Source organism: Haliotis asinina, chromosome 12 (genome assembly GCF_037392515.1).
Source record: "Haliotis asinina isolate JCU_RB_2024 chromosome 12, JCU_Hal_asi_v2, whole genome shotgun sequence".
NCBI classification, from domain to species: domain Eukaryota; kingdom Metazoa; phylum Mollusca; class Gastropoda; order Lepetellida; family Haliotidae; genus Haliotis; species Haliotis asinina.
The window spans coordinates 51,592,338-51,736,516 of record NC_090291.1 but is presented as its reverse complement, the minus strand read 5'-3'; the positions used below and the strand labels follow the sequence as shown (position 1 = coordinate 51,736,516).

Genomic DNA, 144,179 nt, shown 5'->3' with positions numbered 1-144,179 from the left:
TCTCACCACAAGTGAAATTTCTCTCTTTTGACTTTTTGTCATAGTTGAGCTTCATTTTTTCTTGAGAAACTTTCAACTTTCTTCTAGCCAACTCACTTGCTTTTAATAGCCTGTCCCTAAATGTAGACACATAGTCTAACAGATTGATCTCAGGTCTGTCATTGAGCCACTGTTCTTTTAAGTGCTTTAGTGGCCCACGCACACTGTGACCAAACACAAGCTCAAAGGGGCTAAACCCTAAACTTTCCTGAACTGACTCTCTGACAGCAAACAACAACAAATGCACACCCTCATCCCAATCTTTCTCTGTCTCAAAACAATGTCTTGATCATATTCTTCAAAGTTTGATGAAACCTCTCTAAAGCTCCCTGTGACTCTGGATGATAAGCACTAGACTTAACTTGCTTAATACCTAACTGGTACATAGCTTGTTGAAACACCTTAGACATGAAATTTGAGCCCTGATCAGACTGACCAACATCTGGCAAACCAACTAAGGTGAAATACTTGATCAAAGCTTTGACAATTACAGGAGCAACAATCCTACGAAGCGGAATTGCTTCAGGAAATCTGGTAGAAGCACACATAATTGTGAGTAAATACTGATTACCAGACTTAGTCTTAGGTAGTGGACCAACACAATCAACAATAACTCTACTGAAAGGTTCCTCAAAAGCTGGTATAGGTTTCAAGGGAGCGGTAGGAATTTTCTGATTTGGTTTTCCAACAATTTGGCATGCATGACAGGTCTTACAAAATTCAGCCACATCATGTCTCAAACTGGGCCAAATGAAATGTGCCAAAATTTTCTCACAAGTCTTGTTTACACCCAAATGACCTGCCCTGGGACTTTCATGTGCCAATGAAAGTACATGTTTCCAAAATAATTTCGGTACCACAATTTGATGGTACAATTTCCATTCACCCTCCGCAGGAACATCCGGCGACCTATATTTCCTCATCAGAACACCATCCTTGTAGTAATAGCAAACTGGAACCTTGCTAACCTCCTCAAAAGAAACAGCCTTACTAGCCAACTTCAACATCCTCACCCTGTGCACTAATAAGCTACTCTCTGGAAAGAACATGTTCACCACCTGACAAACTATCTGACTTATCAACAAGTCCTGAAGAGCTACTACTCTCTGAAGATAAGTCCTCTGTCTCCACCTCACACAAAGAATGATCCATAAAAGTACCTGACAAATCATAAATGGTATCATTCTGCAAAGAAGCCCTGGAAGAAATGCCTTTCGACATTGAACGAGTCACTGCACAAGAAGGAAAAATACCCGGAAATTCATCCTCCAACTTTTCAGTACTAACTGAACTCTCCGGCGAAACAGTGACAATAGGATCAGCGCTAACTTTAGCCCCCATAAGATCATTACCGATCAACAAATCGACACCCAGAACTGGGAGAGAGTCAAGAACACCAACTTTCACCTCACCTGAAATCAGATCTGAGGTCAAATTTACAAAATGGAGAGGAGCAGAAGAATTGCCACCTATACCCTGAAGCAAAACATCTGAGTTAGCTGAAGACTCATCACAAAAAGGCAAAATATCCTTCAAAATCAGAGATTGAAGAGCTCCAGTATCCCTCAAAATAATGACGGGCCGTGGGGTAGAATTATCTCCCATAAGTGACACAGAACCCTTATACACAAAGGGCAAAACTTCCGAACTACAGAATCTGGAGACTTACTCTCACAGACAAAACTCTTCTCAGAACCACCTGGAAAGAAAGGCTTAGGTGCGATGGACACAAAAGCATTTGGGGAACCTGTAGCCTGATTTTTAAACTGGAGTTTGTAACATGCAGACACCAAATGACCTGGCTTCTTACAATACGCACAAACAGGATCAGAACCACTGGTAGTCTTAGGCTTAGACTGAAAAGTATATGACTGCTTGCCACTAGAATTTGAACCTGTTCTAACACCACTGTAACCTGCATGTCCTGAAGTCTTAACCTGGGAAAAGCCCTTTTGGCCAGAAAATTTTGTATTACCCGGAGACTTAAAAGAACTCTTGTGAGTCAAACAATAATCATCTGCCAACATTGCTGCCTTATGTAAGTCATCAACCTTTTGTTCATCCAAGTAAGTCTTAAGGTCAGCATGAACACTCTGCTTGAAATCTTCCATCAACACTAACTGTCTCAAACCATCAAAATCAGTGACCTCCTTAGACCCACACCACCTGTCAAACAATGTTTCTTTTTCTCTAGCAAACTCTACAAAAGTCTCATTGTCCCTTTTGTGAGCATTTCTGAATTTCTGACAATAAGCCTCAGGAACTAACTCATAAGCTTTCAAAACTGTTTTCTTGATAAGATCATAATCTGAGCTTTGTTGTACTAACAAGGCTGAATAAGCATCCTGAGTTTTACCCTTCAAAACTGTTTGCAATAGCATAGTCCATGACTCCCTAGTCCACTTTAGATTTTCAGCAACTTTCTCAAAATGCAGAAAATATTTGTCTATTTCTTTCTCATTAAAAGGAGGTACAAGCCTAGCATGCCTTGCAATGTCAAAAGTGGAAGAATCTAAGGACTGAGAAGGGTTTTCCAGCTTTTTCAAAGCAATTACCTTGTCAACCTGCAATTTCTTCAATTCTAATTCCTTTCTATTTCTGTCTCTTTCTATTTCCTTTTCTCTTTCCTTCTCCATCTCAAACTTTTTCATTTCCAACTCTTTTTCTATTTCCATCCTTTTGAGTTCTATTTCTATTTTTTTTTCATTTCCAGCTGGTCTGAACCTTCCTCTGACACCATTTCCAAAACATCATCTTCAAAAATTCCTTCATCAATATAGTGGTTCAGAACAATTTTCAAAATCTGAAATTTCCTCATAGCAGATTTGGCATCAAGTTTGAGATATGAAGAAATTTGCAGTAAATCTGATTTCCTTAACTGACCAATTGTCTCAGAGGCAGGGGACAATACAAACTTCTCAAGTTCAAACACCATTTTGCTGGTTCAACAATTAACTTGTGCAAAATTGCAGAAATTTGGAATATATTTTACAAAAGGCCTCAAGTGTCAAATGAATTCTATCCCGGACGAGCCCCCAATTTTGTTACGGTTAAGAATTTGCCGTGACAAACTATTTACGAAATCCCCTTGTAAACCAGCAAAACAGAACAAAGACAAGTTGTTTACGTTCAAATAATATATCGTCAACACTGTAGAATGGCCTCGAAGCAGTATCCCGGAAGTGAAACATCGAAAACTAGGTAAATTCCGGAATGCCAGAATACTAAAAGTGTTGACCAGATATTGAAACGAAATGTGACCCATAATATTTACTATCCAAAACACTAAACATTGTGACCCAATAATAATTAATACTGAATTAATAACAAAATACACAGGAAATACACACTCGTAACACTTGTGATGGAATACTCAACACACTCAAGCAAGATATGCTTGACTGTGATTCTTTCATCACAAGGGATGCAAAACGGAGGATCCTCACCTTTTAGTATATATTCGTGTGTGTATCTTGTGTGGCCAATACGACATCGTCGCAAAATGACCTCTTCAAATCTTGACTGACAACCCAAGTAGGTATAACCAATATAGGGTTTTATCGCATGTAATTTGATTATACCTACTTGGGTGTCCCACTTCTTTTGCATCAGATCACGGATATAAAATCTAATGGTGGCTTTATAATCGCTGTAAGGAATAAGAAGTGGTGTCACAGATTTGTTGAGTGCTGCTTTAGCAGTAAGGTCAGCCGGAGTGTTACCGGAGATTCCTATATGGCTGGGTAACCAACAGAAGACGATGTCGTATTGGCCAGTAGTAAGATCATTATACAGCTCAATAATTTCTATTAAAAGTGGATGTCTGCAAGAAATATTTTTAATAGCCTGAAGGCAAGAAAGAGAGTCTGAATAGATTATGTATTGTTTATGTTTAGGATGTTTCTGAATATATTGAAGAGTCGTTAATATTGCGTTAGCTTCAGCAGTGAAAATAGAGCTATTATCCGGTAATCTAGAAGATATTGTTCTGGATCCAATGACAGTGGCACAAGCCACTCGCCACCGTCCTTGGACCCATCTGTGTAATATAGATTTATAGTTGCTATATTTACTTTTTAATTGATTATATTCTTGTATATATTGTAATTCATTAGTTTCTGATTTTTAAAATGCAGTTAATGTTAGGTCAACTTGTGGTCTAACCAATTGCCAAGGAGGAGAAGAAAGAAGACGACAAGAAGCTATATTTTCCAGCTCAATGCCGGAAACAGCAATAAATGGCTAAATTCCTAGTCCAAGAGGCGGAACAAGAGAAGATATTTTGTTGTATAAGTCCCCATAAAGGATTGAATACACAGTTATATGCATGGTTAGATTCATTAGAGTATAATTTAGTAATGTATTGTTAAGACAATTTTATACCACGTTGTGTAAGAGTTGGTTCATCGACCTCAACTGTCAATAGGTGAAGTTTTGAAAGATCCAAGACAAAGTCATAAACCTTTGTGGTGGACAAAATCAAGAAGTTTAAGGTTGCTTTTACAGGCTCCACCATATACCATGGAGCCATAATCAAGCTTTGAACGGACCAATGATCTGTAGAGGTGAAGGAGGGTAGCTTGGTCCCCTCCCCATTTTGAGTTGGAAATAACTTTTATTAAATCCAGCGCCTTCATGCATTTATTTTTTTTATATATTTAATATGCGGAAGAAACGTTAAACGGGAGTCGAAAAGTATACCCAAGAACTTGGCCTCCTTGACCACTTTGATGAGAGTGCCATTTAGAAACAGTTCGGGGTCCTTATGTGGCTTATATTTTCTACAGAAGTGTCGACAATTAGTTTGTGACCGAGAAAATTTGAATCCATTTTCGAGACACCATTTATTTATTTTGTTTAAACATAACTGTAGTTGTCGTTCAATAGTGTGCATATTTTTACCACGTGATCCATCTATTGAATCATTTAAAACCTTGGATAAACTGTTGATCTTAATACTAAACAGAGTGACAGACAAAATACTGCCTTGTGGGACACCCTGATCCTGATTATAATGGTCAGATAAGGTTGAACCCACTCGGACTTGAAATTGTCTATCGTTTAAAAAGTTTGATACAAATTGAGGCAAACGGCCCCTTAATCCAAATCATATAAGTCTCTTAAAATACCATATTTCCACGTCGTATCGTATGCTTTTTTCAGATCGATAAAGATCGACACTGCATGCAGTTTATTAATGATGGCATTTTTAACAAAAGATTCTAAACGTACAAAATGATCAATGGTACTTCTGTTTTTACGGAAACCACATTGTATATCAGTGATTAGATTATTCGTTTCCAGTACCAAACTAATCGTTTATTGATGATGCGTTCCATGGTTTTGCAAACACAGCTAGTGAGTGAAATTGGTCGATAATTGGAAGGATCGGTATGGTCATGTCCGGGTTTAGGAATTGGAACAATTATAGCATCACGCCATGAAGAAGGAAATTCACCAGATGTCCAAATACTATCAAAAATATTTAAAAGGGTCTCTAAACACGATTCCGTTAATCGCTTCAGAAGTTGATAATGCATGTTATCAGCTCCTGTAGCAGTATCGTGAGCCTGGTCAAGAGCAGTATGAAGCTCATGTATCGAAAAAGTTTCGTTGTAATCATCCCCATTATTTGAACTGAAATTAATAACCTTCTTTTCTTGCTGATTTTGGTATTTTTGAAATTGGGGTACATAATTTGATGAGGAAGAATGTTTTGCCAATGTCTCACCAAGTTTATTCGCAATGTCTGATTTATTAGTCAATAAATGGTTCCCATCTAGGAGATGGTGAATGCTAGATTTAGAACCCTTACCCTTGATTTTCTGGATCTTATTCCACACCTTTGCTATCGGTGTGCGTGAATTTATTTCTGATACATAGGTTCGCCAAGAGTGGCGTTTACTTTGCTTGAAAGTACACCTTGCTTTAGCATTTACAATTTTTAATTTGTCTAAATTGTGGACCATAGGATGGCGACGGAAACAATGCTCCGCTCTCTTTCGTGCTTTTCTAGCCTGTTTGCATTCATCATTAAACCATGGTTTTCGCATATGTGGAACTGCAGAGGACTTTGGTATACACTCGTCAGCAATATTATTCAATTCATCTGAAAAACATTGTATGGCATCATGAATATCAAAAGTTCAGGTTTTAGTTTGTCTGCACAGAGTGTTTCATATAAAGGCCAATTAGCTTTTTTAAAATTCCATCTAAATGATGGGGCAACATCAAATGGCATCACAGGGTTTAATATTGTTGGGAAATGGTCACTTCCACAGAGATCATCGTGGACTGACCATTCAAATTCACTTAATAGGTTGGAATCAGTAATAGACAAATCAAGAGCTGAATATGTACCTGTGCCTAGATGGAAATACGTATTTGAGCCGTCATTATAAATGCATAAATCATTATTTGAAATAAATTCCTCTAGTAATTTACCTTTGGTGTTTGTATTACTGCCACCCCATAGCGGGTTTTGGCCATTTAAATCGCCCATGATTATACAGGGTTTGGGTAGTTGTTCATAAAGATCTTGCAGATCAGTTAGTTGGACAGCCGATGAAGGCGGAATATATAAAGAGCATAACGTAACAGCAACTTGTAATGTAAGTCGAACTGCAACAACTTGAAGATTTGTTTTTAGTGGGACTGAGCTATGGATAATATTGTTCCTCACCAGGATTGATGAAATAAGTTTAATAAGTGTAGATCATTTAAATTATTCCGGGAGTCCTCTACAATTCCACTGAATTATAGCAGAAGACATTATTTCCGTGGTGGATGTACAGGAGATCTACCCCTCACTTTCCTTGTGGGTGACAAGCTATGAGTCCGACCTTGGATGTGGTCGGACACATCCATGGCCTCAAGTGATCCAAACTTATTATATAGTTGGACCTGATCATTAGACCCTTCGGAGGCCTGTTACGTTGATTTTTCTTAGTGATTTCATTGTTCGATCTGGATGTAGTGTTCACATTTGACTTCACATTTGAGTCTGATTTAGATGCCTGTTTCTGAGAAGCAGATGAATCCTTCTCAGAGGATACCTTAGCCTGAGTGAGTGAGTGAGTTAATATACTGAACATCATTGAAAACGCACCACCTGTAAATTTTGAAATAAGGCAATAGAATCTTTTGGAAATGGAAAATTAATGGTGGGATTTTGATAATAACACACTAGATCGTAAATAACGCTCTACAGTAAAAAACGGATCGTTCGAACACATCATCGAACACATCACATGAAAACAACAAAATTCATGCACATCACACACGAAGGGCACAAATTGCATGCAGAAAGCATGCTGTTCAGGTCTATAAATGACCTTCGGCACAAAACCGTTCTCATTTTCGCAGTACTTTCGTAAGTAAAGTTTTTTCGCCATGCCAAGATTGTCACCAGATGAACGAGAACAGGCCTTGGGTATGTTGCAGGTCGGCGCTTCAAGCAGAAACATTGCACGACGATTTGGGTGTCATCATTCGACCATTCTGAGGCTTGCTAACAGATACCAACAAACAGGAACCAGCAGGGACCGGCAACGCCCAGGTCAGGCACGTGTTACCACCCCTCGTCAAGATAGAGACAATGTACGGCGCCATATTCGGGATCCAACCTTGCCCGCTGCCAGAACCGCCAACGCTGTCCAGGGTCGACGTGGTTTGATCAGCGCTTCCACCGTCCGACGCCGTCTCCGTGCGGCAGGGTTACGTTGTCGACGCCCTTACGTTGGACCCATCCTGACTGACAGGCATCGCCGTGAACGCCGACAATGGGCTGAACAGCATCGTGTGTGGTTGTTGCGACGTTGGCATGGTGTGGTGTTCTCCGACGAGTCGCGTTTTCACTTGCGAAATGCTGACGGGCGTCTACGGGTATGGCGTCGACGGGGTGAACGTTATCATCAGGATTGTGTTGTGCAAACCGATCGGTGGGGTGGAGACAGCATTATGGTGTGGGGAGGGATAAGTTATCACCACAGAACCGCTCTGATTGTTTGTCGTGGCAGAGTGAATGCCGTTTACTACCGTGACAACATTCTTCAGAACAACGTCGTTCCCTTCTTTCACCAGCATCAAGATCTGCACACATTTCAACATGACAATGCACGAGCCCACACTGCACGTGTTTCGATACAGTATCTGGCTAACAACAACATTCCTCTACTTCATTGGCCTGATTTGTCACCAGATTTGTCACCCATCGAACACTTGTGGGATTACATCGGCCAACGCCTCGCACGTCGTCCGCAGATCAACAACCTTGGGGAACTCGACAATGCCTTGCAGCAAGAGTGGAATGCAGTGCCTCAGGACTTTATTCAGAGACTTATCCGTTCAATGAGGAGACGTTGCACAGCTTGTGTTGCTGCTAACGGGGGTCATACACGCTACTGACTTTCCATTTTGACCCCATCTTTATTTCATTGTCAGCTGCATTAAATCTTCACTGTTTTGCTTGATTGTTTTTTGCTTCTTTTCTTTATCAAACATTGGTCTACACAAATATGTAAAATTTACATAGATTGCTCACTTCTGCTCTTAGAAATCCACAATTTTAGGGGTGGTGCGTTTTCAATGATGTTCAGTATATTTAACGTCACATCGGCAATATCTCAGCCATATCGTGACGAGAACGTTAAATACTGAAATGAAATATATGGATACTATAAAAACCTGTCAACGAGGGACAGTAAAACAACTAGAATATCACAATTGGGATTAAAACTAGCGTGGAAAGTTAAAACTAATATCACTATTCGGACAATACAACATAAAATCAGGATATAGATTGCCAACACCTGAAGGGAGATCACCATACTAGGGCCATGGGGACTTACAGTACCTTTGCTACCTGCATGGACCCTAGTTGGATTTACATCATCCCCTCAGCCGTTAGCAATTTAGTCCCATCTAGCCAAAAATTAAAAATACACATATGCTACGATTAAAAACAGTGGAAGACTAAACGTACAGGACATATTTTGGGACTTACGTACCCTCTCAGGAAGACAATAATTTTACGGTACTTCAACCCCCTTTGTGGGTACAGCCACTAACAATTCAAGTTACTAATCTGAACGACCATGAATTAAAATGCAGCTTTCTACAGAACATAATATTCAAAATTCAATGATGAAATCAATTTCTTTTAAAAATCAAAGAATTAAATGAGAACTTACGGTGTTAAAAAGGTCCTTAATTGTTTTGACATTGAAATATTTATCCCTTATGATGGAGAATTCAACACAGTCAAGCAGGATATGCTTGACCGTGGTTCTCTCATCACAAGGGATGCAAAACGGAGGATCCTCACCTTTCAATAGGTATGAATGAGTATATCTAGTATGGCCAGCATGATTACCTCTTCAAATCTGGACTGACAACCCAAGTAGGAATAACCAACATAGGGTTTTATTTCATGTAATTTATTGATGCCTACCTGGGTGTCCCACTTCTTCTGCATCAGATCACGGATATAAGATCTAATGTTAGCTTTATAATCAGAGTATTGGATAAGAAGTGGTGTCACGGATTCGTTGAGTGCTGCCTTGGCATCAAGATCAGCCATTTTGTTACCTGAAATGCCTACATGGCATGGCTTACGTGGCTTGGTAACCAACAGAAGACGATGTCGTATTGGCCAGTAGCAAGATTATTATACAATTCAATAAAGTCAATTAAAAGTGGATGCTTACATGATACATTTTTAATAGCCTGAAGACAAGAAAGAGAATCTGAATAGATTATATATTGTTTACATTTAGGGTGTCTTTGAATATATTTAAGAGCTGTTAACATGACGTTAGCTTCAGCTGTAAAAACAGAACTATTATCTGGTAATCTAGAAGATATTGTTCTGGATCCAATGACAGTGGCAGAAGCCACTGCGCCACCATCCTTGGACCCATCTGTAAATAAGGATTTATGATTGCTATATTTATGTTTTAATTGATTATATTCTTGTTTATATTGTAATTCATTAGTTTCTGATATTTTAAATGGTGTCAATTTTAGGTCAACTTGTGGCCTAACCAACTGCCAAGGGGGAGAGGGAAAAAGACGGAAAGGAACGAAATTGTCCAGCTCAATACCAACAACAGCAATAAACGGCTTTATTCTGAACCCAAGAGGTGGAACAAGAGAAGACTTTTTGTTATACAAATCCTCATAAAGTGGATTGAAGACACAGTTATATGCAGGGTTGGATTCGTTAGAGTATAGTTTTGGGATATATTGTAAAGATAATTTGATACGGCGTTGCTCAAGAGATGGTTCATCGGCCTCAACGTAAAGACTGTGAAACAGATGAATTTCGGAAAGATCCAGGACAAAGTCTTAAACCTTGGTGGTGGACAGAATCAAGAATGTTAAGGTTGCTTTTGCAGGCTCCGCCATATACGATGGACCCATAATCAAGTTTTGAACGGATCAGTGAGCGATAAAGGTATAAGAGGGTAGTTTGATCCCCTCCCCACTTTGAGTTGGAAACAACTTTTAACAAATCTAGTGCCTTTAGGCATTTAGCTTTAAGGTATTTAATGTGCGGTAAGAAGGTTAAATGAGAATCGAAAATTAAACCGAAGAACTTGGCCTCTTTGATAGGAGTGCCATTTAAAGATAGTTCAGGGTCTTTATGTGGCTTATATTTTCTACAAAAGTGTATACAATTAGTTTTGGACTGAGAAAATTTAAAGCTGTTTTCAAGACACCATTTGTTTATTTTATTTAAACACAACTGTAATTGCCGTTCAATACTACGCATATTTTTTCCACGACAAGAAATATTAAAATCATCCACAAAAAGTGATCCGTCAATGGAATCGTTTAAAACCTTCGATAGACTGTTGATCTTAATACTAAATAATCTGACAGTCAAAATACTGCCTTGTGGGACACCCTGATCCTGATTATAATAGTCGGACAGGGTTGAACCAACTCGGACTTGAAATTGCCTGTCTTTTAAAAACTGTGATATGAAAAGAGGTAAACGGCCCCTTAAACCAAAATCATGTAAGTCCTTTAGAATGCCATGCTTCCAAGTGGTATCGTATGCTTTCTCTAAATCAAAGAATATCGATACTGCATGTTGTTTATTTACTATAGCATTTTTAACGAAGGATTCCAAACGTACCAGATGATCAATGGTACTGTGATTTTTCCTGAAACCACATTGAATATTTGTTATTAGGTTATTGGTTTCAAGATACCAAACTAATCTATTATTCACCATACGTTCCATGGTTTTACAGACACAACTCGTTAAAGAGATTGGTCTGAAGTTAGACGGATCAGTATGATACCGGCCAGGTTTTGGTAGAGGGACTACAATGGCATTACGCCACGAAGGTGGGAAACTCCCTGTAGTCCACATCATATCAAATATATTAAGCAATGTTTCCAGGCATGATTCGGGTAAATGTTTCAGGAGTTGATAATGAATATCATCATCCCCTGTTACTGTATCATGAGCTTGCTCAAGGGCTGTATATAGCTCATGTAATGAAAACAGTTCATTATAATCTTCACCATTGTCTGAGTTAAAATTGATTGTTTTCTTCTCTTGCTGTTTCTGGTAATTCTGAAATTCACGGACGTAATTTGATGAAGACGAATGTTTGGTGAGAGTTTCACCCTTGGCAATGTCACCCTTATATGTTAATACATCGTCACCATCCTTCAGATGGTGGACAGTAGATTTAGAACCTTTCCCCTTTATACGTTGAATCATATTTCAAACTCTTGAAATTGGTGTGCGGGAATTTATCTTGGAAACATAATTTCGCCAAGATTGACGCTTATTCTGCTTAAAGGCGCGTCGAGCCTTAGCATTTAGAATTTTAACTTTGTCTAAATTATGGACTGTAGGATGCCGCCGAAAATATTTCTCAGCTTTCTTCCTACTCTTTCTGGCCTGTTTACATTCATCATTAAACCATGGTTTACGAACGTGTGGATTTGTAGAGGTATAGTTTCGTGAGCTATATTCTTCAGTTTATCAGAGACTACCTGGATCGGATCCAGAGTATTGACAAAAACGTCAGCTTCCACGTTTTCAGTGCACAGTGTCCGAAATAATGGCCAGATGGCCTTACTAAAATTCCACCTCGTTGCAGGAGGGTTATCAGTCGGATTTATAGCTGTAAGAATTGTTGGAAAATGGTCACTTCCACAAAGGTCATCATGGACTGACCATTCAAACCCATTGTATATATCTGGATCTGAGAGTGACAAATCAAGTGCAGAATACGTTCCTGTACCAGGATGTAAATAAGTGGCTGATCCATCATTAAATATGCATACGTTGTTATTAGATATGAAGTCTTCAAGTACTTTCCCTTTAGTGTTAGTATCAGTACTTCCCCATAAAGGGTTATGTCCGTTAAGATCACCCATGAAAATACAGGGTTTGGGAAGTTGATCATAGAGATCCTGAAGATCAGACTGCTGAACAGCTGAAGATGGTGAAATGTACAAGGAACAAAGCGTGAAAGTTATCTCTAAAGAAATCCGTACAGCAACAGCCTGAAGATTGCTTTTAAGGGGAACAGGGCTATGAATAACACCCTGCCCCACCAAAATAGAAGCACCACCGGTGGCTTTATCACCTGGAGGTGAAAACGAACGAAATGAGTTATACTGACGCAAGTCAAATCTATCTGTACTTTTCAGGTATGTCTCTTGTAAACTAAAAGGTAATGGTTTAAAATATTGTGATAATAGTTGAAGATCATTAAAATTGTTTCTAAGGCCTCTGCAATTCCACTGGATAACATTATGAGAGGAACTCATGGGGGCTCAATAGGAGAGCGTGCACGAGACGAAGTCCCTTTAAGCTGAGATGGCTGAGAAGGGCTTGTCTCCATAGCTAGCGGTTCATAGGTGTTTTGAACCTCTACAGGCACTTTTAATGGTAAAGGCACCTCGATATGTTTAAGGACCCTGGCTTCCTTTTGTCGTTGTTGTTTCTGTTCTTTTTTTGACATTGTTTTCTTTTCAGGTTCATGATGATCTTTGAATGTCATTTAGAAGTGAAAATACATAAGAATGAAGATTTTTTATGGATATCAACTTCTTTATGAGAGAACACAACGTTTCGGAGTTAATGCTTACTCCTTCATCACCTGATGAAGGAGTAAGCATTAACTCCGAAACGTTGTGTTCTCTCATAAAGAAGTTGATATCCATAAAAAATCTTCATTCTTAGGTTCATGATGATTGTTGTGCTCAGACGTCATATTAGGTAGTGGTAAAGTATTTGTTGTAAGAGTAGTTTGTGATGATGCTGGCGACAAGCTGGTATGTTCAGCATTGACTTGGTATAAAATAACTTGGTCATCCCAGGTCCAGTTTATAGCAGTTTGACAACCAGAATCAACTTTGAGTGGGAATGAGGAGACTGCAGCAGAATAGGTGAGAGTAGTAGATGAAGCAGATAATTCATTATCAACCAGTTTCCTTGCATCAGCAAAGGAAATGTCATTTGTGTGTTTGACTTTCAAAATTTTTGTCTGTCTCACGAAAGAAGGACATGCCTTTGACGAGCTCATGTGCTCACCCTTACAATTTGCGCACTTGATGTTATCAGTGCAGTCTGTACCATCATGGTTTTTACTACACCGGAAGCATACCTGGGTGTTTTTGCAAGATCTTGCACCATGACCAAATTGTTGGCATTTGAAACAACGGAGTGGATTTGGTATGTACACATCAACACCGATGTTGAAATATCCTGCTTTTACAGAAGGTGGAACCTTTGTTAGGGCAAAAGTGAAAAGGTAGGTGTTTGTTTTTATGGTTTTGTCACCTTCTCTCCTCGTAAACCGTTTTACAGACAGTACTCCTTGAGACTTCATTTCTGAAACAATCTCTTCTTCAGACATATCTGAGAGGCACATTGCACGATCACGTACAATGCCTCTGCATGAATTTAGGGTCTTGTGGATTGATACGACAATCTCAGTGTTGGCAAAATGATGAGCTTTCAGAAGATTTTGAGACTGTTGCCTCCTTGCCAATTCAACCAGAAGAGAACCGGACCGGAGACGTTTAACAGTTTTAGCAGTTCCACAAATGCCTTCAATTGATTTTGAAATAACGAAAGGATTAACTTTGAGGGGTGTATCATCACTTCCATCGACAACAAGAAATCGTGGCCATGAATCAATACTATTTATGCATTCCTCATCAGAAGATGTTGCAGCATCACTATCAACGTGCCTTCTTTTAGTTTTTGATCTGGAAGCAGTAGGTAGTTGGGTAGCCATAATGAAAAATATATTCGACACCCTTGCTCCCCACCCACCATGGAGTGTCAACATGGACGGAATTGCAGCGGAAGCCAACTACAAAACAAGGGCTACAAGGATGCTATACTCCAGCAAGAAGGACGCAGGTAGCTATAATAGTCAAACAGAGTAAAAGGTCAGGCTGGTCCGGCCCTAGACAATTACCTGATGACAAACAGAACCCGGAGGTCATTAATGCCAGATTGGCCCATGAGCCACCGCCTTCTGGCATAGGACTCTAGGCAAAAGTGTGATATAGTAATAGTTTCATGGTTTCCATAGTGACGACATGAAATATCAATCTGAACACTGACGTATAATTATCCATGCTCAGGGCATGGCGTGACTAGCCGATTGATAGAATCGGGCCAATTCTACCACTCGTCTAGGTGAAGTAAGGGCCGAAGTGGTGTGTTGAGCAAAATGAACAATGTTCAAGCTCCCACTGCCCTCAACCTCCAGGATCCCGTCCTCCACCGACACGGGACGCAACCCACGCCAAACAGGTTGCCCAATTTAGTCGCCTCTTACGACAAGCAATGGGGTTCTTATGTGTGGAACTGCAGAGGAATTTGGTATACACTCATCAGCTATGGAATTCAGTTCATCAGAAAAGCATTTAATAGCATCGGGAACATCAGTAAAACGAGCTACCCACCCACCACGGAGTATCACAAGGACAATGCTAAAGCAAGTGGGCCTCCAGCTTGCAGCACCAAGGATACCCGGATGATATACTCCAGTAGAAGAATTATATATAATTAAACTACCAGACTGGCCCATGAGCCATCGCCTTCTGGCATAAGACTCTAGGCAAAGTTCATATTAGAATTCACAATCAAAAACTTACAGATCACAAGTAGTGCCAAAGCCGAAATTCAAAACAATTCCAAATCAAATCTGTGCAATGACACATATACAGTCCATGCACATGGCCTGGCATGGCCAGCCGATTGGTTGAATCGGGCCCATTCAACCACTCGTCTAGGTGAAGTAAGGGCCGAAGTGGTGTGTTGAGCAAAATGAACAATGTTCAAGCTCCCACCTGCCCTCAACCACCAGGATCCCGTCCTCCGACACGGGACGCAACCCACGGCAAACAGGTTGCCCAATTTAGTCGCCTCTTACGACAAGCAATGGGGTGCTGTGAACACATTCTGTCCCGGGTCCACACAGGAGAAGAGCACTTAGCGTTACCCAGCACCCACCACGAGGAGGTGGCTCTTCATGGGTGCCATACCTTAGCCTGAACAATGGTATGTACGCAGGAAGTTTCTTTTGAAGCCTTCGCCTGTATTTCAGCAGACAGCAATGTTGGAGTTGATGTACTAGCCCACGTGTAATCCGTTTGACAACCGACTGAACTGCATGAAACGTGTTTTGGTTTAGAGGCTTGAACAGAAGCAGAAACAACAGCAGCATAACTCGGGCCCGACTGTTCTTGTGCCAGAACGATCTGTTTTGTTACAAAGAACGAAACGTTTTGCTCATGCTTCATCCGTGAAATCTTCGATTGTAACTTCCAGGAAGGTCATTCCTTGGATGAAGAAGGATGGTAACCAGAGCAGTTTACACATACGGGTGTATTATCACAAAGGCTACAATCTTTGCACGCTCCAGCGCATCGTTGGCATGCAGGTGGATTGTGGCATGACTTGGATTCGTGCCCATACTTTTGGCAATTATAGCACCTCAAGGGGTTGGGGATAAAAGTATCAACCCTTAAGTTGCAGTATCCTGCTTTCAGAGATTTGTGAGGGATCAAGAGACAAAATGTGAACAAGTAAGTATTTGTCTTGAAGACATCATTATTCTTTTTGACTGTAAAGCGTTTAACATGAGTAACACCGTGTGATTATAGTTCAGTAACTATGTCAAGTTCACTCATGTCTAAAAGGCAACGTCCAGCATCATGGACAATGCCTTTGCTGGTATTTAATGTCCTGTGAGGGGATACCTCTACAGGGACATTTGCTAGAGACTACAGGGACATTTGAGCAGAATTTTGGATTGTATTTCTTTCCTGCATTCGATTAGCAGGGAACCAGATCTCAACTTTTTAATGTCTTTCACCTCCCCAACCAAACCTTCAATGCCTTTTGACACAACAAAGGGATTTAACTTGAGAAGGCCCCCTTCAGGGATACACATCACAATGAAATCAGGGTTACTGGACGTTGTATGCGACTCATCATCTGAAGATAACGAATCATCAGATTCGTGTGATCGTTTTTTAAGTGGGGGTGCCATGGTAGAAAAATATATGATTCACCCTCCTAGCTCCCCACTCACCATGGAGTGTCAACAAGGACGATGTCTCATGCCTGTGGATATCCTGCAGACGGCACCAAGGATACAAAGAGGGTATACTCAAGCAAAAAAGATATGTCCCACCAGATTGGCCCATGAGCCACCGCCTTCTGGGCATAAAACTCTACGCAAAGTTGACAACATCATATTTCAAAATCAATAAACATTTTAAATGAGCAATTATGCCAAGACCGACAGTAAAACAAGTTCAATTCAAATTTGTGCAATGAAATATATAGAAAATCCATGCACAGGGCTTGGCATGACCAGCCGATTGGTTGAACCGGGACCATTCAACCACCCGTCTAGGTGAAATCAGGGTCGAAGTGGTTTATTAGGCAACAGGAACACGGTTGAAGGCCCCTATTGCCCTCAACCACCAGGATCCCTTCCTCCACCGACACAGGGCCGCAACCCACGGCAAACGGGTTGGTGGACCAAATATCCCCCCGGCTCCACTACGGGGGTGAACGGCTCTCAGCGTTACCCAGCACCCACCACGAGGAGGTGGCTGTTCACGGGTGCCCTAATTCCTTTAAAATGCAATAAGTAAATGAGAACTAACATTATTAAAAGATCACTCATAGTCCGTGATTTGAAATAGTTATCCGTTGTGATGGAATATTCAGCACAGACAAGCAACACATGCTTGACCCTGATTCTTCGATCACAAGGGATGCACAACCAGTAGGTATTCATGAGTATTAATTTGTGTGGCCAATACGACATTGTCGTAGGATGACCTCTTCAAATCTAGACTGACAACCCAAATAGGTATAACCGATATAGGGTTTTATTTCATGTAATTTACTAATTTCTTCTTGGGTGTCCTATTTTTCTGTATCAGATCACAGATGTAAGATCTGAAGACAGCTTTATAATCTGAGTATGGGATAAGACGTGGTGTCACAGATTTGTTGATTTCTTCCAAGTTGTTTAACTGTTCAGAGTTGAATAATACGCTCATTGTCTTTATTTCTCACTCAAATCCCTAGGCAAAACTTGCTCAGGGTATGATCATCAGTACTGCTCCTCTTGTGGCTTGAAGTGGTTTTGTTTCTTTTGACGGTACACTGCACATTATCCCAGCTATATGGCATCTTGAGAAGAAATGCTGGCGGTGGTTTAACCAGACATAGACTCTATGTGTGCCCAAAACTAAAGGGTGTCACGGAAAGCGATGCTTTCAAACTTCTATGAAACAGACCCATATACAGCCTCAAAGGAAGTCTTGCCAACAAACCTGATCTTGTTGTTTTTGAAAAAGCCAATGAATGTATTGATATCCATGAAATTTTCTGTCACTTTTGACAGCAATGGATTATCAAGATTCAGGAAGAGCATTCAAAATATACGGACCTTGCCTTTAAAATGTCTCGCTTGCATCCCAAGTACATGAGCTTGGGTTGGTACCTCCTGATATGTTGGCACAGATCGGGAGAGTGCTCGGGTTCTCCACCGGAAGCTCAGTCCTTCTGACACATGGGTAATGCAGAAAACTCTACCTATTGTCTTGGTGGGTCCCAATCTGCTTCAAATACGTTTTATCTCAAGAAAAACAAAAGGTATAGACAAACAAGCTCGGTGGGACTTATATAAATTCCTCTTCCGGACACGTACATATTTTGCGGAAGCTATTCACACCAAATCAATTACCAATAATGCAGTGGAATGCAATGGTACCACACGTTTGCTATTTGAATAAAATATGGCATTTATTTGTTGAACTTTATGAATAATTTCTTACGTTGTCATGTTAAACTGAGTGAGTGAATGAGTTAATATTTAACGTCACATCGGCAGTATTTCAGCCATATCGTGACGAGAACTTGTTAGACATTAAAATGGAATGTGTATTGTAGAAAAACCTGTCCTCAAAGAACAATAAAACAACTAGAATATCACAATCACATTGAAAAACTAGTGCGGAAAGGTAAAACAAATAGCACTAGTTAAACAATACAACATTTAACACGGGCTAGACATCGCCAACAACTGAAAGTAGATCACCATACCAAGGCAAGCCATGTTAAATCTTTTTGAAAACTGGATAAAATGGTGAACAGAGGAGATCAACGTTTCGTTAGTTTCAGAGCCTGCACTGAAGTATGGGCAAAAGGAGCAAAGAGCAACAGAAACATCAAACAAAATATACGTTTAAGAACCATTGAAAAACACTTCTGCAGGCAGTTGAAAACAAGGCTTGATAGTGAACATGACAAACGGCCTCCCACCAATGCCAGTGAATGGTTTTGCAAACACGTGTGGTCTGTACCATTCTGTAACATTCGGTGTACTCCACAACTTTGCTACGTAAAAAAGAAATTTTGTCATCCAGGCAATATTGTCTTACGAAAGAATTTGCATACTCACACTCACTCACATGAGACCCACAGACAGTGCGGTAGTAAAGCAAGGGAGATAATTATAGAAAGACTAGCTGCTAACCAAAATAAAGCAAATTAGTACCTTATGTGCGCAAGGTGAGACCTGGTCCGAGTCTGAAGATAAAGTTCGTTCTTTCATGGTTGAAACTCTAAACATATGTAATGACGAGGTAAACAGTATAATAATTGAAAGGGCTCATTGTCTGAATCCGCGAAACAAGCAGTCTCCAATTATTGCCAAGTTTATGCTCTCAAAGCACAAAAGCAAGGTATTTATAAAATCTCGAGAAATATTATCTAAGTCAAGTGTTCATCGTGTTTTAGAGGATTTCACGCGCAGGGTGCGTGAGGACCGACGATCCCTCTCTCCTTGGTTCATTCGTTCGTGCACTAAAAGCGAATCTTCATGTGAAAATGAGACTTGATAAACGTATTGTGGATGGTGCTACGTTTATCTATGATCGTGTAAAACAGGATATTTTTGAAAGTGCTGGTAAACCCTCTGATTTTGCTCAAGCAGCGACACCGCCACAAGAAACCCCAGTGCCAACAAACACACGTGGATCCTTGTTGAACTCGCAAACCGGAAGTACACCCACCCCTCAAGGGAGACCACTCCAAGCTCAAACGACTGAAGTGGAGGCAAAGGCTCTGCTGTAAGTGATGAACATGATAAACTTTCTATACTCTCGTGGAATATTGAAGGTTTAAATAAGCGCTGTGAAGGAAACGTTTAAACCTTTTAACCTGGAACATTTGACATTATTGGCTTTCTGGAATCTTTGGCGCGTAATGTAGATGACTTTAAAGACTTAAACTTACCAGATTATCACGTTATAAACAGTGTACGACAGAAGGTCCATCGTCTTTTACGATGTAGTGGTGGAGTTACTGTGCTAAGTAAGCAAAATCTGATGAACTTTGGCTACATCCGCAGATTGTATAGCGAATTTGAGAACTGCGTTGTCTTGTTTCACTCCTTAACTGGGAAAATGATACTGTTATCATTTTCGCTCACCTTTCTCCTGAAAACTCACCGATATACAAGCAGACTGACAATGATGTTATGTTTATACTTGAGGACTGTTTAAAAAATGTCATCGTTTCAGAACATCCACATAAATGCACATTGAGACTTAAAGGCTCGTATCAAGGATTTTTGGACTACATTCCAGATGATACTTTGGATTTTATGTATGATTCTTCTGATTACCCTAGCGACATGTTTGATATGTCTAAATCATCTAAGGACACACATGCACAATGATGATGATAATGACACAGCAGGAGAATTTACATAACGGTTGCAGTGTAGTGGATTATATGATAGCATCGTCATCTCTCTTCCACTTGATCTCATGTCACTTTCCAGTTAGTTGCTTTCTGGATATTAGTTATGATAATGTGGTCCAAACTGCTTATTCTACAAATTCTTCACCATCCAACCCATATGTAAGTACAAGACAAATTATCAAGTGGGTAAAATACCTGTGGAGTAAAGATACAAATAAACTTTTTCTAAAACATGTTACAAAAATGTTGCATAATTCCCATGACACGTCATCAGATTTGATAAATGAGAATACGGAAACTTCACTATCACGTCTTACAGACATAATTCAAAAGGCTGCTGATCACACTAAGGCAACATATGGTGGTATACCTGCACTAAAGATGAAAACACGATCCCCATGGTGGGACATTGAACTTGAAACTTTAAAACATCAGAAATATTCAGCTCTTAGAGCCCATAGAGATAAAAACACTGACATCAGCATTTACAAGAAATACAAAGCTCTATTTAAAAATATTTTCGCTAAGAAGAAAGAACAGTATTTGTGTAAGCAAAAAGACGAGTTCGTATCTGCAAGAAATGACCCAAAACAGTTTTGGAAAATAATTCTGCAAAATAGAAAAGCATTCATCCCTGAAACCATAACAGATGACCAGTGGATTAAACCTTTTACAACACTTCTCTGTTTGGACTATGTTAACCCTCTACATGAATCTAGTCTTTACACACATTGCACCACTGATAACACAGATTATAACATCCAACAACTCAGCAGTCAAATCACTGAACAGGAAGTTTTATTAAAACTTTCAAATCTTCCCACTAACCAAGTTCCAGGGCCAGATGGTATACCCGGTGAGTTTTTGAAGACTGCTAAACACATTATTGCCCCATACTTGACAAATATCTTTAACAATATATTGCAGAATGGCATATTTCCAAAAGGTTGGGGTGACAGTATTATTTGTTCATTATTTAAATCTGGAAGCAAACAAGACACAAACAATTATAGAGGTATTTCCCTTATTGATACAGTATGTAAAATATTTACTGCTATTTTGAACAAAAGACTACAGAAATGGTGTGACTTAAAGCAAATAATTAGTGAATCTCAGGCCGGATTCAGAGCCAACTATTCAGCTACTGATCACATTTTTGCATTACAGGCAATTATCCAAAAATATGCATGTAAGAAAAAAGGACGGTTCTATTGCCTTTTTATAGATTTTTCTAAGGCCTTCGATAAAATAAGACACAATGTACTTTTAACATCTCTTCATGATGTTGGTGTAACCGGCAAATACTACAACATTATTGTCTCCATGTACTCTCAACTCTCATCTTGTGTAAGAAAAAACTGTGGACTGTCATCATGCTTCACCTGTAATGTGGGTACCCGTCAGGGGTGCGCACTAAGTCCACAATTGTTTATTATTTTTATAAATGAACTGTACAAGAAAATGTTAAATGATGGTGGTAAAGGTGTTTTTATTACACAAACCATGGACAACCTATGTGCACTTATGTTTGCTGATGATATCTCAGCACTCGCTGACACATGTCTTCTTCTACAAAGAAGATTAACGTTTTAGAAACTTTTTGTAATGAAACTGGAATGCAAGTTAATCTCAAGAAGGCTGAAGTTATAGTTTTTAGAAATGGTGGTCCTCTACGATCATGCGAGAAAATGGTTTTACAAGGGCCAACAGATTGAATCTGTCTCTTTTTATAGATACCTGGGTATTGTTTTCACACCCAAGCTTGTGAGGAGCAAAGCACAACTATGTTTATGATCCCAGGTTAATAAAGCAATATTATAATTATTCAGTTCTCAGAGAAAAACTGGTAACATAGACGGCTGTGATTTATTTAGGATTTTTGACTCAACGATTGTACCTATACTCTGTTACTGAGCAGAAATTTGGGGCACTGAATATTGTAAGGTTATTGAGGCTGTACATCTCAAGTTTTGTAAACAGTACTTAAGAGTAAACAAATCTACGTTTAATGGGATGGTGTTAGGCGAGTGTGGTAGACTCCCTCTCCAGTATGTTTATCTCCTGCGTGTCATTAGATACTGGTGTCGTCTCATACACCTACCTGAAAATAGGTTGCCTTGTCAATGTTACATGATGTTGAGGTCTTTAGATGAAACTGGCCGCATCACATGGGTTTCTAAGGTGAAACAAATATTACTCATGCATGGCTTTGGTTATGCCTGGTTTTATCAAGAACTCGGAAATGTTGGTATGTTCATTTATCTTTTTAAACAAAGATTAAAGGATAATCTAAAACAGTCATGGTACTCATCAATACAGGATTCTCCGAAATGCTTTTATTATGGGCACTATATAAGTCGTTGTTGAATGTTGAAAAATATTTGTGTTGTGACATTCCAGTGTATCTAAGGATGCACTTATCAAGATTTAGTTGTAGCAACTTTAAGATAGCAATAGAAACTGGTAGATATGGAAATAATGGGTGAGTGAGTTAACGTCACATCGGCAATATTTCAGCCATATCGTGACGAGAACATTTAATAGTGAAGTGGAATATTTGTATGTCATAAAATTCTGTCAACGAAGGACAGGAAAACAACTAGAATATCACAAATGGAATTAAAACTAGCATGGCAATACAATATAAAAACAAACAGGCTATAGATTGCCAACAACTGAAGGTAGATCACCATTCTAGGGACCACGGGGACATACAGTACTTTTGCTACCTGCGTGGACCCTAGCTGGATTTACATTATCCCCTCAGCCGTCAGCAGTTTGGGAAATCTAGCCATACAGTAAAAAGACACCTATTCTACGAATGAAAACTTGGAAAGTTTGAATTTACTTTGAATGTTTGTGAACTTACGTACCCTCTCAGAAGGACAATAGTTTTACGGTACTTCAACCCCTCTTGAGGATACAGCCACTAACAAGCACAGTTATGAATTTAAACTTCCAATAATAAAATATTTATCTATTAATTCATCTACTATTTATCAATTCAGTTAGTAAGTCTAATTCTTTAAAAAAAGCAATGATTAAATGAGAACTTGTGTTATTAAAAAGATCCTTCATAGTTCGGGAATTAAAACAGTTTTCCCTTGTGATGGAATATTAAACACAGTCAAGCAAAACATGCTTGACTGTGATTCTTTCATCACAAGGGATACAAAACGGAGGATCTTCACCTTTAAGCCAAAATTCATGAGTATATCTTGTGTGGCCAATACGACATCGTCGCATAATGACCTCCAACCAATGTAGGGCTGTATTTCATGTAATTTGTTGATACCTACTTGACTGTCCCACTTCTTCTGCATCAGATCACGGATGTAAGATCCAATGGTAGCTTTATAATCACTGTAGCAGCAACCCACACGAAGCTAAGTAAAATCACTAGTAGTAACTTTACGCTAGATGAAACCACACAAACACAAAGTAACACTGTATACAGAAATAGTAGCAATAACAATGATAACAACTATGATGCAAGTAATTTTTATCCATTTCTGTGTTGGAACATTAATGGCCTTAATTCTAAACTAAGTCAGTTGGCTAACTTATCTGAGTTGTGTCAGTCGATTGATGTCATAGCCTTTATTGAGACCTGGGCAAGAAACTCAACAGATTTTGCTACACTTTTCCCAGGGTACATCTCCTACCAGTGTGTACGAGAACGCATCCATCCAGTGGGACGATACAGCGGCGGTATCGCGGTGTATGTGAGACAGACCATAGCCCCAAGATTCACCCGTATACACCATGAGTGGTTAGACTCAGTATTTTTCATAAGTGACATTATGGGCGATGATGCAAATAAACCCACTATATTTGGGTTTGTATATGTGACTGATACTCAGAACCCTACTGATGAAGGACTGTCGGGGATTGGACTTCTAGAAAGTAGACTGTATGGTTTAACACATGATTACCCACATGCGTCGTTTGTTTTATTTGGCGATTTTAATGCCCGTATAGGCGACAAGCAGTGTTACATAGAATACGATTCCACTGACTATTTACCAATAGAGGATGTAGACTATGAAAGTGATCCATTTAATGTACCAAGAACTTCCAAGGATTCAGTAGTTAATCCAGAGGGAGCAAAATTATTAGATATATGCCGCAATTATAACATACATGTATTGAATGGGCGAAACGGGAGAGACAAACTTGGTGAATTTACTTTTATTGGCCACCAAGGTAACAGCGTCGTCGACTATTGTTTGGTATCTTCATGTCTATATAAACATTTTGTAAATTTCAATATTTTATCCCGATGCGAGTCAGATCACTTGCCGATAGCGGTAGACCTGAAAACACCACATGACATAGCACGTGACCTCGGTCACAGTGAACATGCACGAGCAGGGACACACGACATCGAGACAGCGCGTTGGGACTCAGGTCGTAAGGGTGAGTTTATATGTTATATTACGGAAAACATTACTGATTTTAACTTAGCATTTTATGAAATATTACAGGTCAGCGTCGATAGTGCTATTAAAACTTTGAATGACTTTATACTTAGAGCGTTGTATGCACCCAAAGATTACGCAGAGCGAGCGAACAAACCACACTCTCAGTCCCACGCACAACCACATTCACAGTCGCATCACTCTTGCTCCCAGCACACGCGGATACAACCTTCATGGTTTGACAAAGATTGTGAAAAGGCTAAAAGATATAAATATACCCTACTGAATAGATTCAGAAAGACAAACTATCCTGTACATTGCACACTTTACTTAGAAGCTAAAAAAACTTTTAAATCACTTTGTGATAGAAAGAAATCAGAATACGAGCAAAATATTTTAGATGAAGTTGTTGATGCTGCAAAGAATAAGGATTGTCGATATTTCTGGAAATCTTTAAGGAAATACTGTTTTCATAGACAAAATGCATCAGAAAATGTAACAGTTGAAGAATGGTTTAATTACCTTAAAAATCTTCTCGCAGAAGATCCAGGTGGTACAGGGCGTATGTTCGGGGAACATGTTGATAGCTTCTTGAGATTACATGACTTTGATAATTGTGAGGATTGTGCCAGCTCTGATGATTTTCTGGGTAATCCCATAACCGATAACGAGGTATTATGTGCGGTTGGAAGCTTGAAATGTGGTAAATCCCCAGGGGAAGATGGCATCCCCGTGGAGGCTTTTAAGGAATGTATTTCATTCCTTCTCCCCGTTATGAGTAGTCTTTTTAATAAAGTTTTAGATAGCGGCAATTTTCCATCATCCTGGAATGTTGGATTAATTGTACCGCTTCACAAATCGGGTGCAACGGACGACCCCAGTAATTATAGAGGTATTGCATTATTGAATAGTCTGAACAAAATATTCACTACTATAATTGATAATCGTCTCAAATGTTGGATATCTACACGGGAACTAATATCGGAGTGCCAAGCGGGTTTCCGTGAAGAATATTCGACTATTGACCACATATTTACCCTTAATAGTATAATCCATAAGTATCTACGAAAGAAAGGAGGAAAGTTCTGTCAATAGGTCCAAACTGCTTTATGTTTTATTACAGTCGGGCGTACATGGGAAATTGCAACGTCTCTTACGTAACATGTATAGTAATGTGAGAGCATCCGTAAAAGTCAGTAAATTTCAAATGAGTGATGTACACATATGCCGGTGTTAGACAAGGTTGCATTCTATCTCCTATATTGTTTTTACTATACGTTGAAGAACTTGTTAAGGAAATGTTATCGAATGACTCGAGAGGAATATTTATTAACGAAACCATTGCCGATCTTTCGTTATTATTGTTCGCCGATGATGTTGTGATCCTCGCGGATTCCATTGTACAGTTACAACGCAAGATAGATACGCTACATGAATATTGTCAGAAGTGGGGGCTGAAGATAAACACTAGTAAAACAAAAGTCATGGTCTTTAAAAATGGAGGTAAAATCTCCAGTAATGAAAAATGGTTCCTCAATGGCGTAAAATTGGACGTTGGGTCATATTACAAATACTTAGGTATCATTTTCTCTTGTAGAAATATATTCTCTAAAGCATGTGAAACATTAACAATGCAAGCTGAGCGAGCTCTCCATGTTATAAAGCATTTTATAAATAGATTAAAAAATCTACCACTGAATGCATCTTATAAGCTTTTTGATGGGAAAATACAACCGATTTTATTATATGGTTCGGAAGTATGGGGCATAAATATAAATAAAAACATTGAACAAGTACATTCAAAGTTCTGTAAATATTTGCTGCGTGTTGGCTATAGAAGTGCGAATAAGATTATTTTGGCGGAATGTGGACGTTTCCCACTATTTATCAATACGCGCTGTCGAGTAATTTCTTACTGGCTCAGACTGATGAGGCAACCATCTACACGGTACTCCAGAAGTAGCTATGACATGCTCAAAAGACTAGATGACTGTTCACATGATACAAATTGGGTTTCCTTTGTTAGAACACTCCTATTTAGTCATGGTTTTGGACATGTCTGGCTCGAGCAAAATGTAAATGACGCAAATTATTTTATGCATATATTTATGCAAAGATGTAAAGACATTTATCAACAAGATTGGTATAATGAAGTACGATAGTCAGACAGTGTTAATTTTTATTCTGAATTTAAATATTGTATTGAAACAGAAACTTATCTTTCGAAGCTTAAATCGATACAACTTAAGCGCGCACTAACTAAGTTTAGATGTAATGCACATAACTTCAAGATTCAAGCGGCACGTTTCACCAAATCTCCAACCCAACAAGATGTTTCTTGCCCCGTTTGTAATCTTTCTCCTGAAGATGAATACCACGTACTTTTTATATGCCCTAAATACTCAGAAATAAGACAAAAATATCTGCCCTACACCTATACCCACCAACCGTCAAGACAGAAGTTCTACATACTTCTTGGTACTGAAAATAGTGATCTCCTGTTTAAGTTAGCCGTCGCTATATACCATATTTTCAAGTTAAGGAAAATGTAAATTGTTAAAACGTATCTATTATTTTGATGTTATAAATGTATCTCCAGGTTACAAATACTGCTTATAATGTACACTTGTACTGTTGGTCTCATGGCCATATATACTAATAAAGATCTGTCTAATCACTGTAGGGAATAAGAAGTAATAAAAGTGGATGTTCACACGATAAGTTTTAATAGCCTGAAGACAAGAAAGAGTGTCCGAATAGAGTATGTATTGTTTATGTTTAGGATGTTTCTGAATATATTTTAGAGCTGTTAATATGACGTTAGCTTCAACAGTGAAATTAGAGCTATTATCCGGTAATCTAGAAGATGTTGACAGTGGCACAAGCAACTACGCCACCGTACTTGGACCCATCTGTAAATAAGGATATATAATTGCTATATTTATGTTTTAATTCATTATATTCTTGTTCATATTGTAGTTTCTGATTTTTTATATGTAGTCAATGTTAGGTCCAATTGGGCCTAACCGATTGCCAAGGGAGAGAAGAAAGAAGACGGGAAGGGGCTATATTATCCAGCTCAATGCTGGCATCAGAAATAAGTGGTTTTATTCTTAAACCAAGAGCCGGAACAAGAGATGATTTCTTATTCTATAAATCTTCATACAGAGCATTGAAAACAGAGTTATATGCAGGGCGTGACTCACTGGCATACAGTTTCCCCACCCCATGTCCAACTCCTGTATTGTTAGTATATCTAGTTCACACTCCATCCTAGATTCAGTCTTCGAGCTCGCTCGACTTTACCTACTAACACGTGATATCACTGACTTATCATCACTCATTGTCTCTTCACAAGCAATCCATCCGGTTATGAGCACGAAAATATACAACAAATGAGCAAAGTTCATTCTGAAATTTCTCACTTAATAGCCGCTCCACATGGTGACGACAATGTTGGAAGAACCGTTATTACTCTCAGTGTACTCACAACAAGTTGATTTCTGGATAGTAGTGTTTATTGAGTGTTGTCATCCAGGCAATATTGCCTTTCGATACAATCTGAATACCGGTGTTATCACTCACACGTCATTACAAGACACACCGACAGTAAAGCAGGGACATGATCACAGAAAAGTCAGTGCTAGCCTCTAACCGAAATACTAATAAAATTCAAAATTTCCGTTACAGGAACCTTGAGGCACCATCGGGCCGTGATTACGACCATGCCATGCATGATAAAATAACCGAGTCGCGTGTCTGCTACATCTCTCCAGAATGCCGGAAAGGTGTTATTTGAAAAAAGTACTGGAAACTGTTTCCGTGTCCAAACACCATTACGTCACACCTACAGTTCTTTCGTGTACAGAGGTGATAGTTCTGCAAAGGTCGTTTAGTACTCCTTACCAAAAAAGGAGATTTGAGCAATCACAAAATCTTATACCCTGTCACGTGTCTGAATACACAAAATGGACCCGTGAAGGTCCCGGGGTAGAATAGGCCTTCAGCAACCCATGCTTGCCATAAAAGGCGACTGTGCTTGTCGTGAGAGGCGACTAACGGGATCGGGTGGTCAGGCTCGCTGACTTGGTTGACACATGTCATCGGTTCCCAATTGCGCAGATCGATGCTCATGTTGTTGGTCACAGGATTGTCTGGTCGAGACTCGATTACTTACAGACCATATAGTTGGAATATTGCCGAGTGCGGCGTAAAACTAAACTCACTCACTCACCGAATACACAATATATGATGTTAAGGTTTTGACAAACCTCGTATCATCCTACTGCCAGTCTAAGTAAACGTATTCTCAGTACTTTTCGTTACACTCCACTGCTGAGTCTAACAAAACCTTATGGGAGGTCGCGTCAGGTAACGTTTGAGCTACCAGCGACCGCTGAGATCAATGAGATTAATCGGCATCCATGAACTATTGTAGGGGTGTCTCACGATACGATATGTATCACGACTTTAAGGTCACGATACGATATGTATCACGACTTTAAGGTCACGATACGATGTGTATCACGACTTTAAGGTCACGATACGATGTGTATCACGACTTTAAGGTCACGATACGGTGTGTATCACGACTTTAAGGTCACGATACGATGTGTATCACGACTTTAAGGTCACGATACGATGTGTATCACGACTTTAAGGTCACGATACGATGTGTATCACGACTTCAAGGTCACGATACGATATGTATCACGACTTTAAGGTCACGATACGATGTGTATCGCGATGCATAATTTCTGCGCCTTTTTGCTGAGATATTTTACTAATGAATTCCAATAACAATCATATTAGTCATGCTAATAACTCAATAAGTATGCATATGCACTTGGAAAACTGTTATTTAAGTTAAAATAAAACCAAAGTCACAAGGTTCTCTTTTATATGTCTAACGTGACAGGTATTCTTGTAAAGGTGCGTTCTCAGGGTGCCATTTGTGGTGACAACTTGAAGCATGCAGCGTAGTCGCAAGGTGAGAACGCCCAAATCGTATCGACTTGAAATCGCATACGAGTTGCAACAGTTGTAACACGTAGGACTTATCCTAATTCCTACTACAAGTCGCAAGCTCTCGACCAATCAAGTCGCTGAGATGTGTCCGCCTCAGAGTGACGTCCCCTTTGTTTATGTTGACATCATGTCGGAACCACGCCAGAAAAAGGTCGATCTGACCAGAGAAGAAACGGAACGTTTTATTAGTTATAACTGTTTCTCATTGGGGTACACTTCTTCTCAATGTGTGGGGAAAGTTGTTTCCAATAACATGTCAACATTCAAAGTCAGCCGCCTAGCGCGCTCAGCCACCGCGACTGAGCACTGTGTGCTGGCGATTAGGTGCCTGACTCTGAGGGTGCAGGTTCGAATCCCGGATGGGACTCAACCGAAAAAAGTACTAGAATTTGTACTTTACTAAGAAAGTGAAATCCCAAATATGACATATGTTGCATTTGACCACTTTCTAAATGGCATCGTGTAATCATAGCTTTCGGCCGTGGGAGCCGTGCCAATTTACACTCATCAGAGGGGTACACAAAGTACGCAGTCTAGACTACCAGTTGTCCGACTTTCATTTTGTGGAAGTCGCGGTGGATGAGCGGGCTAGGCGGCTGACTTTGTGTGCTGGCGATTAGGTGCCTGACTCTGAGGGTGCGGGTTCGAATCCCGGATGGGACTCAACCGAAAAAGGTACTAGAATTTGTACTTTACTAAGAAAGTGAAATCCCAAATATGACATATGTTGCATGTCAACATTCCAGCTTTGTCCATAAGTTTTTCAGTGACCCTTGATCTTCATGTTTCTTCATCTTGATCTTCATCTCTTCTTCCGTTTTACCGACTGCGACATGACCACTGCCATTGGTACGGCTAGCGTTTCTACCTAAACTTGACGAATCCATGTTGCTGAGTCATACGTGAAAATCTCGCGAGATACGAGTTCTATGCGACTTACAAGGACACAAATAACGATCTTTGTTGCTACCACAAGTCGTATGCAACAAGCTGTTACTACAGTTCGCACCATGAGAACGCACCTTAATCATTATCATCATGATTTATGAAGAAATGAAATGTATCAATCTTGTCAGGGTAAATTTGGCAACTGTGGAAATAACACTTCCAGTTGTGTCCTGTTTCAAAGGAAAAATAAATATATGACCTGTACCAGCAACTGGCAGTGAGTGTCTCAAGTAAAATCTTTGATTAAACCACAAGTAATATAACTGATTGTAGACTGTGACACAAAAACACGTAAAATGTAAAATAATCCTTAAGCAATCCGCAATAGGTTTTGTGTCAAGTGACTCACTAGAAAGTGGTTGTTAGGTAATAAATATGCTATATGCTCATGACAATTTATATGAAACAACTTAGCATTAAAAAATTAAAAAGTAGTTTAACCACCATCTCCAAATGTTCATGTTTTAGTACTCATTATTCTCCTGTCACATCACATCACGTAACAAGTCTGTCAAGTCACAATTGTCACAAGTGACAAATGATAAACTGTTATCACAGAAGATAAATAAACAAATAAGAAATAATTATCTTTGATGAAACTTTCAACCTTCAGCCAGGCCTCCAGTGTCAGACTTGACCAAATCGACCATCCGCTATTTTAATTTGGAATTTTGAAGAGTTAACAGGATCATAATTCACAACAAATTTTAATCATTCATTACTTTATCACATCACTTCCTGAGGTTTTTCCAGCTCTGTTCCAAAACCAACATCGACCAAAGGTTTAACTGATAACACACTGATTGATTAATTACTTGTATCTTTATCAGCAGATTTGTCAAAAGACCGTGTTTATGTGTGTAGATCTACACATCTATAGTGCCTACGTAATGTCGTGCTTGTGTAAAACACTTCCAACACCTTCGTTCAAAGAATTAACCGCCAATACATTGATTGATTGATTGCTGATCGTTGGCTAACTTTCAAAATGCATACAGATATCATAATAAACTAATAGGGCAATATGACAAAATGTAAAGACGTACAGCTTTACACCACTGGTAGATGATTAAACTTCAAAGTGTTTCATTGTTTTAATAATAATGAAATAAAAATGACTTTATCTTTGTTGATCAGTCTATACTGAAACTATTAATTACGTATACTGGTGGCGCACGAACCAGTCACGAATCTTAAGATATCATCCGGGTTCTTACGGGAGAAAAACAATAACATACGGAACAACCAGTCCATAGAAATTGCTCTGCACTAGTGCCCCTTTAAACGTTCTTACCTCCGCATGTCTTGTGCCAAAGGGTTCCCCTCACCTCCACTTCACACAACGTCAAAGGCTTATTACCAGAACTGTACTTGACGATTCTGACGTAGCGTCCAGTAGTATTGACGGCACATGGCAAGTCTACAGTCAGACTGCCCCCTACTTTTCCTTCATGCCAATAACAGAGTTGGAGGCCAGAGTTGTTGCTGATCGTTGGGTCAGACGTATGGACCTCCACTGAAAAGTTGGTTAATCTGTCGTCTGGACAGGAAAGAAAAAATAAACCTCTCAAAACAGTACATGCAATGGTAATGTAGTTTACACTTTTTTCAGTGTGAGACAAAGTGTGTGATAAGCATCTTCACAGCCAGAACACAGGCCTTTTCATGTAGCACCTAGCATAAGATACATTTGAGGTCACACTTTCTCACTCAAGTCTTGCTTTTGTTAAGGTTTATTAGGTTTATCTGAGTGATGCAGAATATTCAAACACGTACTTGTATTATCATAGTGTTCTTCAAAATACTTACAGTTACTGCGCCCCCTGTTGGTGATGGACACAGTTTGGATCAAGAAGGTCTGTTGTAGATCTACCTGCCACCAGTCTAGCGACGGTTTGTTGTATAAAACAACGTGGGCGCAGCGTCTGACTATGTTGTAAGCATTGTGGTTTCCGTCAACAGCCCGATCAGATGTCATTGATGGACCATAATCAGAGCTTTGTTTTGTGGGCTTGTTCAAAGCAATGTTTGGCAGATCCATACCTGGACCAAGAGAATGTTTTTGGTTAAAAAACCCCAAAACATCTGGCAAAATAGACTAACAACCCTCCAACACCAGTTTGGTGCATGTCAGTAGATCGAAGAATGAAATATACACTTAAACCTTCACGCCTCTACTGACCTGAGCGTACGGCATTTTATCTTCATTCCTAGGTATGTGTAGGTGTTGGTGAAATATTGCCAAAAGAGCCATAGAATCATATACACTCACTCCTATTCATTGCTGACCGACTATTGTAAATGTGGCACTGATAGTGGTTACTTGAAACAAACTCTTTAATTCACTCTAAGCAACAACAGAAATGGAGGCTTTGGTTCAAAATCGACAATTATGGTCAGCACATTTGCGGGAATCACACTTAGAGTTCACCCAAAATGGTATCATTATACCCCACACACAGCATCATTCATGGTCTCCATGGTCATCGATGAAAGCGCTGCATCATATGTATTTGGAATGAATTAGCAGTTGTCATCCTTGGTAGGAGGTCATTCAGTCTTCTTTCATCTCTCCCTCTTTTATTAAAGCAGAGGCGATGTTACAAGTATTTGTTTGGAAACAAACATGTTGGAGACTGTGAATTACAATGTAAAGCATTCGGAAGTTAAAGTATGAGGAGGACATACACAGTTAAGGAGAGTTAGGGAAAGAGAGGTAGGAAACTTGAGAGCGTGCAGAATCGGAAAACTCACCACATCAATATGTTGGTTTAATCATTTGGAAACAGACGTAACCATTTTCTTTTAAAATCTGGGTGATCTTCCTTTTATTTCCATACGGTAGTGATGTTTTATGGAATAGAAGAGTTGATCGAAATTCTGCAGAGGCACATCTGTTTTACTGATGTATTGCTTAATGATGAAAAAATGTGGTTTACTAATACACTTGCCTCAGGGTCCCCCGGTAAAATCTTTGTTATAACAGCGTTGAGACGAGTGTCAGTTTTCAACTTGTACCTGTTTACTAACTGAGAGATTAAATGTTTAGTGTTCTCACATAAAAAGAATAAGTTTTCGAGTGGTTCTATTTCTCTGCCACTTACAGGACAAAGGTCATCCTGATTAATTCATATTCCGCAAAGACATGACTTCGTTGAGACTATTCTGTGCATTATTTTAAATTGAAAATTCCTAGCATTATTTTCTATGGTAACAGCGGTTGTCATTGTAAAACAGTCAGCAAGACAAGTGTCGGATAACACAGCATCAAGCCTAGATTCCCACTTGAGTTGTAGATTATGTAGTGTGATCGTCACACAGTTGTGAATAGACAAATTTACAGTCAGCTGAACATATTTGTTTAAGAATAGAACAATCAGTATCATAATGAGGTGTTGCCTTAGTAAGATCAAGATGCTGTTTATTTATGTGCTTAGAAAATCGGAAATATAGGAGATACGGTTCATGAAGATTAAAAGTTTCTTTTAGTATTAGAGTGAGTGAGTGAGTGAGTTAATGTTTAACGTCACATCGGCAATATTGCAGCCATATCGTGACGAGAACATACGTGACAAAAAGAATATATATGCATATTATGAAGAACCTGTCGACGAAGGACAGTAAAACCACTAGATTATCACAGTTATTATTAAAACTAGTGTGGAAACTTAAAAAATAATACTATCACTATTGGGACAGTACAATATAAAAACAGGCCACAGACCGCCAACAACAGAGGGTAGATCACCATACTAGGGGCCATGGGGACTTACAGTACCTCTGCTACCTGCATGGTCCCTAGCTGAGTTTACACCATCCCTCAGCTGCTGGCGAGTGTATGCAAGATTAGCCAAAAATTACGATGACACATATACTACAGCTAAAAATGTGGAAGATAAAATCTGATTCCAAATGTTTTGGGACTTACGTACCCTCTCAGGAGGACAGTAATTTTACGGTACTTCAACCCCCTTCGATGATACAGCCACTAACAATGTTATCTGCTAATTCAACTTCCAATCATAAAATGTTTATCTATTTACAAGTTCTGAAACAGATCTAATTCTTTTAAAAACGCAATGATTAAATGACAACTAACATTACTAAAAAGCTCCTTCATGCTTCGTGATGTAAAATAGTTATCCCTTGTGATGGAATATTCAACACTTTTAGTATTAGAAAAGGGTTCACATCACCAATGTCTGTTATAATATCTCGTATAGTTTTCACTTCTATTTTATACCCACCCACCCCCTTTTATAGTCACTTACTCATATATATCTTTTAATTTTATTACGTTTGCCGCCCCAGATAAACTTGAAAAGGATGGTATTCAAACCTTTAGGTGGATTGGGAAGCGCCTTAAGAAGATAAGATGAGTAACCTGCGATTTGATAATCATAATTTTATCTCTAAAAGTTAAACATCTACTTGACCATGAAAATAATATTTTTCTGGTTTTTGAAAATTGGTGTTCAAAATTTAGTGAAATCATTTCATGTACGTTTGTTGAGAAAGTAAAACCCAGAATTTTAAATGGTTCTTTCGCCCAACGAAGCGGTATATGCGAACAGAGTTGCTCATTAGAATTTCGCTTGGAACCAAACCATGTTGCAACGGTTTTATCGCAGTTGAGATTTAAACCAGATACGGTAGCATTACTTTTCATAACCCACATACGTTCACATAACCCCCTTTTCAGATCCTTGGTATCATCTCGTATTGAAAACTAAGGTATTCCGAACCCTTAATCTTCTCTCCTTTTATATTCTTATTTGCTTTAACTGCAGTAGCAGATGTACGGGGCCACCGGGTCACCGTGACGACAACCACGCCCTAAAATTAAAACGTCTAATAAGGTACCCGAGTTGATAACTGAGCTACAGCTATTCCTTGGAGAGTGTGTGTCTGAGTTTAGTTTTACGTCGCACTCAGCATTTTATTCCAGCTATATGGTGGCGGTCTGTAAATAATCGCTATTCCTTTGAAAAAAATTAACCCAAGTTCTAAGTACAGGGCCAAAGTTAAAGGCTTCCAGTGGTTTGACAACTGTATCGAATGCTTTCTCAAAATCAATTGCGATCAAAAGACAAAGAGCTTCATGTTCTTCACAAGAATGTATTAGCTCATACAGTATTCTAGTATTTTCGTCCAGTAAATCAATTTTTTAATTAAAAAAAAACTGTTTGCGTTTCACCTATCATATCAGGAAGAAAATGTTTAATCCGTGAAGCAATTACAGCGGGTGCAATTTTATAGTCTACATTTAAAACATTTAAGAAAAATTGATAAAGTTCTGCACTAAAACCGTCCAAACCGGGACTTTTCCAGTTCTTCATATTTTTTAACGCTCGTGCATATTCGTCAAGTGTGAGTTCAGTCTCACAAAATGCGCGTTTAACAAAGATATTAGTAGAAACATCTGTGTCGTTTTCCCAGTCACTCGCATGTTTACGTCTACACAAATTATTATACAAATTGGAAGAATCTCTTAATATGTCTTCCTTATGTATCTTAACTGCGCCTGGTGTTATAAGTTGACCCATATTTTTATTGATATAATTTCTCTTTTCTAAATGCATAAAATATTCCCTATTTTTTTCTCCTCTCCTTCTTCGTGCCATCTAGCCTTACTCCAAAATATGAGCCCTTTTACTTTAGCGATTCTAATATTTTAATATTTTTTGGAGCATAAATCTTTATTTTGCCTACTACTCAATGTTGAAAATCTGTCTTCCATTTCATATATTTCACGTTCCTGCATAATCTGTTTTTTTTTCATTTTGTTTTTGTTTTCGCTTAATTGAATACCCTACGGTGTCCGTTCTTATATTAATTTTAGGTATGTCAAAAACTAATTGATCATTTGCTACTAATTCAATATTTTCTAAGTTATCAAAATCTGTGGAGATATGGTATTCAAGTATAGTATCGCGTATACTGTCTGTAACAAGATGGACATAGACACTACCGCAGAGTAGGGACGAATTGAATTTCAAGTAGCCCGCTCCGCGCTCTGTGGGAGTCTTGTTTCATCTGGTCTAAAATGTTTTCCGATGCATTTAAATCCTAGCTGAGTGCAGACTGTGGTATGGTTTGAATGCCATGTTGTCCTAGTAAGTCAAATGTTGCTCTAGCAGTGTTGACACGAGCGTTGTCTTGCTGGAAGATGTGATTTCTGTAACATCCTACGTATGGTATAACGTGGGACCTTGTGTCTTGGCCAGTAAATCGAGAAGATGTCACGTCATTTTGTCATCCTGTACCAAGATCCAGGAGCACCAGGTGTCAGCTAACTAGACAGACTGCATCCCACACCATGAAGCATGGACCACCCCGTGAATCTCTTTTAACAATACTCTCACTGGAAAACAGTTCCCATGCCTTCACCATACTCTCGTTCGGCCATCGCCTGTTGAAATACAATATCGGCTGTCATGAGATAAAACCTTAGTTCTGTGGATAACGCCCATTTGATGCTAAACTGCTCTCTTAAGTCGGTTTGGGCGGTGATGAGCGGTGAGGACAGGATTACGATATGGTTTGTGACAGCAGAGGTTTCTTCCGTGAAAAGGTCAACGTGATGTCTGGCGTGCTGTTTCCGTCGATCCTGCAGATGGTTACTTACAATCTGTCGGTCTTGGCGTTGTGATGTTGCTGCGTGGATGATCTTGGATGCTGTTACTGACCTCATACCACTCCTACAATCTGATTGTCCCATCATGAACATTGAAATGATTGGAAGTTCGGCCAACTTGCAATCGCCCAAAGACGTGGTTGCTCTGGTCTCTCGTAATTCGTGTCATGGCAATTATGTCAAGACAAACATAAGTCCGAGCGAGTTTGAGACTTGCTTTCATTGGTAGGGTTATCACGATATGCACGTACAGTTTCATTCTCACCAATGTCATTCGGAACCTTTTACCACGTCTGCCTTTTCAGGTGCGGTTAGTCGATATGCTTTTTCATCAGAAAACACACTGATGTTGGTAATAACTGTGAATTTGGATTTAAACACATGTTTACAAAGCGATACAGTAATAATAACAACAACATTTTGAATTTGCGTTGAAATGCGACGTTTCGTTTGTGTTTCCGAAAAGAAATAAAGACATTGAGGGTAATATTCAACTAGAAGAAATAGTTGTTCAATTTGGAAGAAAGGCTTAAGGCCCGCGGTATGATCATCAAGAAAATTACTGATCCACTTGTGGCTTGAAGTGTTTTTGTTTGTTTTTAACGACACTCTTCACATTTTTCCAATTATAATTTGCCTTGAGAGGTTATGTTTACGGTGGTATAGTGCTGGTGGTGATATAACTCAAGGACAATGTAATCATTTTCAGGTTTGCGTCGGACACATTAACTGACGTTGATTTACCTTAAATATACGTAGATATACTGCACCTAAAGATTTAGTTTTAAAAACGAACGAAATAGAAAGGCGCACAAATATATAATGGGTGTTAACATTTTTTGTCTCTTTTGTATTTTAATTTAAAAGCAATACATGTATCTATTTTAATCTGTGGTGATCGGAGGCGTGACCCTAATGTCCAAGGTCATGACCCAAGACGGAAGGAGCCGGGGATGTCCGATCGGCTCAGAGAGTTCGTGGAAGCCATTACTGTGAGTATGCCAGCCACCTGCTAGGTCGAGTTAATTCCCTCAGATAGGAAGGTTTATTCGCTCGGTTGTATCCGCGACCGACTCCATTAGGTGTCTAAACTTATAGTGAACTAGGAAATCACTACAAATCTTTCCTCCAGATGACATGGCTAATGTGAAGAACAACCTCCTTGCGGAGAGTGTTGGGTATCGCTAATTTCTCTTCCCCTGTGTGAATCCTGGGTAGAATGTGTCCACATTGACCCTTTGCTGTTCGTAAGAGGTGATCGAATTGGGCAACCTGTTTGCTTTCGGTTGCACTCCTGTGTCGATTGAGGACCTAGACAGGTTGTAGAACATTCTGGGTTTATCAAAGGGCTGGTCATGCTAAGCCCTGGGTATGTATAGCCCATCTGAAGTTTAGACTCACTTAAAACACTCACGCAGAAGAGGTCACGAACCAATCTGAGATATCATCCGGGTTCTCACGGGAGAACAATAACACAAGGCACAACCAGTCCACAGACATTGCTCTGCAATAATGTCCCTTTAAACGTTCTTACCTCCGCATGCCTTGTGCAAAAGGGTTCCCCTCACATCCACTTCACACAACATCAAAGGCTTATTACCAGAGCTGTATTTGACAATTCTGACGTAGCGTCCAGTAGTATTGACGGCACAGGGCAAGTCTACCGTCAGACCTCTGCCGACTGTGCCTTTATGCCAGTAACATAGTTGGATGCCAGAGTTGTTGCTGGTCATCGGGTCAGACGTATGGACCTCCACTGTAAAGTTGGTTAATCTGTCGTCTGGATGCGAACAGAAAAAAATAAAATAAAAATAACCCCCAAGAGAGTACAGGCACTGAGAATGAAGCTTACACGTTAGTTCTTCAACGTGAGACAAATGTATTTTGATAAGAATCTTCACAGACTGGGAAAATATTTCCAGAACACAGCCCATTTTTACGTTGCACTTAACATATGATAATGTTTGCGTTGACCTTTTTCTCACATAAGTCTTGCTTTTGGTAAGGTTTATTTGTTTTATTAAAGTCTTATACGACATTCCAACTGGCATTCGTGTCAGTGTGAGGTACCAGGTCAGTCACTGATCCGCTCAACCTCTGCCGCTATATCAAAGTGGAAGTCAGACTACTGGCAGTCTAGTTCACTTTTTTGTCTACCCCTATGACAAATGTAAACTGTCATGGCTCCAAATATTCATTCACTAAACGGAAATGGTACTTGGAAAGACGGTAGAGAGTATAGTACCACAGCCATATTACTCAGATGATCTTAGTTTCATTTCATGTTACGTCTTCCGTTTTTATATCGTACGCGTAGTGTTCTTAAATCTACTTACGGCAACATTCCCACCTGTTGGTGATCCACACAGTTAGGACCAAGAAGGTCTGGCGTAGATCTACCTGCCACCAGTCTAGTGAGGTTTTGTTATTTAGTTCAACGTTTCTGACTTCGGCATTAGTGTTGTGACTGCCGTCAACAGCTCGATGAGATGACTTTGACCAATCATCATTAAAGTTTTGTTTTGTGGGCTTGTTCAAAGCAATGTTCGGTAGATTCATACCTGGACCGAGAGAATGTGACTGTTGGAAACACATCATACAAAAAAGACTAACAACCCTCCCAAACGCGCCAGGTCTGTGTCAGTAGATCAACGGGTGAATGAGAAACCTATGGCTTCCTGCCGCTACGGACCTGGCATTACGAGATCTGCATGTTTTTACCATACGGCATTATATTAAAAAATCCTGATTAAGCCATTTCATTCGGAGGTATGTGTAGATGTTGGTGGGATATTGCCAAAAGTGTCATACAATTATATGCACTCACTCACTTATTCATTGTTGGACTGCTGTTATTAGTAACGGCAATAATGTCTCCATGTGAATCATTGGCCTGAAATAATGTGGCAGAACCTTCTCTAAATATATAGGAAATGGTCACAGTAACGCAATTTGATTCCCAAGCTGGATACTACGGCTTTAACTGAGAGTCAGTAAAACGAATGTCAAGGAAACATGATGCTGTATGTTGTATTCTTACAAATGACTAGTGCAGTGCAAATTGTGTGGCAACAGCAATACAGAGGTTATCGGCATCTCTGAACTTTTAACGTCATATAAATTTTCTTACCTCCGCATGTCTTGTGCAAAAGGGTTCCCCTCACCTCCACTTCACACAACGCCAAAGGCCTATTACCAGGGCTGTACTTGACGATTCTGACGTAGCGTCCAGTAGTATTGACGGCACAGGGCAAGTCTACAGTCAGACCTTTGCCTACTGTGTCTTTATGCCAATAACAGAGTTGGAGGCCAGAGTTGTTGCTGATCGTTTGGTCAGAAGTATGGACCTCCACTGAAAAGTTGGTTAATCTGTCGTCTGGATGGGAAAGGAAAGATAATCCCTCAAAAGAGTACATGCTATAACAGTAGCTTACACTTTTCGACAGATTTTTGTTTCAGCCTGAGACAAATGTATTTTGATAAGCATCTTCACAGACTAGGAAGATATTTCAAGAACACTTGCTTTTGCATGTAGCACCTGACTTGGTGTATTTGGATTCATACTTTCTCACTCAAGTCTTCCTTAATTTATGGCAGTATTGGTTTATCAATCAGTCTCATAAGGTAGTCAAACATGCACTTGTATTGTCCTCTTACATATTTCGTTTCATGATAATAATGCTAGTTTTATTTTAATACCTGTGATTCACGGGTAAGTGATCTATTGTACAATAATGAATTGTTCTCGTCACGATATGGCTGAAATGTTGCCGATGTGATGATGATGATGATGATGATGATGATGATACATAAACTATCCGAAAAAGAAACCCATAGTCGGCTTGTATTTTAAAACATCTATTGATTACATATCGTGTTCAAACAATCGTCAAAATATGTATTTACCTGAAAATGTTTTATGGGATTTCTTACAAGGATTAGAAAGGCATCGCTACAAAGCAACAGAAATCACCTTCCAGTAGATGTTGTGCAGCAAAGAGCATTCATTGTCTGGCAATAAAATTTCATATTACTTTCAGATATTGGCATTCGTTTTGAAGGAGTTTAAAGGTCAGATCACTACGTCACGTCTTGACGCTGCGACACAAAACATCACCATTGAAAGAATGCATGCTTGAGATTACAACTCTTCTGTTGCAAGGCGTCTGAATGCTAGTCTGAGCAAGATGTCATGGTTTGAGCTCGTTGCAACCAAACAGCTACAACAAATGACCGTCCCCGTACAGACATCGGGTTATCATTACAACCCAAGATCTGTACATTCGGGTAGTGCAGTTGCGTGGTCGTACTGCCATTTGTGAGAGCACAGCAGCCAGGATGCCTGGATTTCAGGGGATATCCGGTCAAACTGTACGGAACAGGTTGATAGAGACGGGTTTGAGAGCCAGGTAACCCGCGTCTGGGTCGTGCTACATCGTTACAATCGCGCTCAGCGAGTCCGTTATATAAAAGTATCCACTTGGTAGTACAGACATTACCTTCTTCTTAACTGGTGTACAATTCCATGCACTAAAATCTATTTGTGGATGAGTTATGCATGTTTAAAACTACAACATTTTCGCAACAGGTTTCTCGTCTATGCCTGTCATTTATTGGATAGGTTATTAACTCACTCACTGGAACACACTGTCAGTGTGGTTCACACAGTCGTCAGTCAATGATCCACTTAGTCACTGCGACTTCCTCCGACAATTGTAAATTGGCACGGATCTGAACATTTGTTAACTAAATGAACATGGAGGTTGGTAAGACAGTAGGGACTATTATCCTGCTGCCACAATACTCAGATGCACATAGTTTCATTTCATGTTATATCTTTCTTCTTACTAAAAAGGGCGGTAGCCTAGTGGTTAAAGCGTTCGCTCGTCACGCCGAATTCGATTCCCCACATGGGTACAATGTGTGAAGCCCATTTTCTGGTGTTCCTCGCCGTGATATCGCTGGAATATTGCTAAAAGCGGCGTAAAACTAAACTCACTCACTCACTCATTCTTACGAAACATCGTAGTGTTCTTTAATGTACTTACAGCTACTGCACCCCCTGTTGGTGATGGACACAGTTAGGATCAAGAAGGTCTGTTGTAGATCTACCTGCCACCAGTCTAGCGACGGCTTGTTGTATACAGCAACATGGGCGCAGCCTTTGACTGTGGTGTAAGGATTGTGGTTGCCGTCAACAGCCCGATCAGATGTCATTGATGGACCATAATCAGAGCTTTGTTTTGTGGGCTTGTTCAAAGCAATGTTTGGCAGATCTACACCTGGACCGAAAGAATGCAGTTGTTCAAAACACATCATACAAAATAGATTAAAAACCCTTCAAAAATAGACTTACAACTGTGTCAATAGATCATTGACAACGAATGAAAGATACACTTAAGATTTCCTGCCATTACTGACCTGGCAGTCCGAGGTCTAATGTTTGAGCGTGCGTCATTTTATCAAAAATGCTGATTGAGTTCTTCCATGTCCAGGTATGTGCTAGATGTAGGTGAAATACTGGCAAAAGTGCGACACAATTATACACACGTATTCATTGCTGAACCACTGAACCACTGACGCTAATTTTCGAAAAGTTCAAACACAATCACTGAAGTGAAATACGGTGACAGGGCCTTTCCAAACTATGGAGAAAATGACCTGATTCCTATGCGGAAAATAAGGTATTAACTGTGAGTCAGTAACACACGGAAGCATGCTGTAATTAATAGTTGTAGTATCACAAGTTACAAGTGCGGTGCAAACTTTGTGGCAGGGCAAGTTCAGAGGTAACATCATACATAGGCAGTGACTATAGAAAAAAAGACAATGAGGCTAATATTGAACTGTCAACCACAGTTATACAATTTTGAAGAAAGGTTTAGACCCGCGGTTTGCTCATCGAGTACAATTCTGCTCCTCTTGTGGCTTGGGCCTTTTTTGTTTGTTTTTGCAGCCCCGTATCGCACTATTCCACTATACATGACGTCTTGAGATGTAAGGTGAATAATAAATTAGTTTGGTGCCTTGAAACCAATAACCGTATCACAAATATTCAGTGTGGTTTCAGGAAAAACCGTAGTACCACTGATCATCTGGTACGACTAGAGTCCTTTGTTAAAAATGCTCTAGTAAATAAACAACATGCAGTATCGATTTTCTTTGATCTCGAGAAAGCATACGATACCACCTGGGAACATGGCATTTTGAAGGATTTACATGACTTCGGTTTAAGGGGTCGTTTACCTCTTTTTATATTATAATTTGTAAAAGACAGGCAATTTCAAGTCCGAGTGGGTTCAACCCTGTCTGACCATTTCAATCAGGATCAGGGTGTTCCACAAGGCAGTGTTTTGTCTGTAACACTCTTTAGTATCAGGATAAACAGTTTATCGAAGGTTTTAAATGATTCAATCAATGGATCACTTTTTGGGGATAATTTTAATATATCTTGTCGTGGGAAAAATATGCATACTATTGAACGGCAACTGCAATTGTGCTTAAACAAAATAAACAAATGGTGTCTTGAAAACGGCTTTAAATTTTCTGAATCGAAAACCAATTTTATACATTGCTGTAGAAAATACAAACCGCATAAAAGACCCATAACTGTTTTTAAATAGCACTCCCATCAAAGTCGTTACGGAGGTAAAGTTCTTGGGTCTGATTTTCGACTCACATTTAACTTTTCTCCCCCATATCAAGTCCCTAAAAAATAAATGCCTGAAGGCGCTGGATTTATTAAAAGTCGTTTCTAATTCAAAGTGGGTAGGTGATCAAGCTACTCTCCTCCACTCATATAGATCACTTGTCCACTCAAAACTTGACTATGGTTCCATCGTATGTGATGAAGCCTGCAAAACCAACCTAAAACTATTAGATTCTGTCCATCACCAAGGTCTAAGGCTTTGTCTTGGGTCCTTCAGAACTTCACTTATCGACAGTCTCTACGTCGAGGCAGACGAACCATCTCTTACCCAATGCCGTATGAAATTATCCTTACAATATATTACAACGTTATATTCTAACGAGTCTAAACCTGCATTTCACTGTGTCTTTTACTCTCCTTATGAAGATTTGTATAACAAGAAATCATCTCTTGTTCCGCCTCTTGGGCTGAGAATTAAACCTTTCATTACTGCTGCCTACATTGAGCTGGAAAACATAGCTCCCTCCCGTCTTCTTTCTTCTCCTCCTTGGCAGTTGGTTAGACCACAAGTCGACCTAACGTTAACTGCATTTAAAAAATCAGAAACTACAATATAACCAAGAATATCATTTAAAAAACAAATAGAACAATTACAAATCCTTATTTACAGATGGGCCCAAGGACGGTGGTGCAGTGGCTTGTGCCTCTGTAATTGGATCCAGAACAATATTTTCTAGACTACCAGATAGCAGCTTTATTTTTACAGCTGAAGAAAACGCCATATTAACGGCTCTTAAATATATTCAAAGACACCCTAAACATAAACAGTATGTAATCTATTCGGACTCTCTTTCTTGTCTTCAGGCAATTAAACATATTTCTTGTAAACATCCAAGTTGAATTGTATAATGATCTTGCCACAGGTCAATACGACATCGTCTTTTGTTGGTTACCCAGTCACGTTGGAATCTCTAGTAACACAATTGCCGATCTTGCTGCCGAGACAGCACTCAACAAATCTGTGACACCACTTCGTATTGTTACGAGTGTGTATTTCCTGTATATTTTGTTATTAATTCAGTTTAATTTGTGTTTTAATATCTGGTCAACACTTTTAGAATTCTGGCATTCCGGAATTTACCTGCTCCTAGTTTTCGATGTTTCACTTCCGGGATACTGTTTCGAGACCATTCTACAGTGTTGACGACGTCCGTTTGTGCCCGAACTTTATATAGTTTATATATAAATAGGCTGGCTGCCATGTGGAGGGGGACACTCACACTGACATTCATTTATATTTGCTGGAGTTAGATCTCTGCCACGCTTTTGATCATCAAAATCCTGTCAACACGTGAATCTACATCATCTGCTGTCGTACCGATCGCTGTGTTTACATTTTGCCATAGCTGTTCCCTCTCACATGAAGACTTTGGTGAGTTTGATATATTGTATTTTTGTGACCCACTGACGTAGATTTTGTCAGCCCAAATTTGAAGAGGTTGTTTTACGACGTCGTATTGGCCACACAAGATATACACATAAATATTTGCAAACCCTCCGTTCTGTATCCCTTGTTATGAAAGAATCACAGTCAAGCATATCCTGCTTGACTGTGTTGAGTATTCCATCACAAGTGATCAGTATTCTAATTCACGAACTATGAAGGATCTTTTTAGCTATATTAGTCCTCATTTAATTATTTCATTTTTAAAGTCATTAGGTTTGTTAACTGAACTGTAAATCGATAATTATTTTATAATTGGAAGATTAAATTAGTAACACAAATCGTTAGTGGCTGTACCCTCAAAGGAGGTTGAAGTACTGTAAAATAATTGCCCTCCTGAGAGGGTACTTAAGTCCAAAAACATTTGAAGTATTTAAGTTTCCCAGGTTTTTAATCGTAGAATAAGTGTTCTTTTACTGTATGGCTATATTTGTGTAAATTGCTAACAGCTGAAGGGATGATGTAAATCCAGCTAGGGTCCATGCAGGAAGCAAAAGTAATGTAAGTCCCCGTGGTCCTTAGTATGGTGATCTGCCTTCAGTTGTTGGCAACCTATAGCTCATTTTTATATTGTATTGTCCTCTATAGACACATTTTAGATCTAATCACTAGTTCTACATTCTACTCTGTGATATTCTAATTAGTTTTACTGTCGTTTGTTGGCAGGTGTTTACAATGTATGTGCTATTAACTCATTTGTATTTTTATAATTAATCGTTCTCGTCACGATATGGCTGCAATATTGCCGACGTGACTTAAATATTAACTCACTCACTCACTCACTTGAGGTGTAATGTGAGTGGTTGTATAGCGCAATTGGTGGTTTAGCTCGAGAGTTATGTGACTTGATTTAGTGTAGCAGAGTTACCCGAAGTGGTCACGGGAGTCACAGGCTCAGGACGTCAGAATAACAGGAATCAGCTGGCTTTAAAGGTGGACAGTTTACTTTGCATACCCAAGACCAGGGGAAATCAAACATCACAAGTACAAAGTAACAATATACAGTAACAATATTCAGTAACAATATACACAAACAGTCTATCTGACTAGAGCTGTGAGGAGAACTAAGGCGTTCTGTTACTCAAGGAGTCGTCGAGACAAGTCTGCCTTGCCACTGAACACCTGCTGTATTTATGCTGCATTTCCAGGTTATAACCTTCTGACCGACAAGTTGGCATTTTCGTGGTACACATTTTGTTTGTCTCAAGTGACAGAAGTTCCGTCGCCTCACGATTGGCTGGCTTGGTTTTACTTATGCCACGCGCCATGTTCAACTCTTGGTTGAGAAGTTCACCAGCAACAGTATCGCAGTCTGCGCATCACAACAAGATGTTTGTCCCGTCTGTGAGTGACTCTTTGACCCCATCGGCCATGCATTTTGTGTACAATCGGTACACCAGTGTCACAGCAAGATACTTGTCCAAGCGCTAACTGACCGTTGGTTTTTTCAGTCGGACAGGTGGGTTTTATCACCCTTGCATCTAGTGGTCAGGTGTCATAACGGGATATTTGCCCAAGCGCTCATTGACCCTTGGTCTTATCAGTTACACAGGTGAACGTACCCATGTATTCAGTGGCCGGGCTATCACGCTTCTAGTGTAAACATGGCTATGTTACATTTAGGTTCTATAGGAGTCCAATGGACATCTATCCTTAATATTAGTAGAGATACTGCACCTAAAGATCTAGTTTGAATGAAGCATGAACACAGCACACAAACAGATGATTTGTGTTGAATAAAGAGTCCAGAAATAAATGTTCTTTTAATTTAAAAGCAAGAGATATATTTCTTTAATATTTCTTCCAAACGACATGGCACTTGCGAAGAACAACTTCCTCGTGATGAGTGCTGGGTGTCGCAAGGGCTATATAAAAAAATGAAATGTTTCTCAAGCATCATCGCGTCATCGCACAATTTTTATGCCATTTATATAACATATAATGATGATTCTGCAGCATCCCGATCATTCATTTGAGCACTATAAGAATGAGTGTCTGAAAGGACGAGTGTGACAACTCATTAAGACGTGGTAAATCTCCCAAGCTGTATTTCTCAGAAAAAAAAAGAAATAGAAATGTGTTCCTCCCTCGTCTATCAAAAATTAAAAAGCCCTACAGTCCTACAGCCCGGGTCACTTTTGAAAAAATGTGCCCGTGAAACTTTCCTTTTTATGCAACCTAATAGCTCTTCCCCCGTGTGAACGTGGTTATAGAATGTGGCCACTGCACCCCATTGCTGGTAGTAAGACGTGACCGAATTGGACAACCTGTCAATTGTTGGGTGCGCCCCTGTGTCGGTGGAGGTGGTTGACGGCACTTCGAACTTGGAACAACGTTCCTTTGCCTAACACTTTGGCCATTACTTCACCTGAGTGAGTGAGTTAAAATTTCTCGTCACATCGGCAATATTGCAGCCATATCGTGACGAGAACAAGTAATAATGACATTGTAGAATGAATGAATATAAGAAACTAAAACCCTGTTGATGAAGGACAATAAAACCACTAGTATATATCAAAGATGTCCATTTGCGACTAGTAGGTAAATATGAAACAGTTTAATTATAGAGGACAATACAATATAAAAATGGGCTATAGATTGCCAACAACCGATTTGGAATGTAGCTTTGTTTTATACTGTAAGGCTAATTTTATACGGCGCTGCTCAAGAGATGGTTCATCAGTCTCGACGTAAAGGCTGTCAACAGGTGAAGTTCAAAAGGAGCTAAGGCAAAGTCTGAGGCCTTGATGATGGACAGAATCTAATAGTTTTAGGTTGCTTTTGCAGACTCCACCATATACGACTGAGCCATACTCAAGCTTCGAACGGATAAGTGATCTGTATAGATGTAGAAAGGTAGCTTGATCACCTCCCCACTCGGAATTAGACACGACCTTCAGGCATTTAGTTTGAGGGATTTGATATGCGGAAGAAAAGTTAAATGTGAGTCGAAAATCAGACCAAAGAACGTGGCCTCCTTAAGAACTTTGATGGGAGTGCCATTTTGGAAGAGGTCTGGGTCCTTATGTGGTTATATTTACGGCAAAAATGTATACAGCTGTTTTCAAGACACCATTTGATTATTTTGTTCAAGCACAGTTGCAATTGCCGTTCAATAGTATGCATGTTTTTCCCACTACAAGAAGTATTAAAATCATCCACAAAAAGTGAAATGTGAACCATCAACTGAATCATTTAGCTAAACTATTGATCTTGATACTAAATAAAGTGACAGATAAAATACTGTCTTGTGGGACACCCTGATCCTGATGATAATGATCAGATAGGGAAGAATCCACTCGGACTTGAAACTGCCTGTCAGTTAAAAACTGTGATATAAACTGAGGCATACGACTCCGTAAAAGTCATGTAAGTCTTTTAAGATGCAGTGCTTACAGGTGGTGTCATAAGCCTTTCCTAAATCAAAAAAGATCGACACTGCATGTTGCTTGCTGATAAAGACATTCCTGACAAACGACTCCAGTCGAACTAAATGGTCATCAGTACTGCGATATTTACGAAAACCACATTGGATATTTGTAATTATTAGATTCCCGGTACCAAGTTAATCTGTTACTGACCATGTGTTCCATGGTTTAGCAAACACAGCTAGTCAAAGAAATGGGCCCATAATGGATCGGTATGGTCACGTCCAGGTTTGGGAATAGGTATAACTATGGCATCACACCAGGATGAAGAAAATTTACCAGATGTCCAAATTTCATCGAAAAATTCAATAATGTCTCTAAACAAGATTCCTGTAAGTTTTTGAGGAGTTGATAATGTATCAGTTCCTGTAGCAGTATTATGGAATTGTTCAAGAGCAGTTTTTTAGCGCATGAATAGAAAAGATTTCGTTATAATTTTCCCCATTATCTGAATGAAAATTGAGAATTTTCTTTTCCTGTTGTTTTGGTATGCTTGAAATTGAGGAATATAGTTAGCTGAGGAAACCCAGTTTATTTGCGATATCAAATTTATCAGTCAGCAGTTGATCTTCGCATTTGAGATGGTGTATGCTTGATTTGCTACCCTTACCTTTGATTTTCTGGATCATGTTCCATAACTTTCACATTGACGTTCGTGAATTTATCTTTGAAACATAATTTTGCCACGATTGGCGTTTGTTTTGCTTAAAAGTAAGCCGGGCTTTTACATTGAGTATTTTAAATGTATTTAAATTATGCACCATTGGATGACGACGGAAATATTGCTCAGCCTTCTTCCGTGCTTCCTAGCTTGTTTGCAGTCTGCAGTAAACTAAGGTTTACGTATATGAGGAATAATAGAGGATTTTCGAATACATTCATCAGCTATTTTGTGAAGCCAATCGGAAAGGAGCTGCATATAGACGGTAACATCAATGAAAACGTCTGGTGTTTGTTTTTCTCAACAAAGAGTTTCATAGCGAGCCCAGTCTGCTTTAGTAAACTTCCATCTCGAAGACAGAGGAACATCAGATGGTGTAATTGACTTTAATACAGTAGGAAAATGATTGATACCACACAGGTCATCATGGACTGACCATTCAAATTCATTTAGTAAATTGAAATCAACAGCTGATAGGTCCAAGCAGGAATACGAGCCAGTTCCAGGATGTAGATAGGTTTTAGTACCATCATAAAAAGGCATAAATTGTTATTTGAGAAAAAATCCTCAAGTAATTTTCCTTTCGCATAGGTGTCATTACTGCCCCAAAGTGGGTTATGACCTTTCAAATCACTCATTATTACACAGGGTTTGGGAAGTTGGTCATAAAGTGCCTGAAGATCAGACCGGTGAAGAGAATAGGACGGTGGTATGTATAAAGAACACAAGCTTTTAAGGTGAATATTCAGTGTCAAACGTACTGCAACAGCTTGGAGAGGGGTGTTCATATCCAGAGGTTCAAAGCTGTTACTAACTTCTAAAGAATTGTTGAAAGATACGTCAAGGTGCTTAAGAGCTTTTGCTTCTTTTCTTTTATGTTGTTTTCTTTCTGCTTTAGAAAAGACAGTTTTGTTTGGTTCAGTTTTTTCCCAGTTTGGGGTTCTGGCACAGATTCTGGTCTACGGTCAACTGTTTGAGACTGAGGGGTAGATGGCACATACTTCACCTGAGCGGGTGGTAGAATGGACCCGGTTCTATCACTCGGCACAACATATCAAACCCTGTACATGGAGATTAGTGTTGTACATATTATTTGGTCTCGGCAGTTCAGATTAAAATTATGATTAAATTATATGTAGTGTGTATCCATAAAATTGTCTGGAGTCTTATGTCAGAAGGCGGTGGCACATGAACCAATCTGGTGATCTTGATCACTGAATTCTAACTGTCTAGATTGTTGTTATGGGCCAAAAAGGCCTGACAATACATCTAGTGGGCACATACAAGTTTTCATGTCATATTAACTGGAGTATAGCACCAGTATCCCTGCAGCTGGTGTCCTGGAGATTCGGTGGAAATTGACATAGTCCTTGTTGACACTCCATGGTGGGTGCAAGGTGTAGTATATATGTACTGGTTTTGGATCATCTGGCGTGGAAGCCTCCAAACTGCCACCTCGGCTCCCACAGCCACGAGAAGACATAGAGATTTTGAGCAAATCTAGTTCTGGATGACAAAGAGTGTCAGTACAAATTCCATAGGTGGAAGTTCTCAATTGATTATTGCATTTTTAAAGAATTAGATTTGTTAAATGATTTGTCAAAAAATGAAAATTTTATGCATGGAAGTTTTAATTAGATTGTTAGTGGCTGTATCCTCAAAGGGAGTTAAAGTATCCCAAAACTTTCAAAACTAGATTTGTTTGACTAAATATTTCCTGCAATCGCCAATTACAGAGGGAATGGTGTAAAATCAGTTAGGGTCCATGCAGGTAGCAAACGTCCCCATGATCCCTAGTATGGTGATCTACCTTCAGTTGCTGGCGATCTAGAGCCTGTTTTTATCGTTCTGTAAGGTAAGGTATTTTACACGGATAGCTAATAACATCCGTTATCAACCCCTGAAGCACATACCAGAATTATGCTTAGAGACCCTTTTAAATATTGTTGATGCCATTTGGACGTCTGGAAAGTGTCCTTCCTCATGGCGTGATGCATTTATTATCCTCATACCTAAACCTGGACATGATCATTCTGATCCTTTGATTCATCGACCTATTTCATTGACAAGCTGCATTTGCGAGACCGTAAAACGCATATTTAATATTCGTCTCGTTTGGTATTTAGAAACTGATAATCTTCTCACAGATATTCAATGTGGTTTCGGTAAAACAGAAGTACCATGGATCACTTAGTACGTTTGGATTCATTGCTTAAGAAGTGTTTAATCAATAAACAGCATGTAGTGTCTATCGTTGTTCATCTCGAAAACGCATATGACACTATGTGGCATTTTGAAAGATTTGGTTTTGGATTGAGAAGTCGTTTAACTCAGTTCATCCCCATCTTTTTAAATGACAGCTCGAGTGGGTTGTACCCTGTCTGACCATTACAATCAGGACCAGGGTGTCCCACGAGGCTGTATTTTGTCTGTCAGTATATTTAGCATTAACATCAACAGTTTAGCAAAAGTTTTAAGTAATGGCAATTGATGGATCACTTTTGGTGGATGATTTTAATATTTCTTAACCATGAACGGCACCGCAGCCTTGTTTAAACAAGGTCAATTAACAGCGTCTGGGTTATGGTTCTATCGTCTATGGAGGAGCCTACAAAAGCAACCTCAAGGTTTGCCACTATGTCTTTAATCATTTGCTACTTCTCCAACTGACAGTCTTTATGTTGAAGCCGATGAACCATCCCTGAAACATCGCCGTATCAAATTATCTTTGCAACATGTCTCTAAAATGTACTCTAATGCATCCATCCCAGCTTATAGCTGTGTGTTTAATCCTCTATAATATGAGGATCTGTAAAATAAATAATTTAGTCAATTTAAACTAAACATAGTACTCCTTATTTACAGAAGGGGCCAAGGATGGTAGCGCAATAGCTTGTGCAGGCGACCACAGATTTGAACACTCTTCTGAAACGGTTGAATCAACTACATTTGTGCTTAGAAGTGCAGGAATTATCAGCTAAGATACAAAACAAGCATCTGTCAAAGGATTAACCGATAACATGCTGATTGATTAAATTATTGATTGAATTACTTTCATCTAGGACAGTGGATTTGTCAAAAGGTAGTGTTATGTGTGTGGATTTACTTATCTTTAATGATTACACCCTGTCGTAAAGAGCCTGTGAAAAAACCGCCAATATTGATTGACTGCTCATTATTGGCGAACTAAAATACTTTTCATAAAGTATTTAGGTTCTCATGGAATTGGTTGCCAGGTGTGCGATCTTTTGTGAACAGTGTTATGAGAGTGTATATTCTGTGTATTGTATTGTTAGTTACGTGATGATTATTATTGGGTCACGGCGATAGTTGTTGTGGGTCACATTCTGTATCATGGATGTTTAGTACTTTTAGGCTTCAAGGTAATGCTTTAGAGTTACCTCTTCTTGAGTTTATGTTTTGATTATTTGTGCGTTCGTCCTGGACACTACCAGAAACTTCTCCGTTAATGGCGATGGTCGTAAGTGCTTCAATGTTCTCGAAAGAATGATCTTATATACAAAAGCTGGTTTTCGTGTTGACGATGGGACACACAGAGATGAACTGGAGTACACAATTCTGCCTATCCATCAGTGCTTGACCTAAATAACGGCTCTTATGAGCTCTTCAAAGGCATGTCCTTCTTTCGTGAGACAGACACAAATTCTGAAAGTCAAGCATACTAATGACATTTCCTTTGCTGATGCAATGAAACTGGTTCACAATAAATTATCTGCTTCATCCACTACTCTAACCTATTCCACCGCAGTCTCCTCATTCCCACTCAAAGTTGATTCTGGTTGTCAAACTGCTATAAACTGGACCGCGGATGACTAAGTTATTTTATATCTAATCAATGCTGAACATACTAGTATGTCACCAACATCATCACAAACTACTCAAACAACAAATGATTTGCCACTACCTAATATGACGTCCGAACACAACAATCAACATGAACCTGAAAGGAAAACAACAATATCAAAAAAGGAACAGAAACAACAAAGACGAAATGAGGCCAGGGCCATTAAACATATTGAGGTGGCTTTACCATTAAAAGTGCCTGTAGGGTTTCAAAACACCTTTGAACCGCTAGCAAGATTTAGATTACAAGATTTTAAACCACCAGCTCTTAGTTTACAAGAGACATACCTGAAAAGTACAGATAATTTTGACTTGCGTCAGTATATTTCATTCGTTTTCACCCCCAGGTGATAATGCCACTGGTGGCGCTTCTATTTTGGTGAGACAGGGTGTTATTCATAGCCCTGTTCGCCTTAAAAGCTGTACGGATTTCTTTACAAATAACTTTCACGCTTAGTTCCTTGTAAATTTCACCTTCTTCAGCTGTTCAAGGAACAGTCCGATCTTCAGATCTATATGACCAGCTTCCCAAACCCTGTATTTTCATGGGTGATAACCCTTTATGGGGGAAGTACTGATACTAACACTAAAGGGAAAGTACTTGAAGACTTCATATCTAATAACAACGTATGCATATTTAATAACAACGTATGCATATTTAATGATGGATCAGCCACTTATTTACGTCCTTTTACAGGAACGTATTCTGCACTTGATTTGTCACTCTCAGATCCAGATATACACAATGAGTTTGAATGGCGAGTCCATGATGACCTTTATGGAAGTGACCATTTTCCAACAATTCTCACAGCTATAAATCCGACTGATAACCCACCTGCAACAAGGTGTTTTTTTGGGAAGGTCAGTTGGCCATTATTTCGGTCACTGTGCACTGAAAACTTGAAAACTGACGTTTTTGTCAATACTCTGGATCCGATCCAGGTAGTCTCCGATAAACTGAAGAACATAGCTAATGAAACAACACCTAAGTCTTCTGCAACTCGACACGTTCGTAAACCATGGGTTAATGATGAATGTAAACAGGCCAGAAAGAGTAGGAAGAAGGCCGAGAAGTATTTTCGGTGGGATCCTACAGTCCATAATTTGGACAAAGTTAAAATTCCTGCACACCAATTTCAAACGTTTGGAATGTGATTCAAAGAATATAGGGCACAGGATCCAAATCTACTGTACACCATCTGAAGGACGTTGACGATGTATTGACATATAAGGGTGACATTGCCAATAAGCTTGGTGAAACTCTCGCCAAACATCAATCTTGATCAAATTATGTCCCTGAGTTTCAGAAATACCAGAAACAGCAGGAGACGAAAACAATCAATTTTAACTCAGACAATGGTGAAGATTATAATGAACTTTTTTCATTACATGAGCATATATACAACACTTGAGCAAGCTCATGATACAGCAAAAGGGGTTGATGACATTTCATTATCAACTCCTGAAACATTTACCCGAATAATGCCTGGAAACACTGCTAAATAGTTTTGATATGATATGGACTACAGGGAATTTCCCAAATTCATGGCGTAATGCCATTGTAGTTCTTATACCAAAGCCTGGCCGGGATCATTCTGATCCTTCAAATTCCACGCCAATCTCTTTAACGAGTTGTGTCTGCAAATGATCTTATAATCTTACAACAAATACTAGTATTCAATGTGGTTTCAGGAAATACTTTGTACTATTGACCATTTGGTACGTCTAGAATCCTTTGTCAAAAATGCTATAGTAAATAAAGAACATGCAGTATCGATATTCTTTGATTTGGAGAAAGCATAACGATACCACTTGGAAACATGGCATTTTATAGGACTTACATGATTTTGGTTTAAGGGGTCGTGTACCTCTTTTTATATCACAGTTTGTAACCGACAGGTAATTTCAAGTCGGAGTGGGTTTAACTCTGTCTGGCTATTATAATCCGGATCACGGTGTCCCAAAATGCAGTATTTTGTCAGTCACACTTTTTAGTATCAAGATCAACAGTCTATCCAAGGTTTTAAATGATTCAATCGATGGATCACTTTTTGTGGATGATTTTAACATTTCTTGTCGCGGTAAAAATATGCATACTATTGATCGGCAATTGCAATTGCGTTTAAACAAAATGGTGTTCAGAAAACGTGCTTTAAATTTCAAGGTCAAAACTAACTGTATACACTTTTTTAGAAAATATAAGCCGCACAAGAACCCTGAACTATCTTTAAATGGCACTCCCATCAAAGCTGTAAAGGAGGCCAAGTTCTTGGGTTTAATTTTCGATTCTCATTTAACCTTCTTACCACACATTAAATACCTTAAAGCTAAATGCCTGAAGGCACTAGATTTGTTGAAGGTTGTTTCCAACTCAAAGTGGAGAGGGGATCAAACTACCCTCTTGCACCTATATCGATCACTGGTCCGTTCAAAACTCGATTATGGCTCCATCGTATATGGTGGAGCCTGCAAAAGCAACCTTAAACTTCTTGATTCTGTCCACCATCAAGACGTAAGACTTTGACTTGGGTCTTTCAGAACTTCACCTATTGACAGTCTCTACGTTGAGACCGATGAACCATCTCTTGCACAACGTCGTATAAAATTGTCTTTACAATACATTACTAAATTATATCCTAATGAATCTAACCCTGCCTATAACTGTGTGTTCAGTCCACTTTATGAGGATTTGTATAACAACAAGTTTTCTCTTGTTCCGCCTCTAGGGCACAGAATTAAACCATTTATTTCCTCTGCCGGCATTGAGCTGGAAAATATATCGCCTTCTCGTCTTCCTTCTTCTCCTCCTTGGCAATTGGTTAGGCCCTAAGTGGACCCAACACTGACCACATTAAAAAGAAATCAGAAACTAATGAATTGCAATATAAACAAGAATATAATTAATTAAAACATAAATATAGCAATTATAAATCCTTATATATAGAAGGATCCAAGGGCGGTGACTTGTGCCACTGTCATTGGATCCAGAACAATATCTTTTAGATTACCGGGTAACAGCTCTATTTTTACCGCTGAAGCTAACGCAATATTAACGGCCCTTGAATATATTCAAAGACACCCTAAACATAAACAATATATCATCTTACCTTCAGACTATTAAAAATCTTTCTTTTTCTTATTAAATAATATAATGGTCTTGCTACTGGCCAATACAACATTGATATTGTTGGTTACCCAGCCACGTTGGCATTTCTGGGAATACAATGGCCGGGGTTGCTGCTAAAGCAGCTCTCAACATATCTGTGACACCACTTCTTATTCCTTATTGTGACCACAAAGCTAGCATTAGAGCTTACACTCGCGATCTTATGCAGAAGTCCAGATTTGAAATGCGACGATGTCGTATTGGCCACACAAGATATACACATGAATATTTGCTTAAAGGGGAAGATCCTCCGTTTTGTATCCCTTCTGATGAAAGAATCACAGTCAAACACGTTTTGCTTGACTATGTTGAATATTCCATCATAAGGGATAACGATTTTAATCGTAGAATAAGTGTCTTTTTACTGTCTGGCTATATTTCCCAAATTACTGACGGCTGAGGGGATCCAGCATGGGTCCATGCAAGAAGAATTACTGTAAGTCCCCATGGTCCCTAGTATGGTGATCTACCTTCAGTTGTTAGCAATCTATAGTCCATTTTTATATTGTATTGTCCTCTATAAATAAACTGTTTTAGGTCTAATTACTAATTTTAGATTCTTTTCTGTGATATTCTAGTTGTTTTACTGTCCTTTGTCGACAGGTTATTTTAATACACATGTATTCCATTCCAGTATTATGTTCCCGTCACGATATGGCGGAAATATTGCCGATGTGACGTTAAATATCAACACACTGACTCACTCACTGTACAAGTATTGTAATCTTTTGTATCGTTCATTTGTTTTTTTGCTGAATACACATTATTGCAAAAATCAGTGTTCTCAGTGATATATTTTGCTGGTCCTGGGGGGATTTCTTATACCTTTTGTGACGGCAAGTTCTTAACCGTAACACCAGTGAGATCTCCATTGTGGAAATTTGAAACTTGAAACGACATATCTCCTTTTCGTATATTAGACTGTTAAAAGACACTTTGACATGGAACATGATTCTTTGTCTTTCCTTCCTTTAAGTGGATATTGGTGGATACATACCTGGAACAAGGTAATAGCCGACACTGTACATATTGCAGACGTTAGTCTGTTTTATTATAACATTTGCTTTGTGTTTTCATTTATTTGTGGCACCATTCAACAGAATCATATTTTTCGGCGTGAAACATAATGAGAAAGACAACATGTACTACATGTTAATCAGCTTGACCTGAGCTACTCTTCATATGCATGTCCCGGGAGGTCAGATGGCATAAACGGCTGGTCGAGTTAACTTCATTAAATAGGGGAGCAGAGAATGCAGTTATTGTTCCGTTCGTGCGAAACACCCGGAAAATAACTCTTCTGAAAAAAAAATATGTTTGAATTGAATTGTTTTTACAGCCTTAAGATCGCTAGTTTGGTTTACTAAGTTTACAACGTAAAGTCAGTAACTTTCAGAATCCGATTCACAGCTGCTGCTGGCTGTCTAAAAGCCCGAATAGTCAATTGTTATAGACAGTTAGGCATTGCCGACGATTTCTCGACACTGAGATGTCAAACGGCGACCTCTTCGCGGTTGTTGACAATCACCCCTTCACAATAATAGACCCAACCAGTTTTGACACGGTCACGCAATGTATTAGTAATCACTTGACCAGGTCAAGCTGGACAACTTGTAGATCGTACTTAATTAAGGCGTGTGTGAAAAATGATTCACATTAGCAATCTATGAAATGTCTAGATATTACAGTCATGTTATTAATTCACAGGAGATAAGTTATGAGCTAAAGCAGCACCCACATTTCAAAGCGTATTGTAGAGGCCCTGAGCCTGAAAAAGATCGAAAGGTCAGTTTTCTGAGCTGTCACATTCTCAAACTATTGTCATTCAAGTGGTAGTAATTTCTGAGCATTAGAGGTCAGATTAGCTTGCTTATTTTCTAATTTAATGCTTTTCATAAACTATAATCTCATAAACTATTTGTCTCTGGAATTATCTGTCATATGACCTTGTCTACTGATTACTCTAGAAATTGTTTAATGTGTTCTAAAATGATATATACTAAACATTTAGTCACGTATTATTGTAAAGGACCAAATTAATTACTTACATTATGAAGTTTTTAAGAAGGAATTCCTTTGGGGTTTTTTTTGCCTAAGTCCGCCCTGGTGTGGACAACATAACCAGTTATCTGATAACAAGTTAATGATATTTCGTGAACACACCAATTGCATAACGCCGTCGGTGTCGTGCCGGGAAGGCTAAAATTTATTTTTCAGATGTCCACGGAGGGCTGAGAGTTATATTTCGGATTACTCGGATAGCTAATTTCGAAGGGAGTAGGGAAGTACCGCCAAAGTTAAAGATATAAAAGATACAGTGCCGGAAGGAACCATAATAGGCCTTTAGCACTGTTTAGAGGAACGGTTATGGATGACAATGAGTCCAGTAACATAAGCAGCAACTGTTTAAAGATAATGTACTATATGTACCAACAATTTTAATCCCATGTAAAACATGGTGCTTCTACTTCACTATTCTTCCACTGTGATATTGGTGTTGTATGGGGCGGATATTCATCCCCGTTTTTCTTTTTTCTCTACTTTAACGAACTTGAAACCTTTTTACGTGAAAGCATGTAAATGTACTTATATTTCTTTTATTGAAGAACAGCTTAGCATGTATATGAAAGTATCAGCACTATTGTATGCACATGACATTGTTGTGTGCTGAAGAATTACAATGGGCATTGTTTTGTCAAAACTATACTCTGACGTTATATGCTATTATTAAACACTGATATCATCAGCGGGTAAGTAATAAATGGCTCTTATAATAAGGAAATAAATCTTTCACCTTGTGTATATAACTTTATTATATTTCAGTTATGCCCAAATATGGTGTCCATTAATTAATCCTGTTTTCTTTGTAACTTGTCTGAGTCTCTGAGCGAGGACCGTCGTGTTCGTTCAGCCATAACATTGCATTGCAAGTACCGCGAAGACTACGCTCACTGAACCGAGAAGCGTGACGATTTTAGCCTTCCCGGTCATGAACCACACTGTCTCTGACTGCAAACACAAACGTGTTGTTCTCTATTTGTCTACTTCCAGAGCTGAATACATTTCATTGTCTGTTGAGTGTTGATTACGCAATGTTAAACCACCTAAATAGTCCAATCCCTGTGGCACGCGCTAATTATAGAGGGTGCCAATTAGAAAATACATTCTACAACAAAAGCCTGTTATTCCCTGGCAAGGGTTCACTTTTATGACATGTAAGAAACCCTGTCCTGTCAGTCAGTGGGCAAGGTAAACTTATATTAAATCCATGATGTAATGTAGGTGCATGTAATTTGTGTTTATTCACATTATTTGCGCTGCTGTGGATAATACGTAAAGCAGACACTTAAAACAGTATTTTTTGAAATGCTGGCCATACTAAGGGCAAATATAACAGTCAATATATACTGACACACAATGAAAAGGCAAAACCCATTTCATACTAGGAAAAAAATGACAAACCATATCATTTGCAAACCAGTTTTAATACAGTCATGTAAAGAATTTAATTGTCTTTCCTTTGCATGTTAAGAAGATGATGTGTTGCACACTGATGACGTAACACGTCAAGTTTAACACACAGATCCCCTTATCAAAGTCAGTAGCGAGTGTGACCCCCTTGAGATTGCAAGCAAGAACGGAGTCGTCGTGGCATGGACTGGCACAAACGTCGAACAGATGCTTAAGGAATGTTCTGCCACTCCTGCTGTAGAGCAAGGGCCAATTCTGCGACGTTGTTTGGTTCACGTTGACGTTGACGGACACGACGTCCAAGTTCATCCCACAAATGTTCAGTGGGGTTAACAGCTGGACAGTGAAGAACTGGTACCTGTGCTTGCTGGAGAAAGTCTCTGGCGCCAGAAGGCGGTGGCTCATGGGCCAATCTGGTGGAATTATTAATCTTTTAATTCTTCCGCTGGAGTATATCATCCGGGTATCCTTGGTGCTGCAAGCTGGAGGCCCGCTTGCTTTAGCATTGTCCTTGTGATACTCCGTGGTGGGTGGGGAGCTGGGATGATGAACCATATTACCTTAACCATGGCTTACGAAATACCACTAAAAAACCCAAAACGTCCACTTGATAATGACCCTGTTGATACTGACCATAGACCGTCTGAATACTGGCCACGTTTCATTGTGATTGAGACTCCTGATAAGACACCGTTAAAACTGAACCCCTTTGCTGTATCCAAGGGTATTCAAGGTATTGCAGGGGATGTGAAGAACATAAGACGCTTACGTTCAGGTGCCCTGATAGTAGAGTGCGGAAAAAAGCAGCAAGCAACTAATTTGCTGAACATCAAACCTTTCGTGGGCATTCCGGTCACGGTCTCTGCTTACAAAACCTTGAACTCAAGCAAAGGTATCGTTAGAGATCGAGACCGATTGTTTGATGATATGTCAGAACTTGATATAGGATCTGAAATGAAGGATCAAGGTGTACTCTATGTCAAACGCTTTTCAACTCGGAGAATCAGTGAAACCATCAAAACGAACACGTATCTGTTTACTTTTTCATGTCCTAATGCTACCAAATCAGTGAGGGCAGGCGACTGTAACATTCTAGTTGATACCTACATCCCCAACCCGCTAAGGTGTTTTAAATGCCAGAAATATGGACACGGTGTAAATACTTGCACGTTGTCTGTTGTGTGTGCTCACTGTGGTGAGAAGACACACACAACAGAAGATTGTGACAGTGATTATAAAAAATGCACCAATTGCTCAGGCGACCATTCTTCATTTTCTAAACAGTGTCCAATTTTGAAAGAGCAAATGGAGATCAACAAAATAAAATTTACACAAAATATCTCTTTTTTTTCCGAGGCCAAAATACTGGTAAAGAAATCCGATCTTCCAGAAAGTTATGCTACAGTAGCAAAAACAACATCGGGGTCTAGCTCTAAAACACCATAACCACAGGCTGCCAAACTACCTTGACTTGGGTAAACAGCGATTGTCCACAGCTTTTGTACCCTGCTATATTATCGCAGACTGAGGAATCACTTCCTAGTACCTCAAAGTCTTCTTCTGATCACAAATCATCATCTCAGTCACTCGCAAAGTCTCAATCGACAGCTGATTGTCAACAAACGGTGAAAAGTGAACCGAAGTCAAAGCCTGATACTTCAAAACAACAAGGTGGTAGAGCTCCACAAGGGTCACAAAACAAAGTTCAATTGTTCAATAAAAACGGGTCTCTTGAAGACATGGACGTTTCTGAAAACGTCCATTCTAGGGCACATAGCTTGTCGCCGTCCAAAAGAGTGCGGAGTAGATCCCCAATAAATCCACCCAAAAGATAGTTTATTCCAATAATATTGTATAGTGGAACTGCGGAGGATTGAGGACTAATTTACATGGATTACAGCTATTAGTCCAAGATTTTACACCTTCAGCGATATGTCTCCTAGAGACATATTTAAAACAAACAGATACATTTGACCTTCGTCATTTTAATGCATATCATTGTTTTTCACCTCCAGATGATAGGGCATCTGGCGGATCATCCGTTCTAGTCAGACAAAACGTTATTCAAAGCCCTGTTTGACTTAATACTAATATGCAGGCTGTTGCAGTGCGAATTACTTTACATGTTTACGTTTACGCTATGCTCACTTTATATTTCGCCGTCTTCGACGTTTGCCAAAACTGATCTTCAAGCTCTATATGACCAACTCCCGAAGCCCTGTATTATAATGGGAGATTTAAATGGGCACAACCCACTCTGGGGTAGTGTAACTACAAACAGTAATGGTAAGTTGTTGGAAAACTTTTCTTCTGACAATGATTTATGTATTTATAATGATGGTTCTAGCACTTATTTACACCCAGGTACAGGGACTTATTCTGCTCTCGACTTGTCGCTCACAAATTCAGAACTACTAAATGAATTTGAAGGGTTAGTCCACGATGACCTCTGTGGAAGTGACCATTTTCCTATTGTATTAAAAGCTGTAACTCCATCTGATGTGCCTTTATCATCAAGGCGGAATTTAAAAAGGCTAACTGGGCTTTATATGAAACAGTGTGCTGAAAAAGTTAAACCCGAACGCTTTGTTGACGTTCCTGATGCTATCAGTTGCTTTTCTGAGGAATTGAACTCCATAGCTGATGAGTGTATACCAAATTCCTTTGCAGTTCCACATATTCGGAAACCATGGTTCAACGATGACTGCAAACAAGCTAGGAAGGCAAGGAAAAAAGCAGAACATTATTTCCGTCGTCATCCTATGGTGCATAATTTAAATAAATTTAAAATTTTAAATGCTAAAGCACGGCGTACTTTTAAACAGAACAAACGCCAATCTTGGCAAGATTATGTATCTAAAATAAATTCTCGGACACCCATGTCCAAAGTATGGAACATGGTCCAAAACATTAAAGGTAAAGGTACTAAATCTACTGTCCATCATCTTAAACATGGAGATCTACTTACTGATAAAAGATATTGCGAATAAACTGGGCGAAACTCTCGCTAAACATTCTTCCTCTTCAAATTATATACCTAAATTTCAGCAATATCAAGAACAACAAGAAAAGAGAATTTCAACTCCGATGATGGGAAGGATTATAATGAAACATTTTCAATTCATGAGCTCCATACTGCCCTTGATGAAGCTCATGATACTGCTACAGGAGCTGATAACATACATTATCAACTCCTGAAACATTTACCAGAATCCTGTCTGGAAACTCTCCTCAATATTTTTGATGATATTTGGACATCGGGTAACTTTCCTCTTTCATGACGTGACGCCATAGTAGTACCAACACCTAAACCTGGACGTGATCATACGGATCCATCCAATTATCGTTCAATTTCACTAACTAGCTGTGTTTGCAAGACCATGGAACGCATGATCAATAATCGACTTGTTTGGTACTTGGAAACAAATAATCTCATAACAGATATACAGTGTGGTTTCCGTAAAAACTGTCGACCACTTAGTGCGTTTAGAATCATTTGTTAAAAACACACTAATTAATAAACAACATGCTGTGTCTATCTTTTTTGATCTTGAAAAAGCATATGACACAACCTGGAAATTTGGCATTTGGAGAGATTTACATGACTTTTGTTTGCGAGGTCGTTTGCCTCAATTCATAGCCAACTTTTTAAATGACAGACAATTCCAGGTCCGTGCGGGTTCTACCCTGTCTGATCATTACAATCAGGATGTTCCACAAGGCAGTATTTTGTCTGTCACTCTTCTTAGCATCAAGATCAACAGTTTATAAAAAGCCAATTGATGGATCGTTATTTGTGGATGATTTTAATATTTCTTGTCGTGGTAAAAATATGCATACCACTGAACGACAACTGCAGTTGTATTTAAACAAGATTAATAAATGGTGTCTTGAAAACGGCTTTAAATTTTCTAAATCGAAAACTAACTGCATACATTTCTGTCGTAAATACAAACCACATAAAGACCCTGAACTGTCTCTAGATGGGACGCCCAGTAAAGTTGTGAAGGAAGCCAAGTTCTTAGGTCTAATCTTTGATTCACATTTAACGTTTTTACCACATATTAAATCACTTAAAACTAAATGCCTGAAAGCACTTGACTTGTTGAAAGTGGTTTCAAATTCTCAATGGGGAGGGGATCAAGCTACCCTTCTCCATCTCTATCGATCTCTCGTGCGTTCTAAACTTGATTATGGCTACATCGTCTATGGTGGAACCAGCAAAAGCAACTTAAAACTATTAGATTCAGTCCATCATCAAGGTCTAAGACTTTGTCTTGGCTCCTTTAGAACTTCACCTGTTGACAGCCTGTATGTCGAGGCTGGTGAACCATCTCTTGAACAGCGAATTAAAATTAGCTTTACAGTATGTAACAAAACTATATTCAAATGAGTCAAACCCTGCCTATAACTGTGTTTTCAATCCTCTGTATGAGGAGTTATACAATAAAATATCTCCTCTTGTTAGGCCTCTTGGTTTAAGAATAAAGCACTTATTTCTGCTGCCAGCATTGAGCTGCAAAACATAGCTCCTTCCCGTCTTCTTTATTCTCCTCCTTGGCAGTTGGTTAGGCCACAAGTTGACATAACATTAACGACATTTAAAAAATCAGAAACGAATGAATTACAGTATAAGCAAGATAATAATCAACTGAAACATAAATATAGCAATTATTATCCTTATTTACAGATGGGTCCAAGGACGGTGGCGCAGGGGCTTGTGCCACTGTCATTGGATCCAGAACAATATCTTCTAGATTACCAGATAACAGTTCTATTTTTACAGGAGAAAGCTAACGCAATATTAACAGCTCTTAAATATATTCAAAGACACCCGAAACGTAAACAATATATAATCTATTCGGACTCTCTTTCTTGTCTTCAGGCTATTAAAAATATCTCTTGCAAACATTCACTTTTAATTGAAATTATTGAATTGTATAATCATCTTGCCACAGGCCAATACAACATCGTCTTTTGTTGGTTACCCAGCCACATAGGCATTTCTGGTAACGCAATGGCCGATCTTGCTACCAAGGCTGTACTCAACAAATCTGTGACACCACTTCTTATTCCATACTCTGATTATAAAGCTAGCATTAGATCTTACATCTGTGATCTGATGCAGAAGTGGCACACCCAAGTAGGTATAAATAAATTACATGAAATAAAACCGTATACTGGTTACACCTACTTGGGCTGTCAGTCCAGATTTGAAGAGGTTGTTTTACGACGGTGTTGTATTGGCCATACTAGATATACTCATGTGCACCGTTAAAAGGTGAGGATCCTCCGTTTTGTATCCCTTGTGATAAGAGAGTCACGGTCAAGCATATTCTGCATCACAGGGGATAAGTATTTTACAGTTAAAACAATGAAGGATCTTTTTACCAGCGTTAATTCACATTTAATTATTGTTTTTTAAAAGAAGTTGATTTTTTGGTTGAATTTTGAATATTGTGTTGTGTAAATAGATGTATTTTCATGATTGGTAGTTTAGATTCGTAACGAGAATTGTTAGTGGCTGTACCCTCAAAGGGGGTTGAAGTATTGTAAAATTATTGTCCTCCTGAGAGGGTACGTATGTCCAAAAACATTGATAGTAAATTTAATTCTACCAGGGTTTTTAATCGTAGTATTCCTGTTGTTTTAATTTTGGCTGGCATATTGTACACTCGCCAGCAGCTGAAGGGATGGTGTAAATCCAAGTAGGGTCCATGTAGGTAGCAAAGGTACTGTAAGTCCCCATGGTCCCTAGTATGGTGATCTACCTTCAGTTGTTGCGATCTATAGCCTGATTTTATAGTGTATAAAATGGTGATGTTGTTTTTAACTTTCCATGTTAGTTTTAATTCCATTCGTGATATTTTAGTTGTTTTACTGTCCTTCGTTGACAGGTTTTATAGTAGACATATAATTGATTTTGATATTAGTTGTTCTCGTCACGATATGGCTGAGATATTGCCGATGTGACGTAAAATATTAACTCACTCACTCACTCCGGTTACGACACCACGTCAAGACCGACACATCCGAGAAGCACATTAACGGAACTGCTTTCAGACAGCAGCAAACACAGCTCGTACCACGGTAGGACGGCGGGTCAGCGCTATGAGGGTGATAAGACGATGTGCGAGCTGTGGGTATGAGATGTCGTAGGCCAAACCGTGGAAACATCATGGCACCACGTCAACAGCCTGAGAGACTGCACTTTGCTTAACAACATCGCCTTATGCCACCCAGATTCTTCAAGGTTCTGTCTATCCTTTGCCGACGGACGTCAACGTGTATACAGACGGCAACACGAACGTTATCAAGATGGGTGCGTTATTGACAGAAATCGCTTTGATGGGGCCAATGTAATGGTTTGGGCCACAATCAATGCCAGACTTCGGAGCCGTCTGATTGTGATTAACGGTACCAGATTTCGACCAGATTTTAAGGCCTGTTCCTCAACAGCTTCTGAACAACCATGGACATCAGCAAATGCCCTTGAGTGAGTGAGTGAGTCACATCGGCAATATCTCAGCCATATCGTGACGAGAACATTCAACTATAAAAAAGAAGATATATACATTATAAAAACTCGTCAACGAAGGACAGTAAAACAACTAGAATATCACAATTTCAATTTAAACTAGCATCGAAAGTTAAAACTAATAACACTATTTAGACAATACAATATAAAAACAGACTATAGATCGCCAACAACAGAAGGTAGATCACCACACTAGGAACCATGGGGACTTACAGTACCTTTGCTACCTACATGGACCCTAATTAGATTTACACCATCCCTTCTGCTGCTGGCGATTGTATGAAATGTTAGCCGAAATTAAAATCGCATGAATACTACGATTAAAATTCTGGTAGACTTAAATTTACTGTGAGCAGCCAATGTGTTACCAGAGATCCCTACATGGCTGTGTAACCAACAGAAGACGATGTTGTATTGGCCAGTAGCAAGATCATTATACAATTCAATAATTTCTATTAAAAGTGGATGTTAACAAGAAATATTTTTAATAGCCTGAAGGCAAGAAAGAGAGTCGGAATATATTATATACTGTTTACGTTTCGGGTGTCTTTGAATATATTTAAGAGCTGTTAATATGGCGTTAGCTTCAGCTGTAAAAATAGAAATATTGTCTGGTAATCTAGAAGATATTGTTCTGGATCCAATGACAGTAGCACAAGCAACTGCGCCACCGTCCTTGGATCCATCTGTAAATAAGGATTTATAATTGTTATATTTATGTTTCAATTGACTATATTCTTGTTTATACTGTAACTGATTGGTTTCTGATTTTTTAAATGTAGTTAATGTTAGGTCAACTTGTGGCCTAACCAACTGCCAAGGGGGAGAAGAAAGAAGACGGGGGGGAGCTATATTTTCCAGCTCAATGCTAGAAGCAGCAAGAAATGGCTTAATTCTGAGCCAAAGAGGCAGAAGAAGGGAAGACGTTTTGTTAAACAAATCCTCATAAAGAGGACTAAAGACACAATTAAATGCAGGATTAGACTCATTTGAAGCTAATTTTGTAATGTATTGTAAAGATAGTTTGATACGACGTAAGGTGAGAGAAGGCTCATCAGCTTCGACGTATAGACTGTCAATAGGAGAGGTTCTAAAAGAACCGAGACAAAGTCTTAGGCCTTGGTGGTGAACAGGATCAAGTAGTTTTAGGCTGCTTTGACAAGCTCCACCATATACGATGGAGTCGTAATCAAGTTTCGATCGCACGAGTGATCTATATAAGTGAAGGAGGGTAGTTTGATCCCCTCCCCATTTTGAATTTGAAACAACCTTTAATAAATCGAGTGCCTTCAGGCATTTGGCTTTAAGGGATTTAATATGCGGCAAAAAGGTCAAATGTGAGTCGAAAATAAATCCCAAGAACTTGGCCTCCTTGACCACTTTGATTTGGGTAGCACTGAGATGTAGTTCTGGGTCTTTATGGGGTTTGTATTTACGACAGAAGTGTATACAATTGGTTTTTGATTTAGAAAATTTGAAGTCGTTTTCAAGACACCATTTATCTACTTTGTTTAAACACAGCTACAGTTGCCGTTCAATAGTATGCATATTTTTACCACGACAAGAAATATTAAAATCATCCACAAATAAAGATCCATCTATTAGATCGTTTAAAACTTTAGATAGACTGTTGAACATGATGCTGAAAGGAGTGACTGACAAAATACTGCCTTGTGGAACACCTTGATCCTGATTGTAATGATCAGACAGGGTAGAACCCACGCGGACTTGAAATTGCCTGTTGTTTAAAAAGTTGGCTATGAATTCAGGCAAACGACCTCGCAAACCGAAATCATGTAAATCTCTCAAAATGCCATATTTCCAGGTTGTGTCATATGACACAGCAGGTTGTTTATTAATCAGTGCATTTTTAACATATGATTCTAAACGCACTAAGTGGTCGACAGTTTTTACGGAAACCACACTGTATATCTGTTATGAGATTATTTGTTTCCAAGTACCAAACAAGTCGATTATTGATCATGCGTTCCATGGTCTTGCAAACACAGCTAGTTAGTGAAATCGAACGATAATTGGATGGATCCGTATGATCACGTCCAGGTTTAGGTACTACTATGGCGTTACGCCATGAGGGAGGAAAGTTACCCGATGTCCAAATATCATCAAAAATATTGAGGAGAGTTTCTAGGCAGGATTCTGGTAAGTGCTTCAGGAGTTGATAATGTATGTTAAATACAGAAATCATTGTCAGAACAAAAGTCCTCCAACAATTTACCTTTAGTGTTTGTAGTTACACTACCCCAGAGTGGGTTATGCCCATTTAAATCTCCCATTATAAACGCTACATGTAAAGTAATTCTCACAGCAACAGCCTGCATATTAGTATCTAGTGAAACGGGGCTTTGAATAACGTTTTGTCTGACTAGAACGGATGACCCGCCAGTGGCCCTATCACCCGGAGGTGAAAAAGAATGATATGCATTAAAATGACGAAGGTCAAATGTATCTGTTTGTTTTAAATATGTCTCTTGGAGACATATCGCTGAAGGTGTAAAATCCTGGACTAATAGCTGTAATTCATGTAAATTAGTCCTCAATCCTCTGCAGTTCTACTGTACAATATCATTGGAATAAACTATCTTTTGGGTGGATTTATTGGGGATCTATGTGCCCTAGAATGGACGTTTTCAGAAACGTCCATATCTTCAAGAGACCCATACATATTGTACAATTGAATTTTATTTTGTGATCCTTTAAGAGCTCTGCCAGTTTGTTGTTTTATCTACAGCTAGATACACCGTGTCCGTATTTCTGGCATTTAAAACACCTGATCGGGTTGGGGATGTATGTTTCAACTTTGATGTTACAGTAGCCTGCCTTTACTGACTTAGGAGTGTTTGGAGACGAGAAGGAAAACAGATACGTGTTTGTTTGGATAGTTTCATTATTTTTCCTGGTTGAAAAACGCTTGACATAAAGCACACCTTGATCTTTCATTTCGCAGGCTATGTCAAGTTCTGACATGTCAGCAAACAGTCGATCACGATCTCTGACAATACCTTTACTTGTGTTCAGGGTTTTGTGAGCAGAGACGGTGACCGGAATGCCCACGAAAGATTTAATACTCATCAGATTGGTCGCTTGCTGTTTTTTTCCCGCACTCAACTAGCAGTGCACCCGAACGTAAGCATCTAATGTTTTTAACATCCCCAGCAATACCTTGAATACCCTTAGATACTGCAAAAGGGTTCAACTGTAATGGTTTCTTGTCAGGAGTTTCAATTACAAGGAAACGTGGCCAATATTCAATCGATGCAGACGGTCTGTGGTCAGTATCAACAGGATCAATATCAAGTGGACGTTTTGTTTTTTTTGTTGGGATTTCATAAGCCATGGTTAGTGTCATATGGTTCATCATCCGAGCTCCCCACCCACCACGGAGTATCACAAGGACAATGCTAAAAGCAAGTGGGTCTCCAACTTGCAGCACCAAGGATACCCGGATGATATACTCCAGCAGAAGAATTATAAATAATTAATCTACCAGACTGGCCCATGAGTCACCGCCTTCTGGGCATATGACTCTAGGCAAAGGTCAGAACGTCAAAAATGCATTTCAAAATCAGAAAATATCGATGAACAATAAAGCCAAGACCGAAATTAAAATGTCCAAATAAAATTTGTGGAATGGCATATATATATAGTCCATGCACAGGGACCAGCCGATTGGTTGAATCGGGCCAATTCAACCCCTCGTCTAGGTGAAGTAAGGGCCGAAGTGGTGTGTTGGGCAAATGAAACGCAGGTAAAAGCCCATCTGCCCTCAACCACCAGGATCCCGTCCTCCACCGACACGGGACGCAACCCACGGCAAACAGGTTGCCCAATTTAGTCGCCTCTTACGACAAGCAATGGGGTGCTGTGAACACATTCTGTCCCGGGTGAACACGGGAGAAGAGCACTTAGCGTTACCCAGCACCCACCACGAGGAGGTGGCTCTTCATGGGTGCCTCGTAACCGGAAGTCGGCCTGGTCGTGGACGGTTACGAACACTTCCTGTTTGCTGATGACGTTGCTGGATTCCAGTTGATGGATGCACTCCAATGAGGCAGGCAACCTCGCTCTGTGCTGTTCCGGCCAACAGCATCCCAATGGCTTGATTCCTCTGTGGTTCGTTGAGCCGTGGCATTTTGTGACTGGTAGTGAAATAATCGAATCACGATGCCTTTTATGCGTGCAACACCCCACTTTGCTCGTGCATGTTACGGTAACCATGCACCTCATAAGGTCCAAGAAAACTGCCAGAGTTGTGTTTTGTCGAATTATCCCTTTGTCGGGAACATTAAATGGGTTCGAACCCGAATCTTCGTATGGTTTCATTTGGCGACCTTACATCAAGTTATCTAAGTGTGATAATTGAATTCATTACGTAAAATATTTTTGAAAATGACCAAAATGGGTTTTGCGTTTCATTGTGCGTCAGTATATATTTCTGACACTTAGGACAAGTGGGATGCAGATGAGTGAAGTTATACTAATATAAAGAATTGATAGGAACAGGAAACACTAACATGTACTTTAAACATGATCCCAGCTTTAAAAAATCTCTTCACACGTTAGACGCATTAATTAAAGCACAAATGCATACCATCAAAACACGGCTTATTCCTGCAGTTTTCATGATTAAATATGTTAAATGCATGATGGCCTAATTTTAGGAAATCACCATTTCTGTATTGTGGTAATAATACCGTGGGATAAAATCATAAACATTGTCTATCTGTCCTGTCTCTCCTGTCTGTCATCATTTCGTTTCCGGAGCAGAACTTGAAAACTTCATTATAATTTTCTGAAACTTTACATACGGACCAAGCAAGTATTGAACTCGTGCTTTTTCATATTTTCTAAAAGGAATTCATTGGCTAGAGTTAGAATTGATTCCCGGTTAGGGTTTGTTTCCGGGGCAGAAGAAAGATCTTAGGATCTTAAGTGGAGCTGGTGGGATAGTTATCATCTGATGACTCTTGTCGTCACATTGATAAAATAACAAAGTCGAAAGCAAATATAACATAAACTCATGAGAAATTAATTATAAGGGTGAATTACTAAGACCACAGGTAAACTGTAGCGCAAGTGGGGTTGCGCAGCGTACAGAAAATGACCAGTCTTCATAGATGCGAGCGAAGCGAGCAAAGGTTGGCAACGCACTTCCCTCGCTTCGGTTCAAAAAGTATTTTTCGTGTCTGCCGCAACCACTTGCGCTACAGTTTGCCTGTGCTAAGACAGACAGGCCATGGGCTCTTAACAAGCAAAAATTGATTCTTATAAAAAAATTTGGTTGAGGATTTTCCTAATTCGTTTCATTCCCAATTTGTCTCACTTTTCTAAACTTAAAGTCCCTTTCTTATTATTGAAAAAGCGACAAAACTCACTCTTATTAGAATTAGCAAGGGGGTGTCAAAGGAAGGTAACTTGAGATGAAAATGACATGTCAAAGTCACTCACTTAATATTTGTTTTGCAAATGCCTTTGTCACATGAAAACATATCTTAAGGTATTATCTATTAATTACAAACTTTTTTCTTTAAAACAAAACAAGTTTCACTAGTGTAATGACAAATTTCTACCAACAAATAAATGCCAACATTACAGAATCATTAAATCAAGTCTAAATAAATCTATCTAGCTCTAAATATATCTGTTACACCTCTTCCGTACAGTCTGTAGTGCACGTACTATTTCCCATCTTTGAAGAAGAGATTTGCTTCAACGTAAACTGAGGGTACCCTTATGGTCAGGGTTTCAGCCCTCACTGACTGAGGTCCGGATGGGTTACCTGCCCTTACCTTGGGCATTTCTATGGACAGAATCAAAAAGTTTTAGGTTGCTTTTACAGGCTCCATCACATACGATGTACCAACTTAGGAGTGAGTGACACCAAAAACATTTTACACAATGGCCCTACCACGCGTCCTTACGTATCAATTTTCTCTTTCCGATTCTAACTTTCAATCTTTTGTCCTCCCAGGAATGTGATCAAAGTTTTCACCAAATCGACCTAACGCATACCAGATTTGGTGTCAAGTGGCCAGTTCGTTGTTTTAAGCACGGAGCATATGGGAAACAAACTTTACCACACTAAGCACTTGTCACCATAAAACGTAATAAATGTATTTGATATTTGTCTGTCTTCTTCTGTTTCGTAAGGATTTTAATGATGAATGTTCAACACTAATTCATTCCACTGACTTTCACATACAGACAGCTAGTGAATACTGCCGGCAATATGGCAGTTTGGAGAAGCAGGGGAGCAGGGTATATGATCTGACTCACCAACTGTAAATGAAGGAAATAGCAAAAGAGAGGCTGTGAGATTTTGTACTCCTATTGACCAGCCCAAAGTTGTAATATTATGACTCTATAGCATGACTGGTAGGTGCTGTCCCTCCTGGAATTCATAAATCCTTCCTAAGAGAAGAGATTAACATTCTATGGAAGGATATAGTTAGAAGAAAGAAAGAAGGAGTTCACTAAGCAAATTCCTGACCACGCTGCAAACCCCCTAAAGCACAAAAGTTAAGATTATAAATTTTAGCAATATGGTCAGAAACATTTGCTCGCACATCCCGAGATATACTTAAATTGAGAAAATAGAAGAGAATCAAACCTGTCACACTGAGCAGCGTAGCTGCTAATACGTACGCAACTTCATTAATCATCGTCCGACGAAAGAAAGAACGTCGCTGTGTTTCAATAATATCATCCACATCTCAACGGTAACCATGGTGAACGTGGATACCAACCCATCAAATGTTAATAGAGAAGTATTATCGTACAACCTTGACATTTCAGCACTCTACAAAACACATACCTCTCACACAATAAAAGTCAATATTGCAGCAATATCGTGACTTAAAATAGTTACAAATTCATGATAGACATACCAATTTTAAAGTGAGTGAGTTCGTTAAAATGTTTCAATATTTCAGCGACATATGTTATCAGTTGAAAATATCCGTCGACAGTAGGACTAATTGGAGTGTCACAAATACATATTGAAAAGTAGGAATGAAATCTAAAATGCCTTAACTATAGAAGACGATAAAAACAGGTTCTGGATCGCCAACAATTGAAGGTTGCTCACCATACTAGGGATCATGGGGACTTACATTAATTTTGCTACATGCGTGGACCCCAGCTGGATTCACACCATCCCTTCAGTCGCTTGCAATTGTAGGAAATATGTAGTCAAACTCTAAAAGAACAAAAATACTACGTTTGAGTCTAGCTTTGAAAGGTTTGGGATGCTTTAACCCCTCTTGAGGATACAACCACTAACAATCTAATTTAAACTTCCAAGCATAACATATTCATCTGTTTACAAATCATCTAACAATCAAACAATTTATAATTCGCGATTAAAATATTAATCAACACATGCTTGACCTTGTTTTCGTCAGAAGGGATGGGGTTTGGGGATGCTTTCACCCACTTTGAGGATACAGCCACCAGCAGGCTACTTCAAACTTGAAGGCATAAAATATTCATCTGTTTACACATCTTTAAAGTGCAATTAAATAGCAAACGAGACGAATATTAAACATGCGTTTTACGGTCTCGCAAATGCAGCTTGTCAATGAAATAGGTCGATGAATCAAAGGATCAGTATGATCATGTCCAGGTTTAGGTGTGAGGATAATAAATGCATCACGCCATGAGGAAGGACACTTTCCAGACGTCCAAATGGCAATATTTAAAATATTTAAAAGGGTCTCTAACCATAATTCTGGTATGTGCTTCAGGGGTTGATAACGGATGTTATCAGCTATCCGTGTAAAATACCCTACCTATATAGAACGATAAAAACAGGCTCTAGATCGGCAGCAACTGAAGGTAGATCACCATACTAGGGATCACGGGGACGTTTGCTACCCGCATGGATCCTAACTGATTTTGCACCATCCCTTCTGTAATTGGCGATTGCAGGAAATATTTAGTCAAACAAATCTAGTTTTGAAAGTTTTGGGATACTTTAACTCCCTTTGAGGATACAGCCACTAGCAATCTACTTCAAACTTCCATACATAAAATATTCATCTGTTTACACATCTTTAAAGTGCAATAATTAATCGAGAACTGATATTGTTGTCAAGGATTCAGGCCTCACTGCTGCCAAGTAGACAAAATACTTGATTATACTTGATAGTACGTGATGACTGACGGATGACAATTGAATGTATTTATCAGGCATATCAATCATTTACGTTATAATACCATGGCAAAGTGTGCTTCAGTTATAATGATGATAAGAATTGAATAATGGTGATTAATATCATGATGTCATATGGTGGTGATGCATCATATTATCGCTAAAAATATACATAGTTGGTGTGGATAATACAAGTTTTATAAAATAAAAGCCACTGCGCCACCGTCCTTGGATCCATTGTAAATAAGGATTTATAATTGCTATATTTATGTTTTAATTGATTATATTCTTGTGTATATTGTAGTTCATTAGTTTCTGATTCTTTTACATGAAGCTAATGTTAGGTCGACTTGTGGCCTAACCAACTGCCAAGGATGAGAAGAAAGAAGACATGAAGGAGCTATATTTTCCAGCTCAATGCCGGCCGAAGAAAGAGTGAGTGAGTGAATGAGTTAATATTTATCGTCACATCGGCAATATCGCAGCCATATCGTGACGAGAACAATGAAAAATACATGATATATATGAAGAATGTTTGAAACAATCTAAAAACTGGTAACGAAGAACAGCAAAACCACTAATATATCACAGACATTCATTCAAAAACTAGCAATGGTATCTAAAACAGTTTAATTACTGAGCACAATACAAAATAAAAACGGACTATAGATTGCCAACAACTGAAGGTAGATCACCATATTGGGTACCATGGGGACTTACAGTACATTTGCCTCATGCATGGTCCCCAGCTGGATTTACACCGTCCCTTCAGCCGTTAGCAATTTCGTCATATCTAGCCATACATTACAATTACACGTATGCTACAAGTAAAACAGTGGAAAGCTTTAATTTACTTCGAATGTTATGGGACTTATACCCTCCTATAATTTTACAGTACTTTAACCTCCCCCCCCCCCCCCCCTTGAGGATACTGTCACTAACAAGCTCAGTTACTTATTCAAACTTCCGTTCGTAAAATATTTATCTATTTACAGCTCAGATAACAAATCTAACTCTTTTAAAAAAGCAATAATTAAATGGGAACTATTATCAATAAAAAGATCCTTCAAAGTTCGTGATGTAAAATATTTATGACATGTGATGGAATATTCTACACAGTCAAGCAAGACATGCTTGACTGATTCGTTCATCACAAGCGATACAAAACGGAGAATCTTCACCTTTCAACAGATACTGATGTGTATACCTGGTGTGGCCAATACGGCATCGTCGTATGATGACCTCCTCGAATCTAGACTGACAACCCAAGTAGGTGTAACCAATATAGGGTTTTATTTCATGTAATTTATTGATACCTACTTGAGTGTCCCACTTCTTCTGCATTATATCACGAATATAAGATCTGATAACAGCTTTGTAATCAGAGCAGGGAATAAGTGGTGTCACAGATTTGTTGAGTGCTTCCTTCGCAGCAAGACCCGCCATTGTGTTCCCACTAATACCAACATGGCTGGGTAACCAACAAAAGACGATGTCGTACTGGCCAGTAGCAAGATCATTATATTGTTCAATAATTTCTATTAAAAGTGGATGTTTACATGATACGTTTTTAATAGCCCGAAGGCATGAAAGAGAGTCCGAATAGATTATGTATTGTTGATGGTTATGGTGTCTTTGAATATATTTAAGAGCCGTTAATATGGCGTTTGCTTCAGCCGTGAAAATTGAATTGCTATCGGGTAATCTAGAAGATATTGTTTTGGATCCAGTGACAGTGACACAAGGTACTGCACCACCATCCTTGGACCCATCTGTAAATAAGGATTTGTAATTCAAATATTTATTTGAGTTGATTATATTCTTGTTTATATTGTAATTCATTAGTTTCTGATGTTTTAAACGTAGTCAGTGTATGGTCCACTTTTGGCCTCACCAACTGCCAGGGAGGAGAGGAAATCAAATGTTGTCTAGCACTATGCCAGCAGCAGAAAGGAAAGGTTTCACTCTTAGTCCAAGAGGCGGAACAAGAGAAGGCTTCTTTATATACAAATCCTCATACAGAGGTTTAAAGACACAGTTAAATGCAGGGTTTGACTCGTTTTGTTATATACTGTAAAGATAATTTTATACGGCTTTGTTCAAGAGATGGCTCATCAGCCTCGACATATAGGCTGTCAACAGGTGAAGTTCTGAAGGATTCAAGACAAAGTCTTAGACCTTGGTGGTGGACAGAATCTAAACGTTTTAGGTTGCTTTTGCAGGCTCCACCATAGACTATGGAGCTATAATCAAGCTTCGAACGGACAAGTGATCTGTATAGGTGTAGGAGGGTAGTCTGATCACCTCCCCACTTTGAATTATAAACAACTTTCAATAAATCAAGTGCCTTCAGGCATTTATTTTTTAGGGATTTGATATGCGGAAGAAAAGTTAAATGGGAGTCGAAAATCAGACCTAAGAACCTGCCCACCTTGACTACTTTGATGGGAGTGCCATTTAAGAACAGTTCTGGGTCCTTAAGTGGTTTGTATTGACGACAAAAATGTATGCTATTAGTTTTTGATTTTGAAAATTTAAAGCCGTTTTCAAGACACCATTTATCTATTTTGTTTAAACATAACTGCAGTTGGCGTTCAATGGTATGCATATTTTTCCCACGACAAGAAATATTAAAATCATGCACAAAAAGTGATCCATTAATTGAATAATTTAAAACCTTTAATAAACTGTTGATTTTAATACTAAATAATGTAACAGACAAAATACTACCTTGCGGGACACCCTGATCCTGACTGTAATGATCAGACAGGGCTGAACCCACTGAAATTGTCTGTCATTTATAAAGTTGATATAAATTGAGGGAAACGGCCTCGTAATCCAAAGTTATGTAACTCTGTCAAAATCACATGTTTCCATGTCGTGTCATACGCTTTTTCTAAATCCAAAAAGATCGACACTGCATGTTGCTTATTAATTATGTCATTCTTAACTAAAGATTCCAAATGCACTAGATAATCGATAGTACTTCTGTTTTTACGGAAACCACATTGTATATCTGTTATGAGGTTATTGGTTTCCAAGTACCAAACAAGTGGATTATTTATCATGCGTTCCATGGTCTTGCAAACGCAGTTAGTTAGTGAAATGGGCCTATAATTGGAAGGATCAGAATGATCACGTCCAGGCTTGGGGATCGGAACAACTATAGCATCGCGCCATGACGAAGGGAAAGTTCCAGTTGTCCAAATGTCATCAAAAATATGTAGTGTCTCCAAACATGATTCAGGTAAATGTTTCAGGAGTTGATAACGGGTGTTATCACCTCCAGAATAAGTGTCGTTTGCCTGATCAAGAGCAGTATGAAGCTCATGTATCGAAAATGTTTCATTATAATCCTCCCCATTATCTGAATTTAAATTAATAGCTTTCTTTTCTTGCTGTGTTTGATATTTTTGGAATTCCGGTAGATAATTAGATGAGGAAGAATGTCTTACGTCTCTCCAAGCTTATTTGCAATATCTGATTTAGTGGTTAATAACTGTTTCCCATCTTTTAGATGGTGAATGCTAGATTTAGAGCCCTTACCTTTGATTTTCTGGATCATATTCCACACCTTTGATATCGGCGTACGCGCATTGATTTTTGATACACAGTTTCGCCAAGATTGCCGTTTACTTTGCTGGAAAGTACGCCGTGCTTTAGCATTGATAATTTTAAATTTATCTAAGTTGTGGACCATAGGATGGCGACGGAAATAATGTTCAGCTTTCTTCCGTGCCTTCCTAGCCTGTTTGCAATCATCTCTAAACCATGGTTTTCGGACATGAGGAACTGGAGAGGACTTTGGGATACATTCATCAGCAATTTTGTTTAATGTATCTGAAAAGCATTTTATGGCATCAGGAATATCATTAAAAAGTTCAGGTTTGAGTTTGTCAGTGCAGAGAACTTCATATAATGGCCAGTTAGCCTTTTTAAAATTCCATCTTGATGGTGGAGGAACATCGGATGGAATCACAAACTTAAGTATTGTTGGGAAATGGTCACTTCCACAGAAGTCATCATGGACTGACCATTCAAATTCACTCAGTAGGTTAGAGTCAGTAATAGATAAATCAAGAGATGAATATGTTCCTGTGCCAGGGTGTAAATACGTATTTGAACCGTCATTATAAATGCATAAATCATAATTGAAATGAAGTCGTCCAGCATTTTAGCTTCAGTGTTTGTATTACTACTGCCCATTTAAATCACCCATGATTATACAGGGTTTAGGGAGTTCATCATACAGAGCCTGAAGATCAGCTTGCTGAACAGATGATGAAGGGGAAATGTACAAAGAGCAAAGGGTAACTGCAACATGCAAAGTAAGCCGTACTGCAAAGGCCAGGAGATTTGTTTTAAGTAGAACAGGGCGGTGAATTACATCATTCCGAACGAGGATTGAAGATCCTCCAATGGCTTTATCACCCGGAGGAGAGAAACAATATATATGCACTATATTGACGTACTTCAAAGTGATCTGTCTGCTTCAGATATGTCTCTTGTAAGCAGAATGCTGACGGTGTGAAATCTTGAACTAAAAGATGTAAATCATTCAGAGTCCTCTGCAGTTCCACTGTACTACAGGTGACGAAGTTTTCTCTTCGGGGGATTAACAGGAGAACGACCCCTCGCTCCTCTCGAGGGTGACACGCTATGTGTCCGAAAATGGCTGCTTTCAGACACATCCATGTCCTCGAGTGATCCAAACGTATTGAACAGTTGAACCTGATTATTTGACCCTTTTGGGGCTCTTCCACTAGGGTTCTGTTTTGCAGATTCAGGTTTAGATTTTGAATTAGTTTTGGTAATATGTTTCACATTTGTGGCAGATTTGGACAGTTGAGTTGAGTGTGATAATGACTGTACCTGAGGTAAAGATGAATCCTTATCACAAGACGCCTGAGACTGAATGATTGTTTGACTTGAAGGAATGGTTTGTGAACAAGACCTTTGGTGAGAAGGCCTCGCTTGAACTGCTGTAGATATCAAAGTAGGTGCAGACGTCTTTGTCCATGTGTAATCAGTCTGACAAGCAATTGTTTGAAGAGATGCATGGTTTGTCTTTTGGTCTGAAAGTCGTGTAGACACAGTGGTGGCATATGTAGATCCTGGATGTTTTTGAGCTAGAACAAGCTTCCATGCTTCCAGAAAACTTACATTACGGTCATGCTTTATTCGAGAGATTTTTGACTGAAGTTTCCATGTAGGACATTCCTTTGACGAGGACGGATGGCTACCTGAGCAGTTGACACACGAAGGAGGATTTGTACATGACTTGTCATCCTCGCATGTTCCACCACATCAATGACAAATGGCTGCATTACGACATGACTTAGATCCGTGGCCAAACTTCTGACAGCTGTAACATCTCAGGGGATTCGAAATGAAAGCATCTACCCTTAAGTTACAGTATCCAGCCTTAAGTGATTCAGGACGAGCTGGAAGACCAAATGTAAACAAGTATGTGTTTGTCTTGACCGTTTCATTGTCTTTCTTCATTGTAAAACGTTTTACGTCAATAACATTTTGTGATTTTAGTTCTGAGACAATTTCAGACAAATTCAGTTCATTTTTTGTGTTGAAGGATCGTCATCTTCGGAAGAGAGTGAATCTTCTGGTTGATGAGTACGTTTTTCGTAAGGGGGATGCCATGTTAATAGTAGTTATGTTTCATCCATCTGGCTCCCCACCAACAAGGACGATGCCTTACATCTGTGGATCTCCAACAGATGGCACCAAGGATACTAGGTGGATATACTCAAGTAGAAACATTTATAAAAAAGACATATCCTACCAGATTGGCCCATGAGCCACCACCTTCTGGCATAGGACTCTAGGCAATGTGATTCTATGACACGTTAGAACATACAAAGTCAAAATGGTAAAAATTGTTCTAACCCTTTTTCAATTATCATAAATAATATCCATGCACAGGGATTCTACCACCCGCCTAGGTGAAGTAAGGGCCGAAGTGGTGTGTTGAGCAACAGGAACACAGTTCAGGCTCTTACTGCCCTCAACCACCAGACTACCGTCCTCCACCGACACGGGACGCAACCCACGGCAAACAGGTTGCCCAATTCGGTCGCTCCTTGCAACCGAATAGCAATGGCGTGCTATGGACCTAGTTGACCCGGGTCCACACGGGGGTTCGAACGGTTCTTTGCGTTACCCAGCACCCACCACGAGGAGGTGGCCGTTCACGGATGCCACAGAAGAAAGAAAGGGTTTAAGTCTGTGTCCAAGAGGAGGAACAAGAGAAGACTTCTTGTACAAATCCTCATAAAGTGGATTGAAGACACAGTTATAGGCAGGGTTAGATTCATTAGGATATAATTTAGTAATGTATTGTAAAGACATACGACGTTGTGCAAGAGATATTTCATCGGCCTCAACGTAGAGACTGTCAGTAGGTGAAGTTCTGAAAGACCCAAGACAAAGTCTGAAGTCTTGGTGGTGGACAGAACCAAGACGTTTAAGGTTGTTTTCCAGGCTCCACCATATCAAGTTTTGAACGGACCAATCGATATAGGTATAAGAGGGTAGTTTCATCCCCTCCCTACTCTGAGTACAACCTTCAACAAGTCAAGAACCTTCAGGCATTTAGTTTTAAGGGACTTCATATGAGGCAGAAATGTGGCTGTCAAAGATTAGGCCCAAGAACTTGGCCTCCTTTACAGCTTTGATGGGAGTGCCATCTAGACATAGTTCTGGGTCCTTATGTGGCTTATATTTTCTAGAATAATGTATACAATTAGGTTTGGATTTAGAAAACTTTAAAGGCGTTTTCAAGACACCATTTATTTATTTTGTTTAAACACACCTGCAGTTGCCGTTCAATAGTATGCATATTTTTACCACGACAAGAAATATTAAAATCATCCACGAATAACGATCCATCAATTGAATGCTTTAAAACTTTTGATAAACTATTTATCTTTATATTAAAAAGTTTGAGAGACAAAATACTGCCTTGTGGAATACCCTGATCTTGATTGTAATGATCAGACAGGGTAGAACCAACACGGACTTGAAATTGCCTGTTATTTAAAAAGTTGGCTATGAATTCAGGTAAACGACCTCGCAAACCGAAATCGAGTAAATGTCTCAAAATGCCATATTTACAGGTTGTGTCATATGCTTTTTCGAGATAAAAAAAGATAGACACAGCATGTTGTTTATTAATCAGCGCGTTTTTCACAAATGATTCCAAACGCACTTATTGATCGACAGTACTTCTGTTTTTACGGAAACCACATTGTATATCTGTCACGAGGCTATTTGTTTCCAAGTACCAAAGAAGTCGATTATTTATCATGCGTTCCATGGTCTTGGAAACACAGCTAGTTAGTGAAATAGGTCGATAATTGGACGGATCCGTATGATCACGTTCAGGTTTAGGTGTTGGTACTACTGTGGTGTCAGACCATGAGGTAGGAAAGTTACCCGACGTCCAAATATCATCAAAAATATGTAACAGCGTCTCTAAACAGAATTCTGGTAAGTGCTTCAGGAGTTCATAATGTATGTTATCAGCTCCTGTAGCAGTATCGTGAACTTGATCAAGAGCAGTATGGAGCTCATGAATTAAAAATGTTTCATCATAATCTTCCCCATTATCTTAATTGAAATTAAGAGTTCTCTTTTCTTGTTGTTTTTGATAATGGTGGAATTTAGACACATGTTTAGAAGAGGAAGAGTGTTTGCCGAGAGTTTCACCCAGTTTATAAAATTATCTGATTAATCAGTAAGTAATTGATCTCCATGTTTGAGATGATGGACACTAGATTAAGTACCTATAACCTTGATTGTCTGGACCATGTTCCATACCTTAGACATGGATGTCCGAGAATTTAATTTGGATACATTGTGCTTTAGCATTTAAAATTTTAAATTTATTTAAATTATGCAATTAATTATGGAGTTACAGCTTTTAATACAGTAGGAAAATGGTCACTTCCACAGAGTTACACTACCCCAGAGTGGGTTGTGCCCATTTAAATCTCCCATTATAATACAGGGCTTCGGGAGTTGGTCATATAGAGCTTGAAGATCAGTTTTGGCAAACGTCGAAGACGGCGAAATATAAAGAGAGCATAGCGTAAACGCTACATGTAAAGTAATTCTCACTGCAACAGTCTGCATATTAGTATTAAGCGAAACAGGGCTTTGAATAACGTTTTGTCTGACTAGAATGGATGATCCGCCAGTGGCCTTATCACCCGGAGGTGAAAAACAATGATATGCATTAAAATGACGAAGGTCAAATGTATCTGTTTGTTTTAGATATGTCTCTAGGAGACATATCGCTGAAGGTGTAAAATCTTGGACTAATAGCTGTAATTCATGTAAATTAGTCCTCAATCCTCCGCAGTTCCACTATACAATGTTTTTGGAATAAACTATCTCTTGGGTGGATTTATTGGGGATCTACCCCGCACTCTTTTGGACGGCGACAAGCTATGTGCCCTAGAATGGACGTTTTCAGATAAATTTGATTATCTTTCCATTTCTAAGGCTTTTTGAGGTATCTTGGGAAGCTCAAAAGTGGTTCACCGACAGAGCGATCGCTAAATCGCATGTCTGTGAAAAGCTTGCTAATATTGATGTTTGTCCGACTGAAACGACCTACTTCGTCATCTACATTTGGACATGCACCACAGGTCATCACAAATCCTCAGTCTACACGTATAGTGCGTATACAGAAATGTGTGATAGCCAAGGGTTACTCTCTCAGAGTAGGTACAGCTAAAACATCTACGCATAGGATATCAACCAAATCATTGTATGACGATAAATGGAAGAAATTTACAGATTGTTGTAGAATTAGGAGAAATAATTCTTCCACCCCTGCATCACATCAGGTTGTTGCTACAACATTTACGGGCTATGAAGAAACTAAAAATACTACATTGTCAACCTATTTGGCTGCCATTAATTCGGTTCTTTTTAACAACTACTGGAACAAAGGTGTCTACTACTCCAGAGCCCCAGTATCTGATTCGTTTGTTCAGACTTGTTGACTAGTCTAGGAGGTTCAGACTTCCTGCAAGTTAATTGCAATTGTCAGTTGTCCTTCGCCACTTGGCATCCAGTGAATATGAGCCATTACATAATGAGGAGTTTGAACAGATAACGTTCAGTACTTTTTCTAGTAGCATTAGCTACTGTGACTTGCATTTGGAAGTTACGTGCACTGGATGTGGATCATGTGCATTTTGAACGAAACGTTATGGCAGAATCTTTCGGGGATCGCTTTGGGATTTTGTTGCAAAGAGTGAGTGAGTGATTGAGTTAATATTTAACGTCACATCGGCAATATTTCAGCCATATCGTGACGGGAACATAACACTTTTCACTGAGGACTGTTCTTCGTCAACGGGGATTTTACTTTATAAATATATTGATGACAACTGATTGCTTTCGTCAGGGAATGGCCGAAATATTGCCGACGACGATGACGATAAATATGAAATCACTCTCTATATACATACTGGAGGGTAATTTGGTCCTCTCCAAACGCTGAATCTGAAACCACTTTCAACAAGTCGAGTTCCCTCAGGAATCTAGCTTTCAGATATTTAATATGTGGGTCAAAGTGAGTCAAAGATGAGGCCAAGGAACTTAGCTTCCTTTAAATCTTTGATGGAAGTATCATTTAATGACAATTCGTGTTTGTATTTTCTACCTTTAAAAGACTATGTATTTTAATACTAGCGTGACAGACAAAATACTGCCCACTCGTACTTGAAATAGCCTGTGAGTTACAAACTGTGATATAAAAAGAGGTAAACGACCCCTCAAACCAAAATAATGTAAATTCTTAAAAGTTCCATCCTTCCAATTAGTACTGGGCGCTTTCTCGAAATCATAGAATATCATGCTGTTTAGTTACTATAGCATTTTGAACAAAGGATTAAAAATGTACAAAATGATCAACAGCACTTTTATTCTTCCGAAAACCACACTGAATATTTGTAATGAGGTTTTTGGTTTCCAGATACCGTATTAATCGGTTATTTTATCATTCTTTCCATGGTTTTACAGACGCAGCTGGTTAAAGAATTTGGTCTGTAATTTCATGGAGCTGTGTGGTCCAGGGCAGGTTTTGGTACTGAAAACACTTCATTATAGTCTTTACTGATATCCGAATCAAAATTAACTTTTGTCTTTTCCTGTTTGTTTCTAATATCTCTGATATTCAGGGATATAATTTGCTGATGAAGTCTTTGGCAAGAGTTTCGCCAATTATATTTGCAATGTCACATTTGTTAGTTACTAAGTTCTCACAGTCGTAAAGATGGTGAACAGCAGATTTCCAGCCTTTGCCTTTTATACTCAAACATATTCCACATCGTTGACATGAGCGGGCGTGAATTAATGTTTGAGACATCTCTCCATGATTGGCGCTTGTTTTGCTTGTACCTACGACGTACCTTTAGCATCATTCATTTTAACGTTGTTAAAGTTATGAAGAGCACGATGTCTACGAAAGTATTTTTCTGCTTTCTTTCCACGTTTTCTCGTTTGCACTGGCCAGGAAACCATGGTTTACGAATATGAGGAGTTGCAGACTTGAATTTGATGAAATTGATGAAATTAGCTATATGGAATCTGGTGGTGGTCAGTTCGAGATGAAAGAATATCGATACTGCATGCTGTTTAGTTGCCATAGCATTAACACACAGGATATTTGTAATAACATTATTAGTTTCCAAGTACGAAGCTAAACGATTATTTACCACAGATTCCATTGTCTTACAACCGCAGATAGTAAGTGATATTCATCTGTTGTTAGAAGGCTGAGTGTGATCCCTACCAGGTTTAGGAACAGGAACATTTCTCCATGGTGATGGGTGAGTGAGTGAGTGAGTTAAATTGTTGCATCGCATCAGCAATATTACAGCCATGTAGCGATGAAGACAAGGTAAGCAATCTAAAATATCCGTCGAAAAAGGGCAGTACAACTAACTAGATTATCACAGATACATTGATGTTAAAACTAGTCATGAAATCTAAAATAGGTTAACTAGAGAGGACGATACAGTGTATAAAAACAGGCTATAGGTCGCCAACAACTGAAGGTAGATCACCATACTAAGGACCATGGGGACGTACAATACTTTTGCTACCTGCATGGACCCTAGCTGGATTTATATCATCCCTTCCGCTGCAGGCGATGAAGTGAATTTTAGCCAAAATTAAAATGACAGAGATACTACAACTGAAATAGACGGTCAATTTAAATTACCTTTGAATGCCTTGGAACGTACGTTCCTTCTCGGGAGGACAATAATTTTACTCTACTTCAACCCCCCTTGAAGGTACAGCCACTAACAATCCCAGTTACTAATCCAAATTACCACTCATAAAATATTTATGTATTTACAAATCTGATAACAAATCTAATTCTTTTAAATATGCGATAATTAAATGATAATTAACATTACTTAAAAGATCCTTCATGGTTCGTGATTTAAAATACTTATCCCTTGTGATGGAATATTCAACACAGTCAAGCAAGACATGCTTGACTGTGAATCTTTCATCACAAGGGATACAGAACTGAGGATCCCCATCTTTCAATAGATACTCATGAGTATATCTAGTGTGGCCAATACGACATCGCCTTATGATGACCTCTTCAAATCTAGACTGACAACCCAAGTAGGTGTAACCAATGTAGGGTTTAATTTCATGTAATTTATTTATACCTACCTGGGTGTCCCACTTCTTCTGCATAAGATCCCGGATGTAAGATCGGATGACATCTTTATAATCAGCCTATGGAATAAGAAGTGGTGTCATAGATTTGTTGAGTGCTGCTTTGGCAGCAAAATCGGCAAGTGTGTTTCCAGAAATGCAAACGTGGCTGGGTAACCAACAAAAGATAATGTATTGGCCAGTAGCAAGATCATTATACAATTCAATAATCTCTACTGCAAGTGGATGTTTGGTAGAAAGACCCTTATTAGCTAGAAGGCACAAAAGAAAAGATTATATATTGCTTATACTTGAAACGTTTATTGATATATTTTGAGGCTGTTATTATAGCGTTTGCTTCAGCTGTGGAAATTGACGTATGGTCTGGCAGTCGAGAAGATACTGTTTGGATCCAACGACAGTGGCACAAGCCACTGCCCCACCATCTTTGGACCCATCTGTAAATAAGGCTTTATATGTATTATATTTACTTTTTAATTGATTATATTCTTGTTTATATTGTAATTCTTTAGTTTCTTATTTCTTAAATGTAGTCAAGATTAGGTCGACTTGTGGCCTAGCCAATTGCCAAGGAGGAGAAGACAGCAGACGAGAAGGAGATATATTTTCAAGGTCAATGCCAGCAGCAGAAAGGAAAGGTTTAATCCTTATCCCTAGAGGTGGAACAAGAGATTATGTTTTGTTGTACAGATCCTCATTGAGGGGATGGAATACACAGTTATATAAAAGGTTCGTCTGATTCGACTATAGTTTAGTAATGTACTGCAAAGACAATTTAATACGTCGTTGGGTTAAAGAAGACTCATCAAATTCAACATAAATGCTGTTAATAGGAGAAGTGTGGAAAGATCCAAGACAAAGTCTTAAACCTTGGTGATGGATAGAATCAAGCAGTTTCAAGTTGCTTCGACGAGCCCCGCCATACGCGATGGAACCATAATCAAGCTTTGATCGGAAGAGTGATCTGTACAAATGAAGGAGGGCAGTTTGATACCCTCCCCACTTTGAACTGGACACCACTTTTAGGAGATATAATGCTTTCAGGCATTTGGTCTTCAAATACTTAATATGTGGGAAAAAGGCCAAATGTTTGTCGAAAATCAGTCCCAGAAACTTGGCTTCCTTTACAACGGTTATTGGAGAGCCATCTAAAAACAGTTCAGGATCTTTATTGGGTTTATATTTCCTACAGAAATGTATACATTTGGTTTTTATCTGTGAAAACTTAAGTCCATTCTCAAGTGATCATTGATGAATTTTATTTAAACACATCTGTAATTGTCTCTCAATGGTATGCATATTTTTACCACAGCATGAAACGTTAAAATCATCCACAAACAATGACCCATCTATTGAATCATGTAATACTTTCGAGAGACTATTGATTTTTATGCTAAACAAAGTAATAGACAAAATACTGCCTTGTGGAACCCCCTGATCCTGATTATAATGGTCAGACAGGGATGATCCGACAGGAATTTGAAATTGTCTGCCTGCTAAAAACTGGGATATAAAATGTGGCAAACGGCATCTCAAACCAAAATCATGTAAATCTCTTAAGATACCATGTTTCCATGATGTATGATAAGCTTTTTCAAGGCCGAAAAAGATTGATACAGCATGCTGGTTATGGACGATGGAATTTTTAACAAACGATTCTAGTCGAACCAAATGGTCAATAATGCTTCTATTTTTGCGAAAACCACATTGGATGTTAGTAATAAGATTATTGGATTCTAAAAACCACACTAATCTATTATTGACCATGCGTTCCATGGTCTTGCGAACGCCGCTAGTTAGTGAAATAGGTCTGTAGTTCGATGGATCTGTACGATCCCGACCAGGCTTAGGTATTGGTACAACAATGGCTTGACGCCACGACGGAGGAAATTTGAAGTTGATATCCATAAAATCTTCATTCTGAATTGCCCTGTTCTCCAAATATGATCAAAAATGTTCAGAAGAGTTTCAAGACATGTATTGGGTAAATGTTTCAGGAACTGATAGTGGATATTATCTGCACCCGTTACCGTATCATGAGCTTGCGCTAAGACAGTATTCAGCTCATGTAGTGAAAAGAGTTCATTATAATCTTCACCATTATCAGAATGAAAGTTAATATTACGTTTTTCTTGTTGATCTTTATATTTCTGAAACTTTGTATTATAGTTTGAGGAAGAAGAATGTCTAGCTTAAGTTTCACCCAACTTGTTTGCAATGTCAATTTTATCAGTTAACACCTCGGGTCCATCTTTTAGATGATGAACACTAGAATTTCCACCTTTACCCTTGATTCTTTGTATCATGTTCCACACCTTTGTCATTGGTGTACGTGAATTAATATTTGATACAAAGATCTTCCAAGACTGGCGTTTACTTTGTTTAAAAGTACGTCGAGCCTTGGCATTGTTTATTTTAAAAGTATTTTAAATTATGAACTGTAGGGTGGTGGCGAAAATATTTTTCAGTCTTCTTTCTACACTTTCTAGCTTGTTTACAACTGTCAGTAAACCATGGTCTACGAACATGTGGTTTAGCAGAGGCCTTAGGAATCGGCAATACTTTTCAGTTTGTCAGAGAACAACTGAATCGGATCTGGAACATTAACAAAAAGTTAGTCAGTTGTCAGCACACATTGTCTGAAATAATGGCCGGTTAACCTTATTAAAATTCCACCTTGTCGCAGATGGGTCATCACTCTGATTTATAGCGGAAGGTATTGTTGGAAAATGGTCACTTCCACAGAGGTCATCGTGAACTGACCATTGAAATTCGTTATAAACAGTTGGGTTTCCGAGGGACAGATCGAGTGCAGAATACGTTCCCGAACTAGGATGTAAATATGTTACAGATCCATCATTAAAGATGCATAAGTTATTGTTTGAAATGAAATCCTCTAGGAGGTTTCCTTTCTTGTTGGTGTCAGTACTTCCCCACAAAGGATTATGTCCATTAAGATCACCCATGATTATACATGGTCGAGGAAGTTGGTCAAAGAGATCCTGAAGATCGGACTGTTGAAGAGCTGTAGAAGGAGAAATATACAAAGAGCAAAGCGTAAAGGTGATCTGTAAAGTGAGACGGACAGCAATAGCCTGCAGATTGCTTTTGAGAGGAACCGGGCTGTGGATAACATCCTGCCTGACGACAATAGAAGCGCCACCGGTGGCTCTATCACCTGGAGGTAAGAAGGAATGGAATGAATTGTACTGACGCAGTTAAAAGGTATCAGTACTTTTCAAGTGTGTCTCTTGTAAACTAAAAACAGACGGATTAAAATCTTGAGCTAATAATTGTAGATCATGAAAATTATTCCGAAGGCCTCTGCAATTCCATTGTATCAAATCAATAGTGTTGTTCATGGCGGTTCAACCGGGGATCTTGAACGCGAGGAACGTCTACTCCCTCGTTCTGGCTGTGAAGGAGTGACCTCCATATCAAGAGGTCCAAACGGATTATGAACCGTCACTGATGTTGATGATGTTGATGGTTCATGGTAAATGCTAGAGAGCCGTTGCCCTTCACAGCTGTTTCTTTTCTTTATTTGACAACTGACTAACCTTTCCTGGATTACATTGTGTCTTTGGTTCTTGTTCAGTCTGTGGGGCAGATGTCGACGACCTTTGCTCATTTTGAGAGGACTGAGTCATTGACTGTCATTTCTTTGTCCTTTACCCAAGATACGTCTGTGTGGCATGAAGTTGAAACTTTGTTTACAGGAGGATGAACAGGGGAAGAAACAGTGGCTGAATATGTTCAAAGTGTAGTAATCTAAGACTATGCGGGTATCAACTTTTTGGTGTCTTGGTAGGAGAGGTTGTTAGTGATTTTGACTTTAAGAATCCGTGATTCGAGTTCAAAATTAGGACATGATTTTGACGAGGCCATGTGCTCACCGTTACAAGTAGCACATGAGATGTCTTTTGTGCAGTCAGTGAGACCCACTGCAACGGGAGCATACTGTTTTACGAGTGCATGACTTGGCACAGTGTCCAAATTTTTGGCACTTAAAACATCGCAACGGATTTGGGATGTATACATCAACTGGGATGTAACCAGTTTTAATGTCTTTGGGAAGAGAAGAAGTCCAAACGTAAACATGTAAGTATTAGTTTTAATGATATCTGCATCCTGCTTCCTGGTAAACCGTTTAACAGCAGTTACTCCTTGGAGTTTTAATGCATCAACAATATCTTCTTCTGTCATGTACGCCAGACAACGAGATCGGTCACGAACAATACCTCTGCAAGAGTTCAATGTCCTGTGCACAGAGACAACAACCCGTGTATCAGCAAAGTTTTGTAATGCTAGCAAGTTTACAGATTGCTGCCTCCGGGCACATTCATAAAGTTGTGAACCAGAACGAAGGCGTGTAACGTTGGCTACCTCTCCGCATATACCTTTGATATAGATATAGATATATCCATAGATATAGCAAAGGGATTTAATTTCAGTGGACTTCCATCTGCTGTTTCAATGACCAAGAATCTTGGCCATGAATCCACTACTGCTGAAGAGACTTCATCATCAAAAGATGTTGAAAGATGTCTCCGTTTATTCGTTTTTGAACCAGGGGGAATGTATGAACAGTTAATATTTCATGCCACTAAAAAGCTGTTGTTATTTTAGTTTTCCGTTGCAGATGCAGGATGATACTTTAACTCAAGGCCATGGATTAAAAGATTAAATATCTTAAAGAGATACATTGCAGTAGATATGATGGTTAACAGTGATAGCTAACGACAGTTTTGAGCCCCTTCGGAAATATGCTACGTTAAATTGTCTGACTTCACACACTAAACTGCAACACTATTTGACGTGCACACCACACCTGTCTCAAAATGGCCATCTATGTGCACAAGAAATGTCGACATTAGCAGAATCTTGGTCGTTAATCTGCCTTTAAAAGCAGAGGGGATAACGAACCAAATGCAGAGCCGGAGGACAGACCACGGACAGACCAGCAGGAGGCCAAGGACAAGGAGGGACGAACACTGACGATCCGATCCAATCGCCATGCATCTGCTGCCGAAGTGTCAGCCCGACTTTGCCGCCCTCCCAATCATAGTAACTGGGTAAACTATTCGCCCTGCTTAGCATACTGCAACAATAAAACACAACATATCCATTCTTTATATGCCATTACAACTCGTCTTGGTGGGAAAGATGTTCACATCTGACTCATTTACAAAGTTCACTGTTACACTGAACCCATGTTCCTTGCCACGTCACGTTTGTTGAGAGACATTCTTTGATGTGAAGCTTGTAGGATCTCTCACATTTGATAACATGTAACAAAGACGTCACTATCGAATAATATGTTTATTCCATTTCAGTCACCCTCCAACATGACGGTGTACTTTCTTTAGTCCGTCAGTACAGTACTCCACACGTTAAGCCTGAAGAATAGTTTGTGCATAACTACTGCAGAAACACAAATCTAAACTGGACAAACAGTAATTGTTATAAGTACCTAAAGTGACGTAAGCATACATACATCACTGTATAATAGAGATTGAGTTTAGTTTAATCGTTTCTGACTTAATATATGATGTGGCAACATTTTATGTATTTATTTTTATGCAGAGTCATCTTGGAAAAAAACGACATTGGGTATTCTCAAGTCTGGGTATTCTCAAGTCTGGGTATTCTCAAGTCTGGGTATTCTTCAAGCTGGGGATTACATTATGGTAGAGTGTCACATGTATTGCAAGTTACATACTATGATCATTACTCACTATCCTTTTCTGTGTAGGCTATTTCAAAAATAAACTGTAAGTGCCGGGGACGGAGAGTATGTCAGACTCAAAGGTGCCTGGTGTCCCAATTCCATTCATTGACGGTACCAGCTGCTGGTGAAAATGTAAAGGTGGTCCTGCGGTACCGGCATCCTCCCGCAGGGATGTGTAGTGAGGCAATAACCACTATATCTCCCCTCTTGGTAGATAACCATTACTTGTGATGGCATCTTCCACTATGTGATTTAACTATGTAAAAACCGGTTTAACATGCACATGCTCACTGATACTTACATACTTCCGCCGAGCATCAGACTGATAGATTGTGTACAAAATGACTATTCACTTCTATTTTGGCATTTCCCCCCAAAACGACTGGTAAAGCTTTAGTCAAAGAAACACGTCAATGTGTATATTATACCGCAAGCACGGGATCTCGTGGTTTTCAGTTACTGCTTTAAACGCTTATCTGTTGGTCTACATGACAGTCCGGGTTTGATTTCATATAGATACACCAGTAAATGATCTCCGTCGTTGTGAAGTATTGCTTTGTGAAAATACCGGTCAGGGAGAGTTCTAGAAATGGTATGTATTCAATTTACTTATTTCCAATGTGATAATGCAGTTTACACAACAATTTGAGTAAACTCACGTTCATGTAACATGTACCAACCAAGTCATATTTATGCTCTTTCTCTGTGAGGGCACAAGCGAGATTGTGGTTTTCGTCTTTGTTGTTGAAACCGCACTTATCAATATTTCCAGCTATATGACGGCGGTATGTAAATACTCGAGTCTGTAACAAATAATCCATTGGCTGACATCATGAGCATCAATTTAGGTAAATGGGGTACACTGACATGCATCAACCAAGTCAGAGACCCTGAATCCCATGAACTCCAGATCCTAATGATCTCTTTCAAAACAACTACAGTTTACTGATAACCTTATTCTTTCACGGAGTTCCCGTTGTATCACTCGAAGACAGAATTAGCTTCCTAAACCATGCATAATCATGGGTGATCTTAATGGCCATAACTCTTTGTGGGGAAGTGCCGATACCAACAATAAAGGCAAAATTCTTGAAGATTTCATTGCAAATAATAATTTGTGCATATTTAATGATGGATCTGTCACATATTTACACCCTGGTTTTGGAACCTATTCTGAACTCGATCTGTCGCTCACAGATGCACACATATATAACGAATTCGAATGGTCAGTCCACGACGATCTTTGTGGAAGTGACCATTTTCCCACAATACTTTCAGCTAGAAATCCGAATGATGAAGCCCTTGCAACAAGGTGGAATTTTGATAAAGCTAACTGGCCATTATTCCAGACACTGTGTGCTGACAACTGACAATCTGACTCTTTTCTCAATGCCCCAGATCCGATTCAGTTGTTCTCTGAAAAAATTAAGAATAGCGCCGATGAAACTATTCCTAAGGCTTGTGCTAAACCACATATTCGCAAACCATGGTTTACTGATGATTGCAAACAAGCCAGAAAGTGTAGGAAGAAGGCAGAGAAATACTTTCGCCGCCATCCTACTGTTCACAATGTAAATCATTTCAAAGTAAATAATGCTAAGGCTCGACGTACTTTTAAACAAAGTAAATGTCAGTCTTGGAAGACCTTTGTATCAAAGATTAATTCACGTACACCAATGACAAAGGTGTGGAATATGATACAGAGAATCAAGGGCAAAGGTAGAAATATTAGTGTTCATCATCTTAATGATGGACCAAATGTATTAACTGATAAACTTGCCATTGCAAACAAGTTGGGTAAAACTTTAGCTGCACATTCGTATTCATCCAATTATAATCCAACGTTTCAGAAATATAAAAATCATCAAGAAAAGCAAAAACTGAACTTTAATTCTGATAATGGCGAAGACTACAACAAAGTATTTTCACTACACGAGCTGAATACTGTCTTAGCGCAGGCTCATGATACCGCAACAGGCGCTGATAATATCCACTACCAGCTCCTGAAACATTTACCCACTGTATGTCTTGAAACACTTGTGAACATTTTTGATCATATTTTGACAACAGGGCACTTTCCTCCGTCGTGGCGTCAAGCCATTGTTGTACCAATACCTAAGCCTGGTCGGGATCATACAGATCCATCGAACTACAGACCTATTTCACTAACTAGCTGCGTTTGCAAGACCATGGAACGCATGGTCAATGATAGATTAGTATGGTTTCTTAAATCTAATAACCTTGTTACTAACATCCAATGTGGTTTTCGCAAAAATTGAAGCACTATTGACCATTTGGTTCGACTAGAATCGTTTGTTAAAAATTCCATAGTCAATAACCAACATGCTATTTCAATATTTTTCGACCTGGAGAAAGCCTATGATACCACATGGAAACATGGTATTTTAAGTGATTTACATGAATTTGGTTTGAGAGGCCGTTTGCCACATTTTATATCCCAGTTTTTAACAGACAGACAATTTCAAGTTCGTGTCTGACTATTATAATCAGGATCAGGGGGTTCCTCAAGGCAGTATTTTGTCTGTTACTTTATTCAGTATAAAAATAAATAGTCTCTCAAAAGTTTTAAATGACTCAATAGATTGCTCATTATTTGTGGATGATTTTAACGTTTCATGTCGTGGTAAAAATATGCATACAATTGAGAGACAATTACAGATGTGTTTAAATAAAATTCATCAATGGTCACTTGAGAATGGCTTTAAATTTTCACAAATAAAGACCAAATGTATACATTTCTGTCGGAAATATAAGCCTCATAAAGATCCCGAACTGTTCTTGGATGGCTTTCCAATTAACGTTGTAGAGGAAGCCAAGTTTCTGGGACTGATTTTTGACAAACATTTGACCTTTCTACCACATATTAAGACTGAAGACTAAATGTCTGAAGGCATTAGATCTATTAAAAGTGGTGTCCAGTTCAAAGTGGGGAGGGGATCAGACTACCCTCCTTCATTTATACAGATCACTCATCCGGTCGAAATTTGATTATGGCTCCATCGTATATGGTGGAGCCTGCAAAAGCAACCTAAAGCTATTAGATTATGTCCACCACCAAGGCCTGAGACTTTGTCTTGGGTCTTTCAGAACATCTCCCATTGACAGTCTCCATGTTGAGGCCGATGAGCCAGCTTTAAAACTTCGTATCAAATTGTCTTTACAATATATCACAAAGTTATATTCTAATGAATCCAATCCTGCTCGTAACTGCGTTTTTAATCCTCTTTTTGATGATCTGTATAATAAAAAATCTTCACTTGTTCCACCTCTTGGGATAAGAATCCAACAATTCATTTCTGCTGCCGGCATGCAGCTGGAGAATATTTCTCCTTCCCGGCTTTTTTCTTCTCCTCCTTGGCAACTGGTGAGGCCACAAGTTGACCTAACACTAACACAGTTTAAAAAATCAGAAACTAATGACTTACAATATAAGCGAGAATATAGTCAATTAAAACATAAATATAGCAATAAATCCTTATTTACAGATGGGTCCAAGGACGGTGGCGCAGTGGCTTGTGCCACTGTCATTGGATCCAGAACAATGTCTACTAGAATACCAGATAACAGCTCTATATTTACTGCAGAAAGAAACGCCATATTATGGTTACCAAGCCACGTAGGCATTTCTGGTAACGCAATGGCTGATCTTGCTGCCAAGGCAGCACTCAACAAGTCTGTGACACCACTTCTTATTCCATACTCTGATGATAAAGCTACAATTAGATCGTATATCTGTGATCTGATGCAAAAGAAGTGAGACACCCAAGTGGGTGTAAATGAATTACATGCAATAAAACCTTATATTGGGTATACCCACTTGGGTTGTCAGTCCAGATTTGAAGAGGTCATTTTGCGGCGATGTCGTATTGGCCATACGAGATACTCATGAATACCTATTGAAAGGTGAAGATCCTCCGTTCTGCATCACTTATGATGAAAGAATCACAGTCAAGCATATTCTGCTTGACTGTGTTGAGTATTCCATCACAAGGGATCAGTATTTTAATTCACAAACTATGAAGGATCTTTTTAGCAATGTTAGTCCTCGTTTAATTATTGCATTTTTAAAGGAATTAGATTTGTTGAATGAATTATAAATAAATAAATATTTTATGATTGGAAGATTAAAATAGTAACTCAAATCGTTAGTGGCTGTACCCTCAAAGGGGGTTGAAGTGCTGTAAAATAATTGTCCTCCTGAGAGGGTACTTAAGTCCCAAAACATTTGATGTATATTTAATTTTTCCAGGTTTTTAATCGTAGAATAAGTGTTCTTTTACTGTATGGCTAGATTTGTCTAAATTGCTAACAGCTGAAGGGATGATGTAAATCCAACTAGGGTCCATGCAGGAAGCAAATGTCCTGTAGGTCCCCGTGGTCCCTAGTATGGTGATCTACCTTCAGTTGTTGGCAACCTATAGCCCATTCTTATATTGTTTTGTCCTCTGTAGATACATTGTTTTAGATCTCATCACTAGTTTTACATTATATTCTGTGATATTCTAGTTAGTTTTACTGTCCATCGCTGACAGGGTTTTACACCGTGTGTGTTATTCATTCATTTGTATTTCTGTAATTAATCGTTCTCGTCACGATATGGCTGCAATATTGCCGATGTGACGTTAAATACTCACTCACTCACTCACTCACTCACTCACTCACTGTAACCAACAAAGTCACAATTTCAAGATCTGTCTAATATATCTGCCAAGAACAGAGTCTGGCGTGACCAGTCGATTGATAGAACCAGACCCATTCTACCACCCGTCTAGGTGAAGTTAGGGTCGAAGTGGTGTGGTGGGCAAAGGAACACTCTTCCTATGTAGAACCTATGGCCTACACTACCCTCTACCGACACAGGTGTGTAACATATAGCAAACAGGTTGACCAGTTCGCCTCTTACGACCAAAAATTGGGTTCTGTGGACATTTTCTACCCTAGGCTCACACGGGACTATACGGGGCATGATTGTAGCATACATATCGATGCTGGACACAGCAACGATGCAGTAACCAGAAAATAACCAAGGTGGTGACAGCACTAGGACACGATATCAGCTGCCGAACAGTCCTTTTGTGACTTTATATGTAAGCCGTCCGTACTTTTCGTTGAGTATTCTTAAGCTTGACCCGTCTGCAGGACACCCCAGTAGGAAGAAATATACTTCATGAATGGAAGCCAACAACTGACTTTACCTACTTGCGTTGTCAGTCAAGACTTTATGACATGATTTTACGACGATGTTGAATTGGCCACAGTCGCTTTACTCAGGACTATCTGCTGAAAACGGATGTAGATGGACCGCCCATGTGTGTCTCTACCTCTTGCGATGAAGTATTAACCATCAAACATATCCTGCTTGACTGTGTGGACTTTCTGACTATGATGCGAGAAATCTGAAAGATCTATTTTCCCGCGTGAGCGGACATCTTATTGGTAACTACCTGCGGGAAGTTGACCTGTATCATAAAAATTGTAACAATTGTTACGGTGAATTTGGGTGACAAGAGGTGTAAGAAATCCCCCTAAAACCAGCAACATATAACACAGACAAGTTTAAAATATTCAATATTATGTACTGAGCAAACAAAAGCAAGATACAAAGGTTCACAATAGCGGTTTCTAGTACAATGCAGCGGAGTCAAATCTAAAGTAATGGGTCACAAGTATAACATCAACTCGCCAAAGTCTTGGTTTACAGTGAGAAAAAGTCTAAAATATTCAATATTATGTACTGAGCAAACAAAAGCAAGATACAAAGGTTCACAATAGCGGGTTCTTGAACAATGCAGTGGAGTCAAATCTATAGTAATGGGTCACAAATATAACATCAACTCGCCAAAGTCTTGGTTTACAGTGAGAAACAGTCTAAAATATTCAATATTATGTATTGAGCAAACAAAAGCAAGACACAAATATTCACATTAGAGGTTTTTAGTTCAATGCAGCTGAGTCAAATCTAAAGTAATGGGTCACAAATATAATATCAACACGCCAAAGTCTTGGTTTATTGTGTGAGAAAGACTTAGAATGTTACACAGCAAGTTACAGGCAGACAGGTGTAGATAGGCTGAATGATGACAACTCCAGTAAGTCCGTGTGTCGTCAACACGATAACCAGCCTTATACATACACAGTCATTGATTCCTGAGTATTCGGCCACTTTGCGACCACATTGTCACCAACTTAGAACTTTCTTGCAGTCTTGCGGAAGTAAACACAACTGGTCAAGGGAGGCAACTCTAGAGCACTACCCTAAAGGCCTGCAGCTAAAATACTAATAGCACTGGGCCCATGAAGGTCCCGGGGTAGAATAGGTCTTCAGCAACCCATGCTTGCCATAAAAGGCTACTATGCTTGTCGTAATAGGCGACTAATGGGATCGGGTGGCCAGACTCGCTGACTTGATGGCACATGTCATCGGTTCCCAATTGCGCATATGGATCCTCATGTTGTTGGTCACTGGATTGCCTGGTCCAGACTTGATTATTTACAGACCACCGCCATATGGCTGGAATGTGGCTGAGTGTGGCGTGAAACTAAACTCACTCACTCAACCACTCACTCATAGCACTGAATATTTATGACACGAAATGTGATCCATATTAACTTTCACTCAAAACTCTAAACATTGTGATAATGATTATCCCTCAATCAATAACACAATTTCCAGAAAATACTCTCCGGTAACAGAATGTAATATGAATAGCGAATTGGTCGCTTCTGTGGTTGGTGCTATGACATTTTCTGTTTTTAAATAATAATGTAGTGAATATAGATGGATTGACATGGATTTTCTACTTAAAATGCTTCTAAATGAATCCTTGATCTCGTCACTGTCAGGCGGAAATAATCCCATCTTTCCCCACAATTGTTTGTAAATAATACAGCGATGAATATATATGTTTTTAAACGAAACTCTTTTGGACATTAAAGGTTACATGCAACCAAAAATTAAAACACAATTAAAACACATTGATCATTCATGGTATATATGAACTCTGTCATAGCGGTTGGGTGTGCACTCAAGTGTGACGACGGCTTCCGATTGGCTATAGAGATGTATGTAGAGATGTTTGGTTTTATAAATACATGTTCTCTGAATTTGCGTTCGATCCAATCAAAAATCATCTCAGTAGTGGTAATGAATTACTGCATGGCTGGAAACTGTCATTGTTCCAAGTGCAAAGCAGGCCTTGAAACTGACAAGAGTTGCACCAGTTTCCGTCACATCCAGTCATCCGTGGAAAATGGATGTAGCTTGTTTGCAATCCAGAGACATAAAACATGTCATGTGTACAAGTATCACACCTGTCTAATTACAAAATGTGACAGACACGGGACTCGGATGCACGAGCCATAAATCAATCTATTTTCTTTATGTCGTATAGTCTGATAGGTGTGAAGTTCAAATTGCATATGGTCAATGACTGAAGCTGTGTATTGCATGTTGTCTTTAGCAGACAGGCAGGCAGACATATAGGTGTGCATAAAGCAGACATTGAGCTTTCTCTGTGACAGAGACACTGCTTACCACAATCAACAAGTGTTTTATGTAACGAGTAGATTATTTACTTGTTTGTGTACACAACCAAGATTAGACTATTGCTCACGACCTCATACTCCTTGCATGCACACTGTTTCAAGCTCCGCGAACCTATTCACAGCGCATACGTTGTGCGCGCAGCGCAGCACAGCTGTTGAAACCACATCTTCCCCCAGCGCGAAATTTAATGAAACGTTTTAACTCCGATTTCGTGGGCTCTTTTTCATCGCGTTTTTTTTCAACGTTCTATGTGACCTTTAAACTTAAAATGGCAATGAAAGCAAACTTGAACTGTAAATATTTTCTTTCAACAAATGTTGACATGACGGTGTCTCTCTGAGTGTTTGTTAATGTAGATTTCTGCATAGCTGATGTAAAAATTAAATTTAAAGTCACATGTGCAGTATTAGTTTTGTGTCGCACCTCGAACACATTATAAAGTAATACAATAAATGTACAGCTGATGATGTTGGACAGTTGAGGATCTAGAGTATACAAGAGATGGACAGAAAAAACAAACGTCGTCTTTACAAATGCGACCGAGCCATTTTCATCTCCACCTCACTCACTCTGATGGACACTGAAATCTACAGATTGTATACACATCCCATGATACATTCTTAATGGGGTCAAGGGCACCGATCAGCAGTTCACAACTGACAGCACTCACGGACGGAGACCTGAAGTTGAAGCCGTTGCAAGAAGCCTCTCTGAGACACATGTTTGCACAGTCGAGTTTCCCGATGTTTTCATGACTAGCGATGATGTAGTCAGGTTCTCTAGCTCCTGTGCTCTGACGACTGAACACGACAGATGCATCTGAAACACAATAATGGATGTAAACATCAAGAAATGAATTTGACAGAGACCTTTCATTAGCCCTTGATCTATGATCTCAATATCTATGATAAGATATTGTTCTATTTGAGTTGTCTCACAAGTCCTGGAAGGGTGATGGTCTAATGAAAATAAACAGACATATTTTGTTTTCGAAGTTGTTTAATCCTAAAACTTAACAGCTGTGTCAGAATGATGCTAATTGGCATCCCCGAACTTTTGACGTCACCTGTACGTGCTTACCTCCGAATGTGTTGCACAAAAGGGTTCCCCTCACCTCCACTTCACACAACATCAAAGGCTTATCACCAGAGCTGTACTTCACAATTCTGACGTAGCGTCCAATAGTGTTGACGGCACAGGGCAAGTCTACCGTCAGACCGCTGCCTACTGTGTCTTTATGCCAGTAACAGAGTTGGGGGCCAGAGTTGTTACTGGTCGTCGGGTCAAACGTATGGACCTCCACTGTGAAGTTGGTTAATCTGTCGGCTGGATGTTGAAAAAAAAATAATCCCCCGAAAAACAAAATAGTACATACAGTTCGTAAAGCAGCCTTCACTAAGGTTAACCTGAACTCCCATTGTTTAACACTGTACTAAGGTTACCTTAGACTTAGGTAACCTTAGTGCAGTGTTAAAGAATGGGAGTTCAGGTTAACCTTAGATAAAGTTGCTTTATGAAAGGAGCCCCAGACGCATATTAACATGGCACATATATTAGCTTTGACCATTTCTCATTCAAGTCCCACTTTCGTTACAGTTTAATTAATTTATTATGTATTCGAACACGTATTGTCAGTGTGAGGTACCCAGTTGTCAGTCAGTGACCCACTCAGCAACTGCGGTTGAGGAAATCGTTTTTACTTTCTTTGTCTACCCCGATTAAAACTGTATATTAACACGGATCCCAAAATGTGTTAACTAATAAAAATAGTACTTTGAAAGATGGTAGTGAGGATTATAGTGCAGCGCAAATACTAAAAATACTCAGATGCTCTCAGTTTTATTTCACGATACGTCTCCCGTTTTCACTAAAAAAACCTAGTGCTCTTTAATCTACTTACGGCAACAGTCCCACCTGTTGGTGATGGACACAGTTAGGACCAAGAAGATCTGGCGTAGATCTACCTGCCACCAGTCTAGCCAAGGTTTGTTATTTAGTTCAACGTTTCTGACTTCGGCGTTAGTGCTGTGGCTGCCATCAACAGCCCAATCAGATGACTTTGACCAATCATCATTAGAGTTTTGTTTTGTGGGCTTGTTCAAAGCAATGTTCGGCAGATCCATACCTGGATCAAGAAAATGTGGTTGGTTGAAGCACAACCGGCAAAATAGACTAATAATCCTTTAAACAGGTGTGTCAATAGATCGACGAATCAAAGATACACTTAAGCTTTCCTGCCACTACTGACCCGGCAGTCCGATGTCTTAATGTTTTCAGCGTGCATCTTCTTTCCCAGGTATATGTAGATATTCTTGAAATATTGCCAAAAGAGACATAAAATCCATACCTGGACTGAAATAAAATGTTTTCTTCAAAGCACATCATACGAAATAGACTCACAACCCTCAAAAACCCGTTTGGTTTTTGATAATAGCAGGTCTAGTGAAAGATACACTTCACTGGTATTACATCAGAAATCCAGATTAAATTCTTTCATTCTTAGGTATGTGTAGATGTTGGTGGAATACTGTCAAAAGCTTCATAAATACTCACTCACTCACTCTTATTCATTGCTGAAATACTATTTTTGATACATGCAATAATGCTCAAACGTTTCCCAAAACAATTATTGAACTTAATATGACCTTTCCTAAATACAGCGAAAATGGTTACAGCAACTTTATCTGCCTATTCCCAAGCTGAGACTAAGGCATTAACTGTGAGTCAGAAAAAGAATTTCAAAAACAGATGCTGTAATTAAGTTTTCTCTCACAAATTACAAGTGCATTACAAATTTGTGGCAATAGAAATTCAGTGATGGCATAATACGTAGGCAGTGATTATAGAAATATAATGAAGGTGATATTCAACTTCCAACAACAGGTAAACAGTTTGGAAGGAGAGTGAGTGAGAGAGTTAAAATGTTACATCGCATGGACAATATTACAGTCATACAGTGAAAAAAGGTAATTAATTTGAAACATCCGTCGACAAAGATCAGTAAAACTAGAACTAGACTATGTATGTATGTATGTATGTATGTATGTACGTACGTACGGATGGATGGATGGATGGATGGATGGATGGATGGATGTATGGATGTTAACCTAGTGATGATATCTAACACATGTTAACTATAGAGGACGATACAATATGAAAACAGGGTATAGATCGCCAACTACTGAAGGTAAATCACCATACTAGGAACCATGGGGACTTACAGTTCCTTGTTACCTACATGAACCCTCGCTGGATTTACATCCTCCCTTGAGCAGACAGTACTCAATGTTAACCATAATTAAAATCAGAAAAATCCATTAAAATCCTGGTAAGTTTGAAACTTACTTTGAGAGTTTTGAGACTTATGTACCTCTCAGGAGGACAGTACTTTTACAACACTTCAACAAACTAACAACTGATGTTGATAATATAAACTACTAATTATAAAAGCTTATCTTTTTACAAAACATATATAAAATTTCATTATTTCGATTTCTTATTAAAAAATCAATGATGAAATGATAATTAACATTGTTAGAAAGGTCCTTTATTGTTTTGATATTGAAATATTTATCCCTTCTGATGGAAATCTCCCATTATACTAAATGATCGTGGGAACTGGTTGACCAATTCTTTTAGATCTATCAACTGGGGAACAGAAGATGCAAGACTATAAATTATTGTTAATTTCAACTTTTAATCATAAAATATTTATCTATTTACAAGTCAGTTAACAAATCTAATTCCTTTAAGTGAGTAAGTTAATATTTAACGTCACATTGGCAATATTGCAGCCATATCGTGACGAGAACATTTAACATGAAATGGGATATATTTATATAAAAAAATCTGTCAACAAAGGACAGTAAAACAACTAGAATATCACAGAGAATGTAAAACCAGTAATTAGATCTAAAACAGTTCAACTATAAGAGGACAATACAATATAAAAATGGGCTATGGATTGCCATCAACTGAAGGTAGATCACCATACTAGGGACCATGGGGACTTACATTACTTTTGCTACCTACATGGACCCTAACTGGATTTACACCATCCCTCCAGTCATTGTTTTGTATGTGGAGAATTAGCGACACATTAAACTGACAAAAATACTGCGATTAAAAACCTGGAAACCTTAAATTTACATCAAATGTTTCGGGACTTACGTACCCTCTCAGGAGGACAATAATTTCACGGTACTTCAACCCCCTTTGAGGGTACAGCCACTAACAAATTCACTTACTAATTTAAACTTCCAATTATAAAACATTTATCTATTTACAAATCAATGAACAGATCTAATGCTTTTAAAAATCCTATGATTAAATGAGAACTAGTATTGTTTAAAAGGTCCTTCATTCTTCTTGATTTGAAATAAGTGTCCCTTGTGATCGAATACTCAACATAGTCAAGTAAGATATGCTTGACTGTGATTCTTTCATCACAAGGGATACAAAACGGAGGATCCTCACCTTTTAGTATATATTCGTGTGTGTATCTTGTGTGGCCAATACGTCGCATAATGACCTCTTCAAATCTGGACTGACAACCCAAGTAGGTATAACCAGTATACGGTTTTATCGCACGTAATTTGATTATACCTACTTGGGTGTCCCTCTTCTTTTGCATCACATCACGGATATAAGATCTAATGGTGGCTTTATAATCGCTGTAAGGAATAAGAAGTGGTGTCATAGATTTGGTGAGTGCTGCTTTGACAGTAAGGTCGGCCAGTGTGTTACCAGAGATTCCTACATGGATGGGTAACCAACAGAAGACGATGTCGTATTGGCCAGTAGTAAGATCATTATACAGCTCAATAATTGCTATTAAAAGTGGATGTCTGCAAATATTTTTAATAGCCTGAAGGCAAGAAAGAGAGTCTGAATAGATTATGTATTGTTTATGTTTAGGATGTTTCTGAATATATTGAAGAGTCGTTGATATTGCGTTAGCTTCAGCAGTGAAAATAGAGCTATTATCCGGTAATCTAGAAGATATTGTTCTGGATCCAATGACAGTGGCACAAGCCACTCGCCACCGTCCTTGGACCCATCTGTGTATATAGATTTATAGTTGCTATATTTACTTTTGAATTGATGATATTCTTGTATATATTGTAATTCATTAGTTTCTGATTTTTAAAATGCAGTTAATGTTAGGTCAACTTGTGGTCTGACCAACTGCCAAGGAGGAGATGAAAGAAGACGGCAAGAAGCTATATTTGCCAGCTCAATGCCGGAAACGGCAATAAATGGCTTAATTCTTAGTCCAAGAGGCGGAACAAGAGAAGATATTTTGTTGTATAAGTCCTCATAAAGGGGATGGAATACACAGTTATATGCATGGTTAGATTCATTAGAGTATTGTTAAGACAATTTTATACGACGTTGTGTAAGAGTTGGTTCATCGACCTCAACTTAGAAACTGTCAATAGGTGAAGTTCCGAAAGATCCAAGACAAAGTCTTAAACCTTTGTGGTTGACAGGATCAAGAAGTTTAAGGTTGCTTTTACAGGCTCCGCCATATACCATGGAGCCATAATCAAGCTTTGAGCGGACCAATCATCTGTAAGAGGTGAAGGAGGGTAGCTTGGTCCCCTCCTCATTTTGAGTTGGAAACAACTTTTATTAAATCCAGCGCCTTCATGCATTTATGTTTTATATATTTAATATGCGTAAGTAAAGTTAAACGGGAGTCGAAAATTATACCCAAGAACTTGGCCTCCTTGACCACGTTGATGAGAGTGCCATTTAGAAACAGTTCGGGGTCCTTATGTGGCTTATATTTTCTACAGAAGTGTAGACAATTAGTTTGTGACAGAAAATTTGAATCCATTTTCGAGACACCATTTATTTATTTTGTTTAAACATAACTGTAGTTGTCATTCAATAGTGTGCATATTTTACCACGACAACAAATATTAAAATCATCCACGAAAAGTGATCCATCTATTGAATCATTTAAAACCTTGGATAAACTGTTGATCTTAATACTAAACAGTGTGACAGACAAAATACTGCCTTGTGGGACACCCTGATCCTGATTATAATGGTCAGATAAGTTTGAACCCACTCGGACTTGAAATTGTCTATCGTTTAAAAAGTTTGATATAAATTGAGGCAAACGGCTCCTTAATTCAAATCATGTAAGTCTCTTAAAGTACCATATTTCCACGTCGTATCGTATGATTTTTTCAGATCGAAAAAGATCGACACTGCATGTTGTTTATTAATGATGGCATTTTTAACAAAATATTCTAAACGTACTAAATGATCAATGGTACTTCTGTTTTTACGGAAACCACATTGTATATCAGTGATTAGATTATTGGTTTCCAGTACCAAACTAATCGGTTATTGATCATGCGTTCCATGGTTTTGCAAACACAGCTAGTGAGTGAATTTGGTCGATAATTGGAAGGATCGGTATGGTCATGTCCGGGTTTAGGAATTGGAACAATTATAGCATCACGCCATGAAGTAGGATATTCATCAGATGTCCAAATACTATCAAAAATATTTAAAAGGGTCTCTAAACACGATTCCGTTAAGCGCTTCAGAAGTTGATAATGTATGTTATCAGCTCCTGTAGCAGTATCGTGAGCCTGGTCAAGAGCAGTATGAAGCTCATGTGTCGAAAAAGTTTCGTTGTAATCATATCTGAACTGAAATTAATAACCTTCTTTTCTTGCTGATTTTCGTATTTTTTAAATTGGGGTACATAATTTGATGAGGAAGAATGTTTTGCCAATGTCTCACCAAGTTTATTCGCAATGTCTGATTTATTAGTCAATAAATGGTTCCCATCTTGGAGATGGTGAATGCTAGATTTAGAACCCTTACCCTTGATTTTCTGGATCATATTCCACACCTTTGATATCGGTGTGCGTGAATTTATTTCTGATACATAGGTTCGTACTTTGCTTGAAAGTACACCTTGCTTTAGCATTTAAAATTTTGAATTTGTCTAAATTGTGGACCATAGGATGGCGACGGAAACAATGCTCCGCTCTCTTTCGTGCTTTCCTAGCCTGTTTGCAGTCATCATTAAACCATGGTATTCGCATATGTGGAACTGCAGAGGACTTTGGTATACACTCGTCAGCAATATTATTCAATTCATCTGAAAAACATTGTATGGCATCAGGAATATAAAAAGTTCGGGTTTTAGTTTGTCTGCACAGAGTGTTTCATATAAAGGCCAATTAGCTTTTTAAAAATTCCATATTAATGATGGGGTAACATCAGATGGCATCATAGTGTTTAATATTGTTGGGAAATGGTCACTTCCACAGAGATCTGACCATTCAAATTCACTTAATAGGTTGGAATCAGTAATAGACAAATCAAGAGCTGAATATATACCTGTGCCTAGATGGAAATACGTATTTGAGCCGTCATTATAAATGCATAAATCATTATTTGAAATAAATTCCTCTAGTAATTTACCTTTGGTGTTTGTATTACTGCCACCCCATAGCGGGGTGTGGCCATTTAAATCGCCCATGATTATACAGGGTTTAGGTGGTTGATCATAAAGATCTTGCAGATCAGTTAGTTGGACAGCCGATGAAGGCGGAATATATAAAGAGCATAACGTAAAAGAAACTTGTAATGTAAGTCGAACTGCAACAACTTGAAGATTTGTTTTAGTGGAACTGAGCTATGGATAATATTGTTCCTAACCAGGATTGATGAACCACCAGAAGCTCTATCACCCGGAGGAGAAAAATAGTGGTATGCTTTGAAGTGACGGAGCTCAAAATTATCTGTCTGTTTCAGATACGTTTCTTGGATGCAGAACGCTGACGGTTTAAAATCTTGGTTTAATACGTGTAGATCATTTAAATTATTCCGGAGTCCTCTACAATTCCACTGAATTATAGCAGAAGACATTATTTCCGTGGTGGATGTACAGGAGATCTACCCCTCACTTTCCTTGTGGGTGACAAGCTATGAGTCCGACCTTGGATGTGGTCGGACACATCCATGGCCTCAAGTGATCCAAACTTATTATATAGTTGGACCTGATCATTAGACCCTTCGGAGGCCTGTTACGTTGATTTTTCTTAGTGATTTCATTGTTCGATCTGGATGTAGTGTTCACATTTGACTTCACATTTGAGTCAGATTTAGATGTCTGTTTCTGAGAAGCAGAGGAATCCTTCTCAGAGGATACCTTAGCCTCAGTGAGTGAGTGAGTTAATATTTAACGTCACATTGGCAATATCTCAGCCATATCGTGACGAGAACGTTAAATACTGAAATGAAATATATGGATACTATAAAAACCTGTCAACGAGGGACAGAAAAACAACTAGAATATCACAACCGGGATTAAAACTAGTGTGGAAAGTTGAAACTAATATCCCTATTCGGACAATGCAACATAATATCAGGCTATAGATTACCAACAGCTGAAGGTAGATCACCGTACTAGGGGCCATGGGGACTTACAGTACTTTCGCTACCTGCATGGACCCTAGTTGGATTTACATCATTCCCTCAGCCGTTAGCAATTTAGTTACATCTAGCCAAAAATTAAAAAAAATCACATATACTACGATTAAAAACAGTGGAAGTCTAAACGTACAGGAAATGTTTTGGGACTTACGTACCCTCTCAGGGGGACAATAATTTTTCAGTACTTCAACCCCCTTTGAGGGTACAGCCACTAACAGTTCAAGTTACTAATCTAAACTACCATGAATTAAAATGCAGCTATCTACAGAACATAATAATCAAAATGCAATGATGAAATCAGTTTCTTTTAAAAATCCAAGAATTAAATGAGAACTTACGGTGTTAAAAAGGTCCTTAATTGTTTTGACATTGAAATATTTATCCTTGTGATGGAGAATTCAACACAGTCAAGCAGGATATGCTTGACCGTGGTTCTCTCATCACAAGGGATGCAAAACGGAGGATCCTCACCTTTCAATAGGTATGAATGAGTCTATCTAGTATGGCCAATACGACATCGCCGCATGATTACTTCTTCAAATCTGGACTGACAACCCAAGTAGGAATAACCAATGTAAGGTCTTATTTCATGTAATTTATTGATGCCTACCTGGGTGTTAAAGATAGTCGTATACGGCGTAAGTTGAGAGAAGGCTCATCAGCCTAAAAGAACCGAGACAAAGTCTTAGGCCTTGGTGGTGGACAGGATCAAGTAGTTTTAGGTTGCTTTGACAAGCTCCACCATATACGATGGAGCCGTAATCAAGTTTAGATCGGACCAGTGATCTATGTAAGTGAAGAAGGGTAGTTTGATCCCCTCCCCATTTTGAATTTGAAACAACCTTTAACAAATCGACTACCTTCAGGCATTTGGCTTTAAGGGATTTAATATGCGGCAAAAAGGTCAAATGTGAGTCGAAACTAAGTCCCAAGAACTTGGCCTTCTTGACCACTTTGATTGGGGTACCACTGAGAAATAGTTCTGGGTCTTTATGGGGTTTGTATGTACGACAGAAGTGTATACAATTGCTTTTTGATTTAGAAAATTTGAAGCCGTTTTCAAGACACCATTTATCTATTTTGTTTAAACACAGCTGCAGTTGCCGTTCAATAGTATGCATATTTTTACCACAGCAAGACATATTAAAATCATCCACAAATAAAGATCCATCTATTAAATCGTTTAAAACTTTAGATAGACTGTTGATCTTGATGCTATAAAGAGTGACTGACAAAATACTGCCTTGTGGAACACCCTGATCCTGATGATAATGATCAGACAGGGTAGAACCCACGCGGACTTGAAATTGCCTGTTATTTAAAAATTTGGCTAGGAATTCAGGCAAACGACCTCGCAAACCGAAATCATGTAAATCTCTTATAATGCCATATTTCCAGGTTGTGTCATATGCTTTCTCAAGATCAAAAAAGATAGACGCAACATGTTGTTTATTAATCAGCGCATTTTCACAAATGATTCCAAACGCAGTAAGTGACTTCTGTTTTTACGGAAACCACATTGTATGTCTGTGATGAGGTTATTAGTTTCCAAGTACCAAACAATCGATTATTTATCATGCGTTCCATGGTCTTGCAAACACAGCTAGTTAGTGAAATAGGTAGATAATTGGACGGATCCGTATGATCACGTCCAGGTTTAGGTATTGGTACTACTATGGCGTCACGCCATGAGGGAGGAAAGTTAGCCGATGTCCAAATATCATCAAAAATATTTAGAAGAGTTTCTAGGCAGGATTCTGGTAAATGCTTCAGGAGTTGATAATGTATGTTATCAGCTCCAGTAGCAGTACCATGAGCTTGATCAAGAGCAGTATGGAGTTCATGAATAGAAAAAGTTTCATTATAATCTTCCCCATTATCTGAGTTGAAATTAATAGTTTTCTTTTCTTGTTGTTTTTGATACTGCTGGAATTTAGGTATATAATTAGAAGAGGAAGAATGTTTAGCGAGAGTTTCGCCCAGTTTATTTGCGATATCTCATTTATCCGTAAGTAACTGATCTCAATGTTTAAGATGATGGACAATACATTTAGTACCTTTACCTTTAATTTTCTGGACCATGTTCCATACCTTGGACATGGGTGTCCGAGAATTTATTTTGGATAGATAATTTTGGCAAGATTGGCGTTTGTTCTGTTTAAAAGTACGCCGCGCTTTAGCATTTAAAATTTTAAATTTATTGAAATTATGCACCATAGGATGGCGACGGATATAATGTTCAGCTTTTTTTTCCTTGCCTTCCTAGCTTGTTTGCACTCATCGTTGAACCATGGTTTTCTTATGTGTGGAACTGCAGAGGAATTTGATATACACTCATCAGCTATGTAATTCAGTTCATCAGAAAAGCATTTAATAGCTTCGGGAACATCAATAAAACGAGCTCCCCACCCAACACGGAGTATCACAAGGACAATGCTAAAGCAAGCGGGCCTCCAGCTTGCAGAACCAAGGATACCCGGATGATATACTCCAATAGATGAATTATAAATAATTAAACTACCAGATTGGCCCATGAGCCATCGCCTTCTGGCATAAGACTCTAGGCAAAGTTCATATTAGAATTCACAATAAAAAACTTACAGATCAGAAGTAGTGCCAAAGCCGAACTTCAAAACAATTCGAAATCAAATCTGTGCAATGACACATATACAGTCCATGCACAGGGCTTGGCATGACCAGCCGATTGGTTGAATCGGGCCCATTCAAACACCCGTCTAGGTAAAGTAAGTGCCGAAGTGGTGTGTTGGACAAATAAAACGCAGTTAAAAGCCCATCTGCCCTCAACCACCAGGATCCCGTCCTCCACCAACACGGGACGCAACCCACGGCAAACAGGTTGCCCAATTTAGTCGCCTCTTACGACAAGCAATGGGGTGCTGTGAACACATTCTGTCCCGGGTCCACACGGGAGAAGAGCACTTAGCGTTACCCAGGACCCACCACGAGGAGGTGGCTCTTGATGAAATCCCGTGAAATCTTTGATTGTAACTTCCAGGAAGGACATTCCTTGGATGATGAAGGATGGCAACCAGAGCAGTTTACACATACGGGTGTGTTATCACAAAGGCTACTGTCTTTGCACGCTCCAGCGCATCGTTGGCATGCAACTGGATTGTGGCATGACTTGGATCCGTGCCCATACTTTTGGCAATTATAGCACCTCAAGGGGTTGGGGATAAAAGTATCAACCCTTAAGTTGCAGTATCCTGCTTTCAGAGATTTTGGAGGGATCGAGAGACAAAATGTGAACAAGTAAGTATTTGTCTTGAAGACATCATTATTCTTTTTGACTGTAGGGCGTGTAACATGAGTAACACCATGTGATTGTAGTTCAGTAACTATGTCAAGTTCACTCATGTCTAAAATACAACGTCCAGCATCATGGACAATGCCTTTGCTGGTATTTAATGTCCTGTGAGGGGACACCTCTACAGAGACATTTGCTAGAGACTACAGGGACATTTGAGCAGAATTTTGGATTGCATTTCTTTCCTGCATTCGATTAGCCGAACGACAGTAAAACAAGTTCAGTTCAAATTTGTGCAATGAAATATATAGAAAATCCATGCACAGGGCTTGGCATTACCAGCCGATTGGTTGAACCGGGACCATTCAACCACCCGTCTAGGTGAAGTCAGGGCCAAAGTGGTGTATTAGGCAACAGGAACACGGGTGCAGGCCCCTATTGCCCTCAACCACCAGGATCCCTTCCTCCACCGACACAGGGCCGCAACCCACGGCAAACGGGTTGGTGGACCAAATATCCCCCCGGCTCCACTACGGGGGTGAACGACTCTCAGCGTTACCCAGCACCCACCACGAGGAGGTGGCTGTTCACGGGTGCCCTAATTCCTTTAAAATCCAATAAGTAAATGAGAACTAACATTATTAAAAGATCACTCATAGTCCGTGATTTGAAATAGTTATCCGTTGTGATGGAATATTCAGCACAGACAAGCAACACATGCTTGACCCTGATTCTTCGATCACAAGGGATGCACAACCAGTAGGTATTCATGAGTATTAATTTGTGTGGCCAATACGACATTGTCGTAGGATGACCTCTTCAAATCTAGACTGACAACCCAAATAGGTATAACCGATATAGGGTTTTATTTCATGTAATTTACTAATTCCTTCTTGGGTGTACTACTTTTTCTGTATCAGATCACAGATGTAAGATCTGAAGAAAGCTTTATATGGAATAAGACGTGGTGTCACAGATTTGTTGATTTCTCCAAGTTGTTTAACTGTTCAGAGTTGAATAATACGCTCATTGTCTTTATTTCTCACTCAAATCCCTAGGCAAAACTTGCTCAGGGTATGATTATCAGTACTGCTCCTCTTGTGGCTTGAAGTGGTTTTGTTTCTTTTGACGGTACACTGCACATTATCCCAGCTATATGGCATCTTGAGAAGAAATGTAGCATCATGCTGGCGGTGGTTTAACCAGACATAGTGTGTCACGGAAAGCGATGCTTTCAAACTTCTGTGAAACAGACCCATATACAGCCTCAAAGGAAGTCTTGCCAACAACCCTTTTCTTGTTGTTTTTGAAAAAGCCAATGAATGTATTGATATCATTGAAATTTTCTGTCACTTTTGACAGCAATGTGATTATCAAGATTCAGGAAGAGCATTCAAAATATACGGACCTTGCCTTTAAAATGTCTCGCTTGCATCCCAAATACATGAGCTTGGGTTGATACCTCTTGATATGTTGGCACAGATCGGGAGAGTGCTCGGGTTCTCCACCGAAAGTTCAGCCCTTCTGACACATGGGTAATGCAGAAAACTCTACCTATTGTCTTGGTGGGTCCCAATCTGCTTCAAATACGTTTTATCTCAAGAAAAACAAAAGGTATAGACAAACAAGCTCGGTGGGACTTATATAAATTCCTCTTCCGGACACGTACATATTTTGCGGAAGCTATTTACACCAAATTAATTACCAATAAACGAGTGGAATGCATTGGTACCACAAGTTTGCTATTTGAATAAAATATGGCATTTATTTGTTGAACTTTATGAATAATTTCTTACGTTAAGGCATGTTGAATTGAGTGAATGAGTGAATTAATATTTATCGTCACATCGGCAGTATTTCAGCCATATAGTGATGAGAACTTGTTAGACATTAAAATGGAATAAGTGTATTGTAGAAAAACCTGTCGTCAAAGAACAGTAAAACAACTAGAATGTCACAATCACATTAAAAAAATAGTGCGGAAAGGTAAAACTAATAGCACTAGTTAAACAATACAATATATAACACGGGCTAGACATCGCCAACACCTGAAAGTAGATCACCATACCAAGGTAAGCCATGTTAAATCTTTTTGAAAACTGGATAAAATGGTGAACAGAGGAGATCAACGTTTTGTTAGTTTCAGAGCCTGCACTGAAGTATGGGCAAAAGGAGCAAAGAGCAACAGAAACATCAAACAAAATATACGTTTAAGAACCACTGAAAAACACTTCTGCAGGTAGTTGAAAACAAGGGTCGATAGTGAACATGACAAACGGCCTCCCACCAATGCCAGTGAATGGTTTTGCAAACAGTTGTGGTCTGTACCATTCTGTAACATTCGGTGTACTCCTCAACTTTACTACGTAAAAACGATGTTGTCATCCAGGCAATATTGTCTTACGAAAGAATTTGCATACCGGCCACTCACATGAGACCCACAGACAGTGCGGCAGTAAAGCAAGGGGGATAATCTTAGAAAGACTAGCTGCTAACCAAAATAAACCAAATTAGTACCTTATGTGCGCAAGGTGAGACCTGGTCCGAGTCTGAAGATAAAGTTCGTTCTTTCATGGTTGAAACTCTAAACATATGTAATGACGAGGTAAACAGTATAATAATTGAAAGGGCTCATTGTTTGAAACAAGCAGTCTCCAATCATTGTCAAGTTTATGCTCTCAAAGCACAAAAGCAAGGCATTTATAAAATCTCGAGAAATATTATCTAAGTCAAGTGTTCATCGTGCTTTAGAGGATTTCACGCGCAGGGTGCGTGAGGACCGACGATCCCTCTCTCCTTGGTTCATTCGTTCGTGCACTAAAAGCGAATCTTCATGTGAAAATGAGACTTGATAAACGTATTGTGTATGGTGCTACGTTTATCTATGATCGTGTAAAACAGGATATTTTTGAAAGTGCTGGTAAACCCTCTGATTTTGCTCAAGCAGCGACACCGCCACAAGAAACCCCAGTGCCAACAACTCACGTGGATCCTTGTTGACCTCCCAAACCGGAAGTACACCCACCCTTCAAGTGAGTGAGTGAGTGAATGTTTAACGTCACATCGGCAATATCTCAGCCATATCGTGACGAGAACATTTAATACTAAACTGAAATATATGTATATTATAAAATCTGACAGCGAAGGACAGTAAAACAACTAGGATATCACAGAGTAGAATATAAAACTAGTAGCTATACCTAAAACAATTTATCTATACAGGACAATACAATGTAAAAATGGGCTATAGATTGCTAACAACTGAAGGTACATCACCATACTAGGGACCATGGGGACTTACAGTACTTTTGCTACCTGCATGGACCCTAGCTGGATTTACATCATTCCCTCAGCCGTCAGCAATTTGTGAAATCTAGCCATACAGTAAAAGGCACCTATTCTACGAAAAAAAAAACGTGGAAAGTTTGAATTTACTTTGAATGTTTGTGGACTTACGTACCCTCTCAGAAGGACAATAGTCTTACGGTACTTCAACCCCTCTTGAGGATACAGCCACTGACAAGCACAGTTATGAAGTTAAACTTCCAATAATAAAATATTTATCTATTAACAATTCAGTTAATAAGTCTAATTCTTTAAAATAAGCAATGATTAAATGAGAACTTGAGATCCTTCATAGTTCGGGAATTAAAATAGTTCTCCCTTGTGAAGGAATATTCAACACAGTCAAGCAAAACATGCTTGACTGTGATTCTTTCATCACAAGGGATACGAAACGGAGGATCTTCACCTTTAAGCAAATATTCATGTGTATATCTTGTGTGGCCAATACGACATCGTCGCATAATGACCTTTTCAAACCTGGACTGACAACCCAAGTAGGTGCAACCAATGTAGGGCTTTATTTCATGTAATTTGTTGATAGCTACTTGACTGTCCCACTTCTTCTGCATCAGATCACGAATGTAAGATCCAATGGTAGCTTTATAATCAGTGTAGGGAATAAGAAGTAATGAAAGTGGATGTTTACATGATAAATTTTTAATAGCCTGAAGAAAAGAAAAAGAGTCCGAATAGATTATGTATTATTTATGTTTTGGATGTTTCTGAATATATTTAAGAGCCGTTAATATGGTGTTAGCTTCAACAGTGAAATTAGAGTATTATCCGGTAATCTAGAAGATGTTGACAGTGGCACCGTCCTTGGACCCATCTGTAAATAAGGATATATAATTGCTATATTTATGTTTAAATTCATTATATTCTTGTTCATATTGTAGTTTCTAATTTTTTATATGTAGTCAATGTTAGGTCCACTTGGGGCCTAACCAATTGCCAAGGGAGAGAAGAAAGAAGACGGCAAGGGGCTATATTATCCAGCTCAATGCTGGCATCAGAAATAAGTGGTTTTATTCTTAAACCAAGGGGCGGAACAAGAGAGGATTTCTTATTCTATAAATCTTCATACAGAGGATTGAAAACAGAGTTATATGCAGGGCGTGACTCACTGGCATACAGTTTCCCCACCCCCATGTTCAACTCCTGTATTGTTAGTATATCTAGTTCACACTCCCTCCTAGATTCAGCCTTCGAGCTCGCTCGACTTTACCTACTAACACGTGATATCACTGACTTATCATCACTCATTGTCTCTTCACAAGCAATCCATCCGGTTATGAGCACGAAAATATATAACAAATGAGCAAAGCTCATTCTGAAATTTCTCACTTAATAGCCGCTCCACATGGTCACGACAATGTTGGATAGTAGTGAATGTTTATTGTATCTCCAAACTTCATTTCATAGGCAAAAACGACGTTGTCATCCAGGCAATATTGCCTTTCGGAACAATCTGAATAATCTTAACCACCATCTCATGATTTAGTACTCATTATTCTCCTGTCACATCACATCACGTAACAAGTCTGTCAAGTCACAATTGTCACAAGTGACAAATGATAAACTGTTATCACAGAAGATATATAAACAAATAAGAAATAATTATCTTTGATGAAACTTTCAACCTTCAGCCAGGCCTCCAGTGTCAGACTTGACCAAATCGACCATCAACTATTTTAATTCGGAATTTTGAACAGTTAACAGGATCATAATTCACAACAAATTTTAATCATTCATCACTTTATCACATCACTTCCTCAGGTTTTTCCAGTTCTGTTCCAAAACCAACATCGATCAAAGGTTTAACCGATAACACACTGATTGATTAATTACTTGTATCTTTATCAGCGGATTTGTCAAAAGACCGTGTTTATGTGTGTAGATCCACACATCTATAGTGACTACATAATGTCGTGAAGTGCGAGTGTAAAACCAACATCTTCCTTCAAAGAATTAACCGCCAATACGTTGATTGATTGATTGCTGATCGTTGGCTAACTTACAAAATGCATACAGATATGATAATAAACTAATAGGGCAATATGACAAAACATAAATACGTACATTGACTTCGTTATTTGTCAGTTCTAATAGCTTTACACCACTGGCAGATGATTAAACTTCAAAGTGTGCATTTGTTTTAATAAAAATGAAATAAAAATGACTTTACCTTTGTTGATCAGTCTATACTGAAACTATCAATTGCGCATAGTGGTGGTCACGAACCAGTCACGAATTTTAAGATATCATCCGGGTACTCACGGGAGAAAAACAATAACAAAAGGAACAACCAGTCCATAGAAATTGCTCTGCACTAGTGCCCCCTTTAAACGTTCTTACCTCCGTATGTCTTGTGCAAAAGGGTTCCCCTCACCTCCACTTCACACAACATCAAAGGCCTAATACCAGGGCTGTACTTGACGATTCTGACGTAGCGTCCAATAGTGTTGACGGCACAAGGCAAGTCTACCGTCAGACCGTCCCCTACTTTTCCTTCATGCCAATAACAGAGTTGGAGGCCGGAGTTGTTGTTGATCGTTGGGTCAGACGTATGGACCTCCACTGAAAAGTTGGTTAATCTGTCGTCTGGACAGGAAAGAAAAAATAAACCCCTCAAAACAGTACATGCAATAGTAATGTAGCTTACACTTTTCGATATATATTTTTTCAGTGTGAGATAAATGTATTTTGATAAGCATCTTCACAGCCAGAACACAGGCCTTTTCATGTAGCACCTAGCATAAGATACATTTGAGGTCACACTTTCTCACTCAAGTCTTGCTTTTGTTAAGGTGTATTTGGTTTATCTGAGTGATGCAGAGCATTCAAACACGTACTTGTATTATCATAGTGTTCTTTAATGTACTTACAGTAACTGTCCCTCCTGTTGGTGATGGACACAGTTTGGATCAAGAAGGTCTGTTGTAGATCTACCTGCCACCAGTCTAGCGACGGTTTGTTGTATACAGCAACGTGGGCGCAGCGTCTGACTATGTTGTAAGGATTGTGGTTGCCGTCAACAGCCCGATCAGATGTCAGTGATGAATCAAAATCAGAGCTTTGTTTTGTGGGCTTGTTCAAAGCAATGTTCGGCAGATCCATACCTGGGCCAAGAGAATGTTTTTGGTTAAATAAAAACATCTGGCAAATTAGACTAACAACCCTCCAACACCAGTTTCATGCGTGTCAATAGATCGACGACTGAGAGATACACTTAAACCTTCACGTCTCTGCTGACCTGAGCGTACAGCATTTTATCTTCATTCCTAGGTATGTGTAGGTGTTGGTAAAATATTGCCAAAAGAGCCATAGAATCATATACACTCACTCCTATTCATTGCTGACCGACTATTGTACTGGCGAAAATGTCCGAATCGTTCCCAGCAGAATCACTGACCTGAAATAATGTGACAACACCTTTTCTAAATGTAGATCAAGTGGTCACAGTCGCGTTATGTGTTGATCCCCAAGCCATCCAAGTCAGTAAAACCGATGACTCAAAAAACATGCTCAAATTACTAGTGCAATGCAAACTTTGTGGGGAAAAAATACACAATTTACTTTACCGAACAGGAAAAGAAATGTGGCACTGATAGTGGTTACTTGAAGCAAACATTTTCACTAAGCTACAATAGAAATGGAGGATTTGGTGCAAAATCGACAATTATGGTCAGCACATTTGCAGAAATCACACTTTGAGTTCACCCAAAATGGTATCATTATACCCCCCACACAGCATCATTCATGGTCTCCATGGACATCGATCTATGGTAACAGCGGCTGTCATTGTAAAACAGTCAGCAAGATAAATGTCGGATAACACAGCATCAAGCCTAGACTTGAGTTGTAGATTTTATAGTGTGATCGTCACACAGCTGTGAATAGACAAATTTACAGTCAGCTGAGTTACATATTGTTTAAGAATAGAACAATCAGTATCTGCTAGTTCATCATAATGAGGTGTTGCCTTAGTAAGATCAATATATATAACTAATAACTAAACTTCTTTTATCATGATCAGTTGTTCACTTACCGGTTGCATAACTTTGGCAAACAGGATGTACATAGAATTTGCATGAAATAACACAAAGGATGGTTAGCCTTTTTGGAGGTTATTTTAAATCATTTAACTACAAAATGGTAAACTTTCAGAACAATATATGTATTCAAAGTGATAAATCTGTAGTTTACTTGGTTGTATAATTTTCACTGACGATCTTTAATTTTAATTAGACATTGTGTTGGATGCATGACTGAATGAAGTGCAAGGAAAATGACATTTGTTTTTATTTCAGTAAAGCCGATGACGAGGACTCTATGAATACAGTAGTCAAAGAAACAAGTGACTATATCACGATCAAGGATGGTCAATAGGATCTTGTGAAGGTAATTTTTACTCACCTGCCTGTCATTATAAATAGCTAATGATTTAATTAATAGTGTAAAGACAGATTTATGGGTGTTAACTTCAGTAACCCAGCCAGCATGGCATATATAAATACCTTTGCCTAACAGATGAACTAAAATGTGTGAAACATGCTGTATAGTACTTTAAACATTTATTTTCAGAAGCGCTTTGTAGAGTGTGGCGGAACAGGCGTGATGATCTCAGTAGACAAGAAACCGGAAAGAAAGTGTCACACAGAACAGCAGCAGCAAAAAAAACAAAACAAAAAAAAAACCCCAAAAAATCCGTAAGTATATCTATTCGAATATTAACATGTAGCAACTCTTCTCATTACAATGTCTGATGACAGATTCTAAGTTCCGGAAATATACATTTATAACGTTTATGGATTATTGCTTTTTACATTCTTAAGATATGTAACACATGATTCAGATCATAATTTCATAAATCATAACATAAGAATCAAGTCAGTTAATGATGATATATAAACATGTTACTACACTTCAGTGACTACATGTCACTTCAGAGCAACAGATTGTGTGTCCATAAGAAAATAGGATATGTCATTAAATGTGATGAACTGCTTAACTTGTGTTGGGGTGATTAATGAAGTAAATGATTTTTCACGACACTTCCTTTTTAATAATTTGCAATCCATCTTGGCATTATGGTTTATCTGTTGATTGATTTTTGTTTAATTTTCAGAAAATTGCACTGCGCATGAAAAGCCTGAAAACTATTGACTGGCCAGATCGACGAAAGGAAAGGGTTTCAACTACACTTACCTTGGAAATGACTTCACTAGTTGTGAGTGATGAAGAAGATGCCAATTTATTGCTCTCTTACCCCTTTACCTGGGAATCTAAACTCAAGACGTCTGCACTGGACTCAGCCACAATTTTCAACGCCACCACCAAAGCTAAGGCCAACAAGCTAAGACCAGGATGCGGCATCCAACCAGAATGACAGAGATATCCGCTGAAGGATGCCCAAGTGGGCTAGTAAATAACTAATCGATCACATGAACGCAATTTTATCTGTGATAAATTAAATTTGAATTATTCTCAATGTAAAACTTTAATAGTTTTGATATTCTGATTGTATTTCAATTAATACAATTTTACTGAATCTTAATTTTTATCTATTTTCAAAGAGACCTTTATTTACTTTAAATACTAACCTAAGTTCTTTATTGCATTTCATTTCATTGTTGTATTGTATTGCATGGTGTGTGTTATTATATGTTTAGCATTGACTGACTGGGGTGTGTTTTTCTGTGTCAGCGTGAGGAGGTGCAGGAGGAGTCAAGGGATGCAACTGTTATAGCATGTTTTTAGAAATATTTTTGTCATAAGTTACAAATGTTGATCTGTTATCTAGTGCTATATCTTTTTATTATTTATTAGATATATGTTTGATCCATATTTGTCTGAAAATAAAACAGTGAATCTTATTGTATCTTTTGTTTTTCTTTCTGTATACTCGATGATTGTACACAAACTCCTTATATTGTCTTTGCCAACCAGGAGTAACAAGAATGTTTTATGCAATGACACACATTGAATGACTCCTGTGACCCGAGTAAATGAAATGCTGTGGAAAGTTTTCTGGCAACAGAAACTCTGCGGAAACTATGTAGGTCAGTTTGTAACTGAAACTCTGCGGAAACCTGATGGAGTCCTGATAACTGAAACTCTGCGGAAACCTGATGGAGTCTTGGTGACTGAAACCCTGCGGAAACCTGATGGATCTCTAACTTAACTGAAACTCAACGGAAACTTGTTGGAGCATGGGTAACGGATACCGTGCGGAAACCCTTAGAAAGTGGGTAATTGAAAGTTTCCGTCATTGCGGAAACTCAGTGTAAAAGAACGGAAACTCACTGGATTCTTGGTGGAAACTTAAGTTTCAGTCCACTTTCCATCAGGTTTCCGCACTGCGGAAACCAGGTTATTTTTGCTGTGTATATTGTTTATTTATGTACAGTCAAACCGCGTTAATCCGTACATTTCTGTTTTTCATCAAAAACGTTCGGATAGTGAAACATACGGACTACTGAAGCAAACACCACTTCAGGAGAGTTACTTCCCTTTGACATACTGAGACAAGAACACACGAACGTATACATGTATCAAATGACTTTATTACAGTTTGTAGACATAACAACTTGAATATTAACATAACAATCATTCAATGCAATGTCTGAATAGATTATTTACCAATTACTCACTTGTGTTGAAAGAAATCTCCAATAACAGTCTGTTTGGAGAGTGGCTTGAAAGAATCACGCATGTTGAGCATTGTCTCCAAGTTTTTGTCATCTCCAACACACTCGAAATAGTTTATCATTGAGTCCACACAGGCTCTCAATTGGCGGACAGTAGGAGCTGGTGTCGTTTCGGGCTCGTCGTTGGAATCTTCTGGGTCGTTGTCGGCACTTGTGACCATGGATACAATTTCATCCAATGACAGCGAGGGGCTGGTTTGTTAATGTAGTCATCAGCGTTTTCAATATCTCCATTTTCATTGGGGAAACGTTTGAGAAACTGACGAAGTTCTGACAAAGCCATGTCATCTTCATCAATGACAGGGTCAGATGGAGTGGGGATAATGTCAACATGACGGTAACAGTTCTGAATGGTGGAGCTCTTTACTTCCGACCAGGCAGTTTTGACGAAGCGAAGTGCTTCTCTGAGATTGAGCGTTTGAGGCAGGTCGTCTTCAGCACATCGGATGAAATGTTTCACGAGATATTTCTTGTAGTGGGCCTTGAAAGTTCTTATGATGCCAGCATCCATTGGCTGAATGTGAGATGTGGTGTTGGGAGGCAGGAAGTGAACTTTCACATTGGTCAATTTGACATTGGCACAGTTATGACTTGCAGCGTTGTCACACAGTAAGATCACATGTCGACCACGTGATCGCATCTGTCTGTCAAATGACCGCAGCCAATCGCGAAACATGTCCGATGTCATCCACGCTTTCTTGTTAAAACGATAGCGGACATACATTTCTGTATTAAAGTCTCTTCCGAAACATCTGGGACGTCTCGATTTTGCGATCACAAATGGCTTGATTTTGACTGTGCCGGTTGCATTCGCACACAAGGCAATGGTGATCCTTTCTTTCGATTTCGATTACTTAGAAAATCTGAAATATAGGAGATATGGTTCATAAAGATTATTAAAAGCTTCTTTTAGAATTAGAAAAGGGTTCACATCACCAATGTCTCTTATAAAATCTATATAGTTTTCACTTCTATTTTATATCCCCCCGTTTTTATAGTCATTTATTCATATATTTCTTTTAATTTTAATACGTTTGTCGCCCCAGATAAACTTGAAAAGGATGGTATTCAAACGTTTAGATCGGTTGGGAAGCGCCATAAAAAGATAGATGAGTAAGGGGATAACCTGCGTTTTGATAATCATAATTTTATCTCTAAAAGATCAAGATCTACTTGACCATGAAAATAATATTTTTATGGTTTTTGAAAAGTGGTGTTCAAAATTTAGTGAAATCATTTCATGTAAGTTTTTTGAGAAAGCAATACCCAGAATTTTAAATGGTTCTTTCGCCCAACGAAGCAGTATATGCGGACAGATGTGCTCATTAGAATTTCGCTTGGAACCAAACCATGTTGCTATGGTTCTATCACAGTTGAAATACTGAAATACACATATACGTTCACATAGCACAAACTTACTCCAAAATATGAGCCCTTTTACTTTAGCGATTCTAATATTTTCAAGATTTTCTTTTTTGGAGCATAAATCTTTATTTTGCCTACTACTCAATGTTGAAAATCTGGCTTCCACTTCATACATTTCACGTTCCTGCATTTTCTGTTTTTCGTTATGTTTTTGTTTTCGCTTAATTGAATACCCTACGGTGTTAGTTCTTATATTAATTTTAGGTATGTCAAAAACTAATTGATCATTTGCTACTAATTCAATATTTTCTAAGTTATCAAAATCTGTGGAGATATGGTATTCAAGTATAGTATCGCGTATACTGTCTGTAACAAGATGGACATAGACACTACCGCAGAGTAGGGACGAAATGAATTTCAAGTAGCCCGCTCCGCGCTCTGTGGGAGTCCTGTTTCATCTGGTCCAAAAGGTTTTCTGTTGCATTTAAATCCTAGCTGAGTGCAGACTGTGGTATGGTTTGAATGCCATGTTGTCCTAGTAAGTCAAATGTTGCTCTGGCAGTGTTGGCTTGCTGGAAGACGTGATTTTTGTAACATCCAAAATATGGTATAACGTGGGATCTTGTGAGAAATAGTTGTCTAATTGCTTGGCTAGTAAATCGAGTAGGTGTTACGTCATTTTCTCATCCTGTACCAAGATCCAGGAACACCAGATGTCAGCTAACTAGACAGACTGCATCCCACACCATGAAGCAGGGACCACCCCGTGAATCTCTTTTAACAATACTCTCACTGGAAAACAGTTCCCATGCCTTCACCATACTCTCTCGTTCGGCCATCGACTGTTGAAACACAATATCGGCTGTCATGAGATAAAACCTTAGTTATGTGGATAACGCCCATATGATGCTGAACTGCTCACTGGAGTCGGTTTGGGCGGTGGTGAGCGGAGAGGACAGGACTACGATATGGTTTGTGACAGCAGAGGTTTCTTCCATGGAAAGGTCCACGCGATGTCTCAACACTGATGTGTCTGTTGTGAGTCTCAATTGTCTGGAGTGCTGTTTCCGTCGTTTTGGGGGAAGCGATCCTGCAGATGGTTGCTTACAGTCTGTCGGTCTTGGCGTTGTGATGTTGCTGCGCGGACGGTCTTGGATGCTGTTACCGACCTCATACCACTCTTACACTCGGCAGATTGTCCCATCATAAACATTGAAATGATTGGAAGTTTGGCCAACTTGCAATAGCCCAAAGACGTGGTTCATCTGGTCTCTCGTAATTCGTGTCATGGCGATTATGTCAAGACAATCATAAGTCCAAGCGAGTTTGGGACTTGCTTTCATTGATAGGGTTATCACGATATGCACGTACAGTTTCATTCTCACGAAAGTCATTTACCACGTCTGCCTTTTTAGGTGCGGTTAGTCGATATGCTTTTTCATCAGAAAATACACTGATGTTGGAAATAACTGTGAATTTGGATTTAAAAACATGTTTACAAAACGACACAGTAATAATAACAACACCATTTTAAATTTGGGTTGAAATGCGACATTTCTTTTGTGTTTCCGAACAGAAATAAAGACATTGAGGGTAATATTCAACTGGAAGAAATAGTTGTCCAATTTGGAAGAAAGGCTTAAGGCCCGCGGTATGATCATCAAGAAAATTACTGATCCACTTGTGGCTTGAAGTGTTTTTGTTTGTTTTTAACGCCGCTCTTCACAGTTTTCCAGTTATAATTCGCCTTGAGAGGTAATGTTTACGGTGGTATAGTGCTAGTGGTGGTATAACTCAAGGACAATGTAATCATTTTTAGGCTTGCGTCGAGCACATTAACTGACGTTGATTTACCTTAAATATACGTCGATATACTGCACCTAAAGATTTAGTTTTAAAAAGAACGAAATATAAATAAATATATAATGGGTGTTAACATGTCTTGTTTCTTTTTTTATTTTAATTTAAAAGCAATACATGTATCTATTTTAATCTTTCCTCCAGATGACATGGCTAATGTGAAGAACAACCTCCGTGCGGAGAGTGCTGGGTATCGCTAATTTCTCTTCCTCTGTGTGAGTCCTGGGTAGAATGTGTCCACAGGAACCCACTGCTGGTCGTATGAGGTGACCGAATTGGGCAACCTGTTTGCTTTCGGTTGCACTCCTGTGTCGGTTGAGGACCTAGACAGATTGTAGAACATTCGGGGTTTATCAAGGGGCTGGTCATGCTAAGCCCTTTGTATGTATAGCCCATCTGAAGTTTAGACTCACTTAAAACACTCACGCAGAAGAGGTCACGAACCAGTCACGAAATATCGAATATCATCCGGGTTCTCACGGGAGAAAAACAATAACAAAAGCAACAACCAGTCCATAGACATTGCTCTGCAATAGTGCCCATTTAAACGTTCTTACCTCCACATGCCTTGTGCCAAAGGGTTCCTTTCACATCCACTTCACACAACGTCAAAGGCTTATTACCACGGCTGTACTTGACGATTCTGACGTAGCGTCCAATAGTGTTGACGGCACAGGGCAAGTCTACCGTCAGACCTCTGCCTACTGTGTCTTTATGCCAGTAACATAGTTGGATGCCAGAGTTGTTACTGGTCATCGGGTCAGACGTATGGACCTCCACTGTAAAGTTGGTTAATCTGTCGTCTGGATGTGAACAGAAAAAAATAAAATAAAAGTAACCCCCAAGAGAGTACAGGCACTGAGAATGAAGCTTACACGTTAGTTCTTCAACGTGAGACAAATGTATTTTGATAAGAATCTTCACAGACTGGGAAAATATTTCCAGAACACAGCTCATTTTTACGTTGCACCTAACGTACGATAACACTTGCGTTCACTTGATTCTCACATAAGTATTGATTTTGGTAAGGTTTATTTGTTTTATTAAGTCTTATACGATATTCCAACTGACACTCGTGTCAGTGTGAGGCACCAGGTCAGTCATCAAAGTGGAAGTCAGACAACTGGCAATCTAGTTCACTTTTTTGTCTACCCCTATGACAAATGTAAACTGACATGGCTCCAAACATTCATTCACTAAACGGAAATGGTACTTGGAAAGACGGTAGGGAGTATAGTACCACAGCCACAATACTCAGATTATCTTAGTTTCATTTCATGTTACGTCTTCCGTTTTTACGGAAACATCGTAGTGTTCTTAAATCTACTTACGGCAACATTCCCACCTGTTGGTGATGGACACAATTTGGACCAAGAAGGTCTGGCGCAGATCTACCTGCCACCAGTCCATTGAGGTTTTGTTATTTAGTTCAACGTTTCTGACTTCGGCATTGGTGTTGTGGTTGCCGTCAACTGCTCGATCAGATGACTTTGACCAATCATCATTAGAGTTTTGTTTTGTGGGCTTGTGCAAGGCAATGTTCGGCAGATTCATACCTGGACCGAGAGAATGTGACTGTTGGAAACACATCATACAAAATAGACTAACAACCCTCCCAAACGCGCCAGGTCTGTGTCAGTAGATCGACGGGTGAATGAGAAACCTATGGCGTCCTGCAGCTACGGACCTGGCATTACGAGATCTGTACGTTTTTACCATACGGCATTATATTAAAAAATCCTGATCAAGGTGTTTCATTCGGAGATATGTATAGATAATGGTGGGATATTGCCAAAAGAGTCATACAATTATATGCACTCACTCACTTATTCATTGCTGGACTGCTGTTATTGGCAATGGTAATAATGTCTCCATGTGAATCATTGGCCTGAAATAATGTGGCAGAACCTCCTCTAAATATATAGGAAATGGTCACAGTAACGCAATGTGATTCCCAAGCTGGATACTACGGCTTTAACTGAGAGTAAAACGAATGTCAACGAAACATGATGCTGTATGTTGCATTCTTACAAATGACTAGTGCAGTGCACATTGTGTGGCAACAGCAATGCAGAGGTAATCGGCATCTCTGAACTTTTAACGTCATATTCATTTTCTCACCTTCACATGTTCTGTGCAAAGGGGTTCCTCTCACCTCTACCTCACACAATGTTAAAGGCCTATGACCGGAGCTGTACTTGACAATTCTGACGTAGCGTCCAATAGTGTTGACGGCACAGGTCAAGTCTACTGTCAGACCTTTACCTACTGTGTCTTCATGCCAGTAACACAGTTGGAGGCCGGAGTTGTTGCTGATCGTTGGGTCAGACGTATGGACCTCCACTGTGAAGTTGGTTAATCTGTCGTCTGGATGGGACAGGAAAAATAAACCCCTCGAAAGAGTACATGCAATAGTAATGTAGTTTACACTTTTCGATATATTTTTGTTTCAGCGTGAGACAAATGTATTTTGATTAGCATTCTCACAGACTGGGAAAATATTTTAACACTTGCTTATTCATGTAGCACCTGACTTGATGTATTTGGATTCACACTTTCTCACTCAGGTCTTGCTTATATTATGGCTACATTGGTTTATTAAAGTCTCATAAGGTAGTCAAATATGTGCTTGTATTGTCCTCTTAAAGATTTCGTTTTATGATAAACATGCTATTTTTATTTTAATATCTGTTATTCACGGGTAACTGTTCTTCTTTAACATGCTCTTAATTTGTAATGCTATTAATTTATTATACAATAATGAATTGTTCTCGTCACGATATGGCTGAAATATTGTCGATGTGATGATGATGATGATGATGATGATGGTGATGATGATAAACTATCCAAAAAAAATTAAAAAGAAACGCATAGTCGACTTGTATTTTAAAACATCTATTGAATACATATCGTGTTCAAACAATCGTCAAAATATTTTTGTGGGATTTCTTAGAAGGATTAGAAAGGCATCGCTACAAAGCAACAGAAATCACCTTCCAGTTGATATTGTGCAGCAAAGAGCATTCATTGTCTGACAATAAAATTCCAGATTACTTCCAGAAATTGGCATTCGTTTTGAAGGAGTTTCAAGGTCAGATCACTACGTCATGTTTTGACTCAGAACATCGCCATTGAACGAATGCGTGCTGGAGATTACCACTCTTATCTTGCAAAGCGTCTGAGCATGATGTCATGACTTGCAGCTCGTTGCAACCAAACAGCTACAACAAATGCCGTCCCCGTACAGACATCGAATTACCATTACAGCCCAAGATCGGTACATTCGGGTAGTGCAGTTGCGTGATCGTACTGCCTCTTGTGAGAGCACAGCAGCCAGGATGCTAGGACTTCAGGAGATATCCTGTCAAACTGTACGGAACAGGTTGATAGAGACTGGTTTGAGAGCCTGGTAACCCTGCGTCTGGGTCGTGCTACATCGTCACCATCGCGCTCAGCGACTCCGTTACATAAAAGTATCCACTTGGTAGTATAGACATTACCTTCTTCTTAACTGGTGTACAATTTCATGCACTAAAATCTATTTGTGGATGAGTTATGCATGTTTAAAAATACAACATTTTCGCAACAGATGTCTCGTCTTTACGTTTCATTTATTGGATAGATTATTAACTCACTCACTCGAACACACACTGTCAGTGTGGTTCACTCAGTCGTCAGTCAATGATCCACTCAGTGACTTTGACTTCCTCAGACAATTGTAAATTGGCAGGGATTTGAACATTTGTTAACTAAATGAACATGGAGGTTGGTAAGACAGTAGGGACTATTATCCTGCAGCCACAATACTCAGATGCACATAGTTTCATTTCATGTTATATATTTCTTCTTACTAAAAATCGTAGTGTTCTTTAATCTACTTACTACAAGCATCGCCCCTGTTGGTGATGGACACAGTTTGAACCAAGAATGTCTGGCGTAGATCTACCTGCCACCAGTCTAGCGACGGTTCGTTGTATACAGCAACGTGAGCGCAATCTCTGACTATGTTAGTGTTGTGGTTGCCGTCAACAGCCCGATCAGATGTCATTGATGGACGATAATCAGAGCTTTGTTTTGTGGGCTTGTTCAAAGCTATGTTTGGCAGATCTACACCTGGACCGAAAGATGCAGTTGTTCAAAACACATCATACAAAATAGATTAAAAACCCTTCAAAAACAGACTAACAGCTGTGTCAATAGATCAAAGAAATGAAAGATACACTAAGCTTTCCTGCCATTACTGACCTGGCAGTCCGAGGTCTAATGTTTGAGCGTGCGTCATTTTATCAAAAATCCTGATTGAGTTCTTCCATGTCCAGGTATGTGCTAGATGTTGGTGAAATACTGGCAAAAGTGCGATACAATTATACACACGTATTCATTGCTGAACCACTGAACCACTGACGCTAATTTTCGAAAAGTTCAAACACAATCACTGAAGTGAAATAAGGTGACAGGACATTTCCAAAATATAGTGAAAATGATGACAACATCGTTATGTGCTGATTCCTATGCTGAAACAAAGGTATTAACTGTGAGTCAGTAAAACAAGGAAACAGGCTGTAATTAACAGTTGTAGTATCACAAGGTACAAGTGCGGTGCAAACTTTGTGGCAGGGCAAGTTCAGAGGTAACATCATACATAGGCAGTGACTATAGAAATAAAGACAATGAGGGTAGTATTGAACTCTCATAACAGCTATCCAATTTTGAAGAAAGGTTTAGGCCCGCGGTTTGTTCATCGAGTACAATTCTGCTCCTCTTGTGGCTTGGGTCTTTTTTGTTTGTTTTTGCCGCCCCGTATCGCACTGTTGAATTATTAGCAAATGATCGTCATGTTAGTGTTTAAGATGCAGTGCTTACAGGCCTTTCCTGAATCGAAAAAGATCGACTCTACATGTTGCTTGCTGATAAAGGGATTCCTGACAAACGACTCCAGTCGAACTAAATGGTCAACGGTACTGCGATATTTACGAAAACCACATTGGATATTTGTGATTAAATTATTAGATTCCCGGTACCAAGTTAATCTGTTACTGACCACATGTTCCATGGTTTAGCAAACACAGCTAGTCAAAGAAATGGGCCCATAATGGATCGGTATGGTCACGTCCAGGTTTGGGAATAGGTATAACTATGGCATCACGCCAGGATGAAGGAAATTTACCAGATGTCCAAATTTCATCGAAAAATTCAATAATGTCTCTAAACAAGATTCCGGTAAGTTTTTGAGGAGTTGATAATGTATCAGTTCCTGTAGCAGTATTATGGAATTGTTCAAGAGTAGTTTGAAGCGCATGAATAGAAAAGATTTCGTTATAATTTTCCCCATTATCTGAATGAAAATTGAGAATTTTCTTTTCCTGTTGTTTTTGGTATGTTTGAAATTGATGAATATAGTTAGCTTAGGAAACCCAGTTTATTTGCGATATCAGATTTATCAGTCAGCAGTTGATCTTCGCATTTGAGATGGTGTATGCTTGATTTGCTACCCTTACCTTTAATTTTCTGGATCATGTTCCATAACGGTCACATTGGCGTTCGTGAATTTATCTTTGAAACATAATTTTGCCACGATTGGCGTTTGGTTTGCTTAAAAGTAAGCCGGGCTTTTACATTGAGTATTTTAAATGTATTTAAATTATGCACCATTGGATGACGACGGAAATATTGCTCAGCCTTCTTCCGTGCTTCCTGGCTTGTTTGCAGTCTGCAGTAAACTAAGGTTTACGTATGTGAGAAATAATGGAGGATTTTGGAAAACATTCATCAGCTATTTTGTGAAACCAATCGGAAAAGAGCTGTATATAGACGGTAACATCAATGAAAACGTCTGCTGTTTGCTTTTCTGAACAAAGAGTTTCATAGCGAGCCCAGTCTGCTTTAGTAAAATTCCATCTCGAAAACAGAGGAACATCAGATTAATTACAGTTTTGTTTTTGACTTGAATACAGTAGGAAAATGATTGATACCACAGAGGTCATCATGGACTGAACATTCAAATTCATTTAGTACGGTGGGATGTATAAAGAACACAAGGTGAATATTCAGTGTCACACCTACTGCAACAGCTTGGAGAGGGGTGTTCATATCCAGAGGTTCAAAGCTGTTACGAACCTCTAAAGAATTGTTGAAAGATACGTCAAGGTGCTTAAGAGCTTTTGCTTCTTTCTTTTGTGTTGTTTTCTTTCTGCTTTAGAAAAGACAGTTTAGTTTGGTTCAGTTTTTTCCCAGTTTGGGGTTCTGGCACAGATTTGTGGTGTACGGTCAACTGTTTGAGACTGAGGGGTAGATGGCACATACTTCACCTGAGCGGGTGGTAGAATGGACCCGGTTCTATCACTCGGCACAACATATCAAGCCCTGTACTTGGAGATTAGTGTTGTACATATTATTTGGTCTTGGCAGTTCAGATTAAAATTATGATTAAAATCATATGTAGTATGTATCCATAAAATTGTCTTGAGTCTTATGTCAGAAGGCGGTGGCACATGAACCAATCTGGTGATCTTGATCACTGAATTTTAACTGTCTAGATTGTTGTTATCGGCCAAAAAGGCCTGACAATACATCTAGTGGACACATACAAGTTTTCAGGTTATATTAACTGGAGTATAGCACCAGTATCCCTGCAGCTGGTGTCCTGGAGATTCTGTGGAAATTGGCATCGTCCTTGTTGACACTCCATGGTGGGTGCAGGGTGTAGTATATATATACTGGTTTTGGATCATCTGGCGTGGAAGCCTCCAAACTGCCACCTCGGCTCCCACAGCCACGAAAAGACGTGGAGATTTTGTGCAAATCTAGTTCTGGATGACAAAGAGTGTCAGTACAAATTCCATAGGTGGAAGTTCTCAATTGATTATTGCATTTTTAAAGAATTAGATTTGTTCAATGATTTTTCAAGAAATGAAAATTTTACGCATGGACGTTTTAATTAGATTGTTAGTGGCTGTATCCTCAAAGGGAGTTAAAGTATCCCAAAACTTTCAAAACTAGATTTGTTTGATTAAATAGTTCCTGCAATCGCAAATTACAGAAGGGATGGTGTAAAATCAGTTAGGGTCCATGCAGGTAGCAAACGTCCCCCCGATCCCCAGTATGGTGATCTACCTTCAGTTGCTGGCGATCTAGAGCCTGTTTTTATCGTTCTATATAGGTAAGGTATTTTACACGGATAGCTGATAGCATCCGTTATCAACCCCTGAAGCACATACCAGAATTATGCTTAGAGACCCTTTTAAATATTTTTGATGCCATTTGGACGTCTGGAAAGGGTCCTTCCTCATGGCGTGATGTATTTATTATCCTCATACCTAAACCTGGACATGATCATTCTGATCCTTTGATTCATCGACCTATTTCATTGACAAGCTGCATTTGCGAGACCGTAAAACGCATATTTAATATTCGTCTCGTTTGGTATTTAGAAACTGATAATCTTCTCACAGATATTCAATGTGGTTTCGGTAAAACAGAAGTACCATGGATCACTTAGTACGTTTGGATTCATTGCTTAAGAAGTGTTTAATCAATAAACAGCATGTAGTGTCTATCGTTGTTCATCTCGAAAACGCATATGACACTATGTGGCATTTTGAAAGATTTGGTTTTGGATTGAGAAGTCGTTTAACTCCCCATTTTCATCCCCATCTTTTAAAATGGCAGCCCGAGTGGGTTGTACCCTGTCTGTCCATTACAATCAGGACCAGGGTGTCCCACGAGGCTGTATTTTGTCTGTCAGTATATTTAGCTTTAACACCAACAGTTTAGCAAAAGCTTTAAGTAATTGCAATTGATGGATCACTTTTGGTGGATGATTTTTAATATTTCTTAACCATAAACGGCACCGCAACCTTGTTTAAACAAGGTCAATTAACAGCGTCTGGATTATGGTTCTATCGTCTATGGAGGAGCCTACAAAAGCAACCTCAAGGTTTGCCACTATGTCTTTAATCATTTGCTGCTTCTCCAACTGACAGTCGTTATGTTGAAGCCGATGAACCATCCCTGAAACATCGCCGTATCAAATTAACTTTGCAGCACGTCTCTAAACTTTACTCTACTGCATCCATCCCAGCGTATAGCTGTGTGTTTAATCTTCTATAATATGAGGATCAGTAAAATAAATAATCTTTACTTGTTCCATTCTTGGGCACTGAATTAAATCATTCATTTCTGCTGCCTGCATTGAGCTGGAGAATATATCTCATTCGCATTTGCTTTCTTCTCCTCCTTGGCAGTTGGTTAGGCCACACGTTGACCTAACATTAACCCCATTTAAAAATATCAGAAACAGGATAAACTACAGGAAAAACAAGAATTTAGTCAATTAAAACTAAACATAGTACGTGTGACTCCTTATTTACAGAAGGGGCCAAGGGTGGTGGCGCAATAGCTTGTGCAGGCGACCACAGATTTGAACACTCTTCTGAAACGGCTGAATCAACTACATTTGTGCTTAGAAGTGCAGGAATTATCAGCTAAGATACAAAACAAGCATCTGTCAAAGGAGTAACCGATAACATGCTGACTGATTAAATTATTGATTGAATTACTTTCATCTAGGACAGTGGATTTGTCAAAAGGTAGTGTTATGTGTGTGGATTTACTTATCTTTAATGATTACACCCTGTCGTAAAGAGCCTGTGAAAAAACCGCCAATATTGATTGACTGCTTATTATTGGCGAACTAAGATACTTTTCATAAAGTATGGAGATTTCACATGCAATTGGTTGCCAGGTGTGCGATCTTTTGTGACCAGTGTTATGAGAGTGTATTTTCTGTGTATTGTATCGTTAGTTACGTGATGATTATTATTGGGTCACGGCGATAGTTGTTGTGGGTCACATTCTGTATCGTGGATGTTTAGTACTTTTAGTGTTTTGGCAGCAGGCTTTAAGGTAACGCTTTAGAGTTACCACTTCTTGAGTTTATGTTTTGATTATTTGTGCGTTCGTCCTGGACACTATCAGAAGCTTCTCCGATAATGGCGATGGTCGTAAGTGCTCCAATGTACTTGAAAGAATGATCTTATATACAAAAGCTGGTTGTCGTATTGACGATGGGACACACAGAGATGAACTGGAGTACATAATTCTGCCTCTCCATCAGTGCTTGACCTACATAACGGCTCTTATGTGCTCTTCAAAGGCATGTCCTTCTTTCGTGAGACAGACACAAATTCTGAAAGTCAAGCATACTAATGACATTTCCTTTGCTGATGCAATGAAACTGGTTCACAATAAATTATCTGCTTCATCCACTACTCTCACCTATTCCACTGCAGTCTCCTCATTCCCACTCAAAGTTGAGTTCTGGTTGTCAAACTGCTATAAACTGGACCGCGGATGACTAAGTTATTTTATACCAAATCAATGCTGAACATACTAGTATGTCACCAGCATCATCACAAACTACTCTAACAACAAATGATTTACCACTACCTAATATGACATCCGAACACAACAATCACCATGCACCTGAAAGGAAAACAACAATGTCAAAAAAGGAACAGAATAAACAAAGACGAAAGGAAGCCAGGGCCATTAAACATATTGAGGTGCATTTACAATTAAAAGTGCCTGTAGGGTTTCAAAAGACCTTTGAACCGCTAGCTGTGGACACAAGCCCATCACAGCCATCTCAGCTTAAAGGGACTTCGTCTCGTGCACGCTCTCATATTGAGCCCCCATGAGTTCCTCTCATAATGTTATCCAGTGGAATTGCAGAGGTCTTGGAAACAATTTTAATGATCTTCAAGTATCATCACAAGATTTTAAACCATCAGCTCTTAGTTTACAAGAGACATACCTGAAAAGTACAGATAATTTTGACTTGCGTCAGTATATTTCATTCGTTTTCACCCCCAGGTGATAATGCCACAGGTGGCGCTTCTATTTTGGTGAGGCAGGGTGTTATTCATAGCCCTGTTTGCCTTAAAAGCTGTACAGATTTCTTTACAAATAGCTTTCACGCTTTGTTCCTTGTACATTTCACCTTCTTCAGCTGTTCAAGGAACAGTCCGATCTTCAGGATCTATGTGACCAACTTCCCAAACCCTGTATTTTCATGGGTAATAACCCTTTATGGGGGAAGTACTGATACTAACACTAAAGGGAAAGTACTTGAAGACTTCATATCTAATAACAACGTATGCATATTTAATGATGGATCAGCCACTTATTTAAACCCTGGTACAGTAACGTATTCTGCACTTGATTTGTCACTCTAAGATCCAGATATACACAATGAGTTTGAATGGCGAGTCCATGATGACCTTTGTGGAAGTGACCATTTTCCAACAATTCTCACAGCTATAAACCCGACTGATAAGCTACCTGCAACAAGGTGTTTTTTCAGGAAGGTCAGTGGGCCATTATTTCGGTCACTGTGCACTGAAAACTTGAAAACTGACGTTTTTGTCAATACTCTGGATCTGATCCAGGTATTCTCTGATAAACTGAAGAACATAGCCAATGAAACTATACCTAAGTCTTCTGCAGCCCGACACGTTCGTAAACCATGGGTTAATGATGAATGTAAACAGGCCAGAAAGCCAGAAAGGCCGAGACGTATTTTCGGTGGGATCCTACAGTCCAAAAAAGTAAAAAATCCCGCACACCAATTTCAAAAGTTTGGAATGTGATTCAACGAATATAGGGCACAGGATCCAAATCTACTGTCCACCATCTGAAGGACGTTGACGATGTATTCACATATAAGGGTGACATTGCCAATAAGCTTGGTGAAACTCTGGCCAAACATTCATCTTCATCAAATCATGTCCCTGAGCTGCAGAAATACCAGAAACAGCAGGAGACGAAAACAATCAATTTTAACTCAGACAATGGTGAAGATTATAATGAACTTTTTTCATTACATGAGCTATATACAACACTTGAGCAAGCTTATTATACAGCAAATGGGGTTGATGACATTTCATTATCAACTCCTGAAACATTTACCCGAATCATGCCTGGAAACACTGCTAAATATTTTTATATGATCTGGACTACAGGGAATTTCCCAAATTCATGGCGTAATGCCATTGTAGTTCCTATACCAAAGCCTGGCCGGGATCATACTGATCCTTCGAATTCCAGGCCAATCTCTTTAACGAGTTATGTCTGGAAATGATCTTATAATCTTACAACAAATACTAGTATTCAATGTGGTTTCAGGAAATTCTTTGTACTATTGACCATTTGGTACGTCTAGAATCCTTTGTCAGAAATGCTATAGTAAATAAACAGCATGCAGTATCGATATTCTTTGATTTGGAGAAAGCATACGATACCACTTGGAAGCATGGCATTTTTAAGGACTTACATGATTTTGGTTTAAGGGGTCGTTTACCTCTTTTCATATCACAGTTTGTAACCGACAGGTAATTTCAGGTCGGAGTGAGTTTAATTCTGTCTGACTATTAGAATCAGGATGTCCCAAAAGGTGTCCCAAAAGGCAGTATTTTGTCAGTCACACTTTTTAGTATCAAGATCAACAGTCTATCCAAGGTTTTAAATGATTCAGTCGATAGATCCCTTTTTGAGGATGATTTTAACATTTCTTGTCGCGGTAAAAATATGCATACTATTGAACGGCAATTGCAATTGCGTTTAAACAAAATGGTGTCCAGAAAACGTGCTTTAAATTTTCTAAGTCAAAACTAACTGTATACATTTTTGTAGAAAATATAAGCCGCATAAGAACCCTGAACTATCTTTAAATGGCACTCCCATCAAAGTTGTAAAGGAGGCCAAGTTCTTGGGTTTAATTTTCGATTCTCATCTAACCTTCTTACCACACATTAAATCCTTTAAAGCTAAATGCCTGAAGGCACTTGATTTGTTGAAGGTTGTTTCCAACTCAAAGTGGAGAAGGGATCAAACTACCCTCTTACACCTATATCGATCACTTGTCCGTTAAAAACTCGATTATGGCTCCATCGTATATGGTGGAGCCTGCAAAAGCAACCTTAAACTCATTGGTTCTGTCCACCATCAAGGCTTAAGACTTTATCTTGGGTCTTTCAGAACTTCACCTATTGACAGTCTCTACGTTGAGGCCGATGAACCATCTCTTGCACAACGTCGTATAAAATTGTCTTTACAATACATGACTAAATTATATTCTGATACATCTAACCCTGCCTATAACTGTGTGTTCAGTCCACTTTATGAGGATTTCCACAACAACAAGTCTTCTCTTGTTCCACCTCTAGGGCACAGAATTAAAGCATTTATTTCTTCTGCCGGCACTGAGCTGGAAAGTATATCGCCTTCTCGTCTTCCTTCTTCTCCTCCTTGGCAATTGGTTAGGCCCTAAGTGGACCCAACACTGACCACATTAAAAAACAGAAACTAATGAATTGCAATATAAACAAGAATATAATCAATTAAAACATAAATATAGCAATTATAAATCCTTATATACAGAAGGATCCAAGGGCGGTGGCGCGGTGGCTTGTGCCACTAGATTACCGGGTAACAGCTCTATTTTTACCGCTGAAACTAACGCCATATTAACGGCCCTTGAATATATTCAAAGACACCCTAAACATAAACAATATATCATCTTACCTTCAGACTATTAAAAATATTTCTTGTAAACATCCACTTTTAATAGAAATTATTGAATAATATAATGGTCTTGCTAAGTCTTGCATCGACATTGTCGGTTACCCAACCACGTTGGCATTTCTGGGAATACAATGGCCAGGGTTGCTGCTAAGGCAGCTCTCAACAAATCTGTGACACCACTTGTTAGTTCTTATTCTGACTACAAAGCTAGCATTAGAGCTTACACTCGCGATCTGATGCAGAAATCCAGATTTGAAATGCGACGATGTCATATTGGCCACATAAGATATACACATGAATATTTGCTTAAAGGTGAAGATCATCCGTTTTGCATTCCTTGTGATGAAAGAATCACAGTCAAACACGTTTTGCTTGACTGTGTTGAATATTCCATCATAAGAGATAACGATTTTAATCGTAGAATAAGTGTCTTTTTACTGTCTGGCTATATTTCCCAAATTACTGACGGCTGAGGGGATCCAGCATGGGTCCATGCAAGAAGCAAGTACTCTATGTCCCCATGGTCCCTAGTATGGTGATCTACCTTCAGTTGTTAGCAATCTATAGTCCATTTTTATATTGTATTGTCCTCTGTTTTAGGTCTAATTACTAGGTTTACATTCTTTTCTGTGATATTCTAGTTGTTTTACTGTCCTTTGTTGACAGGTTGTTTTAATACACAAACATTCCATTCCTGTATTATGTTCCCGTCACGTTACGGCTGAAATATTGCCGATGTGACGTTAAATATCAACACACTGACTCACTCACTGTACTGTATTGTAATCTTTTGTATGTTTCATTTGGTTTTTTGCCGAATACACATTATTGAAAAAATCAGTGTTCTCAGTGATATATTTTGCTGGTTCTGGGGGGGATTTCTTATACCTTTTGTGACTGCAAGTTCTTAACCGTAACGCCAGTGAGATCTCCATTGTGGAAATTTGAAACTTGAAACGACATATGTCCTTTTGACTGTTAAAAGACACTTTGACATGGAACATGATTCTTTGTCTTTCCTTCCTTTATGTGGATATTGGTGGATACATACCTCGAACAAGGTAATAGCCGACACTGTACATATTGCAGACGTTAGTCTGTTTTATTATTATATTTGCATTGTGTTTTCATTCATTTGTAGCACCATTCAACAGATTCATAATTTTCGGCGTGAAACATAATGAGACAGACAACATGCACTACATGTTAATCAGGCATCCGTGGCGAGCCACCTCCTCGTGGTGGGTGCTGGGTAATGCCAAGAGCTCGCCAACACCCCCGTAGTGGACCCGGGGGCATATTTGGTCCACCAACCCGTTTGCCGTGGGTTGCGGCCCTGTGTCGGCGGAGGAGGGGATCCTAGTGGTTGAGGGCAATAGGGGCCTGCAATCGTGCTCCTGTTGCTCAATACGCCACTTTGGCCCTGACTTCGCCTAGACGGGTGGTCGAATGGGCCCGGTTCGACCAATCGGCTGGTCATGCCAAGCCCTGAGTATGTATGTTCTAATGCATAAATTTCCGAAACTTTTTAAAGTTTCTCAAATGTCTTGGCTAAATCTTTATATATTTGAATTTCAAATGAGTCACTTCAATTTTGTGTTGTAATTTGCCTAGAGTCTTATGCCCAGAAGGCTGTGGCTCATGGGCCAATCTGGTAGAGTAATTACTTTGTGATTATTCTACTTGAGTATATCATCCGAGTATCCTTGGTGCTGCAAGCTGGAGATCCGCTTGCTTTAGCATTGTCCTTGTGATACTCCATGGCGGGTGGGGAGCTCGGATGATGAAACTATACACTACAACATGGACCTTGAAACCCCTTTAAAAAAAAACGTCAACTCGATAATGATCAAAGTACAACTGAAAGTTGCAGGACACCCAAACAAATAGACTACTGGCCACGATTTCTGGTTATTGAATCTCCGGACAAACAACCAATCAAATTGAACCCGTTTATTGTTTCTAAAGCAGTTTATGGTATAGCTGGTGATGTCAAAAACATCAAAAGACTGAGATCTGGATCGTTGCTCATAGAGTGCAGCAAACGACAACAAGCAAACAACCTGCTTTCAACAGATAGTTTAGCTGGATCTCCTGTTAAAGTGTCTATCCACCGGACCCTCAATTCAAGTAAAGGTATTGTTAGGGATAGGGATCATCTTTTGGAGGACATGACAGACCTTGACATCATGTGCGAACTTAAAGATCAAGGTGTCACGTACGTGAAACGATTCACTCGACGTCAGAACTCAACAGTAATTCCAACGCATACGTACCTGTTCTCATTTGTATCTCCAACTGCACCAAAATCTATCAAAGCAGGGTATTGTAATCTGCAAGTAGAACAGTACAACCCAAACCCACTGAGATGCTTTAAATGTCAAAAATTTGGTCACGGGGTAAATTCCTGTTTAAATCCTATAACTTGCGGTCATTGCGGAGGGCAATCCCACGTGACAGAAGATTGTGAAAGCAACTACAAAAAATGCGTCAACTGTTCTGGGAAACATTCGTCATCATCAAAAGAGTGCCCAGTGTGGAAGAGGGAAATGGAGGTGAATAAATTAAAGCACACTCAAAACATTAGCTATGCTGAAGCGAAGAAACTCGTTCCATCCTTTGATCAAAGTGCTTCTTATGCTTCAGTTACCAAACGACCAACTCATACTACAGCCTCTGTTGAATGTCAGACAGAACTGACATGGACAAAATCAACCTCACCTGAACTGGTTCCAAATGAAGACCTTGTACAACGCGGAGAATTTGCTACACAGACTGACTCGTTACCAGTTACATTGATGGCATCTCAATCTCGGTCTGTGTCTTCTTTACCAAACGGCTCTACATGCCCTATGACTCAATCGGATAAAACAAACACTAACAGTGAAAATGCTTCTTCGAAACACAAAACAGGCTCGGGTTCTTCCAAAAAAGTAAATGAAGCTCTGGCTAAACAAACTGTCAAAGGAAATCAAAAGTTAAACAGAATCAATCAAAGTGAAAGGCTGGCTAAAGGTTCAACAGATGAGATTCAGCTTTATAATAAGTTTGGATCCCTTGAGGACATGGATGTGTCCGACCATGGCAATGGTAGGACACATAGCTTGTCACCGTCAAGGAAGGCGCGGGGTAGATCTCCTGTACATCCTCCTCGGAAGAAATAATGTCTTCGTCTATAATTCAGTGGAATTGCAGAGGACTCAGAAATAATTTTAATGACTTACAACTGTTAATCCAGGATCTTAATCCGTCAATATTCTGCATTCAAGAAACCTATCTAAAGCAGACGGATAATTTTGATCTACGTCATTTTAATGCATACCATTATTTTTCTCCCCCAGGCGACAGGGCCACTGGTGGATCATCTATCCTGGTGAGGAATAATGTTATTCATAGTCAAGTCACGCTCAAAACAAATCTCCAAGCCGTGGCAGTGCGACTTACATTACAAGTTGCATTTACCCTTTGTTCATTGTATCTTCCACCATCTTCTTCTGTTCAGTTACGTGATTTGCAAGCTCTTTATGATCAACTACCTAAACCCTGTTTGATCATGGGTGATTTAAATGGCCACAACCCACTCTGGGGTGGTACTAATACAAACACCAAAGGTAAATTACTGGAGGATTTCATCTCAAATAATGATCTATGCATTTATAATGATGGTTCAAAGACATATTTACATCCTGGCACGGGAACATATTCAGCTCTCGATTTATCAATGACTGATTCCACCCTATTTAGTGAATTTGAGTGGTCAGTCCATGATGACCTCTGTGGAAGTGACCACTTCCCAACAATATTAAAACCTGTCAACCCATCTGATGTTCCACCATCATTACTATGGAATTTTAGAAAGGCCAACTGGGCTTTATATGAAACCCTGTGTGCTGACAAACTTAGACCTGACTGTTTTCTTAATGTTCCCGATGCTATAAAAGATTTTTCTGACATACTAAACACCATTGCTGATGAGTGTATCCCAAAGTCCTCTACAATTTCACACATAAGGAAACCATGGTTTAACTCTGATTGCAAACAAGCTAGGAAGGCACGGAAAAAGGCCGAAAATTATTTCCGTCATCACCCTATGGTTCATAATTTGAACAAATTTAAAATCAAAAATGCTAAAGCTCGCCGTACTTTCAAGCCAAGTAAACGTAAATCTTGGCAAAACTATGTATCTAATATCAATTCCCGCACGCCTATATCTAAGGTATGGAATATGATCCAGAAAATCAAAGGTAAGGGCTCTAGATCTAGTGTTCACCATCTCAAAGATGGAAACCAGTTATTAACTAATAAAGCAGATATAGCCAATAAACTTGGAGAAACACTGGCGCAACATTCTTCTTCCTCGAATTATGTACCTCAATTCCAAAAGTATCAAAAACAGCAAGAAAAGAAAGCTATTAATTTTACTTCAGATAACGGGGAAGATTACAACGAGGTATTTTCGATTCATGAGCTCCATACAGCTCTTGACCAGGCCCATGATACTGCTACAGGAGCTGATAACATCCATTATCAACTTCTGAAACATTTACCGGAATCATGTTTAGAGACCCTTTTACATATATTTGATGATATCTGGACATCTGGAAAGTTTCCTTCTTCATGGCATGATGCTATAGTTATCCCTATCCCTAAACCTGGACGTGATCATACGGACCCTTCGAACTATCGGCCTATATCGCTAACGAGCTGTGTTTGCAAGACCATGGAACGCATGATAAATAATCGACTTGTTTGGTACTTGGAAACAAATAACCTCATTACAGATATACAATGTGGTTTCCGTAAAAACAGAAGTACAGTCGATCACTTAGTGCGTTTAGAATCATTTGTTAAAAACGCACTGATCAATAAACAACACGCTGTATCTGTCTTTTTTGATCTTGAGAAGGCATATGATACAACATGGAAATATGGCATTTTACGAGATTTACTTGACTTCGGCTTGCGAGGTCGTTTGCCTGAATTCATTGCCAAGTTTTTAAATAACAGACAATTCCAGGTCCGTGTGGGTTCTACCCTGTCTGATCATTACAATCAGGATCAGGGTGTTCCACAAGGCAGTATTTTGTCCGTCACTCTTTTTAGCATCAAGATCAACAGTTTATCAAAAGTTTTAAACGATTCAATTGATGGATCGTTATTTGTGGATGATTTTAATATTTCTTGTCGTGGTAAAAATATGCATACCATTGAACGGCAATTGCAGTTGTGTTTAAACAAGATTAATAAATGGTGTCTTGAAAACGGCTTTAAATTTTCTAAATTTAAAACTAACTGCATACATTTTTGTCGTAAATACAAACCACATAAAGACCCTGAACTGTCTCTAGATGGCACGCCGATTAAAGTTGTGAAGGGAGCCAAGTTCTTGGGTCTAATCTTTGATTCACACTTAATGTTTTTACCGCATATTAAATCACTTAAAACTAAATGCCTGAAGGCGCTTGACCTATTGAAAGTGGTGTCAAATTCGAAATGGGGAGGGGATCAAGCTACCCTTCTCCATCTATATCGATCACTTGTACGGTCTAAACTTGATTATGGCTCCATCGTATATGGTGGAGCCTGCAGAAGCAATCTTAAACTTCTTGATTCTGTCCATCACCAAGGTCTAAGACTCTGTCTTGGGTCCTTCAGAACTTCACCAATTGACAGTCTGTATGTTGAGGCCGATGAACCATCTCTTGCCCAACGCCGTATCAAATTATCTTTACAATATGTCACAAAACTATACTCTAACGAATCTAACCCTGCATATAACTGTGTCTTCAATCCTCTTTATGAGGATTTATATAGCAAAAAGTCCGCTCTTGTTCCACCTCTTGGGCTCAGAATAAAGCCGTTTATTGCTGCTGCAGGTATTGAGCTGGACAATATAACTCCTTTCCGTCTTCTTTCCTCTCCCCCTTGGCAGTTGGTTAGGCCACAAGTTGACCTAACATTAACGATATTTAAAAAATCAGAAACGAATGAATTACAGTATAAACAAGAATATAATAAATTGAAACATACATATAACAATTACAAATCCTTATTTACAGATGGGTCCAAGGACGGTGGCGCAGTTGCTTGTGCCACTGTCACTGGATCCAGAACAATATCGTCTAGATTACCAGACAATAGTTCTATTTTTACAGCAGAAGCTAACGCCATATTAACAGCTCTTAAATATATTCAAAGACACCCTAAACGTAAACAGTATATAATCTATTCCGACTCTCTTTCTTGCCTTCAAGCTATTAAAAATATTTCCTGTAAACATCCACTTTTAATAGAAATTATGGAACTGTATAATACTCTTGCTACTGGCCAATACGACTTCGTCTTTTGTTGGTTACCCAGTCACGTAGGTATTTCTGGGAATGTGATGGCCGATTTTGCTGCCAAGGCAGCACTCACCAAATCTGTGACACCACTTCTTCTTCCATATTCAGATTACAAAGCTTGCATTAGAACGTATATCCGTGATCTGATGCAGAAGAGGTGGGACACTGAAGTAGGTATAAATAAATTACATGAAATAAAACCTTATATCGGTTATACTTACTTGGGTTGTCAGTCCAGATTTGACGATGTCGCATTGGCCATACGAGGTATACTCACGAGTATCTATTAAAAGGTGAAGATCCTCCGTTTTGTATCCCTTGTGATGAAAGAATCACAGTCAAGCATGTCCTGCTTGACTGTGTTGAATATTCCATCACAAGGGATAAATATTTTAAT

The 144,179-nt window shown here is 39.0% G+C and overlaps 4 protein-coding genes across 4 annotated transcripts; all 4 read right to left on the bottom strand.

Annotated features, from left to right (window-relative positions):
- Positions 1–30,509: 30,509 nt before the first annotated feature.
- LOC137257558 (uncharacterized) lies at positions 30,510–42,818 on the bottom strand. The gene is made up of 6 exons (XM_067794883.1): positions 42,782–42,818; positions 42,415–42,642; positions 40,491–40,736; positions 38,895–39,140; positions 32,018–32,263; positions 30,510–30,643 (listed from the first exon to the last, which is right to left on the bottom strand). The coding sequence occupies exons 1-6, from the start codon at positions 42,816–42,818 to the stop codon at positions 30,510–30,512; spliced, it is 1,137 nt and encodes a 378-aa protein (XP_067650984.1).
- Positions 42,819–60,314: 17,496 nt separating this feature from the next.
- On the bottom strand, positions 60,315–118,038 carry LOC137257557 (uncharacterized). Its single transcript, XM_067794882.1, has 6 exons — positions 117,807–118,038; positions 117,277–117,522; positions 101,740–101,964; positions 100,920–101,165; positions 100,409–100,658; positions 60,315–60,516 (listed from the first exon to the last, which is right to left on the bottom strand). The coding sequence occupies exons 1-6, from the start codon at positions 118,036–118,038 to the stop codon at positions 60,315–60,317; spliced, it is 1,401 nt and encodes a 466-aa protein (XP_067650983.1).
- A 3,672-nt stretch (positions 118,039–121,710) lies between these two features.
- LOC137257556 (tigger transposable element-derived protein 6-like) lies at positions 121,711–122,355 on the bottom strand. Its single transcript, XM_067794881.1, has one exon. It carries the CDS (start codon positions 122,353–122,355, stop codon positions 121,711–121,713), a length of 645 nt encoding a protein of 214 aa, XP_067650982.1.
- Positions 122,356–122,405: 50 nt separating this feature from the next.
- On the bottom strand, positions 122,406–129,138 carry LOC137257555 (uncharacterized). Its single transcript, XM_067794880.1, has 6 exons — positions 129,102–129,138; positions 128,739–128,969; positions 126,978–127,223; positions 126,188–126,412; positions 125,414–125,659; positions 122,406–122,494 (listed from the first exon to the last, which is right to left on the bottom strand). The coding sequence occupies exons 1-6, from the start codon at positions 129,136–129,138 to the stop codon at positions 122,406–122,408; spliced, it is 1,074 nt and encodes a 357-aa protein (XP_067650981.1).
- Between the last annotated feature and the right edge of the window lie 15,041 nt (positions 129,139–144,179).

Coding starts and splice junctions, on each gene's coding strand:
- LOC137257556 (XM_067794881.1), bottom strand. CDS start 122,355: ATGTATGTCCGCTATCGTTTTAACAAGAAAGCGTGGATGACATCGGAC.
- LOC137257557 (XM_067794882.1), bottom strand. CDS start 118,038: ATGGATCTGCCGAACATTGCTTTGAACAAGCCCACAAAACAAAGCTCT. Junction 101,166..101,739: donor CAACAGGTGGGACTGTTGCC/GTAAGTAGATTA, acceptor TTCAACATCCAG/CCGACAGATTAACCAACTTC. Junction 60,517..100,408: donor AGATTTCAGTGTCCATCAGA/GTGAGTGAGGTG, acceptor TAATTCCACCAG/ATTGGCCCATGAGCCACCGC.
- LOC137257555 (XM_067794880.1), bottom strand. CDS start 129,138: ATGACGCACGCTCAAACATTAGACCTCGGACTGCCAG. Junction 128,970..129,101: donor ATTAGACCTCGGACTGCCAG/GTCAGTAATGGC, acceptor CTTTCGGTCCAG/GTGTAGATCTGCCAAACATA. Junction 126,413..126,977: donor TTTGCACAGAACATGTGAAG/GTGAGAAAATGA, acceptor CTCTCGGTCCAG/GTATGAATCTGCCGAACATT.
- LOC137257558 (XM_067794883.1), bottom strand. CDS start 42,818: ATGACGCACGCTCAAACATTAGACCTCGGACTGCCAG. Junction 39,141..40,490: donor TTTGCACAAGACATGCGGAG/GTAAGAAAATTT, acceptor GTTCGCATCCAG/ACGACAGATTAACCAACTTT. Junction 30,644..32,017: donor TTGGCACAAGACATGCGGAG/GTAAGAACGTTT, acceptor CGTCAAGTTTAG/GTAGAAACGCTAGCCGTACC.